The sequence below is a fragment of the Ruditapes philippinarum genome, unplaced genomic scaffold, assembly GCF_026571515.1.
Source record: "Ruditapes philippinarum isolate M1 unplaced genomic scaffold, ASM2657151v2 ctg1299_1_1_1_1, whole genome shotgun sequence".
In the NCBI taxonomy this organism is placed as follows: Eukaryota; Metazoa; Mollusca; class Bivalvia; order Venerida; family Veneridae; genus Ruditapes; species Ruditapes philippinarum.
This window is the reverse complement of record NW_026859549.1, coordinates 34,837-145,469: the sequence shown is the minus strand read 5'-3', so window position 1 is coordinate 145,469 and position 110,633 is coordinate 34,837. Positions and strand designations below refer to the sequence as shown.

Below are 110,633 nucleotides of genomic sequence, written 5' to 3'. Positions count from 1 at the left end.
CAAACAAAATCACTCACTATGAAAGTATATATTTGTCAAAATATTTCCCATAGAACCGTACAATAAACAATAATTTTACAATTTTCAAACAAAAACCAATTACTCAGAAAGTACATATTGTCAAAACATTTTCCATAGAACCGTACAATATACAATAATTTTAAAATTTTCAAACAAAAATCACTCACTCTGAAAGTTTATATTTGTCAAAACATTTCCCATAGAAACATACAATATACAATAATTTTAAAATTTTCAAACAAAAATCACTCACTATGAAAGTTTATATTTGTCAAAACATTTCCCATAGAAACATACAATATACAATAATTTTACAATTTTCAAACAAACATCACTCACTCAGAAAGTATATATTTGTCAAAACATTTCCCATAGAACCGTACAATATACAATAATTTTAAAATTTTCAAAAAAAATCACTCACTCTGAAAGTTTATGTTTGTCAAAACATTTCCCATAGAAAAATACAATATACAATAATTTTAAAATTTTCAAACAAAAGTCACTCACTCTGAAAGTATATATTTGTTAAAACATTTCCCATAAAACCATACAATATACAATAATTTTACAATTTTCAAACAAAAATCACTCACTATGAAAGTATATATAAATTTTGTCAAGACATTTCCCATAGAACCATACAATATACAAAAGTTTTAAAATTTTCAAACAAAAATCACTCATTAAGAAAGTATATATTTGTCAAGACATTTCCCATAGAACCATACAATATACAATAATTTTACAATTTCTAACAAAAATCACTCACTCTGAAAATATAGGTTTGTCAAAACATTTCCCATAGAAACATACAATATTAATTTGTTTTACATTTTTTATATAAACGATATAAATATTTGTCTATGTATGAAATGTTGAACTCAATACAATGAAGATATGGGAAAATATGCAACACGATACATGTATGTTGGTTTTATACTTTATCTTGTAATTGAAATATGGCCAAAAATGTAACATAATTTCTTGCTTTTAATACAATGTTATAGTAGTATTTCAGACCTTTTTGATTTTCGGGACCAGTAAGCATTGTGAAGGGAAAATATCATTTTCGAACCTTTGCAAATACAAAGATAAAACTGATAATTATAAAAATCTGGAAAAGTGTTCCCTCGGAAGCATTAATCACAACAAAATTACAAGAGAATTGCAGACTCGGTTTGAATGAGTCTGTACATGAGCGATAACGAATACGTGCAACATCCCTCACGCCCTCTAGCACCGGCTTGAGCGGTACTTAATTCTCAACACTTAAAAGTGCTGGCATCAATGAAAAAAAAAAAAAAGAAGAAAATGTTCTTTTGTGTACGGTCATGTTTTTCTCTGAATTTATGAGCTCTTCTTTTGATTACTTATCTTATTTTCTTCTTATCATCATTGATGACGTTCTCAATGCATTTAAAAGATCAAATCCATAATGTTTGTGTCCACAAATACCATTTACGGCACCGGGAAATTCACATTCCGTGCCTGGCGTCACATATAATCCATTTAGATTGACATAAGAACAGGCGTTATACCACCAGGCTCCATGTTTCTTCACAGCGCAGTTAAAATCTGAATCCAGGTCGAGATCACGGTCGTAAGTAGTAAACGGCATTTGATTAGCATAGAAAAAAGTGCCGGCATCTGAATGAAAAGACAATATTAATTAGTTCTGACGTTGCCATGGACACATTACGTCAAGTTAGTTTGCATGTTAACGGGCACAAAATTTCAAAACTATAAGTTAGTATTCCCACAATCACACGAATCCCCTTATCCCATTCATCACAAAAGGTATACAATTATAATAATACGAATATATATTATGACAAAGCATGCAGGTCCAAAATTGACAGTAAAATCACAAGTATTTGCCAGTTAATTCATTGGGGTATCTTTACAAACTAAGTGCCAGTGGGAAACTTCGCTCCCTTAGAGACCAATGTAATTTGTCAGCCAGTTGATGTAGAATGTTACAGTAAGATTTTATATTGTGCAAATGTACTGCTTTCTTCGCAAAATTTGTGCATTGATACGGTATCGTAAACAAATATGATGTTATATAATGTACAAACGAACACTCAAAGACGAAAGCAAAATTTAATACTTTATATCAGGCAAAATTTAGCAACATTGAAAAAGCCTTGAATTGGTTCTGCTTTGAATAAGACAAAATTACCAATTTTTCCATTATACTGTTCTTTTGATTTTGTTATATGACACATAAATTTGCTTTTTTCTTTGGTTCAGGCAAGGTATGCCTTAAACATGAATAAATTAGAAAAGTTCAATGTGATTTTTATAACGTTCAAATAATGGTTTCAGAGCAGATAATATGATTGTAACCTGCAGAAAATAGTGAACTGTAAACATGTTAGTAATATGACTTCAGTACAAAACTAGAACTATCGATGAATGCCATTCATACCCCACCAATGTCCTTGACAGAAGACGACTTTAAAAAGTGGTTAAGGGAATAACTTTAGTGGCACAAATACATATACATAAAAAGAAATTATCTCTGGTAAAAAAAGACAAAATGTACAGGTAAAAGTATAAATATATATTGTCAAATCATGTTCGAAACAATTATAAACAGTTACAAATAACCTTTCAATTTCCCAATGTACTAAAACAAACAAAAGCAATTCATTTCTGTCAGAAATATTATAGTAAATAATTTTAAAGACATAAAAATGGACTTAACTTTGTCAAAATACAATATTAAGTTATCCCACCACTTTTTTAGTTATGAAACTTGACCTGCATATCTTACTTGCGACACTCCATATATATTGGAAGTTTCAAATGATTATCTATTCTAGTTTTTGGAATATTCAAGTACATGTTAAAATTTCAGAACACTTTCAAGTCAATTTTTGACCTTCAAGTGTGGCCTTGACCTTAAGCTGGCGCAAGTGTTAGACGGGTTCTGCACATTGCCCAGTTGGGGTGAACATTTGAGTCTAGTTTGAAGAAAATCCTTAAGTATAGAATGTATAGAGCGGACACGACATATTGTCTAGTATTGATTGTATGTAAATTTGAAGACTTAAAAAGGGGCATTACTTTGTCAAAATGCAATACAGAGTTATGAAACTTGACCTGCATGTCTTACTTGTGACACATCATTTATCTTTAAAGTGTCAAGCACATACCTGTGCTACTTTCAGAAATAATAAAGTATATGTTAAAATTTAAGAACATGTTCTAAGTCAATTTTTGACCTTCAAGAGTAACCTTGACCTTAAGCCGGCAAAAGGGTAACATGGGCTCTGCACATAACCTTGTTGAGGTGAACATTTGAATAAAGTTTGAAGAAAATTCTTTCATTAGTATAGGATTTATAGAGCGGACACGACATATTGTCTTCTATTTGATTGTATGTAAATTTGATGACTTAAAAAGGTCATTTTTTATTTTTACCTTCAAGTGTGACCTTGACCTTATGCCGGCAAAATGGTAACATGGGTTCTGCAAATAACCTTGATGAAGTGAACAATTGAGCCAAGTTTGAGAAAATCCTTCTATTGGTATAGGATTTATAGAGCGGACACGATAATGGAGACAGACAGACGGACCGACCAACCGACGCGACAAAGCGAATCCATTATAGCCCCCACGCACATTTTGTGGTTGGGGGTATAATAATAAACCACTATATATGCACCAAAACCAACAGATGAAAAAAATGGTTCAGATAGTCAATCAGTGACCAATGTTTTCGACACAGAAAATTAAAAATAAAAAATAAAAAGTTTTTGAGAAATTAAAATAAAAGCATTTCTGAGGCATATTGTGCATTTAAAACTGTAAAATCTATCTAACATCGTGAATCAAGTAGTATTTTCCATAAATACTCGAATTTGTATCTGCAGCATACTGTAACTGCCGTCAACTGCTAGCATTTTATTGGATATTGAGCTGTTGTGGTGTCATTTAGCTAGGAAGACAAAAAGTGAATGAACAAAAGATAATATTTAAAAAAGCTGTAATATCAGCATAAAAATCTCACATCTCATTCCAGTACTTGTGCATGGCTCAATGTCTAGTGTATAACGTGTTCCTTCTGTTAACTTAAAGCCTGGACATGTTTCATGACCTGGCTTTCCATCACTTCTTGTTATGTCAAGACGAATCTCTGTAGAACCTTGTTCAGCTAGTTCTTGTATAAACTTTAAACCTGTGAAAATACCGTATAAATACTTATTTCTGCGGGCTTCGTATTCTGCGATTTTTTAATAAAATAAGGGATTTAAAATTTCTGCGTATCTTATTTCTGCGGTGTAACCATTGCCGCATTGGTGCGTTTTATTTCTGCGTTTAAATCAATGTATTTGTACAAATTTAACCAATAAAAACAGACAACATTTCAAGATTTGCTGATGTTACATTACTTCCGGTTAAAAATGCAGACGACTGATAATGTGTTTCATTGTAATCATCATGTATTGGTATATACACGTTAATTAAAAAAATCGCACATAGACTCAAAATATTGTACAAATACAAAAAGTATGTTTACTCAGAGACATAGATTATTTATGTCTCTGGTTTACTGCAGGGTTTAATGACAGTAACAAACAAGGGCATTTATATCAAGTCCTCGATAATAATATGGTTATTTTTTTTCAACATGAGAAAGTCAAAACAATGGTATATCAAACAAATAAACCGGACACAATTTTAGTATTAAATTTCAATGATAAACAATATAAACGTTTCCTTCAGCTACAGACAACACAATATAGCCGAATAACTAGAATAGTTTTGTTTGTATAACTATTTACCAAAATTTTCAAGCTTAGGGTGAGCGAAAATCGAATTAACATGATATTTATTGAAACAAAAAGTAGACGCAAAGTTACGATTTTGTCTAATCTTTTATTCACGACGGATACACAATGACAATCCTAATACCGTTAATCTCTTTAAAAGCCGATAACGACAAAAGGAAATTGTAGTTAATATCAATTGTAAATATAGATATTTAAAGATCATGTAACTCAATTTTTTATGGTTATATGGTTAATATTATGCTCAAATGAAGAATTATCAGTATTGTTAGTTCCAAAAAACATTATTTGTAAAGATATTACGGAATTTACATTTCATGTAAATAAAGGGAGGTAATTTGATTGTTTTTTTTTTTTCGATAAAGTCCAAGCTAAATTTTCAACAAGAAATGAATGCATATATTCTAGAGATTACTTATAATGCGTATAAAGATTTGCAGTTTATATTTAATTTATTCTTGAATGCTTTAGAAGAATAATTATTATCCCCCGCCGAAAAGGCGGCGGGGTATATAGAAATAGTCTCCGTCCGTCCGTCCGACCGACCTTCAGTCCTTCCGTCCGACATTTTTGTCCGGAGCATATCTCTAAAAGTATTTGAGTTATCAATTTGAAACTTCATAGGTGGATAGACCTCATTGAGGAGGAGTGCAGTGCACAAGAATGATAATTCTACCCTGCATAATTTTTGAGCTATTGCCTTTTGTTATTTTTCAAAATTGATTTTTGTCCAGAGCATAACTCCGAAAGCCTATGAGATATCAACATGAAACTTCATAGGTGCATAGATCTCACTCAGGAGGTGTGCAGTGCACAAGAAAGATAATTCTACCTTTCATAATTTTTGAGTTATTGCCCTTTGTTATTTTTCTTACTTAATTTTTCACCTGAGTGAAGCATAACTCAAAAGTGTTTAAGATATCAACATGAAATGTCATAGATGGATAGATCTTTTTGAAGAGGAATGTTGTGCGCAAGAATGATAACTCTTCCCTATACAATTTTTGAGTTATTGCCCTTTGTTATTTTTCAAAATTAATTTTTTGTCCAGAGCATAACTCTAAAAGCCTTTGAGATATCAAAATGAAACTTCATAGGTGCATAGATCTCACTCAGGAGGTTTGCAGTGCACAAGAATGATAACTCTACCTTTCATAATATTTGAGTTATTGCCCTTTGTTATTTTTCATACTTAATTTTTACCAGAGTGGAGCATAACCCAAAAGTGTTTGAGATGTCTAGGTGGATAGATTTTATTGAGGAGGAATGCTGTGCACAAGAATGATAACTCTTCCCTGTACAATTTTTGAGTTATTGCCCTTTGTTCTTTTTCATACTATTTTGTCCAGAGTTTATCTCAAAAAGGCCTTTGAGATATCATTATGAAACTTCATAGGTGCATAGATCTAATTCAGTGCAGTGCACAAGAATGATAACTCTACCTTTTATAATTTTTGAGTTATTGCCCTTTGCTATTGAATGAGCAAACACATTCGGCGGGGGATGGCCATGTTGACATGGCTCTTGTTATATATATATTTATATAAAATTTCACTTAAGTGTTGTTATGTACAGCCTTAACTACAATTTACAGGATCTTTAAAAAAATCAATCGAAATCTTCAGTACAATTCGGTCTACAACACTCATATTACAAGAAACAAACCGTTGGAAATACGATAAATTTGTTTTCTTTTTTTTTATTGATATTTAAATCCGCTCGGTTGTCTTATGTGTTAAACTTCAACAACTTATTGTATAATATTTTTTTCAATACACTTCATCAACTTATATCTAAGCCGCGCCATGACAGAACAAACATAGTGAGTTTACGACCAGTATGGCTCCAGAGCAGCCTGGGCATCCGCACAGTCTGATCAGGATCCATGCTGTTCGCTATCAGTTTCTCTACTTGTAATAGGGTTTGTTAGCGAACAGCATGGATCCTGATCAGACTGCGCGGATGCGCAGGCTGGTCTGGATCCATGCTGGTCGCAAATGCATTATGTTGGTTTTGTCGTGACGAGGCTCAAGTAAGCATTACATTACGGTCATCAAGAACTATGCTAACTGTGTAACGTTCATAACACGTATCAGTCGATAATCTAAGTGACATTATGCTCATTTTTTTCATTAAAATTTATTTTAATTGACTATATATTTAAATGGATTGGTCGTTATAATGGTGATTGACAAGTACATGGTATTTGAAAAATGTTAAGGGTAAAAATTAAATCTACCTGAATATACAAAAATACTCACTTTTTATAAATTGAAAGTTACAGATACATTCCGACGGATAATTTCACACATTTCACATGGCCTAGAAAGATATTTATCCATATGAAGTGTCTTAAAAAATTGAAATATTATAAAAAAAGGTAACTTATTTTGACTTTCAACTGTTTACTCTATATCTAACAATGGATGGGCATAATGTCACTTTAAACTTTAAGTTTACTGTTAGCAAATAGTTTTTCCATTGTAAAGAAATATATCTTCATGTTACGATTGCAACAAATCCAAAGTGTAATTAGTTTACATTATATGACTAATCAAAAACTATACTTACAACAATGACACCGTTTTTTCCCTGATTATCGTAGAACGTTACACGAAATGATATATTAATACTGTAATGCAATTGTTTTATAATGCCAATGCTACAAGGAATGAAAGATTTTCTTACATACCTAACCACAACTCTCCATCAACGTTCCCAAAGCCATTCTCATACTCTGTAAAGTTGCGGTAAAAGTCCACTGACCCGTCCATTCGCCTGTGAAATATCTAGAAGAAATCAGGATGAGCGCTTATAAAAATGTATATAATCATAAACTGTTTTCAGTTTGTGTCTGTTTTAACGTTAGTTTTTTATCACTAATGGTTACAGGTCACTTCGACGTGAAAGAAGTACTTAAGTACATTTTACTATGATCATATTCTATTTGGAATGGAACTTTTGTACTTCTAATCATACCTACCCAATGGCATTAGACTCAAACGATTAAATAAGTATTTCAGCAATAAAATAATGAAGAATAATAAACAAAAGATATAGAATGATAATAGATGAGTAATACATACGTTTTAACATATTTTGATAATTTGAAGTGAAAATATATAATATAATTTTCCCAGCAACCGATTTATATTTGAATGCGAGTAGTAGTGGTCATGCGTATAGGTATTTTTTGTACATAATTCATCTTCATAACTACGCCATGTTTGATTGGGAGAAGGGCAAAATCGATACGGAGAGCTGCACACTTTCAATAGAAACCTACGTCATAATGCGTGTAAAAATTGAGACATTCTAACGGGTTCATTCTTGCTTGATCACTCATATATCTATAATAATACAGGATATCAGTTTCAAAACTCTAAACTCTACCAGTCAATAAAGTAAATAAATAACATAAAGCCATTTGGAAAACACAGTGGTTTTGTGTGGTTTATCTCACAATACTAAAAAACATATTCTAGGCAATCAAAATTCAACATGTCAATAGATAACACTTATTCACCTTAAATACATTTTTGACATATAAAACGTGCAAATTATGAACAATTGTTTTACAAATGTAAACATTGTAGTATCAAGTCGCCCGGTTCATAACAAAAATGACAAAATCAATGTCGGCATAGAGAGCGCGGTGGTCTAAGGTATTAGAATACGGACAGAAGTTCAATCTGGCGTACCTTTTACTAAATCAGACCGTAAGAGTGTATGTCCAGGAAGTTTTCGGTGATCAAGTGGTATTTTGCTTGTCTTGCTGACCCATGTATAAAGTGAAGTGAAATCATCGTAATTGATGTGTTTATCTATTGTTGCATCTTTGTACGGTATAAGTGATTCTGTACCCAAAAGAATGCTCCCTTTGCTTGGAGGGATGTGATTAACTATAGCTTGTCCGATTTCCAGATACATTTATTCGATATATATATTTTTAAGCATTTTCTCATACAATTCCCCCATAGTGAATTAGTTCACTGGATTAATGGCAGGGTTTGCAAATTTAAAAGGATTCTCATGCAAAACAAATCACAGTGAAATTCTATAACTACCGTTTCGTCGTCCCTTTCATAGTATCAATCCCCTCTGTATGGTCCAATTTCTTTCTCCACCGTTTCGTGCATGTTGTATTCGGAGTCCCAATGTATGCGATATATATCTTATCCATTATTATAATTCTTTGACAGACTTTACCATGCGCCGGAATAAGGCCAATGGTATACTAAATACTCTTTGGAAACCCGAGGTAATGGTAATACTTCTTTCAAATGGTCAATATTTGTGATAGTCTTGACATCGGCTCTGAATTGTAAAAAAACAGCGTCTCAAAATGTCAACATCTGGCCTTCAATATTTCAATATTTCTTTCTGAAAATCTTGTGTATTCAGTCTGTTTTTTGTCGTACCATGTCATGAGAGCGACTCTTGTGTCGGGTTTCATTCTGTCTGAATTATAATATCTAATGTAAGGTAACTGGTTTAAGATCAAAGCAACGTTCTTTTGGCAGTTATACAAGTTTGTTCATCTCGGAAAACCCAAACATAGCCACGGGCATAAAATTTATAGAGTCGATCATTTTGAATTTGAAGGACGGAACGGTTCATGATTTTTCGTATTATTAGGTTCGATTTTGGGACGGATAACAGGATTGTAGAGATACTGAAACATTTGGGAAAAATCATTCCCTTGCAAATTATGGCATAACACAGTTGAAACATAGATATTTTCAGAGAAGAGCCATTCACAGAAATTGTTCAATGTGTTTTCACCTTTAAAGACAGGTCCACATTCCTCACATTCACTTTCACTCAAACTTGCGTTTATACATATGTCACACACTTTATGAGCTATACGTAAAATGCAGACATACTGGTAATGACGTCATAAAGGTTCTCGTGGTAATAAAAATAAATATTTTTGTCTGCCACTACCCAAGTGCAGATGATACCATTAAAATGATCGGCAGACACTTTTTGAATCTGGTAATCAACTAGAGCCTCTTCAAATTCTTGATTTCTTCAATACCACATGGACCAAGATCATCACCTTTTTCAGACTCTTAGTTAGTTTCAGTTGCAGCAAGCCTATCTGATGTTTCTCAAACATATAGCGCTGTAGATTATCAGGTCGACTGAATGCCCATACATATATGGAACAATAAATGCTATATTACGCTCTGTGTTTTTTTCCATATGCCTGTCAAGTCATTCTTTCTCGTGATTTTATAATGACATATATTACACTTGCACCCTTTCGAGTGTTTTACCAACCACTGGCGTTGTTTTAGCAGAAATATCACACCCTGGACATTGCTGTCCCGTGATGACTGATTGACCTCTGGACATACAATATGTTGCTAGGTAAAAAGATTATATTTATACCTCATGTGATACTATTTCATGACCTGGTCCTGTGCCTCCATCTGATAAGGTTCTGTATTATTGATTACTGACATGTACAAGATTCTGATCGGTTGTTTGACAAACAGAGCTTTAAAAAGAAAAGAAATTTTGTCATATTTCGTCATAATAATATTTGGAGGAGCAACATGAATATATGTCCGGAATGCCAGCAGGATGTCTCGAGGAGGGACAATATGTTACGACACCAGACACAATGAGATCAGAACCAGATACATGACAGAGTATGTCAGTCGTATCCTCCTCCTCTTAAGGGGTTTAGAACACCAGGAGCACATATGGGAACATTGCAATCAGCAGAGGAATATCGACAGAAAAATAGAAAATTCACAGTGTTATATCATCCTTTCACTATGCTTGTATTTGGGCAAATGTCTTGTGGTAAAACAAAATTTGTTAAGAACTTGTTGCTGCACCATACTACAATAACTAATTCCCCAATACAGATAATGATATGGCTTTGCAAAAGATGACAACCATTATTTACATTTATCCAAATTTCCGTGTTACCATAGATAAAATCTTGTCAATGCATTCCTACGGATTTAGAAGACGAAGAATTTTTTGATTCAAGAATCAACAGCTTACTTGTATTAGATGACCTGTTATGCAAAGCTAGAAAGGATAAAAGGATCACGAATTTATTCACGGGTGTATCTCTATCTGTGATTTCGATCAACCAGAATTTATTTAGCCATAAGGATCCAACTCAATAATAAAAAATATCTGTCATTTAGTCCTAGTTAATAACCCTGTTGATAGGCAAGCAATGATGACATAAGCTATGAAACACAGATAAATTCCAGAAAGCCTTTACAAAAGCTACAAAGAACCTTAATGGGTATTTACTCGTGGACTTGAAACCATTTACGTCGGAAAAATGAGAGATAGAAATCTGAGGACGACTCTAACCAAGACGTGAATCTATGTCATCAAATAAAAGCGGATGTTTCATGTGAATCATTTATCTGTCGAAAATCAGACTGTTTACATCGACCAAGACTACAAGATAGCAGACAAAGGACACGCTTGTGACGATTGTGTATTACACTTTGATTCCGTGCATGATCTGCAGAGACACATCAAAAGAAGATGGTGTACAGAAAATAATGATCCGCCTGCTAAAAGGATGACGAAATAATAGATTGATGATGTCATAAACGACGTTGTAGAACAGAATCAAAGATGGCATTTTTCTCAAGAATTTAACAAGGATCGATTTTGTAAACTATATGATCAATACGTCGATGATATCGAAAATGAGGACGAGGCCACAGAACTTATTCAGCCATACGAGGAGAAAAAATTCTTTGAAAGTATCAAACTTTGCTGGAAACATACAGGTTTCAACTAAAGACAACAAATAGAAAATCTCCGTGTTAAAGGAGTCAGTTTGAAATCAGCAGTGGAAAGTCTTGAAAAAAGTAAAAACAACTTTAAATATCTGCTTTAAATGAATGACTTGATGACTGAAGATGAGGATAGCGATGAGAATGAGGATATGATGTGAAAGAATCACGTTAATCAGACAATTTGAATTATTCTAGTTTTGGAATCTGAACGGTAGAAACATGGCTCCTTCGGAAGACTATCAGAAACAAAAATAACTTTCACGTTTCACATAAGGGAGGCTTATATTACCCTCAGAAATGATATAGAGTAGTGGATAGGATGAAAAATACGACACTGGTATACACAGAGTAAGAATATTTCTTCATGACTAGGAGGCTTACAGTCCCCATAAACCTGTGAGAAGACGATTTATAAGAAACCACGTTATCAACGTTTGAAATAGACTATTTATGAATAGCTGATCTAACTGAAATTGTGACATATGCTGAAAATAATGAGGGATACAAGTATATATTTGTTGTTATTGATACTTTCTGCAAAAACATATGGCTTAGATCTCTAAAACAGAAACCCGTGTATAATGTGGCAGAAGCTTCTGAAAACATATTTATGAACACTTACCATAAACCTACAAGACTTATTGCCGATAAAGGTATAATTATTTCTCTTTGAAATTTGGTATTTTTTTCTATGTTTTGAAAAATGTTCACGTACATTTTTATTTACTTGTTAATATTTAATCAAGCATTTATTCTTATGTTTTACAGGACAAGAGTTTAGAGTCAAAACCGTACAAACGTTGATGAAAAAGTTCAGCATCCTTTTTCAACAACGTATAATGAAACAAAGAGTTCAGTAGCAGAACGCGTGGATTTTTCACTTAAGAGAAATATGCGCTACCTGGCATTAAAGGAGAGTGATTTATATTCACAAATATTTCAAATGCGTACAATGAATGTTATCAAAGGACAATTGGACGGGCGCCTATCACTGTAAATATCAACAACGCAGAAGAAGTCAGATTATCAACATTCATTTCACAACATCCGAAAAATATCAAGTCTAATATTAAACTTAAACTTTTTAAATATAAGACTGGCGAGTGTAAAACAGAATTCCTAAAGAAAGCCCAACTCAGCAAAATTGAAAATGTTGCAGGCTCGGTTTCATTGAGTCTGTTCATTGACGGTAATGGAAAGTGCAAGTTACCGACCACGCCCGTAGCACCGGCTCTAGCAGAATTAAACATTTAAACACGAAAATGGTGAAATTGTGAACACAGAAACATCCGCAAATGTGTTCATACGGCGGTTATCATGGAACCTTCAATGTGACACAGAAGTTCCATTCCATGAAAAGCGGCGTCTGGTCCCCATTTTAAAAATGCGTGTGCCCTGAACGAGACAGTCAGTGTTAATTTGTTTATGTAAAATGCAACTATTATGTCACGGACACAGTATTTGTTGTCTGGTAAAAGACGGGTATACATGTCTCCTCTAGGTTGAATACACGGCGTTATAAATATCGACAAGTATAAAAAGGGACTGCTGACACAATAGTGGATACTGGAAGTATTGCCTTTTATGATGTGTAATGTATTAATGCACACAATTTGAGAGATACAGTAAGTTACTTATCACTTTGTAGGTCAATTTTCTGCTAAGATCTTATTTAATATATAACATCATATGATCAACCTTTAATATCTAGTTAAAGAAAACGAAACTTTTCTATTCAAGAGTAAGTAAATATATTAGATAGATTTATTTATAGAACAGTGTAATTAATAGTCTGCGTTCCTCCTTTGTTAATATCCAATTAGATGATAATTTTTAATTTCATTTTATATCAAAAACAAAGAAATGAAAGATTTGTTCATGATTCATTATTTATTTAGACATTTTTGATGACAAACCGGTCTGTTTAGACAATTTATAAAAACAATCAGAAAGAATGACTGATTGAAACCTTCTACGACACTTTTAGTGACACGGTTATATTCATTATCAAAATGGTAATGAAATTAATAATATTTATCATGAATGGTATTAAAAACAGTCACGTATAGATGCATTTTAAAGATATTGTTGTATTTAGAACTCTTGGATGGGTCATTGGTCATGTTAATTAGATAATGTTATACCGTATTGAATATTTGTAAATGTATATACCAATTTCCATAAAATCACTGAAGCTTAGTAATTGCTTATTAATAAATGAATGACTAGTCACGCCCTGACGGTTCAGATACCTTTTTATTTTTACAGCAATGATATTGTTCTACAAAAAAAGCCTTTTATTCTCTTTTAACACAAAACTTAATTGATTATATTAAACGCCTACTATCTACATACATTCCTATTGTTGTCTAGTATCGACTTTTCCCTCCTCGAAATCAAACAAAGCAGATTCATATAGGTATTAAAGTAAAAGAAAATCATATACTTTTGGCCTCCACTACCACTAATGCGGATGAGAATAATGTAGCATAAGTAAAAGGAAATTTCGTCAGAAATACATTCTGTAGTACATGAAATGTGTTTAAGAATGAGAAGGAAAACAAGAAAAAATAACTATTAACATTTTACTTTCAAGCGCAATTGCTGCTGAGAATTGGAATAAAAATTAATTTGATAATGACGTTATTTTGGCACCATTTAACTTTTTCTTACTGAACGAACGAAAAGGATAACACGAGTTAATTGTGAAAACCATTTGACTGGTTGTTCAAGCTGAACTGCACATCATGAGTTAAACGAATGTTCAAATGGAAGTAAAATTAGAGTAATTCAACAATTAATCATGTTAGTATTTGAAACAGGAAAGATCAAATTTGCTAATTAACTCTTGAATTAAAACGTCTACATACCGTCCATCCACCGCCTTCGGTTTCCATGTCACAATTCACAGTCACAATTTCCCCAGATGTCCAAAGTTCTATCTTATATTGTCCACTTTTCGCGTAAGGAAACTTATCAAGGACTTCTTTACAATCACTTGTTACTAGGCAAAGAACACAAAACTGTATTATTCTAAGCAATAATAGTGTCAATGTGCCTCCCTTTTTTGATATTATATTTATTCAAGTACCAACTACCGAAAAGCAATTACAATAGATTGATCAATATATAAAATGTGCGGACACCATCCAGTATGTCCCTTACTTTCAGTTCATATTTAGATAATAATCTTGCCATTCATTTGCATTAGCATTTATGTATATGTTTTAAAAGACACACTAGTCCGTAAGGCAACTTAATTTTTTTTACCATAACGACTAATTTTAATAAAATATTAAGATACTCATTAAGATAAAAAATGCAAGTCTACCCTCTTGGCTGATTTGAATGACATATTAAGTCAAGAAAAGCACAGCGATATCTTAATACGTTACATTTACACGCTGCAGGCTGCCATTTTCCTGAAGCCTCACATTTCACCTCTTGTTGACTAGGAACATAACCAAAGTCACATTTTACTTGAGCTACGTCAAGAAACTTGTTTTCGCCAGGTGCACTAATCTGTATTTTACCATTTTCAATTTTCTGATCCAAAGCACAAGCTGGAAATAATAATAGGAAAACGGGTATTTCTAAACAATAGGTAATACTTTACAAAAGTCGATTTCTGAATATTTGCAAATACAATGTATAATGATTCACGTGAAAATCCTATGTGGACATACAGTTTCTTGCTGGCAAAGTGGTGATAAGTGTTAAATGATGTTCATTTATTTTATTTTTTCGTTTTCACTTCTTTTAATCTTATTTATTATATCAATAGACATAAGTCAGCAGGGCGGATTTAACAAGCATCCTCTATCTAGTATAGAGCATACTTTTGCATGTCATCAAGGACATTATTTAAGGACATGACATCTATCAAATGATAAATAAATAAACAAATAAATAAATGAATAAAAATTAAAAGAAATTTGAAAAATTTTCTTTGAAATTATATAAATATTCCATTTCTTCAAGAAACTAAACATGTAAAATATAAATTTTGACGTACTTAAGTCTTTGCACACATGTGAAGCACCTTTTTGGTAACATCTTTGGTTCGCTTTACACGGCCTTGAGCCACAACTTCCAACCATTCTCTATAAATAGAATGTATGTATTGTTAAATTACAATAATGTGAAAGAGAAACTTCTGAGATGATTCCTCGAAAAATAAATTATTTGCACAATAAAATATCATTACCGTTTCAAACATGAGAGAGAAAGAATCATATGTCACTATAAACCTCAAATGTAAGAGAAGTATAAAAAAGTGTGTCATTTCCGTTTCCAGCAGTTGTACATATTTTATCAATTACTTACGCTAGGCCATTCGCTGATATCAGAGAATATAGAACCTCGCTTTATTTCAAACTCCGATGGATCAACAGACGACTGGTCAACATGGTTTAATTTACACACGTGCTCGTTTCTGTCAAAGTCGATAGATTTACAGACGGACATTGACATACAGGTTCGCGCACAATCGTGATGGTTTTTATCATTAACTTCTAACACGGAATGACCGATCAAGGCTTTATTAAGATTGTCCTTGCTTATTTCAAATGAACTGCATTTGTTTGAGTAAACTGTTCCGAATAAAACAGCGTTAATAATTATAATTCCAGCAGTCGAAGCCATTGTATTAAAAGTAAAACATATTTGTTATTTGTCTAAGCTATATAAAATGAAATCAAACAACGACCGTATCTGAAAGCGCAGAACAGCCCCGGTATGATTCATGTGAAATATATTTACGAGTAAAGCTGGTTAACATCAGATGCATAAAACATGCCCTAGTTATTGATCTTTGGTGAATCGTCCAATCTAAAAACAGTCACATTTTTCATCTGTTTATAATTCATTAAATGCATAACAACCAAGTATTTGGTTTGGCTTACATACCCAGAACGTTCGAAAACTATTCTATCTTGAAGCATTGATATATGACCGTGAATAAAACCTAAAAACGGTTGTAACGAAGTATTTTGACACCCACTTATGACAATCGGTCATTATATTTAAAACAATTTTAACTCCCCGTTGAATAACATTCTTAAATATTTTGACCTCCCCACACAATAACGACCTAACCATGGTAGCCATTATGTACGTAAACTTACGAAGCCCCTAAGTTGACATTTACCACACTTTTTTCCCGGAACTTAATACGTATTACGAAATATTAATTCGTTTTTACGAAATATAATTTCGTTTTTACGAAATATTATTTCGTAAATACGAAATTTTATTTCATAATTACGAAATATTATTTCGTATTTACGATATATGAATTCGTAACAACGAAATGTAATTTCTTTATTACGAAATGTCCTTTCGTAATTACGAAATAACAATTCGCAAATATGAAATAATATTACGTTAAAACGATTTTTATGGCTTCAAAGCGTTTTGGTAATATCAATAAAGAAGGCCTTGAAACTAAATTCCTGACTAAATATAAGGCATGTACATGTAATATAAATAGTGTTTTTATTGTATATAAATTAAAATAATCGCCTGTCAATAGCGTAGCTGCCACAGCCGTGATAGTACACGCGCTAGATAATGTTTTGTTAAAATTGGGATCCTGTGCTTCAAATCCAAACGCGGACATTTTTTTCTGTTTTATTTTGCCGATATTATTGTTTTTTGAAATAAATGTAAGGCAAGTGATTTTTTCTCCAAAAGTTTTATAGCTTAACACTATTGTATATAAATTAAAATAATTGTTTGGCGTGTTCAAAAGAATACTAGAAGTCTATGTTAACAGTACTAAATTCCGTCTTTCTTACTAGAATGTTACAGGTTGAATATCTTACATAAATTAAATGTTGAATATTTTTTAGTTTTGTTTTGATATAATGTCATGGCCTAGAAATTTTGTCCTTGATAACATGTGAAAAGTATGTTCTATCATAGGAAGATGATTCTTGTTAAATCCGCCCTTCAGATAAGTTTGTGTATCAATATTACAAAACAGAAGATAAGAAGAAAAAATATAAGAGGAAGAAATAAAACGCATTACACGCTTGACACTTTTGCCTACAAGAAACTATATGTTCACATAATTATATGATTTATCTAAGAATAGTTGATCATCGAGATTTTCACGTGAATCGTGTATTTTATATATCGTAACAAAACTGATAATTCAGAAATTGGTATTTGTAAACTATTTACTTTTATTTAGATAATACCTTATTATCATCTTCATCATCATCATCGTCAACATCATCGTTATTATTATCGTTATTATTATTATTATTATTATTATTATAATTATTATTATTATTATTATTATTTATGTTATTATTATTATTATTATTATATTATTATTATTATTATTATTATTATTACAATGTATTATTATTATTATTATTATTATTATTATTATTATTATTATCAAATGAAATGTAAACATAATTCTTGCTATGCTAAAATAAATTTTAACATTAAGCATTGGAAATTTTTGTTCTACTCATGCAACATATACTGGCTAGGTCTTTAAAAATGCATGATAGAAATCCTTAGTTGTTCACCATTACGTTAATAAAATGGCCATTATAGATTGTCAGTTTTTGCTCGCAAATGACCGTAGTCGGTATTGTTTGGTTCTGAAACAAACTATGGTGATTGTTTGTTTCTGAAACAAACTATGGTGGCAATTTACTCAACAAATCACGCAAAAAAACATCATAATGGTAATAATGATAATAGTGATGATGATGCGGGGGACAATGATCGTTATGTTGATAATGAGACTAAATGCGATAAATAAACAAGTACATTATAAGTTACATGTACGTTTCACCTGAAGACCATTATCTGACTTCGTTTAGGATTTAAAATATATCGTAGAATATTTCCATATCATTTGCTGAGGAGCCATGTAATTGCTATTTACGGATTCCTTATTCACTTACTCCCTATGGTGCTATGAACTCTTGTTTAACAAATGAAGAAATCAATGAAGTTGATTTGTCACTGTTTACAGCAAATGTATTCAATACTGTTGTTTAAAAGAATCTAGGCAAATGATTTGATTTCAATATTTTATTACTTTACTACTGGCGAACAATGGAATAACAAAATAATTTTGTTTCATTTCTCGCAACGCATTTTGATTAGATATCGTGTTGACATTTTCAAACCAACCAGGGTGCAATGATGAATGTGCAAAACCAGTTTAAACCATTTTTTTTTCGTTTTAGATTTTTGAATTATGAATGTACGCCCATTGACACATGTTTCTACACTATATAATATAGCTTTTTAAACTTTCTGCACGATTTACCATCAAATTTCAATAATTTATCACCGAACAAAAGTGTTCTATCAAGTTACTTTTCAATGATAAAATGCCTACTCATTTATCTTAATATTATTTTTACCTGGGATTGCCAATGCAAGGTTTATTGTCTGAATGCGTATAATATTCAAAATAAAACAATACACGTCGTGCCAGTGTCATCACAGTTCTTGATAAATAATTCAGTGAAGTTTGAAATGTTCGTTGTTAATCATTTCAAGTTGGCGTATACCATTGTAATATATTTCAAATTATACGTCAAGGTGTTTGAAAAAGAAAACTAATACTTTGTCATGACTTGCTCAATATTTCAATGGAAAAATAGAGAATATGAGTTAGACACTGTCACTGATATATCGGGATAAAGAACTAAAGAATTCAAATTTGTAAAACATGTTGATGGGGAAAAGTATTGTAATAAATAGCCTAAAACTTGGTATTTTCATAGAAGGGAATAAAAACGCTAGAAACTGAACACGCAATTAAAGAATGACTAATCTGAAACGAAACTTAATGTCATTTATCAAATGCAAATCAAGATAAAAACAAATATCTACAAGAAATGGGAACGGAAAGCTTCATAATACTAGGAAGAAAGAATTTATTTCTTGACATTTGCGATTGGTAATATCATTATAGTACGATAGAACTGGGATGTAAACGGAAGGAAACAATACAGCTATAGTAAATTGGATGTCGTCTATTCAAAGTCGAATCTGTTAGATTTATGTTAGGATCTAGAAATTTAGATTTAATTGTAAAAAATGTATAAGCAACGGTATGACCACAAATAAATTTTACACTGTCATAATGAATTTCTTGGGGTTCTTGAAACTCTATAAGGATACATATTTACACATGCATGAAATCAAAAGATATACCTAAAGAAGTTTTACAAATTTTTATGCTCCCCGAAAAATTCAGCATATAGTTGCCGCCTTGTCCGTCCGTCCGTCTTTCCGTCCGTCCGCTTTTATTGTCCGGGACATAACTATGAAACAACAAGAGGTATCAACATGAAACTTTGTAAGTAGATAGATCTCATTAAGAAGTTGTGCAGTGCACAAGAACCGTAACTCTGCCTTGTCTAATTTTTGAATTATCCACCTTAGTTTATTTTTACACTTTGAACTTTGTCTGGGACATAACTTTAAAAGTAAAAGAGGTATCAATATGAAACTTTGTAGGTAGATAGATCTCATTGAGTATGTGTGCAGTGCACAAGAATCGTAACTCCCCCTTGCCTAATTTTTGAATTATCACCCTTTGTTTATTTTACACTTTGAATTTTGTCCAGGTCATAACTCTAAAAGTATAAAAGGTATCAACATGAAACTTTGTAAGTAGATATATCTCATTGAGTAAGTGTGCAGTGCATAAAAACCGTATCTCTGCCTTGTCTAATTTTTGAATTATCCCCCTTTGTTTATTTTACATTTTTGAACATTGTCCGGGACATAACTCTAAAATTATAAGAGGTATCAACATGAAACTTTGTAGATAGATAGATCTCATTGATTAGGTGTGCAGTGCACAAGAACTGTAACTCTGCCTAGTCTTATTTTTGAATTATTCCCCTTTGGTTATTTTTATTCTTTGAACTTTGTCCGGAACATAACTTTGAAACAACAAGAGGTATCAACATGAAACGTTGTAGGTAGATAGATCTCATTAAGAATGTGTGCAGTGCACAGGGACCGTAAATCTGCCTTGCCTAATTTTTGAATTATCCCCCTTTGTTTATTTTTACACTTTGAACTTTGTCCGGAACATAACTTTAAAAGTATAAGAGGTATCAATATGAAACTTTGTAGGTAGATAGATCTCATTAGGTAGGTTTGTAGAACACAAGACTGTAACACTGTCTTGCCTACTTTTGGAGTTATTGTCCTTTGTTCATTTTGACACTTTGAACTTTGTCCGGGACATTACTCTAAAAATATAAGAGATATCAACATGAAACTTTGTAGATAGATAGGTCTCAATAGGTAGAAGTGCAGTGCTAAAGAATCATTAATCCGCCTTGCCTTATTTGAAGTTATTGCCCTTTGTTTATTTTTACTTTTTGACTTTTGTCCGGGACATAACTCTAAAACTATTAGGTATAATAGAGATATCATTGGATAGAACTGCAATGCTTAAAGAACCTTAACAAAGCCTTGTATAATTATGGAGTTATTGACCTTTGTTTATTTTTACACTTTGAATTTTACCCGGGACATAGCTCTGAAACTATAAGAGATGTCATCAGGAAACTTTATAAATAGATAGATCTCATTGAATAAAAGTGCAGTGCAACAAAACATAACTCCGCCTTGCCTAATTTTAGAGTTTTTGCCCTTTGTTCATTTTTTCATCCTTTCCTGTGTCTAAAACCCATTCGGGGAGCATCACCCGGTTCAACCGGTTCTTGTTATAATGTTTGGCATTGTTGCAATCGCAGAAATCATGTAATGTTTTAGATAAATGACAAGACACATATATAATTGAAATTATTTACAACATAAATAAAAAGTGAAATATCAAAACACATTTTTGATTTCTCATTTTCGATTTGTAAGTTAATTGAGAGTTAATTACATAACGAGAAAAGAAAATCAAACGTTAATTAATTGATAAGTTGAGTATTTAACTTTAAAACAGAAACTAAATACCAATGTTCTGCCCAGATTAAAGTAATAACAATATATTTAAGTATATTATAGCATAAAATCCGCTATTTTTCCCTCTTTTGCCCATGTTATAACGGGACAAAAACCATATGTTAACATAGTCACGCTCTCTTGTCATAGCCCAGTTTTATGCGCAATACATACAGGGCCCAGTAAACAAAAAAAAATGACGATTTGGCATTGTTTGCAAAAGAGTCGCGCGCTTTTGTTATATTGAAATAATTGATTCGAGGGCATCAATCGCATAAGTAACGGCGAGCAGCATTCAAGTAACTATGCCGGAAATACGGCATATAAACATCGCCGCTAATCGTAGGTGTCGCCCTTTCTAAGAAACGGACAGTTGTCAATGTAAACAAACCCTCCGAGTCACTTACAAAACAAGATACCACAAAATGAATATGAGAAAATGTTGTGTGCTTGAAAATAAAACCGATTCTGATGTTTTTGATTTTTTTCTACCGTCAATCAGAAATAATTCTAGGAATTTCTGACGGTCATGTTTTTTCTTGTGTAAAGTAATTTAATGTGTATTTATTCTTACGTTAATAAATCTAAAATGTTAAGGTTTGTTAAATCAATTAAAATTCGAAATTTCGTTCGGTTCTGGGCATTTGTATTTCCAAAGATGTTAGCCCCGGAAAAATAAAACGCATACGTAAAACATGTAGAATTGGATAAAATTAATACCGTCCACGCACAAGGATTTAATGTATGTGTTTTGTATTTGATCGACATCATGAATCTGTTTTAAAATGTTATGCTATGATAGCGTCAACGCACGTTTATTTCGTGTTATATAGTCTGCAGAGTCCCTCGGAACTGTTGGAGCCCTCGACCTACCGGGCTCGGGCACCAACCGTTCCTCGGGACTCTGCAGACGTTATTACACGAAAACACGTGCGTTAACCCTATATAACAATCTATTTAAGTATATAAATACATGACATTTGATGGTACAAAACGAGAAACATTTTCAGATAATTATTATCCCCCGCCGAAAAGGCGGCGGGGGATATAGAAATAGTCGCCGTCCGTCCGTCCGACCTTCCGTCCGTCACTCCTTCCGTCCGACATTTTTGTCCGGAGCATATCTCTAAAAGTATTTGAGTAATCAACTTGAAACTTCATAGGTGGATAGACCTCATTAAGGAGGAGTGCAGTGCATAAGAATAATAACTCTATCCTGCGTAATTTTTGAGTTATTGCCCTTTGTTTTTTTTTCAAAATTGATTTTGTCCAGAGCATAACTCCAAAAGCCTATGACATGTATGAGATATCAACATGAAACTTCTTAGGTGCATAGATTTCACTCAGGAGGTGTGCAGTGCACAAGAATGATAACTCTAACTTTCATAATTTTTAAGTTTTTGCTCTATGTTATTTTTCATACCTAATTTTTCACCCGAGTGGACCATAACTCAAAAGTGTTTGAGATGTCAACATGAAATGTCATAGGTGGATAGATTTTATTGAGGAGGAATGCTATGCACAACAATGATAACTCTTCCCTGTACAATTTTTGAGTTACTGCCCTTTGTTCTTTTTCATACTATTTTGTCCGGAGCTTATCTCAAAAAGTATTTGAGGTATCAACTTGAAACTTCATAGGTTGATGGATCTCATTGAGGAAGAGATCAGTGCACAAGAATGATAACTCTACCCTGCATAATTGTTTTGTTATTGCCCTTTTTTATTTTTCAAAATTAATTTTTGTCCAGAGCATAACTCAAAAGGCCTTTGAGATATCATTATGAAACTTCATATGTGCATAGATCTAACTCAGGAGGTGTGCAGTGCGTAAGAATGATAACTCTACCTTTTATAATTTTAGAGTTATTGCCCTTTGTTATTTTTCATACTTAATTTTTCAATTCAATTTTTTTTCTCAAAAATTATTTGAGGTATCAACTTGAAACTTCATATGTGGATAGATTTTACTGGGGAGGGATGCAGCACACAAGAATGATAACCTACCCTGCATTATTTTTCAGTTATTGCTCTTTGTTATTTTCAGCCATCAGTATTCACATAGGTTTCAAATCTGTAATCACTATAGCCATCAGTTTTCTTTACCAAAATACCTCTTAAAATGGAATTATTCTGCTGTACTACATATACATTCTTCCAATGAGCAAACACATTCAGCGGGGGATGGCCATGTTGACATGGCTCTTGTTGTCATGAGTGAAACTACAACAAATAAGAAAAAGACATACAAAATTGAACTAAGTATGACTATGAAATAAAAAATATTTCTGACAAGAAGACATAATTAAATAAAAAAAAAAAAAAAAAAAAAACAACATTTTTAAGGCTTTATTAAAAAGATAAAATGAAAAGATGTATGCATATGTATATTTTGAAAAAAATTATCCGAGTGTTATGCAAATCATATGGCTGAATATATGGCTGACAATGTGACTAATTCATTGGCTGAAAAGTACAGAATACCTTTCATAATCATAGGACGTAAACTAATATGAGCAGCGCCATTACAAAATCTTGGTAGTGCGTTTGCAACCAGCATGAATCCAGAGCAGCATGTCATCCGCAAAGTCTGATCAGGATCCATGCTTATCGCTTACAAACCCTATTACAAGTAGAGAAACTAATATCGAACATCATACATCCTGATCAGATTGCGCGGATGTGCAGGCTGGTCTGGATACATGCTGGTCGCAAACCAGTTATGTTGGTTTTGTCATGGCGTGGTTCAATCCTGAAGACTTAGCCTATACAATTGTCCCAATGATGATAATGCTTTAGATTAGATTAGATTAGATTATATATTTATTCAGGTTAAAACACTTTACCAATTAATGGATGATCTATAACATTATTTCAGCTACGATTATGAATTTCAAATACAAGTACTTGTTGCAGTTTCCATGACATAATTGTTTTGTTTGTGTTCTGCACCTTTTCTGATTTCCCCGAGAACATGAGCGTCAAACAGGATACAACAAAACGGGAACAAAAGTCTAGTTTTCTAAAGAGGTTATTTTTTATTCATGTAAAACAAATGAACTGAAAATTAACTTTTAACTTGAAAATTAAAACTTTTTTTGCTATATTCTTCATAACTTATTAATCATGCTTGCGAGGCCTAGTTAAACATTTGTTATAGATTAGAAATTCATCGCAGGCTGATGCCCTCTAGTATTATTGTACTCAAGTGACAGTCAATTTCAGTGATATTGGGTTTTATTTATAAAGAGCTTTTTATCTGATTATTTCCTTCATTTGAAGTGACAGTTAATTCTAGGAATATTTGATTTTTATTTTTTAAAATAGTTAATGGCTTATATCATGACTTTTCCATCAAATGTGAAAAAGGGATACAGTTACGAAATTATAGTAAATGATAACAAATTATTACTTGATTACAATTTGATTAAAATCAATTAAATCAACGTTGGCTTGCGATTAGTTGATTACAAATTAAATCAAACCTAAATTCTGTTTTCATATTATATACTTGCATTCAAAATATAGTGAACTCCTTTGAAGTTATTATGTAGAAACAAATAATGTCAAAGAAAAATTGCAAAAAAGCGGACACCACGCTCCCAGTATTTCAATCAAATGTTATTAATTTTGTGTTTTGATACAGCATGCTTGCGAGTCAAATATAAACAGAATCATATAAATCCTTCAGAAATGATTCTGCAGAAACCCATAATTCAACAATTGCTTAAAAGGGGTTAATTCCTATAAAGCGTTTATTGCAATAAAAATAAACTTAACATAAAATTGGATATAACATAATAATATTATTCACATATCAAGTATGTATTCACTAAGCTCCTTAAAGTTTTTCTGAATAAACTCCAGTTATTCTGTGGAAATCAATAATTTCACCCAAAATACGTAATAACACTTTTAATAATGGATTGATTGCAGAGAAAATAGAAATTTACCAATGTTTTATATAATATGACAAAAAGACACACAATCTCAGAAATCATTTAAAGTGACCTGGCCAAAACCAAAAATTGAACTCAAAATGCTTACGGGGGCACTTTTTCAATTATGAATTGATTGCAGAGTAAGTCAATTTTAACGTGTGTTTCCAGTATAAACGTACATGCCAAATATGAACACAATCTTTGATTTCCTTCAAAAGTTGCCCTGCAAAAACCGATTGTCAACTGACAGATATGTGTTCTGAACGAGACAGTACGTATGTGCCTACTCGATTGTTCAACCTATTGTTCTTTTGGCTCCCCCCTCATCCATGTAAATGCAAATACTGAATGGGGTAAAGGGAAAATAAGGTAAGACTTCATGTATTTTTTTAATGCAGAAAAACATGTATACAAGACTTTTTATTATAGGGAAAAAGTATGTAAACAATATCTTGTGACAATTTTTACATGGTATCAATAAGATGTCCTGAAAAGTAGACCAATTACCACCACTAAGCTCTTCGACCGATGTAAAGGCAAACTCATTTTGAACCCAGACTTCATCCCCCTGCTGTAATTCAATTGTTACGGCTATTGTTGACGTTACATACAGATTGTTGTTTTGACTTCCTCCATGTGCTAACGCATACCATATCCATCCTCCATTTCTTAAAAGCGTCACACTGGAGGAATAGCCTGGGGTATTTGTTATAACTACGAAAAACACATAGACTCCTTTTATTGGTGCCGTAAAATGCCCGTGAAACGGACTATAGCCGTTGCCAACGTTTGTGATCACGTGGTCGAAAACAATCTGCTGATGTGAGCCCATGTTTGTTATGGTTCTTGAAAGGCCTGCTGTAAACGCAACCGACATATACTCATTACCTGAAAAAGGCAATAATTACTGACCAAACATTCATAATCCATTAACAACTGAAAATCCAAATTTTCTTTACTCTTAACTGGTATTAACATTATGTTTTCTGCTACCTCGTGCAGTTTTTATCTACCATTACCATTTTTACAATTCATATCTTTAGTTCACATTAAATCATTTAAAAAAGTCATCTCATAACAAAAAGTATCAAAAACATGTAGAAATACATTGCTTACAACCCAATAATTCCCGATACAATAATTGTTGTTGTGCTTATTGTTTTTTTTTTCTTTCTCTTTTCTTCATTTCCTTTATTCTAGTATACATTTTAAGCTAACTTAAAGCACATTTCACAGATAAAAGAATATTTGATCGGCAATAACCCTATACCTGCTGGAACCGACCGTGTGTAGCAGAATAGATATAAGCCAGTCCGCCCAATCATATCTATACTGCTACACATTTATACTGTTGGTAAGTTTTGATATTGCAGTTTCTTACTTTTCAAATGGATAATTCAAAAAGTAAACCATGATAAATTTATTCCACATTTTTTTACAGGTTAAAGGTTAGCAATACATACCATCATTTTGTTCATGAACCTGTCTCTGTAAATCAATCACTGTGTTCTGTAACTTGACGATTTCTTGTTCCAGCTTTTGAAACCTCGCATCAACTGTGTCCCTGATCACCGCGAACACCAGCAACAAACAGAAATATTACTACTTTACAGAAATAAATCATTTTCAATGGTTTATTATTTAACTAGACGAACTATTAACTAGTAAAGTTTATAGATGATACAAAGATTACACTAAATATTATCATTAAAATTATCTCTAAGTGGCGTATGATATGTACTTACTTTATCAGGCATGACACATCTAAACGGAACTTATATATGACGTGAATCCCAGTTCTCAGATAAACATGTCAAATTTAAGATATTATGACCGACTTAGACTGGATAATGATTGAAATTCGTATGAGAATAATATTTTACAATGAGAAACATTTGAAAATGTGTCTTTGGAAATCTTTAATACTTCTAATTAAAGTTTATTAGATTTTCTCAGACAATTCTTGGATATGTCGCAAGACAACTGAATTAATTTTCCATAAACTTACTTTTAAAGGAATAGCCGAAAAGAAAATGCTTTGATAAATTGAGAAAGAATGTGAAAATGATATGCATGATACATTGTTTAAGGATGCGAAGAACCAAATATATCAGCAAAAACGCCTCACCCTTTTCAATAATATTCTCAAATGATAAGTCATATAGTTTTGTGGTTTTCTCTACTCCTCTTCAGCATCTCTTACCGTATAACAATGCAGTTATCTGATCTTAAGACTGTGAGTATGCTTGCTTATTGTATATATTCACAATGAAACGATAACCTAGCAGTGTAAATGACCCGGAATTGTCAATTAAAGGATCGACATGTTAGAAACGAGAGTTTTTGTAATGGCCGCCAAAAATATGAAAAATACAATTTTCTCACAATTAGTTATTGTCGGCAGTTTGAACTGCTGGTAATTTTCTTTTATTTCACTAATGTTTCAAATATGACACAAATGCATTTAAGTATGTACTTTTAATGCAAAAAGTACTTTTGATGGCAAAAAAAAAAGAGAAAAATGTGTCAAAAAAGTAGGAAAAAATGATTTTTTTTTAATTTACATTTTTACATTTTCTTTTTGCTATTGGCGATAGAATTGGTTTATACGTTTTGTTACAAACATTAACATTTTTACATAAATATGTGCCATTTAATTACATTTTTTTTTTAAAAATGTGTATTTTTAAAATGGGTGGTGTAAAAATATGAAAATATGATACAAATTTCTGTTAATTTCGTTCTTTTAAACTACTTTAATGACTTAAATTTACTCGTTTTATATTTTTACACTTTTAATACATTTCTTGAGAGAAAATGCAAGAACTGAAAGAATTCTTTAGAAAAAAAAGTTAATGAGAAATCATCTATCATGCAACTTAATGGGAAGGGTAAATAGAAAATACTGTTTACAATGCTATAAGTTTAAAATATTTTGAAAATCGCAATATTACATCCACTAAGATGCTTAGATAATTTTATTTTGCATCACTTTAAACAATTATGGTTCAGAAATCTAGATTAAGTATCTTCTTTTATATAACAAATGCCACAGAAAATAATGTAAAAATGGGTACAAAATATGGAAGTAATGGGTACAAAATATATCTGATTTAATTGGATTACTATCTTTACATAAATGCATGTAAAGTATATGTTTATGAAACTTTTCAAATGTTTCAACATAACAGAACCTACTAGTTGCCTTCAAATGATAGTGCAGCACACCAGTATCCAATGATCAAAAATAACAAAATAAGTCTTTAATTAATATTTTGTCTTTATCTTCAGAATTGCCGATGTTTGTATTAACTATCATATAAAATTTAATACAATGTATACGTTATTGTGCAACCAAAATATTACAGCTCATCCTTCATTGTAAAGCGAATGATGTTTTGAATGCCGTGCAAGTATCACATTTCTGCTTGTCATTCACAGTCCTTATATAATTGGAACTTTATGCTGATGACCTTACCAAGTTCACATTCGAGCTGGTCATTCTATAAAGAGTTGGCGTGATTTATGACAGCAACACATTTTAATGACTATACTTTCATGACTTACCGAAAAGCAAATGCTAGTAGATCATTCAAGATCGACATATTGAAAACATATACTCAGGTGACTGTTTTTTGTGTTATACAGCGACAGTATATAATACTTAACAGTTTACAACTATAACTGTGGCATAAAATAGTTTTTACATGACAGCGATAAGATGTCCTGAAAATGAAGAAAACCCTGAGCCGTCAAGCTCCTCTACAGATGAAAAAGAATACTCATTTTGAACCCACACTTCATCCTCCGTTTGTAACTCCACTGTTGCAGCGATCGTCTATCTTACAAAGAGGTCACTATTTTGATAACCTCCATGCGCTAACGCACTGCCAATCCACCCCCCATATTTTAAAAGCTGAATGCTTGAGGAATACCTCGGATCATTTGTTATAACAACGAAAAAAATGTAGACTCTCTAATTTATGCGGTAAAATGCCCGTGAGACTATATCCGTTGCCAACGTTTGTGATCACGTTATCAAAGACAATCTGCTGATGTGATCCCATGTTTGAAATAGTGTTTGTAAGGCTTGCTGAAAATGCCACTGTCATATTCTCGCTTCATGGAAAAAGCAAAAATAACTTAAATAGCACTTCACGTGTTTTAATGAATGTAAGAGGGCCTATTAAAAAGGTGAAACGGAAATATGCATATTTTGTTTCAACATTGACTTATTTAATCAGGTCACATTATATTTTTGTCAAAATTATGTTGTTAATATTATGCCAAATTAATAGTCTGTTCAACTGCGTCGAGATATTTTTTTCTGCGTTAAAACTGCCTCACGCGTGACCCTACGGCACAACACATATGCATATTTTCTTCAAACATAGACATATTTTATAAGATGACATTATATTTTTGGTCCAAATCATGCTGTTAAAATTATGCCAAATCAATATTCATTTCAAATACGTCTATATTAAAACCACCTCATGGTACAACAGCTTAAAGAAGTTTTGATTCATAACATCGATATTACTCAAAAAAGGAAACAGTAAAAAATGAAACATCCAATTTGACGGAGCAAATTGCGAATGTTAAACTTTGTATAAAAATCCACTGCAACGACAGGACAGATGCTTACAAAGGCGAATTTAAATTGCATTTAGAAACGAACGATGTTATACAAGTGATAATACAAGTATTACAAGCATTATAGAGACGGTATAGACGGCCACTTGAAGATCACACTAGAAGGGGACGGCCTAAAATCATAAGCTCGAAAATGATAAACGCCGATAGATTCTTTTGTCTTCCCGACTCTTACGTCAAAGTGTGAGGTCATATGTTTAATCATTCAAGCTGTGCAACGCGATCAATACTAGACAGAAATTCATCGGATTGGTGGTTTAACACATGGGTTTGCTGACACACATAAATGTATCGAGAACGCCGGTGAATACCTAAAAAAAAATGTTTATGAACTGTCGTAATTGACGTCAATTTGTTGTAGTCCGAGCACGCTGTGTGGTGAAAGAGTGATTTGTTTCAAACCGAAATCAAATTGTAACGTACTGTTCCTTGTGAAATTTCTTACATGTGCTGTACGAGTACTGATGGTTCCGTTGGTTTTACCTATGCAGGAAATTTCATCTGGCATGGGGTTGCCAGATGAGAAGTGTGCTATACAATGGCGTTTTTTAGCGCATTTTATCAACGAACTGTATTTAAGCATGAAACTACATGTAAGGATGACGTAATTTCGCCCTTATGAATGAAGTCGTAATTTCATACGCTGTTGTAAAAATAGCTACGGGTGTAATGACATACATTACCTTTGACAATTATTTTATTAAGGGAAAGAATTTAAAAAATGATGAAATGTGACATATGCAAGAAAGAGTATCTGACATATGTTTGCGGTTCGGATAGGAATATCTGTTGCCTCGTTAGCGGCAAATGGGCGTGTCCGTTCGGGACGGATATTCTAATCCGAACCGTAACATATGACAGATATCATTACTCTTTGCTGCATGTACAGAGTATGACAAGACAGCACATTCCTGCAGTTTGACGGGACCATATACTATTGGTATGTCAAATTTTGTACTTTGATAATGAATGATTTCGAATTCCCTTAATCTGCAAAAGGACTCAAAGGCAACATTTAAAGCATATAAATAAAGCACAAATTTTGCAAGTAAATGGTAAGAATACGTACCATCATTTTGATTATCAACCTGACTCTGTAACTTGACAAGTTCTTGTTCTAACTTCAAAACTCTCGCATCTATCGTGTCCCCCTGATCTCCGAGAACACATCCGACAAACAGGAATATTGCCAGTTTAAAGCAGCAAACCATTTTGAATAAAAACGAAAACAAATGTGTTGCTTGGTATGTTTTCTACAACAGCATACTAAACATTATTCATACTAAAAATTATTGTAATCAAAGATATATCAAGTTTAAAGTATAAAGTGCAAAGATTGAAGAGATAACGACAGGGTAATCATAAATAGTTATACATCACGTAATTTTAGCGGTCCCATAAGAACAAAAGTGACCGCTCATGCGGTCAAGCCGCCCGGTTAGGTAAAGTGTTGGGCTATGAACCGGGCGACCCGGGTTCGATGAAATCCCTTCTACGTTTAATTGCGCAATACCTCTGGTCGCACATGTACAGAAGTTTCAGTTCCTACAACAAGTTCTGGTAATTGCTTGACAGCCTGCCCAGGAACCATGTGGTGGCTGAACTGTGCTCTGGTAAAGTGGCTTAATGCCGTGATCCGGAGTAAAAACCAATACACCGCCACTCATGCGGTCACTTTGTTCTCGACCCACCGACGTAATATAAAATGGCAGATTATTTCAAGGCCTGTTGATACTTACATAAAAAGGAACATAATTACGTAAAGTAAGTGCCTGAAATTCATTTTGATAAAATCGAATAATGAATGTGTTGTACATTTTTCAAAATCGAAGACCGTCAAAGACCTAACAACCGAACAGACTGTTGAATCATAGGCACGAGTATCGGACCTAGGAAAAAAAATTACCAGATTGATAAAAAAAACCCTGTGTTCATCTTAAATGTGTCAAATCCAAACAAATTGTGAAATATGAGCCCCCTTGATAATATGCTGTAAATAAAGAGAAGGCCGGAAACTCCAAATTCGAGCCACGAGCGAGGGGTTCATTTCCTGGGCCGTTATGAAAACAGACCAAAAAAAAACAGTTATCATTATTTCACGTTTGAGAACGACCCTTTTCCATTCATGAAATATTTATCAGGAAAAGAGCGCATTCGTGCGACAAAACGATTCGGTACAAAGACTAATACATGTTTGTCAACCGAGTACGGGTCAAAAGCACTTACATTTAATAAATAACATTACTAAATACATTTAGAGGGACCACTCATAACAATCAGTAGCATTTTTAAACCTCTCCACGGTTTTTCGGTCGTTTTCTACGCCTTTGTAAATCAGCTGCTCAGTATTTTGTAACGAGTCTTCTGATTGGCTATTAGCAACGAAACCGCAACGTTTCGCACAAGGATGCTTGGTTTATAGAAAAGCAATCGAAGAAGAGGTTATAAATTGTATATTACAAGTGTATATATACTATTAATTTGATAGTCACGTTATAATAATCAAATTAGCATATCCGCGTAGGATGTGGATACGGCACTTGTGTTACTGATATTGCTCATTGAGTAGAATCCCTCATAGATAATGATTACAAAGACAACAAAACCTATAAAACATTGTAAAAAAAACATTGCAAGAAAACGAAGATACTAAACATTGAAAAAGAAACACAAACATATGAAACAGTTCAAGAAAACAAAGGTATTAAACATTGCAAAAATAACAAACGTTTAAACAGTACAAAAACATTGCAAAAGGAGAACAAACATATTAATCATTTCAAGAAAACAAAGGTAATGAAAAACATTGCACAAGAAAGAGAAACATATTATGCATTGCAATAAAACAAAGGTATTAAACATTGCAAAATAGAAAGAAACATATTAAAAATTACAAGAAAACAAAAGTATTAAACATTGCAAAAGAATACAAACAAATTAAACATTGTAAATACAACTAAAAGCACTGAATTCATCGTTAAACAACTTTACAAACAGTTTGCTATCAATGATTATTCAAACATAACATAAATATCCAACCCAAAGTCTCCACAGACCTACCCATACAAGGATGAGTTGTATTTCATCAACTTCTATTTAATTATTTAATTACAGTGTGCGTTGGTAAATTGAATATTCTGTTTTACATCTTTACTCTTATCATACAAAATTAATAATTATTGTAAATTACCATAAACATCATACTATAAACTTGATATCAGTACAGTTGTTCAACCGATACATCCCAAAAAATTGTTGTTCAATTTTACCTTCGAATAACCCTGACTAAATAAGCAGTGCATCGATAGGAGGATTGTAATCAAGTGGTCGATGGTTCGATCTTCTGACGAGGCGCGATTTTTCAGTGACATTGATTCTATTTGTCAATTTCTCTCACCGCTGATTCCAAAATCATGTAGTCGGTACAGAAAACCAGGGACTCTAGGCACACTGTTATGTTACACAACTCATTCACTGGTCAGGCAGCATTCACATGTTCTCCCCTTAATGTAGTGAATAGTGCTTTACTTTGACACACTTTGCACTTGAAAATTTATCCTTTTCTTTGGGCACAGATAATTAACATTTCTAATTGACTTTTGAGCTGCATACATAATATAAAATCACAATCCCCCTTTGGGTGTCAAAAGTCTCGGGTTGAATAAAATGTGCCGGACCGGAATCGAACCAAGAACCCTTGGAATACCATTTAGCAGCTCTGCTGTCTGAGATAGCTAATAAGTAAATGTTAATTTAATATAAGTAACTATTCAATACCATGACACCATCAACAAAAGTTTTGTTCATCACCATTTTGAGTTTTGACCAAGGATTTTAATGATGTCTAAAATTATTGACCAATTGACAAAGTATTAGTTTTGTTTACAAAACAACTTTGCATGTAATTCAAAATAATTAATCAGTCATAATATTATGATCATATGACAAAGTAAGAGTAGGAAGAAGATTTTAAAGCAGAGAGCTGCATTATAAAGAAATAGCAAATGACAAGGTCTGACTATCCAACCAATGATGCATAACTTATTTAGCGCAGGATTGCAATAAAATTATTCGATTAACATTTTCACTGAAAATTCACTGAATTATTTATAAAAACTGTTTTAACTATGATAATACTGGTGCAATGAGTATTGTTTAAGTTAAAATATCACATGCATTCATACAATAAACATTACATTGTAAATCCCTGATTGCATTTGAAATCCCTGGTGAAAATGATATTTAGATAAATGAGTACGCCTTTTATTATTGAATAAATATTTGAAATTACACCTTTTTTCGTTAATAAATTATTGAAATTTGATGGTAAATCAATCAGAAATGTTCCAAAAGGTGGCTTTGTGTGCAAACATGTCTCAATGGGCGAAAACTAAGTATCAAAATGAAATTGAGTGTATTTGTTTATTTTTGCGGGGGTTGATGCTTAACATCTAAATGCCAGCCCCTTTTTAACTTGAAAGATATCGGGAAATGTATCAAAGTGGCTATAGCTTTATTCTCTTAAATGAACTGTCTTCATTCTGGAACACAATATTCTTTTGAAAAGTTTCTTCAGTTGATTAGACAGACCTTCACATTGAGTCATAAATGACCTTCTGCTGTATGGTCAAATTATTTAATGTTTTCTATTTTTCATTGCTGTGACTGGCAAATGAATGTGTTATTTATGAATGGAGTGTCTTCGCTCTAAAAGATCCTTTTGAACAAGACCTTTATGAAAATCAAGTTAACTTTGACTATTAAGGTTTTCTTATAGAATATTCACTGTTCTTTGCTATGATTGGTGGTAAAACTTTGTTATTAGGAGAGGGAAATTATCTATACTTATATCAATGCAAAATGACAGTGTGTGTGTATGTGTGGGTGTGTGCGTGTCTGCGTGTCTGCGTGCGTGCGTGCGTATGGATGTGTGTGCATGCGCTTACGTGCGTGTGAGCATGTGTGTGTGCATGTATGTGTGAAGTTTTATAACCCTGACAGTTTAAGTTTTGACATAATTGTACATCTCATAACAAGGATATATGTGTTATAGCTTTGTTTTCCAAATGAATGAATGACACTATGACATGTCAACCCCTTGACACCCCGACCTAGACCCATGACACTTTGACCACAAAGACACTTAGACGCCTTTAATTGACTGGACATTTTGACCTCTTATTCTATAGTGTACATAAAGATGTTCCTTAATGAATAATGAATTTGCAAAAAGACGTTAAAAAGTGTTCTTTTTTACAAGTTTGATTAGTATATATAATTTAATATAAATTGAATTACAAGTGAAATCAAGTCATGTTAAAGTGTTATTTGTAATATATAATGACAAAGTGTCGATAATGGCACGCACATATATTGGGGAAAAAAAGCTTGTAGCAATAATTGATTTTTTTTTCAAAAATGAACAGTCTCAAAAATGTAGTTATAATTAATAAAAAAAAACATTTATTTCATGAGTCGGACATATATGTATTATTTTCAGTTTATATAACTACGATTCTACATAACTGTCATAATATACATTGTAGTGGTAAAATATACAGATTTTTTTTTTCAAATTAGGACCCATTATTGATTTGTATTTTGGTTTCTTTTTTTTCATCATAATGGTTATGGAATGAAAATAAAATAACCGTTTCTCCGCACTAAGGACAAGTCAATTCAATATATAACATTAATGAAGTAGAAATGTGTAATTATTCATCGCCGATATAACACGTGTTTCTCGCGGGAAAAAATCTAAATCGCTACAAACTAATTAAAATTGTAAATATGAATAAACACACAATGCACAAATCAGTAATTATTAATATAAATAATTATTATTATTATTACTTCACTTTTTGTCTGGAACCTCGAATCAATAATGTCCCAGCTTAAAAAAAAGACACAAATTAAAAGTTTATAACTGCTTTGTAACACAACATTAAATAAATTAAAAATAACGTTTTCAACATTTTGTCGGATCTTGTTATGAAAATAATTATTATAATAAGATATTTACTATTTTCTTTAAATCATTTCTCAAAGTACTTAAATGGCCTTATTAAGTACAACATTGATTTAGGGGTCGACGTGTCTACCCAACTAAGGGTCGACAAGTCATGTAAAAATGTGTTTAAGAGTCAATGAGTCTAGAATCATCTAAATATCCTAAGGGGTCGAGATGAGATGTCAAGGGGTCTTAATTTCTTACTTGAGAAATGAATTGTCGTCATCCTTTGACACACCATTCCTTGAAGATTGAAATCCAAGTAGATAAAACTTTCATTGATATTGAGTCAAACGTGGTCTCGACTTACAATATCAAGTTATTGATTATTTCTTTCTTTTTTTTTTTTTTGCTTTATTTTATTATTTTATGCCCGATCTTATCTCAGGACCTGGCAGATACATCAACTTCAAATTGAAATATCATTGCAATATAAAAATGCAACTATGTGTTTTAAGTTTGATAACCCTATTAGAGAGTTTGATATAATCTAGTCCTTTTTTATTTCAATTGGCTTCAAAAGTTAGATATCTCCCTGTTGTTACAAAGTGGCTTCATCTTTGTAATTTATAGATGAATTGTCCTCAGGCATAGACCCAACAGTCTTTGTGGATAGCCCTTCTGGTTGATTAGACTTACATTGATATTCAGACATAAAAGACATATTTATATATTCTAAAGGCCAAGTTATTGGCTATTGGAAAATTCCATTTTTATGTTACTATAATTTTATAAATCGTATGCCCTGTCCGTTCTCATGAACCAGTAGAGTTTTAAATTTGATTATCAATGCCATGTCACTGTATAAGTGTGTTTTGAGTGTGTTACCTCCCATAGATAGTATGAAATAATTTAATTACTTTTTTATTAAAATGGTCTTCAGAAAATTATTTCTTTTCATTAAGTTATTTCCCAATTCATTAAAGTATTTCCTTTTCCTTTTTTTAACAAAAATAAATTTTTAAAATAAGGTTTAAATTAGGCTTCGGGACACTTTGTTTTCAAATAGTTGTAATTGAAATCTCGGTAGATCGGATTGATTTACAAACGGCAGATTTTTTTTTAACATTTAAAAAAAACAATTAGGATTTAAATATGAACCGTTTCTTGACAATTCAATTTAGTGTGAGTATTTATATGGTGATTTATAATAGTTTAGTCTAGAACAGATTTAAATCGTCTATATGTAAATATATTATATCAGATTATGTATCTCATACTTACGAATAACTTTAATATATATTTCTTTCATGGTGTTTGTTTGTGTGTTTGTTTGTTTTGGTTTTACGTCTCATCGACACAATATAGGTCATATCGCGACGTTCAAGCTTTACTGAAATAACAATAATTAGTTGTAGTGTTGCAGACCTTCGAATACAGGCAAATTAACTTAAATTATCATACAGACTATCGGGGTCTTTATCTCATGGGGTCAGACTCCGTTTTGTCATCATAATATTTAAAATGGAAGGTACTCGTAAGTCAATGTTGTTTTGAAAATAATGAACAGTTGTCATAACATTTTATGTGTCATTTTACTTCGTTTCTAGGCTTTGTGATTACAACAACAGACTGAGTGAGATGCGTGTAGAATTAGTTTGCAAAAGTTCAGGGTATGTAAACCAATCAAAATACTTGGGTGTTTTGCATTTGCTGAAAAATAAACAGATGCCAGTTTTCTAATTGGATAATTCAACAAAGATCAATAACAAGGGCATATTTTATACTTATGTTGTTAAAAAGCTTTACTCGTTCATATGGCATACATTTAACATAACAAACAGACGGGACTTTTCTGTGTCTTAGGAACGATTGCTGTTTTCTGTTTAATTTTGCTAGTAACAATGTTGTTTCCAGTTAGTACAATTACTGTGACTGCTGGAATTGTCATTATTAACGCTTTTTATTCGTAAAAGTTTATTCAAGTAAATGCAATGCTTTTGAAATAAGCAAGAACAATCTTAATAAAGCCTTGATCGGTCATTCCGTGCTAGAAGTTAATGATATAAACCATAACGATTGTGCGCGAACATGTATGTCCATGTCCGTTTCCAAATCTATTGACTTTGACAGAAACGAACACGTGTGTAAATTAAACGATGTTGATCAATCGTCTGTTGAGTATCGGAGTTTGAAACAAAAGGGGGATCTATTTTCTCTGATATCAGCAAATGGCCTAGCGTAAGTTTCTCAAATTATTAATTGTTATAATATATACAACTTTTCAAAACGGAAACGATAAATTCTTTGTATACCTTGGAGATAGAAAAAAAATTTGAAATGTATCCAAACACGTAATTTTTTCATATTTGTTGCATGTGCAATACTTTACTGTGAAAAATGTTGATTCCAGGGATCATCCCTGGCTTTTCCTAATTGCATAAAAATATCTTACAGAAGTATGTCTCTTTTAGCAGATACGTAGGGGAAATTATTCTATTATTAAGCAAAACAATTAATAAGGTTGTAAGTATTTACTTTTATTTTTCCTCATACAGGCAATGGTTGGAAGTTGTAGCTCAAGGCCATGTGAAGCGAACCAAAGGTGTTTTCAAAAAGATGTTTCACATGTTTGCAAAGACTTAAGTACGTCAAAAATTATATAGTTTAGTTTCTTAAAGAAATTAAATGCTGTATAATTTTCAATTGATATTTTCTTTTTATAGAAATTGGCCTTTGCAAAGAATAAATTATTGCTTAGATAGTACCTTTTTATAAATATTATCATTATTATTATTATCATTATTATTAATATTATTATTATTATTATTATTATTATTATTATTATTATTATTATTATTTCAAGCTTGTGCTTTTGATCAAAGAATTGAAAACGGTAAAGTACAGATTAGTTCGCCTGGCGAAAACAAGTTCCTTGACGTAGCTCTAGTAAAATGTGACAAAGGATATGTTCCCAGTCAACAAAAGGTGAAATGTGAGGCTTCAGGAAAATGGCAGCCTGCAACGTTTTATAAATGTAACGTATTTAAATATAAATGTAACGTATTTAAATATATATTTTTTTACTGTTGTTTTTTCATTATTTCATATCAACGTTACATCTTATCTTTGAAATTCTTTTTTTTGTTACTTCTTGTACTCAAAAATAAAATTTAGTTAAGTTTAGTTAAGAGAATGTTAAAAGCGTTTGCAGTGCGACATCAAGGCATCACAAAGTAAGGTGATAGAGGACATTTTAAATGCATTATTAATAAAAATTTCAGAACAATTAAATATAAAACGATTTTTAGTAACTTGCAACATTTTCAATTTTGCCGTGTTGGGCTTTCTTTAGGGATTCTGTATTTATCTATTTTGTGATTAACAACAAGTTACTTCTGGTACGGAATAAATGAAGATTTGGCAGGAAAGTTTCGACTTTATGACGTTACAATGAAATGCAAAAAAAAAACTGTACTAGAATAGGTATACATGTAATACGAAGTCAGCCAGAAAAAGTGGCGAGAGCGGTTTCGTCAGCCAAAATTAATTGATATGTTTTTATTCATTAGTGTTCCAAATGATTAAAATAGCATCTGTCTTAATAAAGACTTAAACAATATCTAACATTTCAATATCCACTGTCTAGATCAGTCGTTGGTTTTATTTCAATCTATTATTAAAGATGATCTATTCATTGTGTTTGTTATTTTGGTCGAAGGCCGTCTAAAGTCAGTTGGATTTCTTCAATTTGGCCTTTTTCAACTTGGGTGGTTCAAGTATTCCTACTTGAATACTGTCTTATCACTCTAAGGATATGTTGCCTGCTTTTTAAATTGTCTATTGACGTCTTATCTGTGATATGCAGGCTTCTTCATAACCTCAGATCCCCTTTCAAAATCCCATTTTATTTAGTTCCGCCCATTGTTTTCTCGTTTATGGCACACGCATTTTTTAATTGGGGACCATACGCCGCTTTTCATGGAATGGCACTTCTGTGTCACATTGAAGGTTCCATGATAACCGCCGTATGAACACATCTGCGGATGTTTCTAAATTCAAAATTTCACCATTTTCGTGTTTAAATGGTGAATTCTGCTTAAGTCGGTGCTAGTGGGCGTGGACGGTAACTTGCACTTTTCAGTACCGTCCATGAACAGGCTCAATCAAGCTGAGCCTGCAACATTTCAATTTTGCCGTGTTGGGCTTTCTTTAGGGATTCTGTTTTTCTCTATTGTAAAATGTACAGGAAAGAAAGGAATATAAGAAATATATTCATTGGTCATTTTATAATTACAGACTAAAATCTGCCAATCTCGTTGGTCACTTTAAAATAAAATTTAAAGGAGAGCTATTGCCATTATAAAATAAAATGTAATAGATAGTTTTAAAAGAAAATGTACTGGATAGTAAATTGATCTAGTTCTGTTTTACCGTACATCCTCCCACCAAACATTTTACACGGTGTTTAGATCTCAATACATTTTGTAATGAACAACATAAGAACCTACTACTGTGTTTATTTTACACAAGAACTTACTGAATTATTTATATGCCGTGACCAAAATAACGACAAAACTTGAATTAACCAGTCCAACTTAAGCATCTTTTTTTAAAAGAGATACTTCTTGTTTCTGTTGTTTTACTTTATATTTTTCTTCAGACTTTGGCACATGGATGTTCAAATCATGATTGAAAGGCAGATCAATTATGTTTGCCACGTTGGAACAGCGACTTTCTGGTAGTAAAAAAGGTAACGTGCATTTTAGATATAATTATGGTTGTTTATCACATACCCGTGCCGTTTTTGCGACTCCGTAAAAATAATATTGCACGGACGTGCATATATTTTGACGTGAAGTCATTTGCATTATACGAACATAGCGTTAAGACACTCTAAATGTAAACGCTAAATGCTATAGGCGCGTCAATGAAAAATGGTTACTTTTCAATTCAAATGGTCTTTATATTTGGTATGTGATAAATACAATATTAAATTCGTGTAATTTGATTACTGAATTTATTGAAATCGTTCAAGAAACTAATATTATGCATACCAGAGGCTCGCATTATATAAATATTCAAATCGTTCAATAGATTCAGTATTAAACTTACATTCATTCAATATCCTGTATTTATGAAGGCTCTTGTTTGCAGAGATATATTGCGTCAAGTCTAACGTCACTTTATCGAGGAAAAAGCGTTTGTTTTTTAGCCAATGCAAGCAGAGATCCGTAGATACAAGTCCGACTCGTTGTGCCGCTCCACACTTTGTATTTGTATCAATGTATTATCGTATTTCATAGCAGAAATGAATGTTTACCCGTAGTAATATATTATTCTGATTTATTGTATTTACACATTCAAGTGTATATTACATTTGAACACGATTATTTACATATTTGATTTCTATTCTTACCCGAAAACGGTGATATATAATATGTATCGATATGTAAAAATATGGCATTTCATTGTACAAAACGAGAAACAATATCACATAATTATTGTCATGAGTAAAACTATAACAAATAAAAAAATAATAAAAATTAAACTAAGTATGACTATAAAATAAAATATTTCTGACAAGAAGACAGATTTAAACACAGAAAAATAAAAAGAAAAACATTTTGAAACAATTAATATGAAATATATAAAAAATCTTCAACTTATTTATAAGATGAAAATATGTACCAGGACATGTATTCATATACACAAGATGGCAAAAAAGTGTTAATGCACTTGTTTTCATTGTAGTATAGGATGTATAATGAAATGTCCTTGCAAGGCACAATAACTTTGTACTACAGTATTATAAATATAGGAGACTAAAATATGCAATCCAAAAAGTAAATACTTGAGATAGCACGGCATGCAAAGGAAACTTTGTACACTAGTTAAGATATGTTTTGACAGACACCTTGAACTGTTGCATATTGGTTTAATTTTGTATATCTTCTGGTTGTTTATTCCAGCGGGAACAACCATTGTAGGAGAAATTATAGGAATTTTGAAGCAAGACCATTTACTAAACCTGGTTTTATGATTATGTACAGAACTGGCTGAAAAAAATTAAATAAAAGGGGCATAATTTGTATTTATTTTAAAAAATGATTAAAAGGATTTGCTTGATTCTAACTGAAACAGGGAATCAGAATAACTGCTGAAACGAGACCTCTTTGATCAAGTTTAATAACAAACCTTTTTATCTTATTCTGAGTAGCTTGGAGCCTGTTTTGAAGATTCTGAGAAATGCCCAACAGAGCAAATGACATTGAATTTAAGGCATTACTGACATTTTCTTGGTATTAGAAGATAAAAACTTTTATTTTCCTGAACGAAATTTTAGTACTGCATGTTTTCTCAATGACTGATGTTGTTGCATTGCAGTTCAATTAGTTATATGCAATCAACTAACCAGTTATTAACTTGTTTCATGTCTTTTGTTAGCAAACATTTAATTTCACATTTACATTTACTAGGAACTATTATAACAAAATCATCTGCGTACAGTAAAAAATTCCGGAAACAAAGTGATCCCTCGGAAGCATTAATCACAACAAAATAACATCAGAATTGCAGACTCGGTTTGATTGAGTCTGTACATGAGGGATAATGAATAAGTGCAACATCCCTCACGCCCCCTAGCACCGGCTTGAGCGGTACTCAATTCTCATTACATTATAGTGTAGGCATCAATGATCCCGAAGGACCAGAAAATATAACAACACTGAAGTGAAGTACGGGGCAACTTTTTACGGCTGCCACACGGCACTTGACACCTGCTGTTGTGAAGTACAAAATTCCGGAAACAAAGTGATCCCTCGGAAGCATTAATCACAACAAAATAACATCAGAATTGCAGACTCGGTTTGATTGAGTCTGTACATGAGGGATAATGAATAAGTGCAACATCCCTCACGCCCCCTAGCACCGGCTTGAGCGGTACTCTATTCTCAACACATTATAGTGTAGGCATCAATGATCCCGAAGGACCAGAAAATATAACAACACTGAAGTGAAGTACGGGGCAACTTTTTACGGCTGCCACACGCAAGGTTTGTTTTTACAACACCTGTTTACATAAATCAAAAGCAACAGCGGACGAAGAAGGGAGCCTTGGGGTACGCCACATTTACTTCTGCAAATGATGAATAAGTGCCGGATATACCAATACATTTTTGACAACCTAATAAACAAGAATGGAGCGACCTGGCAGTATTTTGACTCAAACCCAAAATTTTTAATTTGTCTTAAAGAAAAGTGTTGTCAACAGTGTCGAAAGCTTTCTGCAAATCTAATAGAAACACGCTAACATAAAACCTTTTAAATTCTAAATTATACCTTATATAATCAAAAAGATTAAACATGTTTATGTAGAAAACGAACTTCTGAAACCAGATGAAACTCATATAATAAAGTGTTTTTGCTTAAACAATTTTTAAGCTGATCATAAGTATACAATTTAAAAAAAAAAAAATTCGAAAAATTATTCGAACAGTCATAAATTATATATAATTGCTTTTGATCATGCCACGGATTCCCGTATACATGAGACCTGTGCAAAGCAAACATCCTTTTAGCAGGAAAATAAGTTAAACATTTAAATGTTGCGCTTCAGAGTTGAGTTTACATTTATCATCGAATCTAAGTTTGGAAGATTTTATTCTATTATTATAAAGATTTCATTGACGGTTCTACAGAAGGCCAACATGAAGAGGTTACACTGTATATATAAAATATACAGTAAAGACCAATTGCCAAATTTTCAAAGTATGTTTTTTTAAAACGTCTGTATGTTTCATTATAATTATGTTTTAAAAGGAGAAGATAAATACAAATATTCAAAGATCGGTGGATTTCATACCTGATTTCATCGAGTCTGTTTTAAGCGGCCTTTACGCTCCCTAGCACAGATGTTAGCAGTATTTATTCCATTTCATATTGATTAGCACACGTCCACTTAAGTAAAACACATTTTTAATTGCAGCCATTGAAATAATTATTGTACAGAAATGATTGATTACCATTTATTTTTACGTAAAACATGGCATTTAGTTAGAAAAGTCAAGCCGGTGATATATAAGTTGTCAGCTGTAACAATGTTATGATTATAAATAAACAAGTCATATACAAAACAATTATTTGTTTTATAAAAAGCGCATGAGTAATTTCCTAGTAAAATTCAAAATTTAAATTGATTTCAGCATTCATATACTTTAGGTGAAAACCCATTTAATGCATCGATTGTAGTTTTATTTTCATTTCTAATGTTATAACATGGTGGATACAGTTACACATTCAGTTAATATGAGCCGCTTTAGATACATGTGTGACGTTTTTATTACATAAATACCGTTTAAATTACTTATGTACCGTTTATCATACATCTGGTCCTTTTAATTACATATTACAATTGTGTCGTTTAAGATACATGTACCATTTTAGTTGCATTTGTGCCGTTTAAGTTTCAAATGTACCGTTTTGGTAACATATGTACCGTTTTAGATACAAATATACCGATTAAGATACATGTGTGACGCTAATAGTATTTAAGTACTGTTTAAATTACTTATGTACTATTTATGTAACATCTGGACCTTTTAATTACATATTTCAATTGTACCGTTTAAGTGACATAATACAATTGTGTCGTTTAAGTGCCATATTACCATTTTAGTTGCATATGTGCCGTTTAAGTTTCAAATACACCGTTTTAGTTACATATGTACCGTTTTAGATACAAATGTATCGATTTAGATATAATTGTGTCGTTTAAAGAACATAAATGTCGTTTCAGCTACATATGTGCAGTTTATTTTGCATAAGTGTCGTTTTAGCTACATGTGTGCCGTTTAAACTACATAAGTGTCGTTTCAGCTACATATCAACCGTTTAAGATACATATCTCCCGTTTAGGCTACATATAAATACCGTTTAATTTAATATGTACATTCTTAATTTTATATGTACCATTTTAGTAACATATGTTCCGTTTTTTCTTTTGTACATATCGCAGTTTTAGCTTAATATGTACCGTACCGTTTAAGTTCCAAATGTACCGTTTTAGTTACATATCTACCGTTGCAGCTACATATCTACCATTTTAGTCACACATATACCATTTTACAAATATACTTTTTTCTCTTTTCATGGGAATCATGAACGCTTTAGCTACATATTTATGGTTTAGTTATATATGTACCGTTTTAGTTACATATATACCGTTTTTGATTACATAATTACATATGTGTGGTTTTAATTACATCTTTTTACGTTATAATTGATATGACCTTATAATTTTATACATGCCATGACATCATACGTCCTTTACAGAAAAATAAGAATTGTTTTATATTTTTTCCAAAACACATCTCTTATTGATAAATGAATTTACATGTTATTAGAACTTCAGTGAGACCAATCTTCAATGTATTATTTATTTAATAAGTAATATATGATCTGAATTTCAATTTTTTGTTACAGCTAGGCGAAAGCTGGGGTCAAAGTGCCATTTTTTAAAATATACAGGGGAGACTAATCCATATCCAGCTTTAACTACTTATTAGTAGTGTTATCTCCCTTTTTACATGCAGACGGTCTTAAAAGTTATAGTAAATGATAATTATATTCAGTTTTAAGTTGTTATAATGTTCCGATAAACACATCATTCTCCCGCATAACAATGGGATACTACTGACTAAGACCAAACGGTATATGCATGAAATAAGGACTTTGTGTTCTAATTACTTATTTTCTACACTAATGGTTTAAAGGCACATTATGCCTTAGAAATACATTCAGTTAATTTTTTAGATAAGGCAACCACAATGTATTAGTTCTATAACGTTTATGTAATAGTTTTAAAGCATATAAGCCACGTATCATTTGAAGAAAGTAGATCTGAATGTGAAATTATTTGTTATGAAATTGCAAAATGTTTACAACAAAGAAGTGTTTTGACTTCCATACAAACTGAAAAATACTTATATTATGACTTATTACAAAACAAAGAAACAGAAGACAAATAGCATTTAGATACGTGGCCAATGAGTGTCTTTTTGGGATATATAGCAGGACAGCAAACTTAAAAATGATAAAAAATGAAAATTCAAGTATTTCTCAGGCATAGTGTGTCTTTGATAAAATACATTGCTTCAATCGCGAAGCTATGACTTTGTATTAAGAAAGATGTGTGACTTAATATAAAATTGAAATAAATTGAAAACTTGATGCATTCTTATTTTATTATGAGTTTTGTCAAGTTCATTTTCTTGTAATGAATTAACTGTATTAATATTATTTGTTTATTTGAAATATGGATTTTAAGGGAAAGTGAATTCTACAAATGTTTGCTATAAGTATTGCTACAGTTAGCTCCCTTGTGTTTTACAACATTATTTGGGTGTCCTTTTTCGAATCTATACGAAAATACAAATTCATCTTCATTCAAAACAGTAATTTTATGTTGGATTCAGTTGGTTAAAGAAAGGCAGATTTCTTTTAGAACAAGGATTGGTCAATGAAAAATTGATATCCGTTTTTAACTCAGTATTTATTAGTATTACTCACATTATTTATATACGTTATTTTATTAAAGAAAGCATTTCAAAGCTATTCAAAGATATCAACTGCTCAGCTCGTGAAAGTCATAAGTGCACAAATCAGATGTTACTTAAAAAAATTTGAGTGATTTCTTAAGAGTTTTGCTATGCGTTATTGTCAGGTAAATGTACTTGTTGAGTTGAGTCACATGAAATGAAAATAGAACTTCCCGAAATTCTGTTTCAAGTCATTGATATAACGAGGGCTAAGGTATGATAATCATTTTGTAATGATAAAAATCATGATGGTAATAATAAAGAAATTAAATATTGATGCTGACACGTGTTCACAAAAGCATAAAAAAGTTTTCTAATCCTAAAAAGTGAATACTTTATCTTTATTCATGTTAATGGTAAATACACATGTAGATGATCAGGCTATTTTGATATAAAATGTACAATTATTTGCAAAGAAATGTAAGTTGTTACGAAACAGTTTTGTACGAAATAAAAATTTAGTGAGTTACCGTTCTTTGTAAAACCACGCCGTTTGTTGAAAACCAATCTAAGCTTGTTAGAAAGTTATGTCGAGCTATAATGTAAGGAAACAGCTTATTCGATAACTTTTTATATGTGTTTTCTTTGAAGTCAACGTTACACTGTTTATTCTAGTCATGTTTGTTAGAATTTTATGTTTCTTTATAATTAGGTTTCGCCCTAAAATATGTTCGTACTTAGAGATTCGTATTCAAAGGGGCTAATGTCGGATTCGTCCTCAGCTATTTCGTACCTTTATATTTATAAGGTTTATGGACCTTTATGAATGCATATAATTAGATATAAATAATTCAAATGTTAGATATTACTTCACACTGTCATTTTTGTTAATGGTTAATGTCTAGACTACATATCTTTTAAGAATTTCGTGAAAATTGTAAGACCAGGAACAACTATGCCATACTTGTAGATATTATGTTACCTACGTACATGTTAACTGATTAAGTATTTTTGTAACCTCAATTTAACTTGTTCTAGTCTTAGTTAGCTGAAAGATTGTAAAATAATAATTGCATTATGTTTTTTTGTTTGGTTTCAGCTTTTACGATGAAAAACAACGTTCTGACCTCGATCTGTTACATAAGTAACAAGCTTCTATGATTAAACTTGTGTACGTATTAGATTAAGTGTCTTGTACTATTTCTGTTGATGTTTTTTTATGTTGGCGTTTTATAGACAGTTTGTTTTAAAAATGCTTGGACATTCATTCATGTTCGAAAGAATTTTCCTCCGGTGTATTATTTATAAGCATCATTCCTTCTTTATAAGAATAATAAGACTGCATGCAAGCACCAAACATGCACTGCATGACATACTAAACATACTATTCCTTCACTGAAAGTAATATTTTGAGAAAAAAAGATGCAGAAGCTGACTTTGATTTGATATGCACCAATTATATAAGCGCCGTTTATATCCCATAATACAGTATGGTTAAAGATAACGCAGGATTGTGCAAAGGTAGTAAAGTAAAATATAGATTAACCTGTGCAGTCATAACACGAAACATGAATTGCCATCCTAACACCTTTTAACTAAATCTTCAGAAAATGTTATGACCATGTTACACATTTTAAATAATATCATAGACTACCATGGTTTTAAATGTCCATGATCAGCAACTTATAAAAGTGGCATTTTGTCTATTATACGATGCATATTGCATATTATTCCCGAAGCAAACAGCATAAAACTAAAATGTTATATTATACATTTAAAGTTATCAGTGAAAACATAAAACTTTAGAAATCATTGTATGTTACCATTTCAAACAAATATTAGATACAAATACAATATAAATGTAACACATTTTCTAACTGTATCTTCTACACATGCCAAGTGGCCTGTTGGGCAAGATTTATTAGGAAGGACTTGGTGAAGTGTCATATTCGAAGGCAACATCGAATTCTAGAGGCTACTCTTTTCGAGGAAGAAGTAATCATTGAGAAATCTGTAAATCCTCGTGACGTCAGACCATTTTTATCTAATCACCGCTTTCGATTTTCGAATAAAAGGAAACAAACAGCGGAAATAGCAGCGACAGGTACTTTAGTAACTTCAATGGCCGAATGCAGGGACAATGTGATTCGATTCCTGGACTATGGAGCCACGACTGGGAAAGATTTGAAACTGATAAACATTTCAGTGGACATAAACAATAGGAATTAAGAAAGAAAAAAAGTTCAACCTAGACAAATACATGATGAATGTTTGAAGTGAATGCCATTTTGAATTTTGGCCGCCATTTTTATTTTTAGGGCTGGGGTCTCGATCCAAAACAGCTAGACAGACATTAAACTAGGGTAATCCAAAGTGGTTTGCTTGTAGAATTATATGTACTTTGTCTCTAACTAAAATAAGGTCTGAATATTTATCTAAAAAAGGTAATTGCTGGGTTAAAAAAAATTAAATTATATGGTAATTGTAAACTTTTATTAGGGAAGGTGGAATGTGACAGATTTTAATTATTTCTAAAAACAATTTATTGATTTTCATTTTTTTAAAGTTATTTCTCTCTAAAATTCGTTTGTTTACAGTAAAGCATTTTAGATTCATTTCAATACATAACTTTTCAAAAATGAAATTGCTCCTCTTAATTTTGATGGTCAGTTTAAGATAAATGATCAAATGTTACGCTTTCATGGATTTTCCTTTTAATTAATAATGTCTTCTTATTAATTTGAAATTACCCCTATTTTCTATGTATTCTAGCATGAAATCTTTGTGAGTTCATTTTAAGACTCTTATTGATTGTGTTCACGGGCAATAGGTAAACATTAACCTGTCAAAGGGTAAGCCACTTCAACCTCGGTCATTAAATATTTATCTTTGCTTGGTGTTTAACCTTATAAATACAAAAGCTTTGCTGGTTGTCTTCTTACTTAGATTATAAGTATTTTATATACATTTTGTAATAAAATTACATTTTATTTGGTATCAGTATGAAACAATAATTTCTTAGTAAAACTCATGGCAAATAAAACAGGATTTGAATTATATAAATGTTGTGTTTATCAATGTAGCTGGAATAAAAAAGCTAAAACAGTATCTATGTAGAGGTATTGGACTCATCAAAACGGTTACAATATTACAGTCTTAATTAGATTGCTTGATATCTTAAGATGATATCAGAGTCTTTAGTCTCTTGTTTGATCTATTAAGCTTATATTACGTCTAAATAAAATTGTTTGATATCTGAAGATGATATTATAGTCTCAGTTAAATTGTTTGATAACTGAATATGATTTCACAGTCTTGATTTGAGCGCTTGATATTTATAGATAATATCACAGACTCAAAGACATCAGGAGCAAACTGTAAAACACATAAACAAGTTCCAAATATGCTAAGGCATTCCTACTCCACCGCTATATAATGGCTTAACCTAGACTTTTACTGGAGACTAAACACAGAGCTATATGTATTATCGTTTTATCAAGTAGTTTATTCTCGTTAGTAGTTTAAAAAGCTAACAAATATTTAAGAATAACTTGTAGGGCTTATTATAATTCTCCAACTGGTATAAAGACGCTATTTCAATGTAAAGGAACGTTTTAATTTTTCAAATGATATTGGCCCAATACTGTTTGTTGAGTTACGTAACATACACAACTAATTATCTGTCTGAATATACATGTATATCGAAGAGAATATGTAAAATCATTTCTTCGCCTGTAATCTGTCCAGTTGAAGGTTGCCGTCTTTGGAAGAAATGAATGAATATAGAATTTTCAGTGGTCAACTTAAATCCGGGTATCTCATTGCCAATTATAAAATAAGTAAAATAATGTAGAAGAGTTTTTTATGAAACAAGTAACACATATATGCAAAAAAAGAAAGTAAAGAATCCGCTGGCTTTGTGCAGAAGAAAAATGTGCTTTATACTGTAAATTATCATTTACCACATCAAAATTAATAAACGGGAATTTACAATGTCAAGTTTGACAATAACGTTTGGCAATACGTAAACACAGTCAATACGTTTTTAACAGCTTTATTTCCTATAAGTCATAGATAATGGTTATTAGTACCCGCACAACTATGAAAAACAGACACAGACAGTATATTTTTCTAGATGTTTAATGAAGAAGCATACACTATACAATTGATTTACAGTTTTCACACAATGATAAACGAAAGTATATATTTGTCAATACATTTGATAAAGAACTATAAAATGTGTAAATGCTTTACAAGTTTCACATACTTACCATATACTATAAAAGTATATATTTTTTCTATGCTTGTAATTCAAAAGGATATAATATACAATAGTTTAACAGTTTTCACACAAAAATTATTCAACATGAAAGAATGTATTTGTCAAGGTATTTAACATAAAGGCATACAATTAAGTGACAATTGTTTTACAGTTTTTTACACAACAATTATACATAATGAACGATGAAAGTTTATATTTGTCAGCACATTTGATGTAGAAACATATATACAAGAGCTGTCGGTAGGACAGCAATGCTCGACAATTCTAAGTGCTTGATAGCAAATGTAAAATTTTCTAAAGTTCACAAAATGGCTATTTTTTACAAATCCATGTTATAGGCCTTGTAGAGAGCCCTATTATGCTCACAAAGAATTGTATGAAAATTGAACTTGTTTCAAAGCAAGATGTCAATGAAATATGAAAATATCTGAGGTGGTGCGCAATCTTAATTGTAAATTCTAAGTTGAAATAGGGGAATAATTCTGTCAAAATGCTTGATACAGTTACCTCCTCCTTTCTACAGGTTGGGTTATGATGGTGAACAAGTGTGCAAAGTTTCAAAGCCATATGTCAATGGACTTTGAAAATATTTGAAGTATTACAAAAAAATTAACATTTAAGTGGTTACGCCGACCCCAACGCTCGGATGACTACAATAGCTCTACTTATTGTTATCGAAAAGTCGAGCTAATAATACAATTGTTTTACAATTCTTTTTACACAACAACCTTTCACTATGAAAGTATATACATGTATTGATCTAGGCGATTAACTGAAAGAATGACCTTACTCTTTTCAGTTCTACCTCACAGGAATAAGACGCTTTGATCTGATATAAAGGGGTTTTTCTTTGCCCTTTTTATAGCCGATATTCGTCCATATTCCCAATTGACTATAGTATATTATTATTTTTCTAATCCACGAGACAGAATTCCCATTTAAAAGTTACAAAAAAAAAAAATTTGTATACGAAGTTCTTAAAAATATTAAAATAAGGGGCTCTTCAATTGTATGGTGATTAAACGTATGAAGATATCGTCCTAGACAGTGATTGTTTGCATTCATTTAATCACTCCAAAAATCATGCATTTTTCAATCATCGCTCAAGTTCCCAATTCAATGAGTATATGGGTCATGTTCCTATAATCCTGGAAAAAAACACTGGATATTATCCCCTACCACTTCCCTTGTTTAACTAATACTACAGAGGTATAATGAAAATTATCTAATTTTATTGTTCTTATAAATAGTAAATGGGGGGGGGGGCTAACAGGGACGGATACAATAAAGAAATAATTATTAAAACAAAATATGAAATGAAATAAAGATGAAAGACAAATAAACAACATGAACATATGAATGTAAAAACAAAACGAAAAAACAATAAAAAAAAAATAAATAATAATAAAACAACTACATAAATGGGCTTGTTGAAGGGCGGGTGGGCAAAAATGTTGTTTAAACAATGTCGCTTACAAGCAAAAAATTTAGAATTGGTGCGAATAACTTGCAGTATTGTTAAATAAACTACTACGACCAATTAAAAAAGAGATATGAATATTTAATCAGAAAGCTTGTTAAATATTAGGCTAAAAAACACTCACGAATACATAACGGAGAAGCTGTTGTCAATAATTAAATATTTTAAAAATATTTAAAATAGTTGGATTAAAAAAAAATTGTCTTTTCGTTTTGTAACGTGATTACCTGCTGAAAAAGGATTAAATATTGCCTGATAATGATAATATTTCAACTGATTATATGATGTCAAGTTATTTTATGATGTAACATAGTTATATTTGGTGACGTGGTTTAATTTTAAACGTTATAATATGCTGTCACGTGATAATATGCTGTCACGTGGTAATATGATATCTGTGATACTAAGTCACCGATCTGGTAGCTGAAAAAAACTGAAAATGTAAATGTTTCACAGCATACGTCAATCTAAGATAAAACTTTTATTAAACCATGTCTGATACAAAAATAAAACTGATAATCATTAAAATGTTCTTCTGAGTACGATCATTCAATTCTCTGAATTTATGATATCTTTTTAATCTTATTTTCTTCTTATCATCATTGATGACGTTCTCAATGAATAAATGCTATGAAACCCTCTATGGTAGTGTCCACAGTCACCTCTCGAGGCACCGGGAAATCCACATACCGTGCCTGGCGTCGCATAGTATCCATTTAAATTGGCATAAGTACATTGTCCATACCACCAGGCTCCATGATACGCCACGGAGCAGTGCACAAGTGAAGGGTCGATATCACGGTCGTAAGTTGAAAATGGCATTTGATTATTATAAGCAAAGGTGTATGCATCTAGAAATAAAAAGACAGTATTAATTAGTTCTTGCTCTGTCATTGTCATTTTACGTCGAGACACTTTGTATGTTGACAAGCACAAATTCCATAAACAACAAGTTACTATCACCACAATCTTACAAAACACATCATCCGGTTCATCGCAGATGTTATCTACAATTGTTATATATTATGGTAAAGCAGGTCCAATATCAGGTCAGTAGAACTACAAGTATTTGCTATTTAGCTTGCTGGTCTTTTAAACCAGTCAGTTGGAAACTTTGCTCTATCAGAGACAAGGTGAATTAGTCATATTCTGAATGTAGAACATTATGATTAGCGTTATATTGTGCATATTTACTGCATTCTTCACAAATACATTGAAATTACCATAATATTATGTATTAACGAACACTAAAAGACGATCTCTTAATTGACAGTATAGCCCAATTTAATATTTTATATCAAGCAAATTATAGCAACATTAAAAGATCAGACATGAATTAGTTCTGCTATAAATAAGATAGGAATTGCCAATCTGATTATTATACTATTCTTTTGTTATTGTAATATTGTCTTCTTTTATTTGTTTAAAACATGTTTAATTTAAAGAAACTGTACGCCAATGAAACGAATAACATTAGAAAAGAATTATGGTGTAACCTGACGGAAGTAGCGATAAATGTCAAATTATTTGTCATTGACCTTTTTGAAAACCTAGCTAAACACAATTTTTCGGTACGTTACGGATTAAGCTCTGAGGAATTACACCAAATACACTAGACACTATTACATGATATGCCTATCTTTCTGTCATTTTTTACTGTTAAAGGTGAAAAAACTGATGTGTTTGAGAATTATCAATGTTTCTTTAAAATCTATTGACAATTTTTCCAAAAGAAAATGTTAATAATGAAAATCAATAAAATTAAAACAGTCGTAGTGGCATCTTCCACAAAAAAAAAGAGATATTTTCTGCGTAAACTTGTGTTTTTACTTAATTTTGTGTAAGAAAATATTCATACAATGATACTTAATTATTTTCTTACAAAGAAATAACTGTTTTATTTCTCTTATAATTAAAAAAAAAGACCAAAATCATTGAGTTCGTTATTACACTCCATTCGGTATATTCCCCTGAGCTATTTACAGAAAGTACCGGAAAACGGCGTTTAGCTAGATTTTCGAATTTGTGAATAGACGTAGACACAAAATATAAACAATGTAATATTCTGACTTCAAAACACTATGTATTAATTGCCAAAATCAACAGATGAAACAGATGGTTCATGTTATCAGCGAAGACTCTTGTTTTTTTTTTTTTTTTTTTTTTTTTGGGGGGGGGAATATAAAGCTTTAAAGAAACAAAAATAAAAACATTTTTGAGGCGAATTCTACCTTTAAAAAGAGTATAATCTATGTAACATCGCAAGTAAAACATTGTGACAAATAGTCGTGACAGATTCTGATTACTAGTCTTAATTTTTGCTATGAAAAATTGAGATTGTTTTTTCTTCATACTATAACTGCTGTCAACAGCTTACTTTGTATTGGTTTTAAAGCTGTTGTGCTTTCAGTTAGCAAAGTGAACAAAATATGTAAGAAAAGAAGACAAACACTGTCAGGATAAATTACTTTCCATTCCAGAACGTGTGCATGACCCAATGGTTAGTGTATAATTTGTTCCTTCTGTTAACATAAAGTCTGGACAAGTTTCTTGTCCTGTTGTACTATCATTTCTTGTCATATCAAGACGAATCTCTATAGAACCTTGTTCAGCTAGTTCTTGTATATACTTTAAACCTGCGAAATTATATCAAATGTAAATATAAATATTCAGAACTTAACCAAGATATTTAGTAGAATTCAGTCTTCAACATTTCAGACTACACAATTACAATCATTATAACATTGCGTTCTGTTTAGGACATTTAAACCTGGCAGGTTGCCGAATGAATTGAACTTCAACAATTTATGTTTATCAATATCCTTCAACAACTACTGCTTATCAATACACTTTGACAACTAAATATGTGTATTAATATACTTCAACAACTTATTTTTATCAAAATACTTCAACAACATAATTAGGTCTATCAATAGACCGCAACAACTTAATATCTGGAAACAAAGTGATCTCTCGGACAAAGTTACAAGAGAATTGCAGACTCGGTTTGATTGAGTCTGTATCAATAAACCTCAACAACTTATGTTTATCAAAACACTTCAACAACATATGTCTATCAATTGACTTCAACAACTTATATAAGCAATGCATTACGGTCAACAAGAAATTTTCTAAGTGTATTTGGCAATTAAACTTATTGTTTACTGTAAGCAAAATATTTGTTCAATCGTAACGAAACCCATCTTCATGTCACGCTAGCAACAAATGCCGTGCGTTTTATTTAATTGCAGCCTTAAATCTTTAGGGATTCGTATTATCTCTATTGTACCTTAGGTGACTACGCAATAACTGTACTACATTTGTTTTAAAATGCCAATGCTATAAGGAATGAAATATTTTTTCCATACCTAGCCAAAACTCTCCATCAACGCTCCCAAAGCCATTCTCATACTCTGTAAAGTTGCGATAAAAGTCCACTGTTCCGTCTATTCGCCTATGAAATAGCTGCAATAAACGCAAACAAGTTGAGCGCTTACGAATTATATTTATAATAATTATTTAAAATTATTCCAAGAGTGGGTCTGTTTAATGTCAGTTTTATATAGTGTTTATATATCCACTTCAAAAGGAAAGATTGACAAAAGTCCTTTATCTTTAATTTGCGGTTAGGAACAGACCTTCTGTAATTCTAATCATTTACCTGCCCTATTACAAATGACTTATTGACTGCAATACGTGGTTGTACACTTTATTGCCTGCTTTTCTGTAGATACTGAAATCATTTCACAGTGAAATGATGAATTATAATTTATCAAGCAGCCAGACTGTAATTGAATGCGGATGAAAGGAACCCATCATATGTTAGTGTTGAAATATTATTATTTATACGAGTATTAAAACCAACAAATATACTCTGTGGAATTTTACTGCCTGAAAAAAATATTGGAATAACATGCAATTTGATATGACGTTTATTTGACACTATTTGATTGGTTAGTCGTTCTGAACAAAAATATCACATCACGAGTTAAATAATTGTGAGTATGTGAGCTTGCTAGGAAAGAACAATTTACTAATCAATCATTGGAATAAAATAATATACATACCGTCCAACCACCGCCTTCGGTTTCCATGTCACAATTCACGGTCAGAATCTTCCCAGATTTCCAAAGTTCTATCTCATTTAGTCCACTTTTAGCCTCAGGAAACTTATCAAGGACTTCTTTACAATCACTTGGTACTTGACAAAGAACAAAACAGTATTTGTAACAAGAATGAATGATTCATGCAAGTGTTTTTACAATTAATTCCATAAATTGTGTATATAAAAACATCAAAGGTGACGTTTATCTATTATATACATTTGTCATAATGTTTATACATGATTTGTAAATCTTACCATACTTAAGGTCTTTTTATGACGTAATAAGACAGTAATTGTTATATCGACCTCGGCACAAAAGTCAAATTGCAAGAAATTGCTTAAAATTGAAGAAATTAAGATGTTATTAAAGATTTTGTTAAACTCACCTCTGAAAAGAAAATCTGTCATTAAAGACTTATATCATTTCATTTCGAAACGATAATAAAAAACAATATCAGTAGAAATTTTGCTTAAATAAGCCAAAAAAGGGAAGAAAGTTATCATCTAATAATGTTGTTTTATTTTTTATAAAAGTTATTATATTCTAAAAAATAATATACCGTTTGTAAGATCTGTACTAATTCTAAAGTAATCAAAGTGGCAATGTACCTGTCTGTTTATTTATTTTTTTTTGTTTTTTGTTTTTGTTTTTTTTTTTTTTTTTTTTTTTTTTTTTTTTTTTTTTGCTTTTTTTTTCCATTTTCAACTATTTGGAAAACAAAATCAATAGCTTGATTAAATAAAAAAGTAATTGCCGAAAAAGGCATCATCCATAAGAACATTTAGATAATAAAATATTTATTTATTTGAATAATCATTTTAAGTGCCAAGGGAAATGTTTTGAAAGACGATTTCGCAAGTAAGACAACTTTTATTCTGCCGTCATGGCTAATTTAGATGAAGTATTGAGACAAGCAATATTTAAATACGTTACATTTCGTGCACGTTGCAGGTTGCCATTTTCCCGAAGCCTCACATTTCACTTCTTGGTGACTAGGAACATATCCTTCGTCACATTTTACTTGAGCTACGTCAAGAAACTTGTTTTCGTCAGGAGTAATAACCTGTATTTCACCATTTTCAATTTTCTTATCAAAAGCACAGGCTGGAAATAATGATAATAATAATAATAATAAAATAATAATAATAATAGTAATAATGATAATAATAAAAATAATACTGTGTTGTCTAAACAATAGTTGATACTTTACAAATAAAATGCCAATTTCTGAATGATCATTTTTGAAAATGTAACGTTTTAAGTATAAATCGTGATCAAGTATCCTATGTTATATCTATGTGAACATATAGTTTCTTGTTGGCAAATGTACTACGTGTATAATGGGTTTTATTTTTTTACTTTTTGTCATTGCTTCGTTTGTTAATCTTATTTGTTATACTTAAAAGCGTTACAATGCTTTTCACTCAAATGAGGCTAAGAAAAACACAAATATACGATTTTTACTTGATGTCTGATTATAATTGTAAACTATTATTTGTATGTCTTCCTGCTTTAAGTGCTTCAGCTGATATACATAAGAAATTCAAATTTTATGTTTTTAGAATTTTGGACATCAGTGGAGTTCCTTCAATACGTAAACGTATCAGTCGGGCGGACTTAAGAAGTGTCCTCTATCTACTATAAATAATCCATTTGTACATGTCTTCAAGGACTTTTTACAACATGACATATATCAAACAAAATCTATTGCGTCAATATTTCTTGAAAAATTATACAACATTTAGTTCAATAACAACTAATAATATAAAAAAGAAAGTTTTTTTACTTACTTATGTCTTTGCACACATGTGAAGCACCATTTTGGTGACACATTTGGTTCGCTTTACACGGCCTTGAGCCACAACTTCCAACCATTGTCTATAAATAGTATGTATGTATTGTTGATTTACAAGAACTATTACAAGTATTAAAATGTGTATTTTCTAAGTGAGACACGATTAGATAAGCTTTACCTATGATTTTATATTATTGGCACTGAGTGAAAGAGAAACTTCTTAGATGATTCCTCGAAACATTGTTATTTGCACAGTAAAATGTAAGTCATGAAAATATTATTCCCGTTACAAACAGAACAAAATCATATTTTATTATAAACCGCAAATGTATGAAAGGAAAAAAATGTGTCATTTCTGTTTCCAAAAGTTGTACATATCGTATTAATAAATGAAGATACTTTACTTACGCTAAACCATTCGCTGATATCAGAGAATATAGAGCCTATTTTTGTTTTAAACTCCGATTGATCAACGGACGACTGGTCAACATCGTTTAATTTACACACGTGCTCGTTTCTGTCAAAGTCGAGAGATTTACAGACGGACAATGCCATACAGGTCCGCGCACAATCGTGATGGTTTTTATCATTAACTTCTAACACGGAATGACCGATCAATGCTTTGTTAATATTGTCTTTGCTTATTTCAAAAGAACTACATTTGTTTGAATTAATTGATCTGAATAAAACAGCGTTTATTATTATCATAATCAATCCAGCAGTCAAAGTCATTGTATTAAAACTAAAATAATTTTTATAATTAGCCAAAAGATATATAAAATGAAACGGCGACCGTATCTAAAAACACAGAAAAGTTTGTCTCTGTGGTATGATACATGTGCTATATATACGAGTAAGGCAGCTTCACATAAACTGTATAAAACACGCCCTTGTTATTGATCTTTGGTGAATCGTCCAATCTAATACTAGTCCTATATAATTCATCAAATACATAACAACTAAGTTTGGTTTTGTTGTCATATCCAGAACGGTTGCAAACTAACCTATCTTGATGTATTTATATTTGACTGTAGATAAAAACTAAAGATCGGTGTAACGAAATAGCATGACACCAATATGATTATGACAAATGGTCAGTATTTTTGAAACAATGTTGACTCCCCGTTGATAATATTATAAGTTAGATTCTTAAATATCATGACCTCTCCACTAGAAGAAGAATGACCCCCATGGTAGCGAGTATGTACATTAAAGAGATGTCGATTAAGATTTATTTTGGTTTAAACGTATTAAGTTCAGCTCGAATACAAACAAAGTCTTTCAATAAATATAAATAACTTTCGAGTCCGCTGTCTGGAACCAAACAGTGCTAGTATCATATGAAGAAACATGGTTGTGACCCGATTAGGGCCCGAACCCATATTATCTGGGTTGAGAGCAGACACCTTAACCACTAGACCACCGCTCCCCTCTATTTGTTTTAAAAAACTGATTCGGCGATAATTACTTAAAATTTTATCAAATCGTAAATGTAATTTTGAAAAGGAACACAAATTATACAAGACACCAAAACAAAATATACGAAAGATTTGTGGGGACATTCATGAATCCCCTTCAGTTGTTAAACATCAACATACTCTAAATCCTTTATTTAAACAATATTAAACGCATGATTGATATTTCTCAACAATTACATAAATATTAATTTTTGAAGTATGATGTGTTTTTTAAACAGAAAGTTATACTAAAGATTATTAAGAAAAAAATAAAAATCAGTTTGCAACGCTTTACAGTTTTGGGTCATTCTTAACTTACTTCAATAAGAATAATTATTCGGGAATGTTGTTTTTTTTAACTATAGAAATGGAGAAAAACAGAAACATGTCGGGAATGTTGTTCTTTTTAACTATAGAAATGGAGAAAAACAGAAACACGTAAGTTTAACACGGTGTATTTTGAACTGGGCAACATAACCAAAGAAAACACAAATATTGTCGAATCACTCATAAGGTTCCGTAAACCTTACAATACAACACGACTATTGAAAATTACTTTTAATAAAAACAGAATGTCCGAAGTCAAGTAACCCATTTCATTTACAGAACCTTTGCAAAGCATCATGAACATGATTTAAAGCACATTTTGCACTTAAAATCCATATGTTTTTTATTCTTAAAAAGGCCATATATATGGAATGATTGAACTATGGATTTAGAGCATTTTGTATGTTTTACAAACGAAGAAAGTGCCACTGAATGTGCACTATTAGCATTTATGTGTCGTAATGGTAGGAAAATTTTAACAAAGAAATATTTCTACCTTCATACAAAAATATTAATTGACTTTGATTAAACAAATTGCCAACGGATGGTAAAAATAAAAGATCATTCATTTATGACAAATAAAAATTTTGGTAATTTTTATTCAAGAAAAAATTTTTGGGAAATGACATTGACATTTATTCTATTAAGAAGAATTTAGTAACTCATTTATCTCCCCATGAACAATTTCAAAAAGTATAACATTCAGTTAATTGATTGATTTTCTTTAGGCCTGGCGGTCAAGGATAACCTACAAAAGTGCATTTACTAGTAGGGTTCTTACCTCAACAGACTTTAGAGACAGCTATCAGATACAGGGGAGTCCTGGAACTAGTCCCTATCTCTTATTGAATAGAAACATTGGGGTTTTTTTTACAAGCCCAGTGTTAAGCACTGATACATGCGAGGATTATCTTTGTTTCTTACCAGTTGTAGGTAGGTGAGAAATACTGCAAGTGTCTCTGAAAAATCCCAAAAGTCTTACCCAGTATCGAACCCGGAACCTAAGTAGTGACAGTCAGTGGTCTAACCAACTGAGCTATTGCGCAACCTATAGAGCTATCGCGCCACCTATTAGTTATAAGTGATTATGCCTGGTTGTCTGTCTTTCTGTCGGTTCATCCTTCGGCATTTAGCTTTCCCAGATCAAATTGCTGGCCACATTTCAATAAAACTTCACAGGAGTGATCGGTGCCATACCTAGTTGTGCATATCGCAAGCATACGTTCCGCTTCGCTGCACAAAATGGCCAACAAAGCGATCAATAGAAAAATATTGTCCGACTTTAGCAGATCAAACTATTGACAGGATTTTGTAAAAACTTCACAAGAATAATCAGTACCATCCCTTGTTGTGTAAATCGCCATCACGCTCCGCTTCGCTGCACAAAATGGCCACCAGAGCAAAATACCTCAATAAGTTATCTTTATTAAAAAATTGTATCACATGTTTCTACAGATGATCGAGAACCGTTATCGCTGAATTCCTAAAGCACTGTCCCAGTTGTTACACAAAGACAATTTTTCATTGATTATTCATTTTGTTGATTGCTTACGTGCCTTTAAAGTATTGCCTTTTCCAAAATATGAATAATTAATATGTGATTAAAGCTGTTAAACATTTTTAATAATTATCATACTTTAAATTGGTGTTTTGATAGCCTATAGAATAAAATTAATAAGAAAATTGATGGGAATCGTTCGTGTATTTATTTTTCAAGTGTCTACATAAAAACATGTCATTAGGCGCCTGTATGGATGAAAACTTGTAGCTAATGTGTATTTCTTATTGCTCATAAATTATTACTGATTTGTATATGATATTCACATTGAACCTCGATAATTTTTATATCATCGATCATGTTCATAAAATCTGCAATCATAAATTGTTAACTAAAAATGTATACTCTGATGTTGTTGTAAAAGGGACATTGGATATATATTTTCATGGTAAACATGAGATAATGAGTCAAACATTTATACAAATACAAATAAAGGAATGTAAATAAATATTACACCTATACCATCAATTTACGTTGGATAATAAGTACAACTCATGTTTCAAACTCTGTGAATGCACCATAATTAAACAAACGCTACAAAACACTTATTTACGTGCCCCCGTATCCCCGTATATCAAAACCATATAATAATGATATTGGTTTTACAGTTAAATGTAATAACTCCTTTGGAATATCAAAGGCTAAAAAGAATTAATTTCTTTCTTTAAGGTCCTGTTACTCATTCTTTATAGTTTTATAGCATATATATGATGAAGATTTATCAATATTGTAAGTTCAAATAACCATTACTTGTAAAGATATTACCAAATTTTCATTTCACATGTAATGAAAGGTGGTCATTAAAATATTATTTTCGATAAAATCGAAGCCAATTTTTTTCAATAAGAAATAAATGCATACATTTTAACGATTGCTTATTATGCGTATAAACATTTGCAGTATGTATACATATAGATCTATAAAATGTCATTTAAATGTTGTTACATCCTTAATTACAACATACAGGATCTTTAAGTAGTTAATACATGACTCTAGCTTCTTGTCTTTCGTTGGCTTTATTGGTGTTAAAGAAAGTTGCAATCTGACTAAAGTTCAGATCTACTTATTTCTTCTTTGTAGATCTGATGACGACCGTATATGTTTCGCCTTCTTTATAATCAAGATTTCCCGAAAGTTTATTTAGCCATGCAATCAAACCAGTTTTTAAATAGGCATAAGAAGAAGTATCAAATACCGTTATCCATGGAAGTCAAACAAATTGTTGATTTTGATTAGCAAAAAAAAATCTTTTTGAATTTATGTTTAACATATTAACTTGAAGTAATAAACGGGTAAAAATGTTTTGCCAGTTTACCTGTCGGCTATATGGACAACGTTATGTCTGTTCTCGCAATAGTGAAAATAACCTAGTCAGTATTGGTTTTTTATTCAAATAAGGAACCACGTCGCTTTCAAAATCATAAAATTTCGTCGATGAATGGATGTGTGAAAGGTCACAAGAAATGGCTTCGTATTTGGTCACGGTCAGATCTAAAAGTGGAACGTTATTTATCGCTGATTTTATTTAGATTGAGACAGTTGAAGTTTACGGGAATCACTCTTTAAAACATAAGCATGATGCATCTTTGTCTAATAAGTATTTAATATTAATCTGTTTCGATCACACTATGTTTCTATTGACTATTTTTGATACACAAAAACATTTAAAGCTACTTAAAAATTTGATTCAAATGTCTCACGTTGATGTTACATGCACAAAAGTCCGAAGTATTCCCGTTTGCAAATATAAAAAATTAGCATTATTGTAAATGTTCTTTTTAACATCTAAATAAATCTATTATACTGCGAAGAAAAATATTTGAATATAGTCTCCTCCGCTAAACGCTGTCGAAAGCACCCTTTAAATTAAGAAAAGCTCAAAATAATGTCGTTCTCTTCTATAAACAGTTCGATTAAAACGTCCAAACCAAGCATATAGTCAATAGTACAAATATCCATTTTGAATCTCGCCTGAAACTGATTTATCAACTTATTTTTAGACGTTAACTTTTGTAATCTCTACTTTGAAATCGATGTAAAACTTAAACCATTTAGTTAAATCTCAAATCCGATAATTCAACGGCACTTGACAATCATCTTAACTTGTAATCCATCTGTTTTGAAGAAAAAGTCGTGCTATTTTGACCGCTGCGTCATCGTTGTCGCCATCGTCGATGTCTTCGTCTTTGTCATCGTGCAAAAACTGAAATCAAACACATTTCTCTATCAATTTTAAACGTATCAATACGAAACTTGGAATACCTGTTTATCATAACAAAAGGCAGTTGTAAGACAATAAACATTTTTCTGTAAGCAATATTTTTGGAGTTATGCCCTCTTTTAACTTAACTTGAAGTGATTACTTTTTCAGAGAAAGGTAAAAATTTATTTGAAAATTTGTCGTAAGAAGGCGTTAGTTATTTTGGGGTTTTTACGATCTTCTAAAACATCATGTAAAATTTACCGAATCACTAGTGTTCGTAATCATATGAGCACATGTATATTTCAAACACAATTTGCTACGATATTTTGAGTTTTTTTTCGTTTTTGGAACAATATTATTTTTCGATTTTTTTGTCAATCACCGGTCTAAATCTGTTTGCTTGTTGATGTTGTTGTTGTTTGTTTGTTTGTCATCCTGAACAAAATAATGTTTTATACATTAGAAAAGTTATTATTATTGTAATAGGTAGGGCAAATATATTTAAAAAAAAATAAATTTTATAAAGCCACAATTGACTATTATAAGCTTTGATTCCTATAAAAACAATATTATCAAAGTCAAGCTTGTTGTCTAAAAGTTATGTTATGTTATTTTACACAGGCTGATTTTAATTTGAACATTTCTCATCTGGGACAGCTAGAGAACATTCTATCAAACAAATTAAAACCTTAGTTATGAATTAACAAACATTTAATTAACTCAAATTAAATGATGAACTATATGCAATTAAAAGGACATGCAAAAAGTACATTCTTGAATTATTGATTCCTTAATTAACCATAATTGACATTCAAAGTTATCATGTGCAATAGAACAAACGTGAGCAGGAGCCGCTACAAATTCCCGAGTAAAAGATGAACCGTCGCAAACTGAGTCGGTGCATGCGCAGGTACAATATGTAACAAAATACAATTTCTGATATAGCTAACGCGAACTTCTATACGTTTGTACATGTCAATTCGTGGGCAACAGGGTGTCAACTAACATCCTTTTCATATTTACTCTGCTGAATTCGTCAGTTTCAGGAAAGATGTGACATTTGGGCGGGTTAATGTGCTCTGAGGCCGACATTGTTTTCTGTGTACTAAGTGTACTGAGCATTATTCAATGCACATTTCAGTATTCGCACTATGACACAGGCGTTGTTGAATTCTACAAACCGTCGGGAAAGAAATTTATTGAAAGTTTGACGTCATCAAAGAAAGATATTGTTACGGAAGATAAGTATGTTGGTTATATGTTTAAGGTATATGAACATTGTTTTCATTCAAGTCAAAAGTGATCCTTGATAAAGCCACAATCGGGACGCCAAATTCAACTTTCGCCGCTCTCAGCCATCAAGTTATTATCGTTAGTTCCGTAGGTGTGGTCGTACAGCTTGGCGACCTTAGACTATATAATATTTTATCTCATCCCTACCAAACCCATACTGGCATGGGCGGCATGGGTAACTTCTTTAATTAAGGATGGCCCGAGCTGTGATAAAATGGAGAAAAGAATTTAACTACATGTAAATGTGTCTCATTTTTAAAATAAAAATATTCTCTTTGTCCTTTCAAATATGTCAAAATTATGACATAAATGTGCAAATGCTTCCAAAAGTTTCCTAATAATTTTAAACTGACAAGCACTGCCTTTCAAAAATGAAAGTCAATATCCAAGATCAATTAGAAAAGTATTCGACTTAATGACAAAATTGTAAGAAATTAATATACATGTACATAGTTGCACGTGTAAGCATCCAATTTGCACATACATCACTTCCGATTGCAAGATACTTTTTTTTTCAAAATTTGGAATTCTTCCTTTTTGAAAAAAGCGTTATTCCGGATTGATAAAGCATCCTAGAGAGGTGGCCCTGATATATTGAAAATTCGTGACACAAAACTGCAAACGCAAAAACAACACCACCATTAGTTTCGAACTCACGAGAATTGGTTTACAAGTATGCTAAGGATACAATAGAAGAGAGTGTGCAATATGAATGTGCAATCTCGCTCGTGTTGCTATAGATTGTGCGTGTTTAATGCACATTCCTTTGGAATTTCTATTTCTCATATCATGCATATGTTTATTCAGATGCTGATGACATGAAGGTGATAAAAAAGCGAACGAAAAATGAAGCCGTAGTAGATTTTTTTTTTCATTTTCAAATTGTGTAAAGCTCTGAATGTTATTTGAATTTTATACATAGAGGATCGTGAATGAGTGTAGTTTTATACTAAATTTATTGAACTTGTTGAATAAAATCATATTATGCGAGCCTCTGGCGAGCATAATATTGTTTTATTCAACGAGTTCAATAAATCTAGTATTGCATCTACACGAATATTATATTTTATTCATCATATATATAAAATAAGAACAGTAAACTGTTAAAATGAGTAAATTTTCAATGACACGCCGATAGTGTAATGCTTACATTGGTGCACTTAAACGCTATGTTTCTATACAGCGCAAATGATGTCACCTCAAAGTGTTACACCAGTGTAATATCGTTTTTATTAAATGACTTTATTACACTCCTGCGCCGCGGATTATGTGATAAAAGATCAATAGTGCACAATCATAATGATAAAAATTTCACAAACAAGAATTGCTGTTTGACGTCACTGGTAAACGTAGCGCATAATTTAATAGCGGAAACAGTTTACAGGCTACAATGAAAATATACAACAGCATCGTATCATATTTTCTTTTGAACTGCATCGTATCATTTTTTTACAAACAGACATCTATTTTGGGTGATATTTCAGAAAATAATGCAAAAATTATATTTTGAAGTTTATGGTTAATTCTGAGACGCGAACATAATTTAATTTGTAGGAAAAAAAGATTTATAAAGCAAAATGAACTGCGTCGTATCCACAAAACTTCATTAAAATTCTAGCCTGCTTCGAGTTGCAAGTTCGGTACAATTTTAATTTTACCAAATAACCTGGCTAACAACATATTCCAAATGAAGCGGAAAGTTTTGGAGCTTGTAAATACATACTTGTTTATCTGGCTTCAGTTATTTCCATCAAATATAGTAATAAACAAAAAATCACATTTTACATTCGAATATAGCGGAGTTTGTTTACAATTTGAAAAGGATACGACATAGTTCTGATTCCCGGCCTTGATTAAAGTGTGTGTCTAATTCAATAAGTCTGCGTTTCATGTTCTGTATTACATATACGGAAAATGGTATGTCATGCTTTTAAGGTGCTAGTGCGGTTTGTTCTGACAGTTTTGAAATACAAAAACGTAGCCGTTGTGGCATTTATGATTTAAAACAATGTTCATATTGCGCCCCAAGTCACGCATAATAATAAAAGTGCATCAAACGGCTTTTTCTCGAGTGATTTTATTCGTTAAGTCATTGCTCTTCACGAATATTTTATGCAAAAAAAATGACGCATAGAAACTAATTTTCATCAGATTAGTCAGAGGCATTTTTTTGATACCTTTGCCATATGTCATTTTACAAGAAGTTGTACAGATATTCGAAAAAGGTTAATGTATTTAAGCGTTCCAAACTATGAACATATAGTAAATATATAGAGATATTTGAAGAAAAAATAAAGATAATAAAAAAATCATTTTTAAGTTTGATCTGATTGTGAGCTTTTATGAAAAGGTTGAAACACTGTTTAGGAACTTACTAACTAAATGAAACTTCATGATAATAGTTCTTTTTATCTTAGTCTAGATCAAAAAGTTCATCGCAAATATACCGGTTGAATAAACAAGTGAAGTATTTTTTAATATTTAAATGTTATTAGCATTAAATTTACTTTTTGAGTGAATGTCTGTTTATAACAGAAGCACAGAGGAGATATTCCGATATTTCTTTCATTTCCTATCCGTGGCCACATGATATTTCTGATTTCCCCCTGTTTTATCTCATGGGATAAAGGAAGCGAATTCGTGCTTTTTGTGTTGTTTTTTTAAGCTATATCTCGGGAACGAGATTTCAGAGCATTTTTCAGAGTGGAAACACAATAGTATTTTTTTCTCAATTATATCTCGTGTCCACGAGATAGGAAAAGAAAGTATATCGGAATGTCCCCTCTGTGCTCCCGTAGTTTATGGTTTTGTTTAAACATATTTATTTAAGCTCAATTGCGAAACAAGGTCTTGCAACTTATATTAATCACATCTTAGTCCCCTTCCTGAAACCAAACAATACTGGTGTCATATGAAGAATCGTGGTTGTGACCAACTCGAACTCATGATCCCTTGGTTGAAGCATACACCTTAACCACTAGGCAACCTCTCTCCGTAACTATTATGGCTATGACATTAAATAAATATGATGTTCTACTTTCCATGTTTAAACATGTTACTACTGAAGAATCTCTTTACAATGGAATTTTGATACAAAAGACACTGCATTGAGGATTTTTGACAAGACGGGACTGGGTTTTTGAAATTTTTATACCACTTGATACCACTTAAAATTTTGATCATTCGCTCATTCCGTTTCTCCTGGTTTTTGGGGGCGTTTTTAAGATTTAAATTATTCTAAAAGGTCTAAGAAAAAAATTGAAGTTAAAGGCTTTTAGCACAAATCGGACTAAAATCTAATTTTTGCGCATTAGATAAAGCCAAAGAAGAGTATTGGTTGAATAAAATTTGTAATTCAACTCTAAAAAATTTCTTACATTTTCATAAACACTATGAGAACAAAGCACAACAAGGCAGATATGGTCACAGAATTTAGCCACTAACGCAACTACTTTTGACGCCTTACGAAGGTGTCCAACTTAGGTAGGAGCCTTACAAATATGTTCAATTCAGGAGACAACGCAAAAACAGGTGTTCAACTCAGTTATGAACCTAACAAAGGTGTTCAACTCAGTTATGAACCTAGCAAAGGTGTTACACTCATTTAAGGCAAGGTATTAGTGTGTTCAAATTAACGACTTAAGAACTAAATAAGTGAACTACTTAGAAATTTAATTTAAATTGTTAAGTTCGAGACTGAGACAAAAAAACAAATTTTGGAGCACCACTCTAAATACCGTATTCCGGTTTATACTGGATTTGACGCTTGAATGATTAAATGTTAAAATCTAGCCGTTGCACTAAAAGACATCTTATTAATTTTTTCACATCGATTTATATACAAAAATGAATGAAAATGTTAGAATCGGCGAAAAGGAAATACAGTTGATTTTTTCTTCTAGCGTCTAGAGATACTGCTCCAACACTGTAGTGATTTAAATCCGAATTTAATTTGTGGAGGAGGGGATAATAAGTCCAATAAAATTAGAGGTAAAAAGTTACAAATACCCCTAAGTATAAGAGGGAAAGGAACTTTGCATTAAGCAAAAAAAAAATACGGTACATTAATTCCTTAAACTAATAAAACTTAAAGTATAGGAACAGACTCGAAGCGATTATACTAAAGTAGAGAAAAAAGGAATTCATAAAGGTTGGTTACTTGTATTTTTCAAGTACCATCCATGATCAGGCCCAATTAAACAAAGCTTACAATATTTTCAATTTTGTCTTTTTGGACGTTCTAAATGTATTCCAAATGTATTGAACATTTATTATTTATGAAAAGAGTGCTATAGAAATGTGGTATATAATAATAATAAAATAATAATATTCCAATTTTGTCTATTTGAAGCGTTTACTTTTAATGGTAATTTCACGGAACGTGACTCATTTTGGCTTATTTCAATGTCTAACTTCACAAATAACCACACTGTACTAAAATCAAAGGTACATATTGAAGAAAACATCTCCTTTTCACATAAAATCTTCACGCCATTTTTGTTCAATCATGCACGCTTAAAATGTTATTATTTTACAGGGGATAATATAGAAAGTTCAAACAATCATGAGAAACGTGTTACTATCGGTATGCAGAAATTTCTATATCACATGCAGGTCGTAACAAATGGTATTGCAGGGCGTGCTTATATTCTGACGTAACGTCCAATGTGTTTCACAAACAAAGGGTAATACGCGCTAAACGTTAGCAGTTCACTACGAGCGCCTCAAAGAAAAATATATCCATTTTACTGTAAACAATTCTTTTTATGTGATAAATATACCACTTTCCTCTATGTATATCATTTCTTCCAGGATACAGAACATAAACAAATTTAATAGACAAACAAAACAAAACATACAGTTAGTTTTCTACTACAAGGCTGTCGGATTTTGATTAAGGAGAATTAACTCTTGACCCTGGGACAAACAACACAGCGACGCTAACCTGTGTCTATATTACGAGCCAGCCTATTTTATTATATGAATACCTGTTTAGAGAGTATCAATGCACCTCTTTACGGTCATTCCCATCTGCAGAAGCATGAGGTCACAGGGAGTGAGATTTAATACGTCCGAGGATTTTTTTGAAATGTAAATGCATGAGAAAGGTTGTATAAGTTGTATTTTTATTTTTGCATCGAATTATACATCTTAGTTGGTAATTCCATAGTTAATTATCGTATTGTCGTATTATTAAACAAGTTCTCCACCTGTTAATGCGAATTTTATAATGAAACCAACTGGTCGTCATTGCAGTTAGCTATAGTGAGTCACGCAAATGGGAAGCTCGTGCAAAATCAGCACGTGCTCAAGTGAATTTGATTTCTTATCCGTTAATGTGCAACTGCGAATGCAATTTGTAAGCAAGGATTTTTCCAATCTGACTAAAGTTCAGATCTAGTTATATCTAGTATGTAGATCTGATGACCACCGAATTTGTTTCGCCTTCTTTATAATTCCGATTTCCGAAAGAGCTATTTTAAGGCATGGATTCGAACCGATTTTTACACTTATCGAATTACCATTATCCGTAAAAGTTAAACATATTGTTGATTTTGTGTAAGAAAGTAATGCTTGAAGTAACATTTAACAATTTATTTGAAATAATAGAGTAAATTGTCAATAGGCAAGATTCTGTCAGGTTACCTGTCGGCTATATGGACAACCCAGAGATTGTTCTCGAAATCTAAAAAAAATTACCTACTCGATATTGGTTTCCCAGGGTTAAAAATAAAACCGCATCGCTTTTAAAATTCAAAAATAAAGCTCGCCGATGATTGACTGTGAGAACTCGTCCCGTATTTTTTATTTTTAGTATTTGATATATAAGCAGAGAAGTTAAGAGATATCATTAGAACTCCTTTCTAAAAATATATTGAAATTGACATTTGGATACATCCTTACCCTATCTTGTGTTATATAGATACCTGTATTATACGCTTTATGGTTAAGTTGAGGTTTATCTTTTCGCAATCATAATTATATGCATTATTATAAACAACAAACAGTGAGGTCAAAAGAGATGATAAAAATTTGCAGATATTGACCGGAAATTGTCCAGAGCATATATCCTATATGCATTTCTAAAATGCCCACATCTCTGTCAAAATAGATCTCCGTGGCTGTTACTACAGTCGTTGTTAGATTCTTTTTCTTGCATTTGACATATTGATCATAATAAGGAAATAAATTACGAAAAAGAAATATTTTCATATAGATCTTTTTCTAAAAGTAACATATGAATTTACAACTTTATTCATTACGGCAAAATGACGTCCCCCTAAGAACGCAAATTATCAATAAATAGCGCAAGAGAATGACGTCATTTAAGGCATGCGACTGGTCTTACATGATAGACAGGTTTATTCTAGTACCGGTGTAGCATGATATCTTACGAATCTCTCGGGAGAGTTGTGAAACATGTAAGACGTGAGAAACGTTAGACTATTTTAGTGAAGAACATTGCTTGTTGCACTTAAATAAAATTCTGTCAATATTTCATGGCATCAATAAAGTAATGGTTTAAACAAAGGTGTTTGTTTGTATTTATGAGTTAAGAATAACATCTTAAATCAATTTTCGGCTTTTAATTCGACTCTAATATTGCCGCTCGGATGGTCACGATTTTCTACAACTTTATTTTGACTTGAATAATGTATTTCGCATTTTATGAAATAAATAATAGGCAACTCCTTAGATTAATTAAAAAAAACTACAGTTACTGTAGTGAAGGTTGTTGTCCATCTATGAGTTGCGATATGAACTCATCTTGATCGGCCCTAAATGAACTTGACCAGGTCAAGTCAAAGTTAGCTGCTTTAACCTTTTAAAATTCAAAATAACCAAAAAATGTAAAACCAACAAAAACATGTTTCAATCATGAACATCTTTAGGTATATAATCAAATTTTCACTTGTCAAGCCATTACAGTAAAAATTCCTCAATTAAAAATGTCTGATTTTATGAAAAAAAGGAACATAACATCTCCACTTAAACATGGAAATACCATATTCCCAGCTTGGAAAGGGGTTTTCATAGCTACCTTGCCCATCTCAACTCGCAATGTTATTTTATATTCATTTCTAACAGATACCTTTATATCATTCGAATACCAGATATTAAATATATATATATCAAAACACAAATCAGCAAAACAGTTGTACAATAATTAATTTTATCAAATAATTTATTTTGATGTCATATAGATAGTGTATACTATTAGGTTGTTTGTCATCATAGCTAAAATCGTCTGGGTTTAAGTAGTGTAGAAGACTTAATAAAAATAAAAACACAAAAGTAATAAACTTTTATAGTTTTCCTAAAACAGCGTTGAAAATACATGCACTGTGTTAGTAATTATTTATATTAAGGACCATGTACTATTTTATCTGAAATAAGGTCGAAATAATCTTGGTTTATGTAATTTATTTTTCGTTATTTTTTGTTCATATTTATGCAGTGTTTTTAATGCTTTCTGCAAAATTCATAGATATTCAAATTATAATTGGTAGATAAATCTGCTAATACGACACGTAAGTTTAATCCATAAACTAAAGCTGTATCAGCGGTGTGAAAAACTGCTGTGTTCATCGCCCCCACCATTTACAGTTAGATGACCAAGAAACAGAAAAAATAAAGCCAACCTAATCTGCTAATACGAAACGTAATTTTAACGCGGAAACTTAAGCTGTATCAGCCGTTTTAAAACTGCTGTGTTCATCGCCCCCAACATTTACAATAAGATGACCAAGAAACAGAAAAAAAAAAACAAGCGAACCATTTAGTTGGATGATACACTACCGTTACCCCGCTTACTTACAGATGACTTTGAATCTTATGGTCACTGTCAACCGTCTCATAATTGTATTTCTCGATTGAGAGATCATTGCATTCCCAAATACACAGGAAATATTGACTAAATCGGAATTCTTCAAAGAAAAACATTTGGCAAAAAGATGGCTAATTGAAATCGGGAAAGCATCTAACTGCTGACTTGTGACTTAAAAATTGAATGTGGTACCAGAGAGGTATTTAAATTATTGTAAATAAATAAGTTAAAACATATTCAAAATATAATTGAAGCAATTTTATTATTTTCGCCAAATTAAATGCAATCTAAATCATGTAAATACAAGCGTCACTGTCAATGAATAGCAGAAAATAGTATATCAATAATTTGTGTACAATTGAGTCTTATAATGTTGTCCTTTAAACAAATATCTATTTTTGTAATATATTTTAAAAACATAACAAGAACAAAACTGCACTTTACAAAACACAAGTAAAAAACAAACATTAATTGTCATAAGTTTATATTGCGTGAAACATTAAAAAAATTAGTTCAGCTCTTCACAGAAAGTATTAACGTACATAAACTAACCTACTGTATCCAAATACCAAGCTCATTTATCCTTAAGAAAAACTAAATGGCAGATTATATACAAAAATAAACTAAAACGGTATTTGAGCAAAGCACCTTGACATGACAAATACAAGTTTTCGAATAGAATAAAGTATACACTCGGAAAATCAGAAAGAATCTAGATCTTTATCTGTTTCTTATTATTGCTTATTAGGACTTTTTGTTAGTATGCAAGTTTCAAATATACTGATTAAACATATATGTTTAAAAAGGTGTAAACATAGGACTTTTGCTGACTTGAAAATAGGATATATTTAAAATTTAAACAATTTTATTGAGGTCTGATGACTTTAAATTTGTTTGTAAGCAACAAGAAATTGCCATTGTAATTGTGCATATTAAATGTTTGCTCAGTATAAAACTCGAGATGTTTTAATGTATCAAATTGATATTTCATAAATGTATTATTTCCCTTGTAGGACATGCAGTTGACCTTTATGTTACATAATGATAATTAAATGTATAAACAGTATCATCATAAAGTTGACCATATAATTATGTTGTTCATATCAAGTTTTCCTTTTGCAGCTAATTAAACCATAATTCTCTTTTGCATAATTTAAGTATTAATAACCTTTTTATTTTCATACATAATTTTGATATAAAAAATGAAAATGTTTTTTTTTTACATTATTTAACAATAAACATTGATAGTATACTTATACAGATAAAAGGAGGAGTTTGTGATTAGTTATCAAAACACAGTATTTGTTCATATCATGCTTTGAAAATTTAATTATTAAATTTCCTTATAATATAATATTTTTGACATCAAATAAACAAATGGTTTTGTCGACATTATTTTGGTACAAAGAAATCATTTGTTGTAAATGTTTTAAATTTAGATGAACATGACGAGTGAACGGCGAGTTAAAAATATGTGGCATTTTATCATGTTGAGAGAAGATATATACCATATTTCACGAAAAACGAAAAAGTAACCTTTTTATTCATTATTTTATTCATTATCAAAGAAATGGTTACCAAACCCCTTGCTTGTTATGCAAAGGCAATTGTACAGTGCGCAGTAATATATTTATTATTTATAGATGTGTCTTCTTTTGCACGCAATGTTTGGCGCTACATAGTGACGTCATGTAAACATCTCTTTAAAAGGCTGTACATTGTTAATGACTGAATTAAAGATATTAATGTTTGGATTTATTTTCTTAGACCATTTACTATCATTCTAGATTGTTTTGAAAACAAAATTCAACAAAAGTTGTTGTTTTTATCAGATTTGGTAAACAAAATGGCGAAAGAAAGCCATTAAATAAAATATGAGTTTTGACTCCTCCCACTTTCATATTTATATTTCATATTTATTTTTTACAGATATGAAATATATATGACTGATATAACACCATATTTCATGGGTAAAATAAATAATATTGCATGTTTAGGTCCTTGTCAACATTATTGCAGAACGTCTACGTCCCTTATTATCGCCGTTCCAGGACAACGATATATACAATAAACAAGATATGGATAGTTCTACCTGTACACCGATTGCCTTTAGCCAAACAAAGCGAATAATTTAATATCACATGACAAAATGGGCGTCAATAACTTTCAACGAGGAATGCTTAGATTAACTCGCCCAACCGCCACTTTTGTCGACTGAAATATACTTTTATCAATGTACGAACTCAGTCCTTAGAATTTTGCAGGATAAACACAGCAAATTGCAATACTTTTGCTACATGTCATTTCTGATTAGAGAATGAAGTCTAAAAGAAGAGTATAATTTGTTTTCTTTCCAAAACTTGCACTTAAAGAAAAAAATAATTTAATAAATACTTTCTTCCGGGTGTTGTTATTGCACAATACTTATAACATAGCAGGTCAGTAACAGTTCGTTTCAGAAGAAAAAAAATCGCAAAACAGTCGACGGAGTATATAGCATAAATTCCATTTAAAGAATTTTCACAGACATCAATTTCAATGTGTAGCAAACAACTGTTATTAATTACGCAGGAAGCTAATTCTTTTTGCCGAAATATGCACTTATAAAGTAGCTCATGTAGTCTAACTTATAGTACTACGAGTTAAGTTATTGTGATATTGTTATTATGGGCAATACTGAGTATCACCTACATTCTGACCCAGAACAAAAAATATCCCTACGTCAAAATATTTTGACAAGAACGGACTGGTAGAGTAAATCAAGTATTTTTGTTGGCTTTATGTTGCTTAAACCACATACATTAAAGTATTAGGCAAGAAATGAAATATCATTATATTCTGAACGGCGATTTCAAGCATGTTGGGAAATAATAATACTTGTTGCTGTTAAATTTAGTATGCAGTTGTCCACATACCACAGATTCTACACAAGCGAGGACACATGTTCCACTTAAGTGACATACAATCCATTCAGGTTAACGTAAGAATATCCGTTATGTCACCAGCCCCCGTGTCGATCGACAGCGCAATTGCGATTTGATTCGGGATAGGTCGAAAACCGTTGCAATTTATGATAGAGTAAGCCATATGCCGAGTTATCTAAACAGAAAATAATAGATTTTCTTTTACAAAGCGTTAGATCACATTCACATTCACAAGTTAAAAAACAAATAAAGACCAATAATATGTCTCAAACTCGGGAAAAATTATTGAACAAAAAACAAAACCAAAACAAAACAAAAAAAAACGGCGGACCTGCATAATCGACATGTAATTCCAAAAACAATATTTTTACACTTGCTACCAGTTATCTTTCATGAAATTAATTCAAGGCTCTTTTGGAAGAAAATATTATTGAATAATGTAAAATAAAATAACTGAAGTAATCTATGCAGTACAATAATTGTGAGAATGGCGAGACTAATGTCTTTTGTTAACGATAACTTTTCAGCATAACCAAACGTGTGAATAATTAAAGGCCCTTTTTGTCCAAGAAATGCTTTAATTTTCATTTTTCATTTTTTTTTCTATTTTCTTGTCCCTGTTAAAGTTTCAAAAAGTTGCTTATTGGACAAATACCCAAATCATCATTTAAAGGGCTACTCAGGCAAATTAATGACAAAATTATCTTATGTACTAAAATCAAGCTTAAATGACATTAGTAGATTTAAAACCAGTCATGTGTCTTGAACAAACCCTGGAAGTTATAAAAACAGATATTGTAGATAAAGTATGATTGAAACAAACCTAAATCATTCATTTGACATGTTCTTAATTGTTTCCAGAGTTCACTGTGAAAACTATTGTGAAAGCTTAATGCTCTTACCTGACCGAAGTGGATCAGGTAAGAAAGCCACCCTTTTATTCTTTATAAGAAGAAAAGTTTTGTTCCTGTGACAGCCTAGTGTATTCATTTTGAGGACATTTACAGATTAATGAATGAAATATTCAAAACGAAGAAATAAAAATTTTGCATGTGTCTCCTGTTGCATTTTGCAAACAGTGAAATAGTGATTAAGTATTTTAAATGGAAGTCAAAATGCAACTTTGTTTACATTTTGCTACTTTATTGGCAGATAATTGCACACTCATTGCTACTTTCATCAGGAGATAAGCATTTAATATGCTGAAAAATTATTATTTAAACCTTATTAAACGCATGTTTGACTTAAATAAAGAATGAAGAAATTATTCTTTCTAAAGCATAATGCGCCTTTAATGAAATCATTAAGATAACAAATAAATATCTTGCTCACAAACACTAATGTAAATTGCAACTGTTTTATAATTCAACAACAACAACAACGATGACATCATCGCCACCAACAGCAAGAACTAAAAACACATCAAGGACATTATTAGATGAAACTGAGTATTAATAAATTCAGTGTCGCGTATATATTTAGATTTGTTTTATAACATTTTCATTCTGTCATATTTACGGAACATATCATTGATTTTTCAATTAATACCTGCGTATCCCTCAGGTGGCCCAATTTTGAGTTTATAACTTGTTCCAGCTGTTAATTTGAACTCCTGAAAAGTCTCATACCCTGTAACATTATTTTCATTTGTCATGTCTAGATGAACCTAAGAAGTACCTTGTTCAGCCAAACTTTGTATATATTTCAGGCCTGAGAAAACAAAACCACAAGAATATAACTATTTAAGGATAGTCCTATAGAGATTTAATCTAAAACCAAAACTTGTCATTAAAGCTAAAAGTACTTGATGGACCATGAAGGCGAAAATAAATTAGACATAGAATGGCTAATAATCCGTTTCTTTCAATTTCCTCACTTCCAATGTGATACAATCTATTTTCCCAACAGTATGCCTCGTTAAAAAGAATAACAGTTACTTTTTACATATGTAGTCCTATCATGTGGTAAATTAGATGTTTTGTATGTCTTCTTTATTATTTATAAGAATTTCCTGTCACGGTATATAAATACCTTTTGATGCCTAGCAAATGAAATACGAGGCGTGACCCAGAAAATAGCTGATGTAACGGCATAAGTGTTTGTTCATATAGATAACGCTATAGCAAAGAAGAATTACAAGTAAATTAAGAACTGTAACTATTATAGCAAACGGTGATCCTTACATGAATACATACGAGAAAGCATAAGTATGCGCATACGGCACAAATTCATAAGCGTCGACGCCAAACAACGCTCCTAAAATTATAAAAGTAATTGCCGCTGCAGAAATACTTCATCATCATCATCATCTGTTTACACCCCCCTCTTGGCTGATTATGATATAATCACAGAAGCAATATTGTTAGATAATTAGTATAAATGTATATATAACCAGAATATAATATGTTGGTCGTTGTTGGCATTCACAAAGGCCGGCATGTCTTTTTAGGGTTATACTATCACACCATTTTCAGACGCCAAGATGAAGAGATAAACGTTTTAATTTTTAACCTTAGAAATTACTAACGCTTAAATCAAGTTTTATATTGACATAATATGTGAGAATGGATTAAGTAAAGTAATTGAGTTTTATAATCTAAGTTTCATGCTTACGCACGTTACCGACTTTACAGCTTTTACCCCTGGTCATTGGGCTACTGGTATCTATCTATCAATCTCCCAGGGGAGTCTTTTAACTCCGCTTAGTGCAGCCGACACTTTGGTGCAACGGAATTATACCACCCTCGCAGGTACCCATTTACACCTGGGTGAAGTGAAGCAATCGCAGGTAAATTTCTTGCTCAAGGAAATTAGCAGTGCCCCTGGTGGGGTTCGAACCCAGGACCTCTCTATCCCTAAGCGCGCGTCCTACCACTGGACTTCTGCTCCTAATTTTGGGTTGTGGTTATGATAAATGGACGAACTATGTATTTTATGGGATGAGTCCCTTTGAAGTTACAATGTTTAATCAGGTTGAACAAATATAATTGAGATATATATCAACCCTCATAAAGACCGTACTCGCTATCAATATTTAAACACTTGGCAATGCACATGGGACCTATCCATTTGAAGATATTTAAAACTCATTACTAAAATATCGTCACAGTGTAATAATGATAGGCGAAAAACGTCTAGCGTCCAACCAGACAAAATTTTTACAGTATCAAAAGTGTTAATAAAAGGTTTATTTTTATATGTATATCAGTCAGCTTCAACGACCTTTCCTTCCGAGACTTTATATTAATTTCTAATTATACAAAAGTACAAATAAGTACTGAACGACAAACAAACATCAATTATATTTACCATTTTTACAAAACAGTACGAAATATGAAACACAAGATCATCAAGGAAAGGCGGCGTTCAATAAACGCAACCCCCACATGACCTAGCGACTCAGGACCAATGGCAAGTAGCCGAGACAATATAACTTAATGAAAACTAACTGCTTAATTATTGATCGAGATAACTAGATACTCAAATACAGTCATTTTCACAAAGCCACTCGTAAGTTAAAATTTTATCTTAAGATAGATCAACATGATTCTGACGTCACTTTTTTCAGAAATCAGGTATTGCTCGAACCAATTTTCAGTTGATTTTCTTTACATTTTTTTCTTTCCTTGTGTATTTCTATTAAAAAAAAATCAGAAACCAGAAGAAAGAACCTCACACGCTGGACTACATATTGCGCATGCACGAGTTGTCAAATTAATATTATATTGTTTAGCTCTAGAAAGAAATAAAATACATGGATATTTTTTTATTCTTACACCTTGCAAATCATTGCTTAGATAAAATAAGACATGACGAAAGCAGAAAGTTTGACTTTAATATTATCTTGTAAACACTATTGCTAAAATTTGTCTGTTAAAATACTTTATTTTGCTAAATGTAATCACAAAAAACACAAATTGCTTACTTTAATGCTATTAAAAATTGAAAACAATATAAATGTATATCATGACTCTAGGTTTTGAAAGCAAGGGGCTATTAAAGCAATATCACATTTTGTCATATGGGTAGAAATTGCTCAGTATTTTTGTGCTAGACAATTATAAGATTGAGCTAAAATTAGCCGGTTTCCTTGAAATGTCGTCCCTCAAAGCTTGACTATTTTCATCAAACTATTGTTTCGCGTCCGCTACTGAAATTAAGGAACAAAAAGGTTTCTTGTACATGTGTCATATTCCATGCAGTGTTTACATAAATTCTTAAAATGTAATTTTCATTCTGATGTGTGCTTTTATGTTACCCTAGCATACACTTAAATACGACTCTAATTGTCACATGTGTAGTCAAAAGATTCACATGTTGAAGCTTTCGCTCTATCTAACGGAAGATCATTGGTAATTATAATGTGCCTGCTAGTTGTATGAGATAACGTGAGTTATCTCGCCAATGACAGTTGGAAGGTTTTCAACATCCTTTCAATTGGAAATTAATTAAAGTAGTATCTTATTAAAGATACACTGACCAGGTAAAACGCTTTTACTCGCATGGGGTATTTTGGTATGCACATGTATTTTTTTCGGGATCCAGGACGTTATTGGTTGTCTCGTCATTTTAAAATATCATTTATAAGTCGGTAAATTCTAATGTTGAATAAGATATTCACTAGATAATGAATAAAGACTTTTAGAGCAAATTTATAAAATATAGATAAAATATTTATTGGGAGGAAGTTTACATATTTTAAGTTTCCGGGAAATCTAACTATAAAGTGTGTTTCCGATACTACTTTAGATCATTTTATATTTTGGAGGTGCAAACGTTTTAGAAAAATCCTTAAGATTATTATACGAATTTTAGACTGGCCAATAAGATTCCCGGATTTCAATTTGCGATTTTAAAATGGCCAATGAAATTCCTTCTTTTATTCAGTTCTTCCTTGGAAATTTTACAACAAGTCAAGCCGATCTCAGCGAATAACGACTACATCATACTGACATCTTTTATTAAATATACAGGGGAGAATACCCATATCCAGTTCTTACAACTTCTAAGTAGTGTAACCTTCCTTTCCAAGCCAATACGTTTGACAGTATACTGTACATGATTTCAGTTTAATTATTCTTCCGATTAATAAAGCTTTCTCCTGCATGACTTATACTAATATGTTATAAGGCCTTTGTGTTCCAATAACCTATTTTTACACCATTGGTTAAGACGCACATTATGCCTCAAACATGATTTGTTTTCCTTCTTCTTTTTTTCAGATAGTGCATTCCATTCGATAGAAAACGTTTGCATAACGGTTGAGAGTATTTAGGGTATTTTAGATACTCATCATTTGAAGACAGTAGCTCTGAATGTTTAATTATTTGTTATAAAAATCGCAAAATGTAGACAAAGAAGGATTTAGACTTCCATAAAAATTACCTGTGTTATAACTGCAATTAAGACACTAAGACCCCTTGACTTTGCCCGAACATTTAGGTTAATTAGATGACATTTCTACCCTCATATCAATTTTGTATTTACTAAGAGACTTGAAATACTTCGAGAAAATAATTTTAAGTAAATTGTAAATATAAAAATATTCTTCATTACAAGATACGACAAAATATGGAAAAGATAAAGCAATTAATCATTTTTGTTTTCAGTTCTTTTAATGTTTTTTTAAATAGCAACAATAATATATTTATGTGGGTTTTTTAAGCTGGGACATAAAATATTTTGAATAAGGTCCCAAACAATAATAAAGGAAAAATTACTATAATCATTTAAAAAAGAACGATTTGTGCTTTGCGCATTTTTTCATATTTACAACATATGTATGTTTGTAAAGCTTGAGTTAATTACTGCGATTATGACATTAACATTATGAAAAGTAAACTAAATACCAATCGAGCAATAATTGGTAAGAATTATAAAAGAAAGAGCCTACTTCATTCTTTCGACTAAGCATGTTTTCAAGAATTACACTACAATTATGTATATTATGATAAAAAAATAGAATTGCAGTTATACAAACTGGAAAATTATATAGCATGATCTATGTCTTATAATTGATATTTTGTAACAATTAAATTCTCAAAGACTTTATTTATAACGTTTACACCTCGCATTTTATATAATTGTATTCTTTTTTTTTTCTCTCATAATTTGAATGTAGTATAGTTTGATTTTATTGACCTGTCAATTATGAATACATTAAAGCACTCATTTACATATTCGACCCCACTTCGGTTTTTTCCGTTTATTTTACGAGAATTAATATGGAGTGTATCACTTACGTTTGGAAAATTCTCACTAGATTAATGTAGATTCTTGTATCATCCGCAATAGCACAGTCGGTTAAGTGATTACCTAATGCATGAGAGGTCCGAGGTTCGATCCCTTTTTGACATTCTTTTTAGACTTATTCTTTCTTTATTTTAAAGTATATTTTAATGAAAATGGTCAAGCGCTTGCAATTTGTCTACACGGATATGAACCAACTAAGAAACACTGAATTGTCACATTTTATATTGTATAATTACATTTATTGATTTTAATCGGAATGAATTTTCAGTATTAATTCTTAAACATTGTTATATACAAATGTATAGTATTTACAAAAAGGTGCAAAAACATATTAAAAAAACGGAACAACCATAACTTAAAAACATGTTGAAAATAGTTATGAATTAAAAAGAAATACTGGACATACTCTGCCTCGATCCTACAACACGTTGAACATTCGGATAGAATATACCCGTGGTTTACCCTATTGCACTATAACGGTCAGTGTAACTAATTCAAAATAACAAGATGAATTTAATCACACCTTACTGCGCACATTTCACAGAATTTACCGAACATTTATCGAATTCTAATATATTCTGTGCATTGACTGTATAATCAGTATGGAATTGACAGGTTAATAAAATCAAACAATAATACCGCAAAAAGCTTTAAATACAATATTTAGGCAATAAACGATATGATTAAGAAATCCTGAAATCATTTAATATCTTAAAGTCAATATTTATCCTCATAATCTCTTTATCAAAATCGTGTGAATACGCATGCCAAATAAACATCAGTTGCGTGTCATTGATTGTTCAATTATCGGCACCTTTGTAAAACATCATGTCAATAACTTAATTGTTGTTGTGCTAAATAAACAATAGCTGCTTTTCATTTTTTAACGGGGTTTGTGTTTTGCTATGACTTTGCATTTAGAAAGATGTGCGACTTGTACATGTAATAGTAATAAAAATGACTTTAAAAGCGTTTTGATTTCTATTTTCATTACGATTTTGTCAAGTTTATTTTCTTGTAATAAGTTAAATGTATAAAATGTTTTTATATTTGCTCTTCCCTGGTGATGTAGTTAATTTAAGTCACATATATAACAATAACAAACGTAAGATTGAACATGTCAGACATCTAACCGATGCCAAACGTTTTAATCAGCTTTAACTGAAAACATTGAACTGTTAAACAAAATATACAAAATATGACATAAAGTTGGACAAAAGCAAAGTCAACAACAGTCCAATCAAAGTTGAGGAAGTGGCTGGAAGGTATTGGTCCTGTGCATTCTTTAAAGTAACAAAAATGGGTCAAAAACCGTTCATAAGAATGTCTTGTTTTCGCACATAATGAGGAAGAGATTAAATGTTCTCTCACATCAAAATTAGTCTTGGAGACATTTGTCTTGTGGAGCAAGAGTTAAAGCTTCGTCTACCTGAAACCGGGAAAAGTTGTCACAGATTATATTCTTGGATGTTAAAATGTACGAAAAGTTGTATTCTAAAGCTTTTAAGACAATTATTCGGATAAGTTTCATGATAGTAACATCCTTAGAAGACTGTTGAGGCAGTATACAACAGCCAGGTTATCACAGATGAAGCGTATGTTCTTGCTACGCCATTTATGGCCAAGTAAGTATAAAGCTAAAGCTATTGGGTAAACTTCGAGGAGGATATTTATATGGTGTGTTTTTTTACTTCAGAGGGAAATGCTCCGTTAGTCCATGTATTATGGGGCATTCAAGCAAAATCTTTTGTGCTGGCAGCATCTGAGTAGAGATTTAAAGTGATGGAGGAAACAAAACGGTTGTTAGTTAAAAGTGTGCAACCATTGTATTTATGTAAGAAAGTAGACCACACTTGTAGATCAGCTCTACAATCTTTGTTCAGTTTGATGAAATGGTGACTGAGGTATTTACCGGAGGTAAGGTCATACAATCTTCGTTAGGACCACCTAACCAGTTTTATAACCTTGCAGGCAATGTTTAGGTGACCTAGAATGGATTGAAGTTCTTAAAGTCTGTTTTTCGTCTGTTGTGGTATGTCTTGATGAAAGTACGCAAAGAAACAATTCAAAACATTTGGAAGGCTAGTAATTAAAGTTGAAGTGTCAAGGAGAATACCATGAACTTCGATTTTAGTGGAAGGAAGCACTGTCTTGTCATGTTTGATAGGAATGTCGATATATTTTGTTAAAAAATTTGTAAAAAAAACTCACCTTAAGTTTGTTTAAAAGGATCCATTGAAAACTAGATGAAAATGGTTCGAAAATGGCAACAGAAGGAAAGGCACCCATAGGTAAAACGGTATCAAAATAAAATTGGCCCTGGAAAATTAAGCCTAGTTTAAGGTAATCAACGGGTGAGATAAAGATAATACGAAACGCCTCCTCTATGTCAGCCTTAGCAATGAGGTAATTGCGACCTGCTTCTAGCACCAAGGCTGTAACATGGTCAAAAGTTTCTAAAGTAACAGAAATTTTGAGAGGGAGTTAGGGAATTTATTGACCAATGTCTTTTAGGAAAAGAAAGGTCATATATGTGACTTTTTGGGACTCCCCCAGAGGACTACAAATAAACTTATCTAGCGGAGGGAGAGAGAAAGGTCCCTTAATACGTTTTCTAGCAATCTCTGCAGTAATTGTTGTACGGACAAAGTCAATATGTTTAGTAACGGAAGCATGATTTGGAGAAATTCTACCAGGAATAGAGCCCATACAACCGAGTCTGCAATTTTTATGTAATTTTGTTGTGATTAATGCTTCCGAGGGATCACTTTGTTTCCAAATAATGTTGATTTTAAATTTGTTAAATCAGTGGTAGGGGCTTAGATTCCATGGGATGGTAAGTTGTACTTTCCGCTACTGTCTTTGAACATTCTCATACAAACCGAGCCTACAATATTTATATACATTTGTACTGCCTTTATGGGTGTTCAAATGAGCGGATTTTCATGTGCATGTTGTAATGAGATCATCCTTATCAAATACAGATAGCTTTTTTGACACTGCATATAAAGCATTGATACATGCTAGACAGGCCGTACAGCTCAATCAGTAACAGTGCATGAATTATAATCTCGACATGATGTAAGCTAGATTCCTTGGATGGCCATCTAAAATAACTAAAACAGTCTTTGGGATGATTTAAGATCGTGTGATTCTCGGGCAATGTGAACGTTCACAGTGGCAATTGATTTCAAGTTTAGTTTTATGGTTATTTATCTCACTCTATTGATTCAGAAATGATGTGTGATTCAAAGTAATGAAATATATTTGTTTCCTCTAACTGGATATAACTCTGTTATTTATAAATTGATTAACTTCTTATCTTAATGCAACATAATTTAGGTCATGAATTCGTTTATGTTTATCAAACTCACCTTGACTCGTGTATGACTTGAACCTTTAAAGTAAAATTATTGAATTTTCGCTGATTATTGCTGTAATTGACTGTAACGTGGTTATTAATAGCCAATGCATTTTTTTCATACTTTGACAAAACAAAATTTTGGACAAGACCTTCTAAAAGGTTGAACTGACCTTGAGCTTTGAATGAGATTGACAATCAAGTTCAAATATTTCGATTTTGTTTAGTTCTCATAATTTTGTTATTTATGTAATGCTATGGATTTGATTCATATGTGGACAAAACCACATTTGTGACCAGATTGACATGTTTGAAAATTTAGATATGACCTAAAAACACATTTAAGCATCAAGATCAGATGAATAATTTTGCTAATATTGTCTAAACTTCGTCATTTATTTATGAAACAGATTCATACATGGTCAAAACAAGTGTAACTAGACAGACCTATTGAGAAAAAAAAACGGAAAAACTTACTTTTACACTTAATTTTCTTCTTGACTTTAAAGATTTGTTTAAACAGTTAGTTGGTTTGCTGATATAAAAAGTAAATATCGAGCGTTGTCCCCACCTGGTGGTGGCTCTTGATTTATCGCCTCGAAAGAGTAGTGGCAATATATAGGGATAACTTCTCCGTCGTCTAATCGTCTGTCATAAAATTTCTTCGGACTTATCCTGTTAATAGCTACACAGAAGCTTGTCTGGACAACTTCTCAGAAAATACTGGTGTTATTTCATCCAAACAGGAGTGATCAATACCAAGTCTAGCTGTACATATCGTCGGCATTTTCCGGTTCAAATATTTTTTTCAGCGAAACGGCCCTTCAATTATATTATTTTGTTCGGACAACTCTTCTTATACAACCAATGCAATTTTAATGAAACTTTACAAATTGATTGGTTGCTCATGTACGTGCGCAAATTACACGAACTTTCCGGTTGAATGTTTTTTGGCCAATTTAAGACTTTTGACCTGTTAATGATATTTGTGTCTGCAACATGCAATAGCACGACAAATGCGGTCAAATTTGGGAAAGAAACAAATCCATGCCCTTTTAATTTCAATGGTTGACTTTGCTTAATATCATAGTTCAAATGCAGTTTTAGTCTAAATATTTTTCAATAAATCTTCTTTTTGATGGACAAGCCAATGATCATTGAAAACTGAGTCAGTTCTTGGTAAATAAAACTGGCGATAGTTCTGTTCAAAATAAATTTCTAACATTAATGAATTATCTCATGTTCTTGGTGAAAACTTGGTGTCTTGATATAGTTATCTCTTCAATGTCTGTTCTTTTTCTAATTAAATATAATCATTTAATTAAATAAAATCATCTATGAAGTTTTCAACATCTGAAAACTCATTATCCCATAAGCAAAGGACAGGCAGTCTCCTAGTATTAAGCTTCATTTAAGTTTTCAAACAAACCCAACTACTTAAACTTTTATCTTGTTTTTCTCGACAGGAAGACCACCTATATCTTCCATCATCCTTCTGACTATTACTCATTCTACCAAACAAGCGCTTCTGTTTTCTGAAATTTATGTTTAAAGAAAGTTTATTGCTGACTTAAAATTCCATACTTTTTAATTGATTTGGCACCAACATAGCATCGGCCATATGACCACTTTTTAGCTTTACTGGTAGATGAAGACAGTTTGTGCCCCTCTTTGCATGATTTCAGGCACAAACAGGACCTGAGTAGAACCACCGATGTTCCGTAACTAAGCTAGGTGTCCTTCTCATATGTAAGAATCGATAAACCTTAACATAGCACGAACCTACTGCAATGAAAGGCAAGTAATTCCGAGTCAAGGAACTTAACCAAGCCGCCACAAACGTTCTAAGTAATTTTATTATTTTCTAAGTACAACTTAAAACATGTTCAAAGTCCTTCTAATTTATAAATGTGATTAACTCTGATAAGCTAGTGACAGCTTAGTCAAGATTTGATAATCAGATGTGTCATACTGCTTACGGGGAATTTCAAAATAACAATGATAAATGTCTTGAGGTGAAAGGGAAAGGAAAGCTAAATTCCCAAATACATGTAGGTGAAATACATGTGACAAGCATTATGTAATCCTTAAATCTAGAAACAGACTGCAAAATGAAATGGTATTTAAATGACTCTTACTCTTTGTGACAGGTAAAAGTTAATCCAGTAAGAGAAGCTTACTGACTATATAGAAACATTGAGCCCTGTTTGGCCCTTTAAACAAGTAAGACAAGGTCAAGGGGCGTCCGTGGCCGAGCTGTTAAGGTCGTTGACTTCAAACCACTTGCCCCTCGCCGCTGTGGGTTCGAATCCTGACAGGGACTTTGGATTCTGTCATGTGAGAAAGCTTACGGAACGTCGGTGGTTCTACTCAGGTGCCCGTCCGTGCCTGAAAAATGCACAGAGGGGCATCTGAGGTCTTCCTGCACCAGTAAAGCTGGAATGTCGCCAAATGACCCATACTGTGTCGGTTTGACGTAAAACCAAAATCAAACAAACAAACAAAGACAAGGTCACAAGAAAGCCATTATCATAGTATTTAAAGCAAAACATACGATAAGTCCCCTACCGGTGAAAACCACAGCAATATTCTGATGTGATAAAATTACCATTTAATTAAGCCATTGAATGATTGAATGATATGAATGAACCAAATCTTTTGAGTTCCAAGTTTGTTTATCCCTTTGTATTGTGATACGTTTCCCTGCTTGGAAAGGAAATTATGTTTATACAACAGATAAAACAAAACATTTAATTTTCTCTGAATGAATACGTATAACTTATGTTTAAATTTTTCCCAATTTTAGTAAACTTGTTGGAAAAGATCTTTAAAAGTGATCTCAGAAAACAGTTTTTAAGAATCGGCAGTCAAACGGTCTGAAAGACCCTCTGACTGAAAATCTATTAACATCCCTGGAATTTTACAGAATGTAATTTCTTATAAGCTTATCTCTTAAACTAAGAGGAGATTACTCTTAAAAAAAGATAATAGAATTATGAACATTGTCATACATGATATAAGTGTACCAAAGAACAAGTATCTAATGTTAAAATAAACAATTTATAGTAACAAGGACGAAAATTTGAAAAATAACAATATGTGAATATAAATTTTTCATTACAACGAAGAAAACTTTAAAAAAGAACTTTGAATATATTTCAAGCTCAAAATGAAAAAAGTCATAGAAAGAATTCAATGACTTAAAATTCTAATCACATATGAAGTAGGTGTTGCTAATGAATGTTTACATTAAATTTGAAGAAAATCCTTGGAGAAATAGGAAAGTTAAAAAATAAATAAGAAAATCAATGTTTTAGGAGGGGATAATTCTGGAAATATGGACGCTAGATTTATAATTCTTGTCATATCATTTCATTATGATGTGGGAGTTTGAAGTAAATGCTGTAATAAATGAAGACATATGAAGAAGAACAGCTTTGAATTTTGGAACATGTGCACAGTTTTAGGCTTAGAAATGACCTTTGATATCAGCTGACTCTGACCTAATTTCTTGTCAGTTGATGAACAGTTATGTAAGTTGGGACCATTTGAAAAGTTTTAGATGAAAAAATGGATCTTTTAACATTATGTATATTATTAAATCCGTACATGTTTAATTAGTATCATGTTTCGGAAAGGAGGAGATAAATACAAATATTCAAAGGTGGATAAATTTTTTACTACATTTTATCGAGTCTGTTTTAAGCGTCCTTTACACTCCCTAGAACCGATTTAAACATTATTAATTCCCCAAGTCCCACAGTATTGGAATCAATGACTCTGGAAAATGTTAATTAAACAATGTTTTTTTTTTCCATTAAATATTGATAAGCACACGTCCGCTTTATTGAAACACCTGTTAAATTTTAGCCTTTGAAATAATTGTTGTACAGAAATTATTGATTATCTTTTATTTGTACGTAAGAGATGGCATTTTGTTAGAAAAGTATAGCCAGTGATAATTAAGTTGTCGGCTGTAACAAAGTTATGACTTTGAATAAACAAGTCATATACGAAACAATTATCAGTTTGATAAAACATTTATGACTAATTTATTAATAAAATCAAAACTTAGTATTGGTTTCAGCATTTATATAGGTGAAAAATTATTAAATACATCGATTGTAGTTTTAAAAAAAATATTTTTATTGTTACACCCGTGGTACATACCTTTACACATTTAGTTAATATGAGCTGCTTTTGCTACATGTGTGCCGTTTTAATTACATTAATACTGTTAAAATTACTTATGCACCGTTTATGTTACATTTTGTATCTTTAATTACATAATTATGTACATTTGTACCTTTTTATTACATATGCACCGTTTTAGTTGCCTATGTATCGTTTTACTTACAATTGCGCGAGTCGTCAAACCAATAGCACAGTGTTTATCTCTATAAAAAAGAAAGAAAAATAACGGATATTTAAGAAAACTTACACCTTACAATTCAGAAATTAGATGTTGGCTTCAATTTGTGCTCACACTATTATTAAAATATGTTTAAATAGTCGGGTTAAATAAGTATTCTGCTCTTATCACAAAAAATACAAATAATTCGTACTTGACTGTAATGAAAATGTAAAAACGGCTATGATTTTTTTGCCTTCCTTTCTAAAATAAATAAAATTTAAAAAATAAAAAATGTAATTTTCAACGTCCTTTGTGTCTACATGTTACCCTGGTATACACCTTCAGTAGAACTCCAATTGTCACATGTTTGTCAAAAGATTAACATGTGGAAGCTATTACTCTATCTAACGGTAGGCCGTTGTTTCTTCTAATGTGCCCGCTAGTTTCCTGAGATAACGTGAGCAATGGTGGGAAATACATCGTGCACGTGCAAAATGCTCGCTGACGTAGTATCCTACCATTGGTTTGGTATTTTTTCAACGGTTTACCTTTCCTTTCGATTTGAAAAATAATTACTTTTTCAGACTCTCAAAAAAGCCATTTTTTAAATATACAGGGGAGACTAACCCATATCCAGCTTTAACTACTTCTAAGTAGTGTTATCTCCGTTTTACAAGCAAACGCTCTTGAAAGTTATAATACATGATTATTGTATTCAGTTTGAAGTTGTAATAATGTTCCGATAAACAAATTATTCTCCTGCATAACAATGGAATACTACTGACTAAGACCAAACGGTATATGCATGGAATAAGGGCTTTGTGTTCCTATAACTTATGTTCTACACTCTTTGTTTAAAGGCACATTATGCCTTAAAAATAATTTCTGTTAATTTTTCAGATAGGGCAATCACAATGTATTAGATCTATAACGTTTATATATTGGTTTTAGAGCATATAAGCTGTTCATCATTTGAAGAAAGTAGATCTGAATGTGAAATTATGTGTTATAAAATAGCAAAATGTCCACAAAGAAGTGTTTTCAATTACATACAAAATGAAAAATACCTATATTATGACAAATTGCAAAAAAAGAAACAGAAGACAAATAGCATTCAGATACTTGGTTAATGAGTACCTTTTTGGGATATATAGCAGTACAGCAAACTTAAAAATGTAAAAAAAAATGTATTTTTGAGGCATAATGTGCCTTTTATAAAAAAAAAACAAAAAAACATTGCTTCAATCGTGAAGCTATGACTTTGTATTAAAAAAAATTGCGACTTATATATAATTGAAATAAATTGCAAACTTGAGTTTTGTCAAGTTTATTTTCTTGAAATAAGTAAACTGTATAAATGTTATTTGTTTATGTGTAATAAAGTATTTTAAGGGAAAGTGAATTCTATATATTGTTGCTCTAATTATTGCTGTAGTTAGCTCCCTTGTGCTTTTACAACATTATCAATTAATTTACGAAAACGAAAAAAAAATGATCTTCATTCAAAACTGTACTGTAATGTTGGATTCAATTGGTTAATGAAAGGCAGAATTTCTCTTAGAACTAGGATTTGTCAATAAGATGTTGATATCAGTTTTTAACTCAGTATTTATTAGTATTACTCACATTATTTATATACTTTATCATATTTAAGAAAATTCAAAGATACCAACTGCTAAGCTCGTGTAAGTAACACGTGGACTGTCTTTTGTTGTTGTTGTTTTTTTACGTTGGCGTTTTATAGACAGTTGATTTTGAATAGGCTTGTAAATTCATTCATGTTTGAAGAATTTTCTTCCGGTGTATTCTAAATAAGCATCATTCCTTCTTCATAAGAATGATAAGACTGAATGTAAGTACACAGTCTAGTGCAAACAAAGAACATGCCAGTACTGGTATACATAATCCAAATTGTAATATAAATATCCGGAACAATTTTGAGGGAAAAACGGCCCTATACTTAACAAACGATACCCTCACTGAAAGTAATATTTTGGGCAAGAAAGATGCAAAAGTTGACTTTGATCCGATATGCACCAATTATATAAGCGTTGTTTATATACCATATACAGTATGGTTAAACATAACGCAGGATTGTGCAAAGGTACAGATCACTAAGTAAAATATAGATAAACCTGTGCAGTAGCCATAACTCGAAACATAAATTGCAACCTTAAGATTACCCTTAACACCGTTTAACTAAATCTATAGCAAACTGTTATTACCATGTTACACATTTTAAACACTATTCTGGACTACCATGGTTTTCATTGTCCATGATAAGTAACTTATAAAAATATGTATTACGTCTATTATACGATGCATTTTATTCCCGAAGCAAACAACACAAAAACTAAAATGCCAAGCTATATTATACATTTGAAATCAGTGAAGACAAAAAACTTTAATACATCATTGTATGTAACCATTTCAAACAATTATAAGATACAAATACAATATAAATGTAACACATTTTCCAGCTGTAACTTGTATTCATGTCCAGTGGCCTGTGGGGCAAGATTCTTCAGGAACGACTTGGTGAAGTGTCATCTTCGAAAACAAACCGAATTCTAGAGGCTACTTTTTCGAGGAAGAAGTCATTGATGAGAAGTTTGTAAATTCGGGTGACGTCAGACCATTTATGCCTAAATCAACGCCTTCGACTTTCGAATAAAAGGAAACATACAGCTGAAATAGCAGCGGCAGGCACTACAGTAACTTCAAGGACCGATTGCAAGGACAAGATTATTCGATTCCTAAACGATGGAACCACGACAAGGAAAGATTTTAAAGGAACAAATGCATCATTTCAGTGAACATCAACAATAGGAAATAAGAAAATAAAATCAAATAGGACAACATTTTTGAAGTGAATGTTATCTTATTAAATTCTGAATATTTTTTTTTTAATGTTTTAAAATGTTCTACATTGCTTGGTTTAAAAAGTTTAAAATTATATCATATTTGTAAACTTTGTTTCAAGGAAGGTGGAATGTGGCAGAATTTGATTATTTCTTAAACCATTATATTTATTTTTAGTCTTTAAAGTTTGTTCTCTAAATTTCTTCTGTTTACAGTAAAGTAATGCAGATTCACTTTAATACATTACTTTTCAGTGTAAAATTGGTCCTCTTAAGTTTTTGGTCATTTCTAGGATAATGTTTAAATGTTAAGCTTTTATGGTTTTTCTTATTTATTGATTATTCCTTCTTAAGTTATTGATTAATTTGAAGCTACCCCTATTTTTTTCTATATTTTAGCATGAGATTTTTGTGAATTCATTTTTAGACAGCTTAAATAAGGGAGATATTTTTACCATTCTCATTGCTTGTATTCACGGACAATAAGGTAACTTTTACATGTCAATGGACTAAGTCACTTCCACCACTCTCATTAAAAATTTATCTTTTTTAACGTTATAAATTTAAGAGATTTGCTGTCTTAAATATTCTAAGTATTTCATATCATAAAATTGCATTTTTTGGTATAAGTATGAAACAATAATTTCTTAGTAAAACTCATGGCAAATAAAACAGGATTGAAGTTGACTGATGTGGTGTTTATTAATGTAGCTGATATAAAAAAGCTAAAACAGTATTTATATAGAATTATTGGACTAAGCAAAACGGTTACAATATCACAATCTTAATTAGATTGTTTGATATCTTAAGATGATATCACAGTCTTTATTCGATTGTTTGATATCTTAAGCTTATATTACGTCTAAATAAGATTGTTTGATATCTGAAGATGATATTACAGGCTTAGTTAATTTGTGTGATATCTGAATATAATTTCACAATCTTGATTAGAGCGTTTGATATTAATAAATAATATCACAGACTTAAAGACATCAGGAGCAAACTATATAACACATAAACAAGTTCCAAATATGTTTAAGCATTCCTACCCTAGCGCTTTATAATTGCTTAACCTAGACTTTTTTCTGGAGACTACACACACAGCTATATGTATAATCGTTGTATCAAGTAATTTGTTCTCGTAAGTAGTTTAAAAAGCTTACAAATGGTCAAGAATAACTTGTAGGGCTTATTATAATTCTCCTACTGGTAACAAGACGCTATAGGAAAAGGGACGTTTTCAAATGATATAAAGATATAATTACAGATATTGTGGATATTGTATGATTGAAACAAGCCTAAGTCATTTCATTTGACATGTTCTTTAACGTCTCCAGAGTTCACTTTGACAACTATTGTGAAATGCTAGCGCTCTAACCTGACCCACGCGGGTCAAGTTAGGAAACCATATTTAATTCTTTATATGAAGAAAAGTTTTGCTCCTTTGACTGTTTAATATATTCAGTTTAGGGCATTTACAGAATAATGAATGAAAAATTCAAAACTAAGACATGAAAATTTTGTCTGTGTCTCTCTTTAAAGTGGGTAAATGTTCATAAGGAAGTGTTGAAAAATACTAAATTTTAGTTTGTTCCTTGTATTTTTGATGAAAAGGACGCTGCATGTATTTGTTTTGTACATACATTGGTGATGTTGTTTTATATAAGTTAACCTTTTTTAAAGTGGGTAAATTTTCATAAGGGAGTGTCGCAAAATTAAATACTTTTTTAGTTTCTTCTTTGTATTTTTAACGGAAAGAATACATGTGTGATGTATGTTGTTTTACATATTGTTGTTTTTTGATAGGTCAGCTAAATATATATAAGTTAATGCCATTATCAATTTGTTTTCAATACTAGTCAGTTAAATTTAGCGCCACATTTTATAATGGCGTTAATTTGTTTTAAACAATATCACCAGGGCTGCGTTTCGTAGAAAGTCCTAAGTGAGTCTTAAGTCTTAGGACAAATGACAAACTATAAGACTAACTTAAGACCATTTCAATAAATATTTTCATCTGTAGTAAAAATTCTAGACTGTGATTTAAGTCATTCTGCTGAGATTAAAAGTTACAAACTACAAATCCATGCACTTCATTGTGGGATGTGTTTATGTTCATCAGCATCGCTATTCAAAAATTGAAGAGATACGAGTTAAGGACACTTTCTTTGCAACAAAACTTGTCATAAACGTCGCTATAAGTAAGGACATTTTTTAAACGGAAATTGTCTCAGTTTTGATCTTAAGACATAGTTTAGACTTAAGACTTTCTATGAAATGCAGCCCTGGTGAATAACACTTTCGATAAACTGTCAAATGCAACACATGGAAATTGGTTATCATGTTATAAAGTTAGAAAATGCCCAAGTTTCAGTTGCACAACGTGTTTTTTAATATTCAGCTATAAAGATATAGATCTGGAGATAGGGTTAAATATTATTTCTATAAATTTCAGGGTGTGAAAGCAGTCATCGCCGAGAGTTACGAGAGGATTCACCGCAGTAACCTTGTTGGTATGGGTATCATACCATTCCAGTATTTGGACGGCCAGAATGCCACCAGTCTCGGTCTGTCCGGTAAAGAAACTATCACTGTTGATTTACCACAGAATTTACAACCAGGTCAAACTGTAGAGGTTAAGGTGCGTATTTGGGGAAAAAAATGTTTTGTTCTGTTTTTTGGTTTTTTTTGCTCTTCCAGGAATGTAATGTAAAAGGCTTATTAAAAATTCATTTTAATAAATGGTTTTATTTCTGCAGAAGTTTTAGCTATATGAGTTTAACACTGCCATCACCTAGTGGTGCTCTACAGAAGTGGTCAATTAGGTTGTAAAATAGTGAAAAACAGAATCCCTAAAGAATGACAAAATTTAAAATGCTGCAGACTCGATTTGATCGAGGCTGTTCATGGACGGTACTGAAAAGTGCAAATTACCGTCCATAACCCCTGGCACTGGTTTAAGAAGTATTCAACATTTAAACATAAAATGATAAAATTTAGAACTTTGAAACATCGGCAAATGTGTTCATGTGGCTATTTACAGTGTATAGAGTATAAATAAATGACAATGAATATGTTTTATTACAGGTGTCAGGTGACAAGACATTCCAAGTGAAAACTCGGTTCGACACGGAGGTAGAGCTTGTGTATTTCAGAAATGGAGGCATCCTCAACTACATGGTTCGAAAAATCCTAAACGCTTAGAAAACTTTTCCGGTGCTAAATCAAAATTATTGTACTACATATACCAAATGGAGTCATGGTTACATACTATTTTGTCACTTTAGTGCAATAACGGATTTACACCTATTTATAGGAATGAACACGTTATTGCACTAAGGTGACAAATTATCAGTTGCATGTATATCAGCGGAAACTGTAATAGAACTAGCTCATCATTTTTCGCACATAATCAGTGAGATTGGATTGATATTTTCGTTACTTGTATTAGATTTATATAATTGTTGTACATCATGAATGATGTTGTATTTTGTAACTTGTATACATGTTAATGGTATTAGATATGTAACTGGTTGACTGTATAAATGGTGTAAAATTGAACGGTGGTATACCTAATAACTTGTATTATATTTATTATTTGTATACCATATAATTGCTAATAGTATATTTGTGATTGGTAGATCTGGTTAACTATTTGAATGGTGAAATATTTTGTTAACTGTACAAGTGAGTTATAGTTGGTAAACCTTGTTAATGCTTTAGCTTTAAAGATCCTGTAACACATTTTTTATGGTTTTATTTCATAAATATGATGCTCAAATTAAGATTTCTCATTGCAAGTTCCAATAAGCATTATTTATAAAGATATTATCAAATTTAACATTTCATGTAAATAAAGGGAGGTAATCTATTTTCTACATATTTTAAGTCAAATTTTCCAACAAGAAATGAATGGATATAGTTTATTTATTACATATAATATGCACAAACATTTGAAGTACATATTTTACATATTCTTCTATGTTTAAAAATTGTTTTATTTGCATAATTATATACATATATTATTTCTTGTAAGTGTGGTACACACACAATAACAATATCAATCACAAAACATACAGGATCTTTAAGAAATACTATAGAAGTCATTTGAAGAAAAAGTCGAGATAATGTGATCACTTGCTTGTTGTCATCAATCTATGTGTACTGTTGGAATGTTTGCTGGGCAGTAGTTTTACAAGGGACATTATTGTGAAAGCTTATATTTTCTGAGTAATGCCCCTTTTTTAAGTTTCGAATTTTATTTTCAATGCTCTTGTCATAACAATGTGATTACTGGTACAATTACTGGAAATTTTCTTCTCTGTAACAGATGTATTACTTTATTGATAACTGATTAGATTATTGTGTTTGTGGTTGCTGTGCTGTGCTGTACAGCCAGTAAAAAGACAGTGTTTGAATTATTGTACGCAAGTGTTGTCAGTTGTAAATGTTAAAGAATGGTTCTTTGTAATGAAGTGTTGGCTTTAATCTTAAATTAAGACTGATTTATTTTGATTGCAAATGTTTGTTAGGAAGAATGATAATACTTAACAATGACCTTGATTTTTGTAGCATTATAACTTCTTTGAAATAAATGATTGTTTAAAATTTTTAAAATGCAAAATATGAGTATGTTTGTCAGTGTGTGCCTTTGTTGATCATGTTGAAAAATAGCCAACTTATTCATTGGTTACAAATTGTAGATTCAAGTTTTTAAATTGAATTTGTTGATTCTTAAACATAAACCCTTTCATACAAAAAATAATAAATTTGAGCAGGCCATAATAAAGAATACAGACATACTGCATGGATTTGCTGGCTTTCCAGGCTATAGCAGGTGATATTCTTTATAATAAATTGAATTATTTAATTAAGATTGAATTAAATCAACAACAAAAACACAGGAAGTAAAGGTGACTCGTCTATTCAAATTTTGACATTTTTTGTGTATCATCCTCAACAAAAGTTTTGATGGAGAAAATTGAATACAGAAACTTTCAAATTAACAAAATGTATGTCCTCAATTTGTATGTTTGGTATACCTTTATAATGCTATAGCTTTAAGAAATACTATAAAGTAAAACATCTGTTAAAGCCAGTAAAAAGACAGTGATTGAATTATTGCACCATTAACCGGTTTAAACTCCCCAGCAGTCATTATTATGCTACTGACCGTTCCAAGGCGGCGCCCCTCTGTGTTCCTTAGATGTATGTCTATGTTGTTTCATACTGTTTTGGCGACACTTATGCTTGTGTCCCTTGTTGTTTTCTCGTCTACGGTAAGTATCTTCCCCATTGCCTATAGTTTTGATTTCTTTGATTACCCCCCCCCTTTCCCCCGGTCTCCTGTCCCCTTACCCATTGTGGGCCTATTATTATTTTCTTTGAATTCCTAATCAGTTCCAAATTATTAATCATTTAATGATTAACCTGTCCGTGCTCTGTCTTTGCCCTGTCACGTTTTTGTTTGGGGTCCGCCTGGGCTCCTTACCGTTGGTTCTTGTTGCTGGGTCATATGTGGGTTGCGTTCATTGAACGCCGCCTTTCCTCGTTGAACTTGTTGATCATATTTCGTGTGGATGTACATTTATATAAGATAAATATATTGAATTACTTAAGAGGGCTTGTTCTTTATTATGCCACACCTGCTAGAAATTTAAAAAAATGTAGTTGCAAGTGATATCCCGATCAATGTTATTCAAAACCATCTTACCTATATTACATTATGCTCTTATTAATAACTAGGAATCAAGACATCTTACCTATATTATATTATGCTCTTATTAATTACTCGGAATCAAGACATCTTAACTTTATTACATCATACTCTGATTAAAAAACTCGGAATCAAGACATCTGACCTCTATTACTTCATGCTTTTATTAATAATTCAAAATAAAGCCATCTGACCTATATTATATCATGCCCATCTTAATAATTGGGAATTAAGACATCTGACCTAAATTACATCATGCTCTTATCAATCACTCAGAATCAAGGTATCTTACCTTTATTACATTATGCTCTTACAATCAAGACATCTGAACTCTATGACTCATGCCCTAATCAATAACTAGGAATCAGGACATCTGACCCATGTATCATCATGCTCTTATTTATAACTCGGATTCAAGACATCTGACCTATATTACATCGTGCTCTTATTAATAACTCGGAATCAAGACATCTGACCTGTACTTTATCTTACTCTTATTAATAACTCGGAATAAAGACATCTGACCTATATTACATCATGCTCTTATAATTCTTATAAATTACTCGGAATCAATACTTCTGACCTATATTACATCATGCTCTTATAAAGAACTCTGAATGAAGACATCTGACCAATATAACATCATGCTCTTATTAATAACACGGAATCAAGACATCTGACCTATATTACACCATGCTCTTATTGATAACTCGGAATCAAGACATCTGACCTATATTACATCAAGCTCTTATTAATAACTCGGAATCAAGACATCTGACCTATATTACATCATGCTCTTATTAATAACTCGGAATCAAGACATCTGACCTATATTACATCATGCTCTTATAAATAACTCGGAATCAAGACATCTGACCTATATTACATCATGCTCTTATTAATAACTCGGAATCAAGACATCCGACATATATAACGTCAAGCTCTTATTGATAACTTGGAATCAAGACCTCTGACCTATATTACATTTTACTCTTATTTAAAAGTCTTAATCAAGACATCTGACCTATAATACATCATGCTCTTTTTAATAACTCGGAATCAAGACATCTGACATATATAACGTCAAGCTCTTATTGATAACTTGGAATCAAGACCTCTGACCTATATTACATTTTACTCTTATTTAAAAGTCTTAATCAAGACATCTGACCTATAATACATCATGCTCTTTTTAATAACTCGGAATCAAGACATCTGACCTATATTACATCATGCTCTTATTAATAACTTGGAATCAAGACATCTGACCTATATTACATCATGCTCTTATTAATAACTCAGAATCAAGACATCTGACATATATTACATCATGCTCTTATTAATAACTCGGAATCAAGACATCTGACCTATATTACATCATGCTCTTATTAATAACTCGGAATCAAGACATCTGACCTATATTACATCATGCTCTTATTAATAACTCGGAATCAAGACATCTGACCTATATTACATCATGCTCTTATTAATAACTCGGAATCAAGACATCTGACCTATATTACATCATTCTCTTATTAATAACTCGGAATCAAGACATCTGACCTATATTACATCATTCTCTTATTAATAACTCGGAATCAAGACATCTGACCTATATTACATCATTCTCTTATTTATAACCCGGAATCAAGACATCTGGCCTATATAACATCATGCTCTTATTAAAAACTCCGAATCCAGACATCTGACCTATAGAAAAGCTGAATCATATCATTAAAGCAGGTTGAGATAACATATCTGAAATAGTTTATATTTAAAGAAAGTACCACTTATCAATAAGATAAAAATTTGTATCGCAGTTTTAATAAGATTGTTTGAATTTTAAAATATAATATGAGAGTCTTAATTGGATCGATTACTATTCAAATACAATGTTACAGTATAAATAAAATGGTTGAAGGGACGGAAGTTCGTAAAATATCATGATCTTCAGAATCATTCGTACAATTCCAATTAAGTGACTTTTACAGGGTAGCATTTAGAAAGTGGGTTGACCGCCAAAGACGATGCATCGAATTTTATGGGGAATACTTTAAAAAGTTGTGAAAACGTGCGTGACGCTGTCAAATTATGACGGTGACGTGAACGTCATGCCTTTATGGTGCACAATTGCAGCTGTGATTGCAATTTCTTTTGTTGCTTGTAAAGTGGCATTTGCTTTTTATGTCATAATTTGTTTAACTGTCAGTAGACAAATGGTTGATGCAAAGAAGTCTGTAGTTTTAGTGTTCTTTTGCAACCTATATGTATAATTAAATACGACATGACAGGTTTTATTAAGTCGGTTGAAATTTTAAGTTGATATCACAGTCTTTATTAGATTATTTTAAATTTAAATACATTATGACTGTCTTAATTACATCGATTAATACCTTTAGGTGAATATACATGAGTATAGAATATGTTAAATCATTAACTGCATTCCTTCGCCTGTTATCGGTCCAGTTGAAGCTTGATGTTTTTTGGACGAACTGAACAGTTATAGAATTTTTAGTGCTTAACTTAAATCTGGTTATCTAATCTTACTATACAATGTACAAGTATTCAAAAATACCGTTGACTTTTGCAGACGAAAAAGGTGCTACCTGCTGTAAGTTCTTTACCACATCTAATTTAACGGGAAATAGCAATCCCAAGTTCGGCAAATAATATTTGGCAATACGTAGACACAGACCAAACGTTTTCAACAGTTTTATTTTCTAGAAGTCATAGATAATCGATATAAGTCCCCACACAGCAATCATATACAAACACCAACAGTATATTTTTTCTAGATGTTTAATGAAGAAGCATACAATATACAATTGATTTACAGTTTTCACACAATACTTGTACACCATGAAGAACGAAAGTATATATTTGTCAAAACATTTAATATAGACCTTTTAACATTACGATTTTTTCCCTAGCAACGCATGTTGCATTTCGCGCATGCGCATTCTGTGAAGGGCAAAAGTACAATAACGATAGAATACATTTTAGAGTACTTAAAGGCTTTAAAAGTGTGATTTCAGGTTATGTCACCCAGAAAAAAGAAATTTTGGGATGAATTAAAGTGGTAAGTAATTGATATTTATAACAGATAAACAAAATTAGCGGAATTTAAAATTCAACCACCAAAAGTCCTCTGTTCAAGGTATCATAAGTTGACTTTTTCACCAGTAAGTTACATTAAAAAAGCAGAGTGTTAAAGATCACATTTTATTACCCGTGTATTATATAATATTATACATTGCTATTCCTTTGAAAGTGAATTGGCTGCCAGGAGGTGTCAAACAGATTTACACATAACCGGTTGTTATTTGCCACTTTGTTATAATATCATTCCGGGTCGTTTTAGTACCATTACATAGTTAATTACTTAAAGCTATGAAGATGATTAATTATAATTTTAGTAACTTTTATTTATACCAATCTCATTAATATTTATTGAATTTTTCAAGTGACAAATAGTGTATTGTGGCGTGCATTTCCATGTGATTTAAGAAACCGTATAAAATGGGTGATATTACATCATCCATCCTTACTTTTCAAGAGTGTGAAAAATTATTTAAATATATATTTGACTTAAAAATTTCTGTTTGGCATCTCAGTCAAGTCAGATAAAGGATAAAAATGGCTAAACTGAACACTAAAAATGCATTATATCACGTGTTCCGACTTTTCTTTTTCAGAATGATAATTGACCTCAATTTTAAATGTTATAAAATTTATATAGAAATTTTATATATTTTATGTTATAAAATAGTTTTATATGACAATTTTATGGTGGCATATTTCTGCCACCAGATAACCTGATAATTAACTAGTTAATTATCAGGTTAACTAGTTACGTAACTAGTTAATTTTTTCAATAAAGAAAATATCATAACGGAAAATAAATGCATGTTTGTGCCCGCAACTGCCATCTCTTATTGTCAACTTAATATTAAGAGGTTAACTAGTTACGTAACTAGTTAACCTGATAATTAACTAGTTAGTTAATAGGTTAACTAGTTACATAAATACTTAACTAGTTAACCTCTTAATAAACTAGTTAATTATCAGGTTAACTAGTTAAGTATTTATGTAACTAGTTAACCTAATAATAAACTAGTTAATTAAGAGGTTAACTAGTTACATAACTAGTTAACCTCTTAATTAACTAGTTAATTATCTTTAAATTTAAAGACAGAAGTAAAAAAACAGAAAATGAATGCAAAATACATTTTATTCAATGTTGTAATTTAACATAAAGGTATAAAGTAATTCAAACAACCATTTAAGCTCGTTTACTGTCATATCTTTGAATTGCAACTTAAGAATAAAACTAGCAACACTAACAAATGATAGTGAACTCTCACACAAAATACATAGGGCATTGCACAAATCAAGATGTGCATGCATTAAGTATGTTTAATTACTGGTATCATTTAAACACGCACGATTCATATAAAATCGTAAGCATATAATGAATATATCAAATAACACAAAAAAGGTAATTGCACAAATGTTCCATAAGGCATTTTAATCAATGATATAATTTAAACACGCATCCAGGAGAGCGTGAACATTGGATACCGGGCCTATCGATATTATCCTGATCTATGCTCCTGACGAAGATGATGATTTACTTTGTTTTGATTTGTCATTTCTCAATGTGTGTAATAAAGTTTGACGTTTGTGCAGTAAACTCGACTGAAATATCAGAAGTACCTAAATTAAAGGTATTATGAAGCCCCTTTATGACACGTGTCGCACGTGTTGCCAATTCATGGATGTAAAAGTGTCAGTTTTGGATTGGTCCCTTCATTCCATTCTTTAATTGCATAAAAGAGTACAATATGTATAGCAACATTTGACTAAATGCTCTATGTAAAAAAAGTATTATGCTTCACCGAGATGTGTTTAGCATTATAGCAGTTACCTAATATTATGAAGATTTTATATACTTAAAGTGTCTTTTTCATTATTGACAAACTATGTTGTGTTTTTCAAAGTTTTTTTTAGTCCTATGTTTTTGGACATACTAAAAGAGAAAGATATTCTGTTACAAACAAATATAACATTGCATGGTTTACGACATTATTCATTTCTTGGTGTATTTGTATACCTTCCTGTTAAGGTAATGATTTGTGTATCGACGAGTACATGGAATGTTGTAAAGTTATTAATCAATACTTTCCATATCTTAATGGACAGGTGCCACAGGGTTGGTGGTTATAATAAGATACATCAATAAACCCTTTGATTAGTTTATGTTTTATAACATGCCTTTTCATGGGTCAGTACAAATGATTACGTTTCATTTAGGTATGTATATTGTTTATATCAAATAGGATATGTATTAGTCAGACAATGAAAGTCTTAACGTTCAAAGGCTCTGGACAAATAGACAGATACACAGGAAATTGACCCGATGCTGTTAGATACGTGCAATAAACAAGGGAATATCTTGCCGCTCATGCCAAAATGCTATTTTCGCTAAAAATAACCTTATTTTCGTATTTTGGTTATACCCCGCTCATAAGTGGACAGTACGGGTATTCCGTATTAAATATTTATTTATAGATAAGTGATAACGGGTTTACTAGTTACGTAACTAGTTAACATATTAAATAACTAGTTAGTTAAGAGGTTAACTAGTTACGTAAAAACCTATCTAGTTAACCTGTTAATTAACTAGTTAATTAAGAGGTTTACTAGTTACATTTTTACGTAACTAGTTAACCTCTTAAATAACTAGTTAATTAATAGGTTTACTAGTTACGTAAATACCTAACTAGTTAACCTCTTAATTATCTAGTTAGTTAAGAGGTTAACTAGTTATGTAAATACCTAACTAGTTAACCTGTTAATTAACTAGTTAATTAAGAGGTTAACTAGTTACGTAACTAGTTAACCTCTTAATTTTAAGCTGATAATATAATAAAAGGATGGCAGTTGCAGGCACTAACATGCATTTATTTCCCGTTATGATCTTTTAATTATTGAAAAAAATAACTAGTTACGTAACTAGTTAACCTGATATCTTACTAGTTAATTAAGAGGTTAACTAGTTACGTAACTAGTTTACCTCTTAATTAACTAGTTAGTTATCAGGTTATCTGGTGGCAGAAATATGCCACAACAACGATTAAATTAAATTTTTTATTTGCTAAAATATATTTTTCTACCGTTTTTATAACATTAATCTCAATGTCAAGCAAGTGATCGTAAGGGGGAATTCTTAAACACTCGTCTTTTCCATGTTTTTTGGGCAATCTTGGTCACAAAGCTATAAAGGCATCTGTTGTGTTTCTGAAAAAAAGCTATTTAATATGATTTTCTAATTTTACCTTAAACTAACTCGAAATTGTTTATGAATTTGTACTACATTTCTATTTAGAGCGATGCTCTTTTTGCCCTACGAAAATTGCGCATGCTTGAAAAAATACTACTTCTGGTCATTTTTCATAGCAACGGACCGCGTCGTAAAAAGTCCATAGAACCATAAATTTATATATATAATTCCTTTACAAGTTTCACATATTAACCATATACTAAAAAAGTATATATTGTCTATGCATGTAATTCAGATGCATATAATATACAAATGTTTTACAGTTTTCACACAAAAATTAGTCAACATGAAAGTATGTATTTGTCTAGGTATCTAACATAGAAGCATACAATATAGTCACAATTGTTTTACAGTTTTTTACACAACAATTATACATGATGAACGATGAAAGTTTATATTTGTCAGCACATTTGATGTAGAACCATACATAATACAATTATTCAACATGAAAGTATATATTTGTCAGCACTTTTGATGTAGAAAGATATATACAAAAGCAGTCGGTAGGACAGCAACGCTCGACAAGTCTAAGTGCTTTATAGCAAAGGAGCCTTGATAATGTAAAATTTGTTCAAGGTGGTACGCAAACTTAAATATAAATTCTAAGTTAAAAAAGGGGAATAATTCTGTCAAAATGTTTGATACAGTTAATGCTTGCTCCTCCTGTCTACAGGTTTGGTTATGATGGTGAAAAATTTGCAAAGTTTCAAAGCCATGTGTCAATGGCCTTTGAAATATTTGAAGTGTTACAAAAACATTAAGTGGTTAAGCCGACGCCAACGCTCGGGTGACTACAATAGCTCTACTTATTCTAATTGAATAGTCGAGCTTATAATACGATTGTTTTACATATTTCTTACACAACAACCATTCACTATGAAAGTATATACATGCATTGATCTAGGCGATTAATGTTAAACCATACAATATACAATTGTTTTTACCATTTTCACATACCAATCATAAGCGATGAAAATATATATAAAATATAAAGATATTACCATACAGAATGCAATAAAAATATGTGTAAATATGCAACAAGATACGTGAAATTGACTGGTGAATGATAATGCATAATAACATAACTACTTGTATTAGTAATTGGACTACATTTTGTCAAATGTCTAATTCGAATTAAACCATAGTTTAAAATGTGAAAGAATTACCTTATTTTTTCAGAATTGCAGGTCTACCTCACAGGAATAAGACACTTTGATCTGATATTCAGGGATTTCTCTTTGCCCTTTTCATAGCCGATCTTCGACCATATTCCCAATTGACTATAGTATATTATTTTTCTAATCCACAAGACACAATTCCCATTTAAAAGTTACAAAATAAAAATATTTAATTCGAAGTTCTTCCATTTTTTTTAAATAAGGGTCTTTTCAATGTTATGGTGCTTAGACGTATGAAGATATTATCCTAGACAGTGATTGTTTGCAATCATTTAATCACTTATTACTAGTAACTGTTTTGGCCTAGCTCATTTGGTCAGGCCCCTTGTTCACAAAAAAAAACAGATCAGGGTCAGGATCAAATGATCCTGATTTTGTTTTCATTGTTTTATCAAATTAAAACTGATCGTATTAAGCTAGGCTTTTTAAAAATTTCTTTATTCGTACAGTAGCTTATTTTTCGTTTATTAATAAAACACATTTTTGTAGGAAACACAAAGAAAGTTGTGTTGAATATAAAATATTAGAATGCTTCCAGCTTTTCATTGAAAAAAAAAAATATTATAAAAAAATTCTAACAAAAAACAAAATATACATTTAAACACAAAAAGTTGGATTTTTTTTTTTTTTTAAATTTCGTTTTGTAACGTGATTACCTGCTGAAAAAGGATATTATATTGTCTGAAAAGGATAATAATATTTCAATTGATTATATGATGTCAAGTTATTTTATGATATAACATACATATTTTCCGGGGCCCTGAAATTTTAAAGTTTAAACGTGATAATTTTTCTGTCACGTGGGTAATATTTCTTACTATGAATTTCTATGATACTAGTCAAAAAACTGGGAACTTAAAAAAAACTAAAAATAAATATCTACACATAGTAATCAAAAATTAAAATTTTTATTAAAACAGTCTAAAAACAAAAAAAAAATGTTTGATTTCTTAAAAAAAGTTTTTTTTGGTGTACGATCATTCAATTTCTAATTTATGAAAAACTTCTTTTTATTACTTTTTCTTTTTCTTCTTATCATTTAAATTTAAAGACCGTTCTCAATGACAAACGGCCTTCAACCCCATAATGGACGTGTCCACACCAACCTCTGATGTGATTTTCACAATTCGTGCCTGGCGTCCCATAGTATCCATTTAGATAGGCATAACTACAGCCATTATACCACCAAGCTCCATGGTCCTCCACGGCACATTTTCCACTTCTTGTGTCAAGATCACGGTCGTAAGTTGTAAATGGCATTTGATTATTATAAGCAAAGCTATATTCTGCAACTAGGAATAAAAGATTATATTAATTAATTCTAGCTCTGTCATTGTCACATTACGGCAAGACAGTTTGTATGTTGACAAGCTCAAATTCCATAAACAACAAGTTACTATCCCTACAATCATACAAAACACATCATCCGGTTCATCGCAGATGTTATAGATTGTGGCAAAGCAGATCCAATATCAGGTCAGTAAAACCACAAGTATTTGCCATTTAGCTTTTTGGTTTTCTAAAACAGTCAGTGGGAAACTTTGCTCTATCAGAGACCAGGTTAATTAGTCTGCGACTGAATGTAGATTGTAATGATAAGCGTTATATTGTGCATATTTACTGCTTTCTTCACAAATATATTGAAATTATCATAACATTATGTATAAACGAACACCCTAAGACGATCTCTTAATTGTCAGAATAGTAAAATTTAATATTTTATATCAAGCAAAATATAGCAACATTAAAAATTCAGACATGAATTGGTTCTGCTATAAATAAGAGAGGAATTGCCAATCTGATTATTAAACTATTCTTTTGTTATTGTAATATTATTGTCTTTTATTGGTTTAAAACCTGTATAATTAAAAGAAACTCTACGCCAATGAAACGAATAACATTGAAAAAGAGTTATGGTTTCAAAACATGTAAGATGATTGTAACCTAACGAAAGTAGCGATAAATGTGAAATTATTTGTCATTGCCCTTTTCAAAAACCGTTTTACGGTACTTTACGTATTTAGCTTAGAGGAATTACACCAAATACACTTACATAACACAATTACATGATATGTCTATCTTTCTCTCATTTTTTACTGTTTAATATGAAAAAACTTGATGTGTTTGAAAATTATCAATGTTCCTTTAAAATCTATTGCAATTTTTTCCCAAAAAATGTTAATAATGAAAATCAATAAAATTAAAACAGCCGTAGTGGCATCTTCCAAAATAAAAAAGAGATATTTTCTGCGTAAATTTGTGTTTTTACTTTATTTGTTTGTATGGAATTATTCATACAATGGTATTAAATTATTTTCTTACAAAGAAATAACTGTTTTATTTCACTTTAATTAAAAAAGACCATAATTGAGTTCGTTATTACACTCCATTCGGCGAATTTCCCTGAGCTATGTACAGAAAAAGACGGAAAATGGCGTTCAGCAAGATTTGCGATTCGTGAATAGACGTAGACACAAAATATAAAATATAAAATTATAATCTACTATTTTTGTACTTATTGCCAAAACCAACAGATAAAACTGATGGTTCAAGTTATCAGCTAATGACTCGTGTTCTGGAAATACAAATGTTTTGAGGAAAAAAATCAAGGCATAATTTGCCTTTATAACTGTTTAATCTATGTTACATTACGAATCAAATAGTCGTGAGAGATTATGTTTGCTAGCCTAAGTTTTACTATGAGATTGAATTTGTTTTTGTCTCATACTGTAACAGCAGCTGTCAAACGCTTATTTTGTATTGGTTTTAGGGCTTTGTGCTTTCATATAGCTAATCGAATAAAAAGTAAATGATCAAAATATAATAAAAGAAAAAGAGAAATGGTATATCAGCATAAAAATCTTACACTTGAATCTAACGTTTATGCATGACCCAATGTTTAGTTTATAATTTGTTCCTTCTGTTAACATAAAGTCTGGACAAGTTTCATGACCTGTTGTACTATCACGTCTTGTCATGTCAAGACGAATCTCTGTAGAACCTTGTTCAGCTAGTTCTTGTAGATACTTTAAACCTGCGAAAATATATCAAATGTAAATATAAATATTCAGAACTTTACCAAGATATTTAATAGAATTCAGTCTTCAACATTTCATACTACACAATTACACACCCTTACAATCAAAATAACATTGCGTTCTATTCATAGACGTTTAAACCTGTCTGGTTGCCTTATACATTTAACTTCAACTATTTATGTTTATCAATATACTTCAACAACTTATGTTTATCAATACACTTTGACAACTAAATATGTGTATTGATATACTTCAACAACATATGTCTATCAGACTGTAATTCATTGCAGATGAAAGGAATCCATCATATGTTAGTGTTGAAATATCGTTATTTATACGAGTATTAAAACCAAGCAATATACTCAGTATGCCTGAAAATTGGAATAAAATGCAATTTGATATGACGTCTATTTGGCACTATCTGACTGGTAATTCGTACTGAACAAAAATACCTCATCAGACTTCAACAACTTAACATGTTTATCAATAAACCTCAACAACTTATGTTAATCAAAACACACTTCAACAACATTTGTCTATCAATTGACTTCAACAACTTAATATGTTTACCAATACACTTCAACAACTTATTTTAGCAATGCATTACGGTCAACAAGAAAAACTCTGAGTGTATTCGCTAATTAAACTTATTGTTTACTGTCAGCAAAAATATTTCTTATACTCTCTATTGTACCTTAGGTGACTACGCAATAACTGTACTACATTTGTTTTAAAATGCCAATGCTATAAGGAATGAAATTATTTTTCATACCTAGCCAAAACTCTCCATCAACGTTCCCAAAGCAATTCTCATACTCAGTAAAGTTGCGATAAAAGTCCACTGACCCGTCTATTCGCCTATGAAATAGCTAGAATAAACGCAAACAGGTTGAGCGCTTACGGATGTTTATAAGTAAACTCCGCTTATAACGAACTTATTGGGACATTCAAAATCTGTTCCTTATATCCGGAGTTCCTTGGAAGCATATAGCGAATTAGTCCCTTGTATCAGGAGATTTTTAAAGCGAACAAATTTACATATAATAAATTGATTGTTTCCTATCGTCCTCCATTTTGAAGAGCATTTATTTAAGAAAATTAGTCATTCATTTCTTTTTAAGACACAATACACGAGAGCGTACTTTTTGGATTTTGAAAATTCTTTGCTATTTCAGTTTTTGTTTTACTCCTTAATTCTCAATTGCTCATAAATTATTATACTTTGTTTCTAAACTCAGTGCTTTTCGTTTTCTTTCCTTGATTAATAATAAACAAGATTTTCGATTTTCTTCCGAGTTTTAATCCGTACCAATGAAAATTAAAGTTGAAAATGCGGGATATATTTACGAATAGCCGATATTTTGGAGTTCGTTTGTTATAAAAGTGTTATTTTCTGTTCTTTTAACTAAATTGGGACTAAGAAATGAGTTCCTTATAAGCGACAATGCGCTATAACCTTGTTCGCTTTAACCGCATATTTTTATATTAAATAATGAAGGGCAAAATTCTGGCCGAAATAAATTGTTCCTTACAACCGGAAGTTCGCTTTAACAGTATTCGTTATAAGTGAAGTTTACTGTATTAATTAAAATTATTTTAAGTGTTTAACGTCAGTTGTCTATAG

At 31.5% G+C, this 110,633-nt stretch overlaps 5 protein-coding genes across 5 annotated transcripts in view; 1 reads left to right on the top strand and 4 right to left on the bottom strand.

Annotated features, from left to right (window-relative positions):
- Positions 1 to 1,364: 1,364 nt before the first annotated feature.
- On the bottom strand, positions 1,365 to 16,340 carry LOC132756924 (fibroleukin-like). Its single transcript, XM_060748070.1, has 7 exons — positions 15,938 to 16,340; positions 15,627 to 15,714; positions 15,007 to 15,174; positions 14,482 to 14,615; positions 7,516 to 7,612; positions 4,043 to 4,210; positions 1,365 to 1,671 (listed from the first exon to the last, which is right to left on the bottom strand). The coding sequence occupies exons 1-7, from the start codon at positions 16,253 to 16,255 to the stop codon at positions 1,400 to 1,402; spliced, it is 1,245 nt and encodes a 414-aa protein (XP_060604053.1). The 5' UTR covers positions 16,256 to 16,340; the 3' UTR covers positions 1,365 to 1,399.
- Positions 16,341 to 23,990: 7,650 nt separating this feature from the next.
- Positions 23,991 to 31,376, bottom strand: LOC132756920 (complement C1q-like protein 4). The gene is made up of 3 exons (XM_060748066.1): positions 31,235 to 31,376; positions 26,017 to 26,397; positions 23,991 to 24,034 (listed from the first exon to the last, which is right to left on the bottom strand). Exons 1-3 carry the CDS (start codon positions 31,374 to 31,376, stop codon positions 23,991 to 23,993), a joined length of 567 nt encoding a protein of 188 aa, XP_060604049.1.
- A 23,428-nt stretch (positions 31,377 to 54,804) lies between these two features.
- Positions 54,805 to 56,928, bottom strand: LOC132756919 (ficolin-1-B-like). The gene is made up of 4 exons (XM_060748065.1): positions 56,907 to 56,928; positions 56,483 to 56,616; positions 55,784 to 55,880; positions 54,805 to 55,051 (listed from the first exon to the last, which is right to left on the bottom strand). Exons 1-4 carry the CDS (start codon positions 56,926 to 56,928, stop codon positions 54,870 to 54,872), a joined length of 435 nt encoding a protein of 144 aa, XP_060604048.1. The 3' UTR covers positions 54,805 to 54,869.
- Positions 56,929 to 95,170: 38,242 nt separating this feature from the next.
- On the top strand, positions 95,171 to 97,487 carry LOC132756913 (cytoplasmic aconitate hydratase-like). Its single transcript, XM_060748056.1, has 2 exons — positions 95,171 to 95,375; positions 95,822 to 97,487. The coding sequence occupies exons 1-2, from the start codon at positions 95,250 to 95,252 to the stop codon at positions 95,936 to 95,938; spliced, it is 243 nt and encodes an 80-aa protein (XP_060604039.1). The 5' UTR covers positions 95,171 to 95,249; the 3' UTR covers positions 95,939 to 97,487.
- A 9,519-nt stretch (positions 97,488 to 107,006) lies between these two features.
- LOC132756912 (ryncolin-2-like) overlaps positions 107,007 to 110,633 on the bottom strand; it is a 6,938-nt gene continuing 3,311 nt past the window's right edge. Inside the window, exons 5-7 of the mRNA XM_060748055.1 lie at positions 109,782 to 109,878; positions 108,838 to 109,005; positions 107,007 to 107,263 (exon numbers count right to left, since the gene is read on the bottom strand). Coding sequence (XP_060604038.1) covers positions 107,007 to 107,263; positions 108,838 to 109,005; positions 109,782 to 109,878 — 522 coding nt within the window. The remainder of the gene's footprint in view (positions 107,264 to 108,837; positions 109,006 to 109,781; positions 109,879 to 110,633) is intronic.

Coding starts and splice junctions, on each gene's coding strand:
- LOC132756924 (XM_060748070.1), bottom strand. CDS start 16,255: ATGGCTTCGACTGCTGGAATTATAATTATTAACGCTGTTTTATTCGGA. Junction 15,715..15,937: donor ATATCAGCGAATGGCCTAGC/GTAAGTAATTGA, acceptor TTCTATTTATAG/AGAATGGTTGGAAGTTGTGG. Junction 4,211..7,515: donor TGATGGAGAGTTGTGGTTAG/GTATGTAAGAAA, acceptor GTATTTTCACAG/GTTTAAAGTTTATACAAGAA.
- LOC132756920 (XM_060748066.1), bottom strand. CDS start 31,376: ATGGTTTGCTGCTTTAAACTGGCAATATTCCTGTTTGTCGGATGTGTT. Junction 26,398..31,234: donor GGTTGATAATCAAAATGATG/GTACGTATTCTT, acceptor TGCCTTTTTCAG/GTAATGAGTATATGTCGGTT. Junction 24,035..26,016: donor GGTCGAAGAGCTTAGTGGTG/GTAATTGGTCTA, acceptor TGTACTTTTCAG/CCAATGAATTAGTCACATTG.
- LOC132756919 (XM_060748065.1), bottom strand. CDS start 56,928: ATGACAGATTTTCTTTTCAGAG. Junction 55,881..56,482: donor CCGAAGGCGGTGGTTGGACG/GTATGTATATTA, acceptor CGTTTATTGCAG/CTATTTCATAGGCGAATAGA. Junction 55,052..55,783: donor TGATGGAGAGTTTTGGCTAG/GTATGGAAAAAA, acceptor ATAATTTCGCAG/GTTTAAAGTATATACAAGAA.
- LOC132756913 (XM_060748056.1), top strand. CDS start 95,250: ATGGGTATCATACCATTCCAGTATTTGGACGGCCAGAATGCCACCAGT. Junction 95,376..95,821: donor GTCAAACTGTAGAGGTTAAG/GTGCGTATTTGG, acceptor GTTTTATTACAG/GTGTCAGGTGACAAGACATT.